We start from the raw sequence: 144,179 nt of genomic DNA, 5'->3' as shown, positions 1-144,179 counted from the left end.
GGCCAAGCAGCCCAGCCCTTCTGGGAACCCACGCCCGGTATCTCCTTACCTCTGCCTTTTCGCTGTCACCTCTCCCTTTTCAGCTCTGATTGTATGAGCTCATTGTGTTTCCTGTGTGCCTCTTCTCTTTGTCTTTAAAAACATTTCGGCGGGAGGTTACCAGCAAAGTGGAGGCATGAGTAGAGGAGAAAGAGACCGCATAGAAACCGGCTCTCCAATTCTGGGTCACTTTTGTGCTCACACAGATGTGCTCTACCCCCAAGTCCTTGGAGCATCATGAGAACCCAAGGACAGACCTTCTGCATGTCACTCTGAATGTCCCTCACTCAGGACACAGGAGACTCCCTCCCCAAGTTCCCCACCATTGTCCCCTTCATTGTTCCCTTCCCTGATGACCAGGCAGCCTTTCTACAAAATCAAACAGATAGAAATGACTCCAGGGGTTATCCCTTTGGATAATGTTATCATATAGCATAATAGTTAACAGGTTACAAGGCATCTTTGCTTGCTCCTTTTCTCCACGTAAGCCTCATTGCAGGCCTGTGAAAGAAACGATGCTGTGGTCCTTTATTACAGAGAAGGAAATCTGAGTGCTGACTGTTCTGGTCCCAGGAACCTGCTGGGTCCACCTGCTTCTAACAGGAGGGCTGAAGCCAGAGTCAGAGGGGTCACCAGGGGCTGATGCCTGCACAGGTGACTAATGCGGCTGAGCACTGGCCACCTGGTCTGAGGCAGGCCAGGTGAGGGCTCACCTCAGAGTACAAGGCCATCTGCACTGGCTCTCTCTGGATTCAGACCAGGGAATTAATCAGTGTGCCAGTAAGAGGGGGAAGATGGAGCAGACATATCACAGGAAAAGAGTAGAGAGATGACAAAAAGGGCGTAATGGTGACCACGAGAAAGAAAAAGCCTACAGCTACCCAGAGCCCTGAAGAATTTCCCAGCTGCAGCTGTAGGGCTAAGCGAAGCTCCCTCACCCACAGTGCCTCTGCTTCCCAGTCAGAAGAGGCTCACCAAGCTTGGCCTGGACTGGGTCTGGCCCAGGGGTTCTGGCCCAGCCAGCCAGGGTAGCTTCCAGAGGTCTCTCCAGTTCCACTGGTCAGACTAGTGACACCCAAGCAGGCTCCTGAGCCCAGGAGGCTACTTATCCGGCCCTTGGAGGCTCAGCTTTATGAGGATCAGAGTGTCTGACTCAGAGAACATCTTCTGTAATAAGGCAAACATGCAGTTTTGGTTTGCAAAGACCCAGAACATGCTCTAAGGGCAAATGACAGGGCGGCTTTTCTCGGTAAGAGAACACAGACACCACACCGTGAGCAAATCTGTTTCATAAACACCTCTGCAGGACTGAAGCTTTCCAGGGAGGAGGAAGCCAAGCGGAGGAGCTTTCTCTCTCCAGAAAGGTGTTCTCTGGGATGCTGTTTCTTCCAGTCTCCTGACAGAAAGAAAAGCTCATCTCTCCTGCTCGGCTCTGTCTTTTTCCTTCCCCTTCAGCCGTCGCGTTTTAAGCACATGTGTGTCCTTTTCATTGTGCTCAGACTTGGGGCAGAGCCACCCTGAGTACTCTGCCTGTTTTAACAAGAACACCCACAGGACAGCACCAGGAGTTTAAATTAGGGAACTTCAAAAGGCTGCTGACTCTGTGATCCCAAACACGCAGACTCTACAAACATGATTCCGCCTGAGCTGTGGGACAGCCTGGAGGCTTCCAGCCGGCCTAGCGTGAGGCAGAACGGAGAACAGCGCGGCAATGCTCATCTGTCCACCCAACACTGCGAAGACACAGGTACAAGATTACAGGTCCAGCCTGGGCTATGTATTGAGTCCAAGGCTAACCTGAGCAAGATCCTGTCTCCAAGACAAAACAAAACGAGAAGATGAGCACCGAAGACACTGCAGTCAGCAGCCGTGATCCCCCCAAGTCACCATGCGATGGGTCCTCCCCTAGTTCTTGGTAATTCAGTTTCTGTTTGTCACCAGAGAGGTGGAGCGATGAATGAACCAGTGAGGAATGTGTTCTGCTACAGATAAACAAGGGTCTGGGAGACCTGAGAGGGAGAGAGTTAGCAACCTCATAGCATCTGGATGAGAACAGGTATTTTGACTTTCTGGGTTCTGTGGCAGAAGACAATGAGGAAAAAAGGTTTTGATATACAAAATATATTTGCATAAGAACTTGAGGCAAACACAGAAATAAAAACACGCTTTAAAAAAAGGAAAAAAGGTCTTTGATAATCTAAAGCCACAGATGAATACTTGCTGAGAGTTCCCTCGTGTCTCCCACTAAGATGGGAGCCCGGTAGGCTTATTCCCTGAGGGAAGAGTAAAGACGGGGTCCCACGTCCTCTCCTGCCTGAGGAAGGCCTCCCACATGCTCCTTATGGCCCACTGCCGCCTGCTTCCCCAGGGTCCAGCTCAGCACACATGGTGACCCTCCTGAGGCCAGAAGAGCCCTTGCTCAGAGCTCCCACAAAAATCCTGGAGAGAGCCCTCTCCTCGCCTCTCATCCGGAGACTCGCTTGATGGCTCCCTTTCCTGTTAGACATGGGGAGATGTTTGGTTTGGTTTGGTTGTTGTCAGACAAGGCCTCGCGATGTAGCCCTGGCTGGCCTCAAACTTGAAGTGATCTTGCTGTCTGCCTCCAAAGAGCTGTGATTACAATGTGTGCTGCCAGCTCTGTGAGCATGGCAGATGCTTAGTAAGCATTTATGCTGATTACAGGAGGTGATGCATAACCCCTGGCCTTCATCTTCCTGATCTGTGGAGATCATCACTAAGAGATCGCTGAGACTAGGCACTCAGCAGCCACTGTGGGAGTAAAGAATCTCAGGAAAGGCACGCGTTCTTTTCCTCCTCGCTCTGATCCTATAGACTGGCATTTGGGGATTTTTGAAAAGGATTTCAGAAAGGACAGGGAATTGGAGAAACTTATCTGGGATTTAGTCCCAGGAGTTTTAATTTAAAAATAAAATCTACCATGAGAATAGAAGGCATAGCCAACCCCCAGCACACCATAACAAAGTGCCAAGTTCTGGGCAGATTAAACCGCTGGGCTTTCTCACCTGGGTACTGAAGCTAGGCCAAGGTGTCCCTGCTTGCCTGTGGCTTCCGGTGTTCTCCCTTCTGTGTGCACTCACGCCAATCCCCTCCTTCTATAAGGACGCAGAACACATTGAAGGTGCCAGCCACATTCCCTAAGTGTAAAGGTCACTGGATTTACTTGGTTTCGAGCGAGGCCTCCTGCAGTAAAGATGGCCCCTGCTTCTGCCTCTGAGTGCTGGGATTTCCAGCCTGCACCCACACACCCATCTGTGTGCAGAGGATAGACCCAGGGCCTGGTGGAAGCTGATGACACTCTCCTGACTAAGCCACACTCCAAGCCTGTCCTCAAACCCATCCTGAGGTGCTATAAACCGATGCCTCGTGTGATGTGTGTTTTGAAGGAAACGAAAACGTATAATATGCGTTTTCAGTAGAGGTTCTAGGAAATATTGCACGGCTTTCCCTTCAGCTAAAGAAAACCTCACAGACAATCTTCTGAAGGCTAACACACTTCACATGTACACCGGCTGCCAAGATGGCTGTCACTGGCCACTCACGGCTTACTATGTATTGCTTCACATAGTTTCTGGCAAATCATGGGGAATCAGTAGCCCAAGTCAAAAGAAGGTCAAGAAGTCCAAAATAAGCTCCTTGACTTACAAGTTACCCCTGGAAGGGTGGAGCTAGGTGACAAATAAAACTCATTAGCCGTCTCCTGAGTGCTGGACTAAAAATGGGCACTATTCGTCCATTTCTTCTATATGTTTTTCATAGTACCTCACTGAGGCACACAATTTATACCATCATGATGACATGTTGGCCATTCATATTTTACAGGGTCTTTTGCAAGACTTGGTCATAGTAAAATCAAAGCCTGCAGAGCCAGAACTTAAACAAATCTAGATAATTTGTAGACAGTTTTCAACAGTAGGACAAATGGACCATAAGGACCCAGGAGAATTTAAAAAACAAACAAAATTGGAAGAATACGTGAGACACACTTCTCAGCTTTTGTGAGGGAAACAGTGCGTGCATCATGTGACCATGCTGGAGGCCATGAGTATTAGGGACACAGATGTCACGCACCGCCCAGAGCAGGAGCCTAGCTTGATCTTATCTCTGTGGGGAGGGCTGGGGCTCAGACCGGGTGTGCTCTCCCCACCTTGGAAAGCCTGTGGAAACAGGTCTCTTGTGAGCCGTGCCGGGTCGGACCCTTTTCTAGGACCACTAGTCTCCAGCCAACCCCTTTTTGCCACAATTGCTGTGTAGCGCCCTGTGCCGTCACGGAGTTAAACACTCAGCTACTGTGACACACATGCGCGCACACTTCAAGGGGAAACACGCTCGGCCCTGGCTTGCCTAGGCCTGAGGTTTGCTGGAGTACAGGAGCTGCATTTAAGCTGCGACTGTGATATAAAGGCAGAATAGATGAAGAGTAAGAAAAAGAAATGAACATTACAGAAACTCGTGGTTGTGTTGTCGGAGGACCCACTAAAATCGTCAGTGATGGACCGGAAGTGTGCAGGCAGAGCATCCGCCCAGTGTCTGAGACCCTCTTGAAGACAGGACTAGCTTTTCGACGGCAACGCTGAAATATATGGGTGAATGACTATTGGCCACTTGGTACACTCAGACCAAAAGACAAAACTTAGATTTCCAGCTGCCCTCGCTTCAGGGCTGACTTGAATTGGGAGAGGCGGTGCTTTCCCAGGGAACGGGCCTTTGGAGACTAGCCAGCACTTGGAGTGGAGAGCCTCGGTGGTCAGGCTGGGGGTTGTTCAAATGCTTGGGGTCCCCCTCCCTCAGTCAGGACTGAGACAGTCCTGGCTTGCGAATCGGCAGGAGACAGACCCAGGAGCCGGAAGTCAGGTGGACGGAAGGTTAAATCTCACCCACCAAGGTCATTAACGAAGCCTTCAGACAGTTTGAAGGACTTGCTCTGTGTGCTTCAGCTTCCCGCTTTTAAAACAGACTCGCGGTGTCACAGCGTATAGGAAACACTGAACGTACCTTGCGGGGGCTGGGAGTCAACTATTTATTTCTTTACCGTTGAGTGGGAGAGCAGCAATTACCTCTAAGTGGAGGAATTGGGGAAAGTTTCACACGGCCTACTTCTGGGAGAAAATAGAAAAAGAGAGACGAGAGGAGGACTCAGTGGTGACTAATCGGGGAAGAGTTTATCGTGCAGGATAAAATTACCTGAGCCCATTGCTGGTAATAGGCGGCCTCCAGGCAGCATAGGGGCTCAGAGGGAATTTTATATTCAGAAAGCCTGGGTTCCTGTCCCAATTAAGCTTCTCATCAGTGAGGAAGGGAGAAAACCACTTCATTCCTCAGAATTTTTATAAGTACAACGAGTTTAATAGTCCTGACTCAGGAGGTGCCTTGTCCTCAGCCAAAGTTGGACATGGCCACACTTTACCAGTTGCAAAACCAGCACTGGAAGAGACAGGTGTTGGGAGAAGCCTTTCTCTAAGAAGACATTCAAAAACACATCTACGCTCCTCTCCCAAGCAAACCAACCCAAGTACAACAAACCCAACTACGATTCCATGCAAGTTCCCTCTGGGGAGCCAACAGCCTAGTGGGTGCCTTCCAGAGCATGGATGAGGGTGGCAGGCAGAGGCACGATGACGCCGGGCAGCCCACGGGAAAGCATTCACCCAGCAGCATTGATGGCTGCTCCTGGGCTGTGTGCCAGGGGCTCCCCTTTCTCTCAGGCCTGCTCCTGGTGGCTCCCCGTGAGCATGGCTTATGTGAGGAAGATGAAGATCCTACAAGGTCTGATGGGAGACAGACCCACTCAGAGGGCCAAGTTCCATGGGGACTGAGAAAGGCCAGCTAGTGTCACAGCCACGCCAGGGAGTTTGTGCCAGGCCACAGGTAACAAACACTGCCAGGAATTCCACTCGTTGCATCTTCACTGTGAGCCCCGTGCTGACAGGGCAAGCCGGTTCAGAAACATGGCTGGTCACCCCAACACAGAAAGGGTGGCACGCTCTGACCTTCAGTGATTCCGCTCATATTTTGTTGGCTAGAGCAGACGGAGTGGTGCCACCTTCAGATAGGTGGGAAATATGATTGTCAACAGGCCCGGCAGTAGCTCATTTTGTAGAATGTTCAGCATTCATGAGGCCTGGTGCTCCGGCCCCAGTGGTGAACAAATGGATGGTGGTGAACACTTCTAATTACAGCTTTCTCGTGGGGAGGTAGAGGCAGGGGTCTAATCCTCTGATTCAAAGCCAATTTGGAGCCTTTTTGTCTTTCTTTTAATCCACCATAGGTCAGGAAGAAAAGAGCCAGAATATCTGTGAACAGCCATAATGATGACTACAGTCAGGTAGCAAAGACTTTAGAACGATGTAATTACATCTTTCCTCAGAGAGAGGCCGGTTCTGAATCAGCTTGTCGGGAGCTGGCACCTTACAGGGATATGTTTTTCTTTCCTTAAGGAAAATAAATTACTAGCGAATAGTCTTGCTGAGTGGCTGCAGCTTCCGAGGCGTTTTCTGTCGCCATGCCCACTGCCGAGCCACAGCTGAGGGGAGGCCTCATCTTTACCGTCGCGATCACCCTCTCGCTCCTGTGTTAGAAAGCTGTGCCTGCTTTTGTCTTTTCCCACGCACACCGGGCCCACAGTATGGAAGACACCAGCAGAAGTGAAGGGGCTGAGGCAGGGAAGGGTGGTGCACGCCTTTAACCCCAGCACTTGAGGGGGTATACACAGCAGGAGCTCACGATCTTCCTTGGCGGCTTAGTGAGTCTAACAGAAGCCAGCTTGGTGGGCTCCAATAAGACCCTGTCTCAGAAAACCAACACAAAGAAAAAAAAACTGCATTTGAAATGGCCAGTGTTTTGTGTTGTTTGTTTGTTTGTTTGTTTTTAACCTTGAATGACCTAGAACTCATTATATAGTTCAGGCTGGCCTCCAACTTGCAGGGATCCTCCCGCCTTTGCCCGCTGAGTGCTGGGATTACAGCCGTGTGCCATGACAATCATTTCCTTTCCAGTGTTTAATGTGTGGACGGATTTTCTATAGGGAGCCCTCTGAAAACTCTGGGGTCAGGTATCAACCATCTGACGGCACAGGCATAGAAAAATAACAGACATTCTATGGCTCACGGTTCTGTGAGCGAGGGATTCTGGGACCCCCTCGCTGACATCTGGCGTGGGGTACGTCACAAGGTGGAGTCATAATGGCAGCCGGGGATTCGGGTTCTGACCCCGTGACAGAGTCTGGAAGGTCCGCTCCCTAGAATGACCCGCTCCATGCTGGAAACTTAGCGCCCCCACGCTGCGTCTGCCGGCAGGACCGAGACAGCCCTACCCTACAAAAGTGACCGGAAGGGAGCACAGCTTCAGAGTCACACACCGTTGCTCCTGCAGGACTCATCTGCCACAGAGCAGCCAGGGGAGTGCCCACTAGGGCAGGGACCGCTGGGCACCTCGGGTTCTGGCTATTAGGGAATTAGAGTGAGAGTTCCCTCAACCCACTGGAAGACCCTCCCAAGTGTAGAAGATAAGGGATGGTGTGAGAACTCTAGGGAAAGCCTGATTGTCTGCTGTCTGCTCCTTAGTACCTGGGACAATTTCTAGCACATGGCAGTGTTTTATAATAAATAGACTAAAAGTTTTCTAATGAATAGAAAGGAAAGCCTTTTTTTGAAGTCTGTGAAACTGAAAACACGTTTCTTTTCAGTAAAGCAGACAAATGGCTTGGGAACATTTTCGTACTTTGTGGATATGTCAGCCTCTGAGAAAGGAGAAAGACTAAGCTCTCCAGGTCTCATCACAACCTCTCTGAGCCCTGCTTCCCCCGACCCAACACCACCAGAGATTTGCATGACATTACAGCGAAAGTTCTTCTAGGATGAACATGGATCCTTCTGAACTCTTTGACCTCAGCTTGAATTTCACCGTATTCTTAACACTAGCCTTACAGGAAGCTATTTAATCTATATTCTGCTAGAAAATATTTTATATCTATAGTGTGATCTATTCATTTACTGTTCTAGATGCTTGAGGCTGACACGAAGATTCCTGAATTCTCCTAAGAGAGAATTTCTCTAATAGAAATTTGGTTAGAAAACAATGTTTTAAGAACTAGGAGAGAAAGGCAATTTTGAAAATGGTTTCTTGGCTACCTATCATGTGACGTGATTTCACACGTTCTGTTTTCTCCTGTCTGAGCATCAGGAGATAGGGCCGGAAGTGGGAAGAATACGTGGAGCAAATGGCCCAGGGAACCCTTCCTGCATGTCACTGCGAGCTGAACACATTCCCTCAGTATTGCCACAAAGGGAGAGAAAATGAGTCCCTTTGCATCCGGGAGACTATGAAGTTAGAGTTTCATTTTGGGGGGACGAGAGGCACAGCTTAGTGGACAGTACATGCCCAGCATTCGTTAGGCCCCTAATCCTATCCCTGCACCACAAAAGAAGAAACCCAGAGGCCAGCAAAATGGCTCAGTAGGTAAAGGCAGCTGCTGCCAAACCTGACATTCTGAGTTTAATCCCTAGGACTCAGCCAGCGAGAGGATAGAAGGGGCAAGTTGTCCTCTGATCTCCCCAGGAATGCCATGCATCACACACACACACACACATACACACACACACACACACACACACACACACACACACACACAGATGGGCCCTCTTACACCATCTAGCAGTTAAGAAAATGCTCCCCTGTTACCACCGCAGGGCAGTCTAGTGCAGGCAATTCCGAAGTTAAGCCTCAGGTATCAACAGAACTATTTTCAACCTTTTCAGGACTTGCCAGGTTATTCCCCGATGTAACAGTCTATGTAACTGAATTTCTTACCACTTTACTGGGTTCTTTTTACTACCTACATACAGCACCCCTTCAAACCTCCCAGCACTAGGCAAGAGAGAGAGGTTAGAGGGGAAGGGGGCATGGATAGCGTTAGGCTATTTCCTGCTGATTAGGGCATTGAGTTCCTTGGGGACAAGTTTGATTTCAGCCGTCAGGATGTCTCCAACCAGCAACCACGGTCCCCAGATTTCCACATTGTAAACTATCTGCAGCTGGCAAAGTCACACCCCTGCCAGAGCACGAGAAAACCACCGTCAGCTGCTGTGGACGATCTGAAGAACCCACACCTGGGATTAAGACAAAAACATAGTCACACAGCATTTCTGGTTGTTGTTTTAACAAAATTCTCACTACAGCATGATTTTACATTTTTACAGGAAATGTTTAAGGAAGGCATGGGGCTTCTTCACGGCCTTGCCAACACTTTGTATTATTTATTTCTCTTGTTTTTTGAAAATTGTGTTGACTCTAGTGTATGTGAAAGGCTATTTCACCCTTTTTACTTGCATTTTCTCCTGAGGGCTAAAGATGTTGAATACTTCGTTTTATGTGCATGAGTGTTCTATGTGCACACATGCATGCTTTGCCCACTTTCAGATATAAGTATGTATCTTCTTCTTATTGAATTGCACAGACACACACACACACATATTAGATACAAGTTTCTCTCAGCTATGTGATGATTTAGACTTTCCCCTCCTGTGAGTTGTTGGTTTTTAATGATGTCCTTGGAGAATGTTTGCTTTTGATGTTTGAATGTTTGGAGAGTGTTTGCTTTTGATGACACTCGCGCTGTCTGCTTTCTTCTTTTGTTGCTTGCTATTTTTGGGCAAGGGGAGTGATCATGGATTAAGCCCAGAGGGCCCCCCTCCCCAATTCTAAGCTCTTCCACAGAGCTACATCCCCAACCTCTGTTGCTGATTTCACCCCTTTCTTCATGGTGAGTGGAGAGCACACGTGAGTGCTGATTCACATACATGTGAGTGTGTGTGGAGGTTGGAGGCCAGCCTCAGATGCCATTCCTCAGGAGCCATCCATGGCCTTGCTCTTAGAGGCAGCTCTCTCGCTGGTCTGAACTGGCTGTCCGCTGAGTTTGCAGGGTCCACCGGGCCCCACGTCCCCAGCACTGGATTTACATGAATGCTGCCATGCCTGAGCTCTGCACACCAGGCTCGGGTTCTCACGCCGTGTGGCAAGCCATCTGCACAGCCCCAGCCATGAGGAGCTAGTCTTTCCAACTTTCTTGCTCGGGATTACAGAAATTCTTATGCTATTCCTCACAGTCCCAACTCACTCAGAACAGTAGAGCACACCAGGTTTTCTTCATGTCCCTGACTCTAGCTCAGAGTTTGGGCAGGGTGGCTCAACAGCCCAGGAAATCTGGGGTCAACCCACCCAGCCGGCCTCTGAGGCTTCTGCAAAAGTGTTTCCCTCGTGTGAGGTTTATTCACCACTGGAGGGGAAAGGGGGTGTATCCGCTTTGGCTTTAACTAGCCCTTCCCTGAGGCCAGCCCCCGGCCCGCCCTTTCCAGGACACCCAGCATCTCCAAGCTTTCCAACACACACATGGACCCACCCAAAAGCAGGAGACAACGCCCTCACTTGTGACCCCAGGTCCACACTGGCACACCGCCACCTCACCCTACCCACGCCTAGCCTAGCCGGCTCTTCATTGCCCCAGCCTTGGTTCTGAGATGGGGAAGGGGGTTCCACTCAGCAGCTTGCCTGAGGGACCCCACGGAGGCTCCAGGGTTAAAGCAGGTCAGCTGCTGAAGGTCACAGCCAGTGTAGGTGAGGAAATCCTCGATTCCATGCTTTCCCCACTGCTCAGGGGAGCTTCACAAGAGGCCCGGGGTTAAAACAGTTCAAGCCCGTATCATCGGGTTCAGGAGGGTGACTCAGGAATGCTCCTCACAGGATCACACCAAGGCACATGTGTTGTCATCCCGGCAAGGGCCCGTGCACGCCTGTGTCGGGGTCAGAGGCATTTGCAGGTTCTGGGTTTCTTGTTTCTTGAGTCGGGATCTAGCCTGGGGAGCCCAGGCTGCTTACTGACTCATGATCCTCCTTCCTCACTCCCAAATACCCAGATCCAAAGTGTATGTCACCCTAAACCACCCAAAGGTAACACCTTCGTCACCCATCACAGGAATCAAGCCCAACACCGCCAGGAAAACCAGTCATGCCAGAGCAAACAACTCTGGGGTTACCTGACCATGTTTTAGGCCGAACAGGACTCTTCAGAAAGACCCAGAGACTCAGGGGAAGCTGTACTCTGCTTTGTTTTCACACTTACCTCTGTGTGTATTAGCGTGGGGCTTCGTCTACGGGTGAGAAGGTGGCCTCGGGGCTCGGCCTCCCCCTGCAGCTTTTCTGTTTTCCTCTGCTTACGGGGCTCCCTCAGCGCTGGCTGTCTGCTCCGTGTGGGTGCTGGGGCTGCGCACGCGCGTTCTCATGGTTTCACAGTGTTCTACCCACCTACACGCTCGCCCAAGCAGAGGACTGGAGCTTAGGTCCCAGCATACACACCAGCTCATGGTGGCCTGTTCACCGGCTCTAGAGGACCCAATGCAGGTCCTGAGGGTCCCTGTGAACACATGTGTATACACGACACAGACATATCAGCACATACATGTTTAAACATGACACAGAAATACCAGCACACACGTGTACACACAATACAGAAACACTAACACACATATGTGTACACATGATGCAGATACAGAAACATAAACAAAAAATAAAAAGTAATTTTTTTCAAAAAAGTGCTCTGAGTGCCAAGGCTCCATTCTTGGAGGCACGTGAGTCAGGGTCTCATTTTCATGGATATGGGGGTAGGCACTTCAGCCCGTGTCCTTCTCAGACCCATCACCCCACCAAGTGATCATTTCCTTACCATATCCACATCCATTTGCACACTTAGGACAGCAGCTCCTACACATGGATAAGGGGCAACTCTACCTGCAGATAGACACTCTGGGGCCTCATGTGAGTGGGAAATTCGGGAGATGCAGATGCTTTCAGACACAGCCACAGGGGCTTCCTCCATCCCTCCATCGACAAGCCCTGTCCCCAACTCCTCCTGCCCCTCCTGCCTCCTCCTGCTCCCTCCTGCCCCTTTCTGTCTCCTCCTCCTCCCTCCTGCTCCCACCTGCTCCCACCTGCCCCCTCCTGCCCTCTCCTGCCCCTTTTGTCCCCTCCTTCTCCCTCCTGCCTTCTCCTGTCCCTTTCTCCTCCCACTCCTCCCCTTCCTGCCCCTCTTGCCCCTGTGTAAGAAGTTCCCAGAAGTGGTCCCATTTGCTCCGCCTATTCTCCAATGCTGCAGAGATGAAAGCCTTTGACATCCCTGGAGGTTAGAGGAGGCTTTCCTTGCCAACCTCGGGTCCTCTTGGGCAGGCTCTGCAGGGGAAGCTGCATGGCGGAGGCTGAAACTGGAACTGGTGCCTTCCACACATCCACACCCCACACATGACACACCCACACTCACACACAGATGCTTAATTTCAAAAAAAGCAGTGCTTGAGGTGCCCACTTTGTCTAGAATCTTAAGACCCTTTGCTCTAAGCTCACTTTCTGCAGTGAAAGTGCAGAAGTGACCCCACCTAAGATTTCTAGCAGATCTGTAAGACTTTATTTTGATTTTGAATTATGTGTATATCAGTGTGTGGCTGTGTGCACCTGAGTGCGGACGCCCAAGCAGGCCAGAAGAGGGTGTGGGAGCCCTGGATCTGGGGTTAAGGTCTAACTCCTATCTAAGCTGGGAAGTGAATTTCGGTCCTCTGCAAGGCCAGTGCTTGCTCTCACCTCTGAGCCTTCTCTCCAGCCCCTTCCAGTCCTCACTTTTGATGAAACCCAAGCTTCCGAGTGGCTGCTGTGCACAGTACTCCCTGGTGAAGTTCCCTCATGGGCTACATTTCTCATGGTTTCTGTAGCCGTAGCATGAGGAGCAGCACACTCAGATGAAGGCTGGCCCTGTGACCATTTCCTTTTCTCTGTCAACCCAAAAGCAAAGGAAGCGAGTGTTTTCCCAAAATGATTTATCCTAACAACTGCCCTCAGGGAGCCTCATGGGATAGGTCGCTGGGTTCAGAAGTTTATGGAAAACTATTCCAGATTCCCCCTGTTCTTCCCTTCAGTGATGACTTCACCTACCCTTGACAGTAACAAAGAAACTTCAAGGAAAAGCAACATTGGGAAAAAAATGGGACTTGGACAATGGCTCAGTCCTAACATATTTCAGTTGGAAATCTGAGCACGTAAACAATCTCAGGCATTCTTTCTAAGCTGCTTCCTAGGAGACAAATCATTCGTGGGAATCTCAAGGAGGGAAACTTTGGAGGGAGAAAGAGTTATTTTACTAGTGGGCCTTCAGAAATACCCTAATTTTCCACAAGTCCTTGTTGTAAAAATTCACCTACCTCCATTGGAAAATTCCAGGGACCAACAAATTAATTTGTACTATATCACAAGTGTTTCCATCTCTGCTCCAGACAAACCTTCTCACGTGAACACTAACTAGCCGTGCTCTGAGTCCTCAGACACATACACCCTTCCATTCTCACACCGATGTCAGATTAGCATGAGGTTTGCATCAGCATACATACAACGTTTTCAAAGTCAGTCTTGATGAGTTGAACTTCGTTTGTCTGTTGAGACAGGGTTTCTTTATGTAGCTCTGGATGTCCTGTAACTCACTATGAAGATCAGACTGGCCTCGAACTCACAGAGATCCTCTAGACTGCTTCCTCAGTGCTGGGATTAAAAGCATGTGACACCAACAATTGTCCATTTTTTGTTGTTTTAATTATAATTAAAAGAATAATTCATACAGGATCGCACATAGCCTGGGCTAGCCTCGAACTTGTTACGTATCCAAAGGTGGCCTTGAGTTTCTGATCCTCCTGCCTCAAGCTTCCAAGCACTGGGATGGTACCTACCATCGAGCCTGGTTTATACTGTGCTGAGAACCCAACGCCTCTGTACACTAGACAAATATTCTACCAACTGAGCTACAACCTGTGCCTAAAGTGAAATGTTTATGTTTCTTTTGAATTTTGCTTTTTCTAATCAAATTATCAGGCAGGAAGATGATTAATCCTATCAGTTGCTTTGGTGCACATCGGCTGGTGTACTGCAGGTAAACTGAGAGAAGGAAGGTGAGCCTCGGATGCTGGATGGTTATCAACTGGAGCGCAGCCCCCAGCACGGTGGCACGCTCCTGTGCAGCACGCTCCTGTGATCCCTGCACTTGGGAGGCAGAGGCTGGGGGATTGCAAGCTCCTGGCCAGCCTATGCTACCTGGCCAGCCTGTGCTACTTGCCTCACAAAGAACAGCAACAGTGGCTGGAGCTGCCTCAGCACTGAGCACGCTCACTGCTCTTCCGGAGGACCCGAATTTGGTTCCCAGTACCAAATTGTGGGCAGCTCACAATTACCTGTAGCTCCAGCTCCAGGGCATCTGATGGCCTGTTGTGTGCCAGAGGTTGACATATTTCTACCACTTCATATTTTTATTTATTTAATAGCAACAACACAAAGGGAAACAAACCAGTAAATGAGGCAGACGCGCAGCTGCAGAGGCTGTGAGGCTCAAGACTGAAACTCAGCATTTCCTGTTGCACAGTGCCGACAGCGCCACTCATTTGTAGCCATTGGGAAAGGGAAACTGTGTTCATTGGTAACATGAAACTATGAATGCCAGTCTGGGGCTGAGAGAACAAATATCAGCACTGGGCTGGGGTAACAGGAGAAGCAACTCCACAGAGCCGTCACTTGACCTCTACAGAGGTTGCACATTCTGCCAGAACCCCACAAAGATGACAAAAATCACAAAGAAACAAAAACACATCAGTCTCCGGCCAGTGAGGTGACTCCGCAGGTAGCAGGTAAAGGCACTTTCCACCAGTGACATTCAGAACAGCTAACCATAAACAAAATCATAAACTTCATGTTTGGAATTCAGAAATAAAAGCTGGGAAGATAGCTCAGCCAATGAGTGCTAGCCACACAGGCATGAGAGCTGGCTTCGGCCTCCAGCAGCCAGGCTAAAGCCAGGCGTGGCAGCGCAGAACCAGAACCTGGCACTCGGGAATCGGAGAAGGATGGACGGGGCTTGTTGGGCATGTAGTCTGGCTGAACTAGTTCAGGAGGAGACCTGGCTGAGGAAGATGCCCAGTGCCAACCTCTGGCACACACACACACTTACTCACCAAATACTAAAAATCTAAACTTTTTAAAATTGAAGTTTTTAAAGTGCCAATTTGCTTCAGTAGCCTGCAACTTGCTTCAAAGGGCTTTTAATTTCAAAATTAATTAGCCAAGTAATTTTGGTTGGGAGGGCAGGGTCTCAGGATCCCGGGCTGACCTGGAACTCGATTTATAGTGGAAAATGACCTGAACTTCTGATCCTCCTGCCTTGTTTCACATGAGCTGCGATTACCGATTACCAGTTTGCTCATTCACACCCAGGGCTTCAAGGGGTTGGCCCTGTGCTAAGCCACACCCCCAGCCCCTCAAAAGGCTTCTCTTAAGGGGCACAGACCTTCCCTCTGCTCCTCAAATTGCAGAGCATGTTTTGAATGTACTTTCTCACGCCTGGCATTGTGTTCCTCTACTACTCAGCTCGGCCCAGTAAGTCAGCCCTAGGGGAAGCCCAGCGGAGTCTGTCCTCTCATCACTGGCAGGTGGCTTTAGTGCCAGCCAGGGACAAGGTCCATAAAGGCCTGTCACCCTTACCCTTTACAGTGTCCTGATGGCTCCAGCTCCTGAAGACCTTCAGGAGTCTGCTTCTAACAGGAAATACCAGAGGAAATGAAGTTGCTGCTGGCCAGCTGGCGGACATGGCACTGTTTGCCCAGCACAGCAAGGCGGGTGAGCTAGGAGGCTGACAGATGCCTGGGCAGGAGTGTCAGCTGACTTCGTTGGAGATAGTGTCTCCTGTAGCTCAGGCTGGCCCCAAGCCCCAAGCTCATTATGTAGTCAAGGGTGATCTTGAACTTCTGATTCGGACTTCAGGTGTGCTCCCTGGTTCACGTGGTGCTGGGGCTCCCCCGGGCTTTCTGCACAGACCTACCGACTGAGCTGCAGTTCCAGCCGAGACATTGCCTATCCTGGGCCCGGGTGACAGCCCTTGCCTTCCCATTCCCAAGGTCCAGGCAATGATGACGCTTTTTCAGCCAGCTGAGTGAAGTTGTGGTGAAATAAAATGAGACCCTTTTGTGGGAAAGAATTGTTTTGCACAGTAATAGTATTCCCAAAGTTACGAGGTGACTTGCAGAGAAGTGTTCTGAAAAACATTTTCAAATTAATACATTCAGTCTTCTAGCATATTCATAAGCCAGGTTCCCTCTTAAACAATGGAGAAAGAGCAGTGAATACAGAAGCAGATTTCTCTACTCTTATGGAGTTTTGTAGTTTCCTAGCCAAGAATGAAAATACATAGCAAAGTAAGAAAGATGTTACAATTTTGATTCATCTGGTCCCCTTTACACCTGTTTATTCACACGTGTGCATGCCTGTGTGAGTGTGGTTGCAAGTGCCACAGAGCACATGTCCTGCCCAAGGAAAACCTGTGGGAGTCAGGCCTCTCCTTCCACCACGTGGGACCTGGGGACACCCAGGCCGCTGTGCCATCCCACCCTTCCAGAGCAGCAATTTTAAACACAACCGTATAGTGGATTGCTAAAATTGTGGTCCCTAGGCTGGGGGTGCTAATCTTAGAACTTAGGTAGGCAGGAGCAGGCAGACCTCTGTGGGTTCCAGGCCAGCCAGGGTTACACACTGAGACAGCACCTCAACAAACGACAAGAACAACAGATTGTACCCCGGATACATCACACATCCCTCTGTCCCTCCAGCAATGGGCTTTGCTCTTCCCTAAGACCCAATCAGGGGCCAAAGCCCCTGGGCACCGTGAAGCCTGTATAGAGCAAACTGAAACACTCACGTTGCTATGTGGCAAGGTCAGGGTCAGACTGCAGCTGGGATGTTCAGGCTCAGATTTCTCTGGGCTACACTGGATGAAGAGTTTTTTTGGGCCACACAGGAGCAGGTAACTTTGGCCCGTGGGTTTGGAGAGCACACGTGTGTTTGTTTTGTAGGACACTGTAGCATGATGTTGTCATTTACAAGAGTCAGACTCTAGAACCACAAAACCCACTTAGAAAAAAGACTCGCGAGGTGTTTTAAGGATGTTTACAAACTCGTGCCGTACTGCACATTCTCTGCTATTCTGGCCACAGGCACGGGCTGGCCTCTGCAGAGACACGCTTTGCCAAGTGAGGTCTAGAACAGCAGTCGTGAAATTAGGCCCATGCAAACAAGGCACCCCAGCTGGCCCGGAGCACTGTGGGAAATGTCAGTCAGGGTTGTGAATGGAGGAGGAAAAGCCTCTTCAAGAAGATGTTCTCTTGTTTGAGGCACAGTCTGCACCCCACATGTAATAGCAAGTGTCCTGGGACGTCTCCTTCCTCTACGTCCTGAGCGCTGGGACAAAGGGCTGCGCCAAGGCCCAGTGTGACGAGGTCTGTTTAGAGAATAACTTGAGGGAAGCTGTCATGATGGACATTTTGAGGCTTAACCCCCATCAATTGCTGTGGGATGGTGGGGCCTCTAAGGAAGTAATTAGGGCTAACTATGGTATAAGGAAAGAGGAATGACCTATTGGTACTTGAATGGAAAACTATAGGGGCTGGAGAGATGGATCAGGGGTTAGGAATACTTGCTGTTCTTACAGAGGGCCCAGGTTCAATTCCCAGCACCTCCACGATGGCTCACAACCACCTGTACCTCCAGCTCTAGGAGCTTTCACATCCTCTTGTGGCAGGCACCCATGCGGTCTGCAGATGAAACATCTGTGCCTAGAAATAAACGTTTAAAAAACATTAAAAAAGAAAAGAAAGGCAAGCTTACGGCGTTCTTTCAACCTCTCACCCCCAAAGTGCAGTTAGAAGAAGACAGCACCAAAGGAAGGCTACCTGCAAGCCAGGCCAGGCTGGGACGGCAGCCCTTACCAGAAATCAGATGTGTCAGTGGCTGAACTTAGAATTCCCCGCTTCCAGAACACCGAGGAAATAATGTCCTGTAGTTTAGGCCACATAGTCTATGGTATTCGGCACGATGACCTAGGCTAAGGCAGAGGCTGTACAGACATTCAGGGGAGCGCCAGAGAGGAGACCAGCCAGGAAAGAGGCCCTGGAGAGCAGGCATGGATATGGTAGCAAAAGAGGAGGGGGGAAGAGGAGAGAGGTCAGGGGGTCAGGCATCAGGGTCACACAGGTCAGCAGGCCAGTGAATGACTTCGCCTTTTAACACACTGGATTCAAAGGGAAGTCTGTGGAGAGCTTTGAAGGGGGTGGGGTGATGTTTTCCAATGCCACACATCTCGGTAACACTTGACTCGAGTATAACTGTGAACATGAGTTGCTTCTGGAATCAGGAAAAATGCTGTCTGAGCCCCCGGAAAGTGGCGTAGGGGTAAGTGAACAAGCACAAGCTGGGAGCCTCAAGCACAAACAGCTGAGCTGCAGCTGGGCTGAGTCGGTAGAACATTTGCCCAGCATGCAGGAGGTCCTGGGTTTGAATCCCAGCACCTCAGAAACCGAGAGTGGAAGGGTCCACCTGTAATCCCAGCACTCAGGGGACAGGAGGCTGGGGTGTTAGAAGTTCAAGGTCATCCTCTACTATAGAGCAAGTTCAAGGCCAGCCTGGGGTAACTGGGGCTCTGTCTCCAAAAGAAAACAGTAAGCTGGGTGTTGTGTGCATACCTTTGATTCCAGCACTCAGGAGGCAGAGGCAGGCAGATCTCTGGGAATTCAGCTTGCTCTATAGTGAGCTCTATAGACAGCCAAGGCTACAGAGATAACTTGCCTCAAGAAACAACCCATCACATAAACAAAATAATACTAAGAGGAGGAGGAAGGAGGAGGAGGAAGCAGCAGCAATGAATGAATGAATGAATGAATGGTCATAACCAGTCCCATTATTCCACTCACCATGCTCCCCGTTTCTACCTCATTTGCTGACCCAATTTTTTTAAATTTATTTATTCATTCACTTTACATCCCTATGACGCCCCCTCCTTCCTCTCCTCCTGGTCCTACCCTCCCTCCCTTTTCCCTTTCCCTCCTCCCCTTCTCCTCAGAAAAGGGGAACCCCCACCCACCCACCTCCCACTGACCAAGCCGCCTCAGGACTCAGCGCATCCTCAACGCACAAGGCAGCTCACCTGGAGGAAGATCCACAAGAAGGTGACAGAGTCCATGTCAGAGACAGCCCTGCTCCCCTTGATAAAGGACCCTCACGAGGACCAGGCTGCATTTCTGCTACATGTGTGACCCACATATGCTCTTTGGTTGGTGCTTCAGTCTCTGTGAGCTTTTCACTCCAGCTCATGGAAGCCACTACCCGGGGGATGTGTCCTTGGCTGATCTCATTGTGCGAATGGAAGAACAATGGTTTACAGCATCTGAAACATCCCTGCCCCTTCCCTGGGGTCCTTGCAGTTCTTCTTCTGGTCTTGGCCATGACTGACTCTGATTTTAGTTGTGGGGGAATCTCCTGCTAATTGTGACTACATGTGAGCTGTGCTGTTACCCTCTCAAAGTTTCTCACACTTATAAGGTCAGAACACACACACACACACACACACACACACACACACACACACACACTTCCTGGTGGCTCCAAAATTCCCACCTGACAGGAGAACACTGGTCCAGCAGCCATGACCACTACAAGGCACTGTCTTCAGCCTCCCTCTCTAGTGTAAGCAGTCTGTCCATCTGGAGGCTGCACCTGCCTCCCCATAGGCCACAACGTGTCTTCTTACCCATCCCACACGATGACTGCCCAGAGCAATCCAAGGAAGTAAAGGCCAGAACGGTGTGGCCACCGGGGGATGCCCGGTGCCCTTTGTTGCCCAGTGCCGCCTGGTGATGCCCGCTGCCCCCTGGAACTCACAGAGAGCTGCTTGCCTCTGCCTCTTCCGGTTAAACTTGTGTCGCCTATCCACCTATCGACCCTTTCATTATAATGTCAGAGCAATCAGTGTGTTAACTTTCTCAGACACTCCTTCCATAAGCCCACCTAGGGCTGGAGAGATCCCAGCACCCACACCTCAGCTCACAACTGCTTACAACTCCCTCACCCGCTTCTAGACTCCTTCCGCACCAGGCACACATACAGTGCACAGACATAAATGCAGACAAAGCACTCACTCATAAAATAAAAACGCCGAAAAGAGAAAAAGGCCATCACACACTCAGGTGTGCCTAAGCACCCGTTTCCCTGGATCTGTAACCACGGTCAGGGTTGCCTGTGAAGGCAAAGATGACTGTGCAATTCAAATGCTGACCTCTGTGCCCCTTAGGTGCTTGCAATTCTTGATTCAGAATCTGGCTTCTCAGTGTTGTATAAACACTGTTCCCCAGTGGTCCCCTGAAAGGCCAATAAAGCAGCTTAGAGCCAATCGACGAGCAGGGGAGAGAATAGGGCGGGACTTCCTGCTAGCTAGGGGAGGAGGAAGGACTGGATCAGCCGGTCATGGCTGTGGCCGATGTCCAGGAGGGAGCAGTAAGAGAGAGTTGAGCGAGAAAAGCTACAAAGTGCAAGTATCTCTGGGCTGCACACTGGGAGGAAGCCAAATTAGCCTAGAGGGCTAAGAATAGTTAAAACTGCTCAGTTCTTGTCAAGATAACGGAGCCGCAGTTATTTGTGTGGTGGGGGTTGCTCTCGAGCTATGTATTTTATGTTAATTACTGCCCCCCAAGATCTTGTCCCTGCTCAGATGAGCACAATCTCACATGTACCTATCCTTGTGTAAACCTTGCTCCACCTAATTTAATAAGAAATGCCGAAGCTTGGGATTGGAGGGTGGAGTTTTAAGGTTGTGAAGCTGAAGATCAGGGGAGGCTGGGGTAGGATAGAAGAGGTGCGGGAGAGAATGGATGGATAACAGAGAAATAATACCAGTATCTGAGGCCTTGGATAGGGGAAGATAGATGGATAGTGGATAACAGATTAACTATTATGTTCACCTCTGTGCTTGATTTGGAGTGAATCATAGTCTCAATGTGTGGTTATTTGGGGGAAGTCATTGATTAATGGATACATAAATAAGGTTTTACTAATTATATGATTGAATATTAATTATCAATATTCAGCAACATTTGTGTGATAGCCAGGTTAAGGGAGAAACTGAGAAACAAACAGTTTTATAAAAATAACTTTAACAAGGGTGGAGAGCTGGCTCAGAGGTTAAGAGCACTGTCTGCTCTTCCAGAGATCTGGAGTTCAATTCCCAGCAACTGCATGGTGACTCACAACCATCTATAGTGAGATCTGGTGTCCTCTTTTGGCCTGCAGGTGTACATGCAGACAGAACATTGTATACATAATAAATAGATCTTAAAAAAAAAATAATACTAACCTTACCATACCCGAGTGCAGGCACTGGCTGCTGGCGGCAGTTCTGGGCTGTCCCTTGCTGTACCACAGCTGGCCGGACACCACATCTTAAGGGCAGGTTGTCCACAGCAGCCCGAGGAGCTCTATGGTTGCTATGGTGATGTAAAGACCACAGGAGCCAGCAGGAACAAATGTTAAGTATGGAAGTGGGTATAAGCTACAAGTGCCAAGTTCCCAAACTTAACTCCGCTGTCAGAAATGCCAGCCACCAACACCATCCTCTGCTTTATTTTTCAAACAGACTGTACACAGTTGTGTGTGTGTGGGCACACATGTAGAGCTCAGAGAACAACCTGCAGGAGTTGGTTCTCCTTCCACCATGTGGCCCCCAGGACTGAATTCAGGTCACTGGCTCAGAGGCAAGCTCCTTCCTCCAGCGATCATATGCCTGGTCTCCACGGTTATTAAGGACAGTGCTTCTAAGACTTGGTCATTCATGTTCCAGGGCTAAGGAATTGAGCCCAGGGCACCGTGTGTGCCAGGCAAGCATGTGCCAGGCAAGCAATGCTTCGGGCCACTTCTCAACCGTTCCTATTGGATTTGGATTTGGCCTGGGAAGAGACCTGTGATGCCCCCATTCCAACCTGCTCCGGAACGACACTGCTATGGCCATCGCCACGCAGGGTTTTGAGTGACAAGGCCTCCTCTCCTGGACTTGCTGTATACATTGGGACCATCCCGTCCCCCTATGCCCCCCCTTCCTGCCCAGCTAACAGCTGTCCAGAGGTTTCTTTCTCCTTCATCCAGCCATGCTCCCCAAAGCTGCCAGGAACTCGTGTGGCTTCTGTTGTGTTGAGCGTGCTCAGGTGTGTTAGTCTGTATCCTGACCTGAATTCGTTTGTATATTACACGCCATGAGGAGGACTTCCTGTTAAAGCTCCCACCCCATTCACTTAGAATCCAATCGCACAGCCACGTCTAGTCCCAAGTAAGGCTGGGAAAGATTTTACTTCATCCAGTTTATTCCGTGCTCCAGATACCCACTGGAAATTAATTTCACAAACAAGGCAAAGAGAATGCACACCGAGGAAGGCCCCAGCCTCCGTTGTAGGTGTGTGAAAATAAAGTAGCACTGAGTGAGCGCTTACCAACAAGTCTAACACCAAAAACGATACCCTCTGTCCAGCTCACACACATGCTCCACGGAAGAACAACCTAGGTGGGAAACACTTCCGAGTGGCCAGGCTGCCTGCCCTGAGGCTTGAGGCTGAGAGGCCTGCAGCTCGGAGTGGGGCTGATTTCCAACCTAAGAATTCACTCCAGACTGAATCTCGGAGTAAGGGAGGGCCTGCCGTGGTGCCGGGGTGAGGTTTACCTCCAGGGGTCCCGAGGCAACGTGGGGAGACAAGATCCAGGATCCCATGGATACCCTCGAAAAAGGGACCATTTATATCTCTGCATTGTTTAGCCATGCGTGGCGAGACACACCCGAGACACCAACACTCCTGGAATCCAGGCTTGGGCCCAGCCTCATTTATCAAAGACAAGGTAAGGCAGGCAGGAGCTGGCAGTCTACCTCAGGGGTAGAGAATGCTTGGGTCCGCTCCCTAACATCCAACATTTTAAAATAAAACCACGAGCAAAGTAGCTCGTTCCTGCCACAGTCGTCCGTGGTCAGGCCGGACCACGGACAGGCTCCTTCGTGCCTGCTGCCCTTCACCTCTGGCTCCAGCCTGTGCCAGCCTCCAGCAGGTACCACTCTCCAGGAGAGGCCACAGCTGGCCAGGACCACACAGTCCACTCTGTGTGGCAGTCCTTAGTCAGAGGACATTCGGGAACTAGTTTCCAGGGTTTTGTTCCCTTTTCCCTTCTTTTCATGAAAGGGCTTTTGGTTTGTGCAGCTTTTGTTTGGAGAGCTCAGCTGATAAAGGGGCCATTTTCTTGGAATGAATTACTGAGGAATCCTGCTGGGATCAGTGGGAGGCCAGCCCTCCAGCTTTTCTTCCGCAGTGAATGGAAACCAGGGCTGGGTGCTGGAGTCAAGGGCACTTTAGAGTTCACTGCCATCAGCAACTTGAAGGGCTTGGTTTTCGGTTATGTGGAAACCAGGGGAGGTAGCTACAGAAAGCACCAAAGGAGACATAATAGAAGGACCCTTTCACACAGGAAGAACGTCCACACGCCAGGGCCTGCTGGCCGCAGGCTCCCCACAAGGCAATCTTTCCACTATTCCTCAGTCACCGAACCTGCTTTTCTCAAACAAGCGCTGGGGCCTCTGAAATGACTGAGGAAGCCAGTCCTGTGTCAAGCCAACCAAATGCTGGGTGTGGGTTGGGGGTGATCATGAGGAAACCATGTTCTCCAAGACTTGGAGGCTTCACATAAACATACTTCAGGGCCTGGAGGCGTAGGTCGGGTCCTCACCTTACACACAGTCTGGGTTCCAGCCCCGGCACAGAGTGGGGTGCTCATTTGCAGTCCCAGCACTTGGGGGGTAGAGGCGTCAAGATTCCAAGTCCAAGGTCACTCGTGGCTACATTGTGAGTTAGAAGGCAGCCTGGGCCAGAGAAGACCCTGGCTCAACACACAATAAAACTTCAAAGTCCTATTTGCAAGTGGCTGAAGGTGCAGCTCAGCGGTAGGCTGCTTGCCAAGGACGTACAAGGGCCAGGAGGACGCAGTTCTTTAGACGGGAGCTCAAGGGAATTTGAACAAAGACAAAACACTGTTAAGCCCAAACACGTCTGACCCGATTTCCCCACATCTGGTGTCTCTGACATTAACACACAGCCATGGAATCATGGGCTCAAGAAACGCAGAGGCCCACAGTTTCCTCAAGCTTTCCTGAGACGCCTCGGCCCAGTGCAATTAACGTCTTTGGATGAGTCAGCATTCTGCAGTTAGCTGCTTGCAGAGAGTTGCTGTTTGCAAACAGTGGCTGGAATGTGGCATTTAAATCAATTGACCGTGAACTCTTTGGGAATTCAAGGGCATTATTAAGGGTTGATAAAGTTAATAGAAACCGGCCCGGAGAAAAGACACTCCCTTGATACTGTCTGAGGGCAGCGAGCACCCATCAGTTCTAAGTGATTAGGCAGCAGGTGCCTGTGGGCAGAGAGGCCAGTGCCCAGCTTTGGACCCACTGCTGACTACAGTCCCCATAAACTGGCTCTTCCTGGGAAGGCAAGCGAGCCATGGCATCCTGCCACTTCTGCCGTTTACAGGCAGCATGGAGAGCTGGAGAGGTCACCCAGTCATCAGAGGGCGTGCTCTGTACCCAAGGACCACGGTTCAGATCCACGGCAGCCACAGAACCAGCCTGGTGGCAGGCACTGTGGGACAGTGACAAGCGGATCCCTGGAGCTCGCTGGCTGGCCAGCCTCACCTAATGCCGGAGTTCCAGCTTCAGCAAGAGGTGGTGCCTCAAAAACAGTAAAGTGGAGCTCGGGTGAGGTGTGCATCTGGTAAAGGTACCTGCTGGGCAATCCTGGCGGCGTGAGTTCAATCCTGCAGTCTCACAGTAAGGTGGAGGGAAGGAGGATTCAACTCTGACCTCTCCACGCATGCTGTCGCACACCTCACCTCCCACTATGCATAGCACACAGTAAGAAACAACTTTAAAAAGCCCTTCATTGTGATTAAGGTTTTCAATACTTAAAAGCAAAATGAAACACACTCTCACAGGTCAGTACCCCTGGAATGCCACTGTGCGGAGGAAAATGTCTGTGTGAGTCCATCTTCCCCCAACTGTTAGTACCTTATGTGTACCAGTCGGGGAGAAGCCCAGGGTTGCTGTGAGAGATGGAAAGCCAAACAGCTATCTTCTCTTGCCAGGTGTAGTATTCCAGCACTGAGGGGCAGATGCAGGTCTTGAGGCCAGCCCATTCTACCCAAGCAGTCCCAGGTGAGCCGAGGTATGGAGAGGGCCGGGATGGAGCTCAGTGGGCAGCGCACCTCCCTAGCATGTACACAAGCCTAGCTTTGATCCTCGGTGCAGCATAGACCTGGTCACGGTAGTGTACACTTGTAATCCCCAGCACTCAGGAGTACTTAAAAGAGCTGGAGGCCAGCTTGCAGCTCAAGACACAGTGTCTACAAGGAGGGAGACAGAGAGGGAGAGAAAGAGAGCCTGTCAAAAAAAAAAAGGGAGGGAGGAAAAAAGAAAGGAAGGGAGGGAAGGGAAGGAAGGAGGAAGAGAAAAGGGAGGAAGGGAAGAAGAAGGGAGGAAGGGGGAGGAAAGAGGAGGAAGGAAGGAGAAAGGGGAGGGAAGAAGGGAGGGAGGAAAGGGAAGAAGGACCAGCTGTGCAGAAGGCCCGTGGACTACAGCTAGTATCTAAATATGTGCCAGAGAGGCTGTTCTCTCACATTCCCTAAGCTACACACCTGTAGTCTATAGCAGACAGTCCGGCATTTCCGTGGACAGAACCCCCACCCCCCACGCACACAGAGAAACACAAGAAATACAGCTTGCTACTAAAATGTGTAGGGACCCAGGCATCCTCCATCTCAACGAACTAATCCCAAGTCCCCTCTTTCAAACACGACCCCCAAGAACATCTTGCCGACGTCACCAAGAAGAGGCAGGAAACGGAATCTGTTCAGATTTCCAGATGCTGGTACCAAGAAAGGCTGTGACTCACTACAGTTTAGATAAATGAATTTTATTGTTATGAAATTTATTTTTAAAACACATTTTCCACTTATTGGAAATCCTATCATATTGGCACGAAAGTGTACCACACATATCCAAAACTCCAGCCTATGGACAGAACGTGACTATTAAAGGACGTATTGTTTTTTAGTATTTGTTCTTAGGAAACGAAGGCTCCTGACCCTCCTCACACCTCCACTTCATTCCGGGACGTCAAGACTGTGAAGTCTGGCCTGGGGTTCCCAGGGGCACAGTGCCACCGAATGTTCCAGGAAGCACTCTTCACTTGCTTTAAATTAAAACAGTAAAGGAGTCAATAGTTTAGCAAATCTAAATTTGTGAGTTTGGCCCCTTGTGTCTTCAACGATCCAAGGTTAAGCAATATTGCACCAGTTAAGCAAAAATAAATCACGACACCTCAAAAAAAAAAAAAAGGCAAGGTAGTAAGAAGAAAGTCAATTTAATCATTTACTTTAGCAGGCAAGCGATGTGTAAACATTCAGCCAGCAGCCGCATCCAACTTACAATTTAAAAACAACTGAGATCAGTGATTATAATTGTTCCTTCCCTTTCCCCAGAAGAAGAAAAACAAAACAAAACAAAACAAACAAACAAACAAACAAAAAAAAGTAAAGAAAAGATTCGGAAACGAATGACTTAAAACACTACAAATGCTGAACATTCAGTTTTGTCTGCCATCAGCCTGGGTGCGTCGTGTTTTGTCTGGAGGGCAGACCTACTCCTACAATGCGTTATCTTGGAATGACTTGCGAGTGAGCGTCTGCAATCTAGGACGTTGTCCTGGAACATGGCTGGGCCCGCCCGCGATCGCTCAGTTTAAATCCCATTGGCAAAGGGGACATTCACGTCTTGGTTCAATGCCTCTTTGACTTCCAGTGGCAGCGTGTCAAACAGCTGGTCCTCCACGACAAGCCCGCTCTTCTTGAGCATCCGACACTGGCCCAGCTGGGCCGGCAGGCGGTCCAGGCAGTTCCCCTTCAGCTCCAGCTGCGTGAGCTGGGACAGCTGACCGATTTTCTCCGGGAGGGAGCTGATGCAGTTCTGCCCCAGGTTCAAAGTCCTCAGCTTCACGCACTTGAACAACTGTTTTGGCAGAAGGTCCACTTTGTTCCCTGTGATGTGCAAGTGCTGCAGGTTTTGGAGCAGGCCGATCTCGATGGGGATGGCGGAGATGTTGTTATAGCTGACATCCAGGCACCTGAGTTTCTGTAAACTGAACACTGCCGCCGGTAAGGACTCCAGCTTGTTGTTGGAGAAGTAGAGGGACTCCAGGTTCTTGATGTGGGTGATGGAGGGCGGGATGGTCACAATTTTATTGTGCCACAGCTTGAGGCAAGTCAGCCGCTTCAAATGCTGGAAGCTGATGATCTCCTCGATCGTGCGGATGTTGTTGGACTTCAGGTCCAGCTCCTGTAAGTTGGAGAGGCTGAAGATGGCGTGCGGGATCCGCTCCAGCTCACAGTTCTGCAGCTCCAGCTCGGCCACGTTCATCATCTTCTTGAGGCTGTTGAGCACCAGGAGCTTGGTGCCGTCGTTGTGAATGACGAGCTTGGTGAGGTGCGGCGCCACGTCCGTTATGTTGGAGGGAACTTTGGTGAGGTTGCTCTTCACGTGGAGGACCTTGAGGTGGCGCAGCTCGCGCAGGGACTCCAGCCCGATCATCTTGTTGTTCTCCGAGTTCAGGTTGCCGACCAGGTACAGCTCTCGGAGGTTCTTGAGCAGGTACACCCAGGCGGGGATCTCGGCCACGTCGGTGAACTTGACGTGCAGGCAGCGCAGGTGGTCTCGGAGGAAGCTGAAGGCCGTCTGCTCCACCTTGGCCGGGCAGTGGCACAGGTGCAGCTCCTGCAGGTTGGTCATCTGGGAGATCTTGGCGGGGATCTTGGCCTCGGGGATCAGCTCCAGCCGGAGCACGTCCAGGTCCGTGAGGTCGAACACGGCGTCAGGCACGCCGGACAGCATGAACAGGTGCAGCTCCTGCCGGTCCTGGGCGTTTCGGGACACGTGCTGCCGGAGCTTCTCGAAGGTCCACTCGTGGTTCAGGCTGATCTCCCTCAGCTTGTTCTCGCTCACCTCCGACAGGAACACGCCGAAGCGCTTGGAGTAGAGCTGGTCGTACTGGTCCACCATGTGCAGGAGGAAGGCGAAGTCGTTCTTGACGTCCGGGATGTCGCTGAAGCTGCTCTCCTCTCGCACCTTCTCAAAGGAGTACTCCTTCAGCGGGATCCTGAAGAGCCAGAAGAGCGTGTACAGGCAGATGAAGCCGTAGACGCAGATGATGGAGATGTAGCTGATGAGGAGCTTCTTCAGCATGTAGGCCATGTTGTGCGTGCACTCGAACACCTCGTACCCCGTCAGGTGCTCCACCTTCGGCTTGCACACGTGCTCGAAGCTGATGGCGTTGACGAAGTTGGCAGTGTAGCAGAGGATGAAGATGAACTTGGCCGTTTTGATGAGGGTCTGGACCACGTAGAGCTTGTAGATCAGGTCGCTGTCCTCCACGTGGGCTCGGAACTTCCGCACCTTCTCAAACAGGGCTTTGGCCTGCTCCCCGTCCTTCTTGTCCAGGATGGTCACGCTGGGGACCTCCACCACCGGCTTCTCCGCCGAGAACTTGAAGCCGGTTTTGTTGATCATGGGGGTGCTGGCACTGGGGCTGCCCTCGTCGCTGCTGGTGGACACATGCTTTGGCAGTGTCTGGGCCCCCGTCATCCTCTGCTTGTTCTCCTCGGAGTCCTCGCACGCTGTCTCGGACAGCGCCTTCGTGGTCCAGGGGGATTCAAAGCACTTGCCCAATATCGAGACAAAGTGCTCGACTTTGGAGCACGTTTTGGGATATTTGAACCAAAAGTTGCTGCTGACCATGAGGATGATGGTGTGTATGAGAGCGAGATACGGGAAGTACTTGGAGTACCAGGGCAGAGCCAGATGGTAGCACATCTGGTTGATGAACACGTACTGCTGGAAGTCCAGGTTGGTCTTCCGGCCCGTGGGGTCCCTCTTCTCCCTCTTGACCTCCTGATCTGGGAAGGTGGAGTCCGCGTGGGGCTGGGTGGCTTGCATGGGTGTGGCAGGCGTCATGGCAGATGTATCGAGGGAAACGTCCTTTGTCGTCGGCCCGTTCTGGTTCCGGTGCGTGGCGGTTTCCATCTTGGGGACCTCGGTGGTGACGTCAGCATTTCCGGGCGGCGTGTGCGCCTTTGAGTTCGCAGGCGAAGGCAGCACCGGCAAGCAGACCACCTGATCTTTAGTGAGTTGCATGGTCCCCGCGAAGATGGCTACCATGAGCATCACGACCGCCAGGTAATCCATAAACACGTCCCACCATGGCTTCAGGATTCGGTATGTCGGCTGAATGTCATTGAGTGAGGCAACTTCCGCAAGGGTAAACATTCCTGAAAGACACAAAGAAGACCAGAGGCACCGTTAGGGAGCAGTAAGCAGCAGGAAATCGGCAAACGTGATGCTTGCTCCCTCGGACGGCCTCTCACTCAAGTCGGGAGGCCTCTGTACGAGTCTCCCATTGGCCTTGGACCTGGAGAGAGGGGGTGGTATTTACACAGCAGACTGACAAGGTTAGGACTCATGGACTGGGGCAGGGGACAGAGATGACTCTTTCTGCAAAGCTGAAAGTTTCAGGCTGCCCTTAGTCTCCACACAGCTGCATGTTTAGGACCGCTTCCTGCCACTTCCCAAAGGCATTAGCTCAAGGCCCGGTGCTCACCGGCTCTGGGCTGTGTTCATGGGGGATCAGAACGTCTCAGGACAGCTGCAAGGAGTAAATCGGTAATGAACTCGGTTCGCGCACACTGCCCTGTGAGATAAATTCCACAGCTGAAATCCGGGGTCTGGAGCTCAGGCACCGGTCAGTTTCGGGTGCAGGTCATGCTACAGAGTGCCTGCCTATCATGGCCTCAAACGCACGGCCTTCCCGCCTCCAGCGTCTGAGTGTTTGGGGAAAAAGAGTGTCAGCACATGCGGTTTGCACTGGTCGGAACTGAACGCAAGGCTCTGTGAACGCCAGGGGAGCGCGTCAAGGTTATCAGTGGTTTTATAAGCGATAGAGCTTTTCTGTAATTATGTCACACGAACCTGAGAACCCGAAACATCTGAACCACCGAGTTATACTTATGCTCTGTGAAAAGACACACACACACACAGACACACACACACAGGCACGCGTACCCACACATGCACGCACACACACGTTGCAGTATGTGGATGATCTGGGTCTCCTGTGAGCATCTTCTGTGTCTTTTACCTTCCCTGACTGGCTTGGGGGCCTCAGCAGGAAGAAGGGTTCCTGGAATGACGGTAAACCGGAGTGAAAGAAACACACCTCGGCTCATGTGTGGGTTCAGGACTGAGCAAGGGATGAATGTGGAAGGCCACTGTCCTGAGACCTGGGGACGTGTCTTTCCCGCCTCATCACTGCTGACATCCTGCGGGTCTCTCCCTCCCCGAGGCGGGTCCTTTAGTTCCACCTCTCCCCCCAGCGGGGGAAACTCCAGCTAGCTGCTCCCTCCTTCCTCCACGGTCTGCTCAGTCGCCAGGCCTCTGCCTCCTTTTCCTCTGTCTGTTCATGCCTTGGATATGCTCCTGCGGGCTTCGGGACTCTGCCCGACACCGCCCTCCTCACACCGCTTGCTTGTCCCTCTACGTTACCACTCTAGCGTGTGTGCATGGGTGTGTGTACGTGGCATTTCCTCTCTTGTTCTGAACACACAATGCTCGACGTAGCAAGTGTTGGGAGGAAATAAAGCATGAGATTTTAATCATGCTCAGAATATGGAGATTCTTCGGACATCCAGCAGCTGCATCTATCAGCATAGGGCGGGGGAACAGTGATTAAACTGACCCACCCTGCAAAGCAACTGGTGACTACGCAAGAATAAAAACTCCAGGACAGGCCTTAGCACGAATAGAGCAATGGCCACACAGGAGAAACTGTGGGGGTTTATGGTACTGTTTCACAGCTGTTTCAAGAACCTCAGCCTAGGAACCGGCTTCACTGTCAGGAGAGGCAGGAGGCTGGTCTCTTCTCAGCAGACAAAGGAGAAAGCCTGACAAGGCAGGAGGGAACACGCCAACAGCACGCTGTGTGGTCACACCAGCAGCAGCCTCGCATCAACCCCACGCTCAGTCTCTGTTCTGCCGCCACTAAGGCGGTGCCTGGCATTTGCTCCAGACACGTCCCCATCCGCCTTCTGCTGAACTTACTCACTGGTGCCCAGCTGAAGTGGAGCCTTGCCCTCCCTGCTCCTAGCATGCTAACAGTAACGGGCTTCTAATCTGAGCGGCTTCCTCACCCTGGCACCCACCATGGCCCACCCTGACTCCCGAAAGACACAGGGGCACTTAGCGACAGTGACAACAGTCAGACAACCCACCCTCGGAATGCCAAGCGTTGTCTTCCGAGAGTAACAAAGGCCTTGATCCCCGCTTTCATGCAGAATGTGTTTCTGAAAACAAACCTGTTAGGAGAAGTTTAGAGTTTTGTGTTTCGTGGGTCTTCTTAGTTACTTTTCTACCACGGTGACAGAGCACCATGACCAAGGCAACTTATAAAAGGAAGCACTCAACTGGGACTTGCTTAGCAGTTCGGTCGTTGAATGAGTCATGACACTCATGGCTGGGAGCATGGCGACAGGAAGGCAGGCAGGCAACAGACAGACAACAGGCAAGCAAGCAGGCAGACAGGCAGGCACAGAGCTGGAACTGATCCACAGCAGGAGGCAGAGAGGGATGGTGGGGGGCGGCTGGGAATAGCATGGGGCTTTTTAAAACCGCAGATCCACTCCCTGTCACACACGTCCTCCAGCAAGGCCATACTTGTGAATCCTTCCCAAGAAGTCTGAGCTTACGGGAGCCATGCTCATTCAAAGCACCACATTCTGTCTGGCTTGCCCGGTCCAGGAGAAGCAGAAAGAGCTTAAGCCTTGGAAGCCAAACGATTGACACTGGAGTCTAAAGCCAAAGTGATAGTCTCGCTACCAGATGATACAGCTCGCATGTGTGCAGCGCTTTATAGTTTGCAAATAGTTTTCCCACACAAGCTCTACTGTTCTCTCAACATCCTGTTGATTCAGGCGTTATTACTGCCTAATTCCACAGCCCTCCCTGTGCTGACCAGATGAAGGTAGCTGAGCGTTTCACCTCCAGATTCCTTTTCCGTGTCAGCCATGGCTGGCCGCTGGAGGGGGTGACTTCTCCCTGTCGTCCTTGGCTTTGAGGAGACAGAACTCTGAAATGAGGTAATGCTTGCCACTGGGGCAATCTTTATGACCTTCACTCGGGAGGCAAGGAGCCGGGTACCACAGGGCCAGAGCAGGTTGAGGCTATCCTTCCCCACGGACACTCCTGGGTAGTCAGGCTGGGGTAGGTGGTCAGCAACAGTAAGGGGAGAAATGTTCTGGCTGGATAAACAGAAAGCGCGAGAGAGGTCCAGGACAAGGCAGGCTCAAGTATGCATGCGGGACCTAGGAGAATTCCCCAAGGGCTACTTTTTAAAGATAACAAAGAAAGGAAATTAAGACACAGGGTGTGGGGTGGGGGTGAGGACACAGTTTTGAGCAAAGAAATGGTATATACAAGACCCTAAAGTCCCTGTACAAATGAGCACTTGGGTTCTATTTATCTTGCAGGACAACAGGTTTATAACGCTTTAGTCCCTGTGGGCCCCACACAAGGTAACAGTCTAGCAGGAATCTCATTTACCACATACTGACTATTTACCATGTGCTAGCGACAGGCCCAAAGGGTCACATGGGAGAATCATGTTAAATTAACAACTGGGCTTAAGCTCTACGTGGAGATACGTGCTCAAACCCAAACACTCTGGAAGCCGAAGCAGCAGGACAGCAACTGTGGGTTAGGCTGGGTCACACATTACCGAGACCTTGTCCCAAAGGTGCACACACCCAGAGGGAAAAGGCAGGCCGGAGAGATGGTTCTGTGTTTAAGAGCACTGGCTGCTCTCCCGAAAGACACAGGTTTCCAGGCACAGGCATGATACACAGATCCATACACAAGCAAAACACTCGTACGTATTGAAAAACAACAATGATGAACAGTCTCCTGACTGAGAAAATGTCCTAGGAGAAACAAAGACGGGGCAATGGGCCTGCCATGATAAGACTCCAGGGAAGGGCACCGCTAACTACAGCTACTTCTTACCCAGTTTACAGGACAATCCTTTCTTTCTCTTCCTTCTCTCCTTTTCTTTTTTGCAAGGGTCGGGAAACGGGGTCGCATGTAGTTCAGACTTGAACTCCTGACCCTCCTGCTTCCACCTTCCAAGTGCTGGGATTACGGGTGGACGCCACCATGCCCGATGAGCATTCCTGAGGGCCCTGTTCGGGAGCTTTGCTTATGCCTCTACATCCCTTCCTCCACTTGAAATCCAGGCACCTCAGACCTTAGCTGCTTTCCCCCTTATGTTCGCCCACCCTGAACGCACTCCTAAGGTAAACATAGTTTATGTCTGAAGCTGGGCTAGGGAAAAAAAAAATGCAGATTCCCATAGCCCCAGAAGTTCACAATATTCCCTTCCACTTATCTCTGAGGGGGGAAGCCTCTCTGTGCACACATCCGAGCATCTCTGTTTGGATCCTGACCCTTGAGCCTGCCAATCCTTCTCTTTAGGTGTGGGGACTGCTAGCAAGCAGTGCCTGGGTATTCCGGCCGGATGCTCATCCTGAACGCCCTTAAAAAGAGAGCTTTCAAAGGCAGGTTAGAGAAAGACAGCTGGGGATACAAATACTGCTCCTTCAATAGGGATTTAGTAAGTTAAAAGGGCTCCCAGGTGCTGTGTTAGGAAACCCTAGGCAGTGGGACTGACATGAAGGCCCTCAGCAATGTCCCGCTGGCTCCCGGCTCTCTCCAGTTGGTCTAGTTCCTCTCCTAGCACATACTTTCTTTGATCTGCAGGTTCCTAGGGCACAGCCCGGGATAAGCATTAATACAGGCGGGTATGCAGAATGAACCCCAGAACAGCTAACAGCAGGCTCGTTAGACACTGAACCCAATACTGCTAGCCAGAAAAGGTCAGCAGTAACTACGCCCAGGTGAGAACGATCGGGCATTCTCAACATCCAAACGGACAACCTGTCATAGACCTCTGTGACACGTTACTCCAAAGCCAACTCAGTGTGTCCAGCCATCTTCGGGCAGCTTGGGAAAAAGTGACAGAAGCCAGCATGTCCTGACCCATAACAGAGTGATAAGCCATGATCTCTGGGGCAGAAGCCAACAGACTTAGCACGTCAGAGGTGACACCACACCAAAGGCAGCCTCCTGCCTCTGGCTTCTTTCCTGTCCCACGTGGGGTTTTCTAACCTTCCACACAGACGGTGAGGCAGCAACAATGAACGAGGGAGGCCCTGGTTTAGTGGTAAATGTCTTTTCTTACTGAGTACATATTTTACTGCAGTTGCTAAATCAGAACATCCTGTCAGAGCGCCGTGCAAGGGCCTGGTACAGCGTAAGCACCCGACACAGCATAGCGTGTCAGCATTTGCCATGCCGAAGAACATGTTTTATCCTACAAAAACTCGGAGCTAAGTGTGCTCTTCACGATGGACTGATAACAGAAGGCCGGGAACCTGGGTACTCCCCATTCGCTTCTACCAAGCTCATTACAATGTTGTGTAGGCAACGTCAGCGGCAGGAACGCGTTCAGTCGTTCATTTACTCACTCCCCTCCCCCCATCCAGGAAGCACACTCGGGGATGTGCACCCCAGAAATTCCTGGGAAGACGGGTGGGGGGGGGTGAATTCAGACCTAGCTCCCCTCTCATGGTGTGCGGAGCAGAAGGAAACAGCCACGTGCTTAGGCATCTACGTCACCATCTGTGGAGATCCACCAAGAGAAACGGCAGAGCAGACGAGAGAGACAGTGGACCACGCTTTGTGGCAGGACCCTGCCTCACACAGGCCTCACGCTTCTCCACCATTGTTGGTGTCTGCCGTAAGGAGAGTCTCACGTTTCGGAAATTCTGATCCCAGGAAGCTTTGGCCTCCTCTCTGGTTTTGTGGCAATACAAAAGAGCAATGCGGGGTTTCGGGTTTCCTGAGGTCAAGATCAGGGTAGAAGTGAAGAGAGAGTACAGGGTAGGCTGACTGAGAAGAAGCAGAGGCCTGGAAGGAGGCACAGAGGTTTGGCGCCCCTCGGGAGTGAGACACTCGGGGCTCTACGGTCTCAGTTGCTGTCATCCGACCAGTTCTGGGTGGGTGAGGGGCAGATCGCTGAGGTGCAGGAGGTTAGACACAGTCAGGTCTGTCTCTGTGAGGAGACTGGGGCCTAGTGGACACGGGAGGGAAGGAGCGGAGCCACTATGGCATTATTCCCAGAGAAAGAGACAAGTGGTCCTTTAGGCTTGAGCAGTACAGGAGGCTGAGCAGGTAGACACTTTGGAGTAAGGGCCCAGGGAAGCCCAAGGGACTCGTGATGGGCAGTGAGGGAGGAGGAAGGGCAGTGCTCACCCAGGCTGCTCCCCACGCCCTATTTACCGGTCCACCCCTTGCAATTATTACTCTCAGTTACATGGTTTCACAGTAACTAATGTGTTTTTTCATGAGCCTTCAGATCTCTAGGCTAAAAGGAACACACAGCAAACACTTAAGGCACATACATACTTACCTGGGTAAATATTACTACAGCAATACCAACATGCAGGCGGCCGACAAGTCTCTGCGGTGCCATGTCTGGGCTCAAGTGTTACTTTTAAAAAAACAAATAACTACCTTTGTTTTCACCCCTATTTGCAGAACTCACACTGTGGATCATAACGTGTAATACCATGTATGGTATAATCAAAAGGGAGCGAGCACACCTCAAGGGACCCACAGCCAAAGCCTAGGATTAGTCACACTAACAATCTGGTTTTTAGAATAACTAAAACTAGAGGGAAAGACGCAGATATGTCCAAACCCCTTTATCATTCCTTTCAGGGAGGCAGAGGAAGGCAGGATGGCTGTACTGACTGTTTCATTCTTTTAAAGCCAACGTAAAAATGAGTCTACACTAGTCAACGGTGACAGGGGAGGGGCCAAGGTAAGAGGACACGAGGATGAAATCAGGCCCTGTCAGCCTGTGCAGAACACAGAAGTGTGTGACGGAGACTCTCACAACCCAGGCTCCGGTGGAGCCAAGGAACTGACAGGAGAGCAGAATGTACTCGCTTGAGTTCTCATCCTGTCTTCATCCCACATGCCATTTGTAAGATGGGAGCATGCGTGGCCTGCCTATCCTCTAGGGCAAGCCTGGGCCTTTCCTTGTCCTAGGAATGAAAAGAAGGGGAAAAAAGGCCAGGTGTGGTAGTGCATGCCTGTGACACCAGCACTCACAGAGGCAGAGGCAGGCGGGTCTCTTTATCTCTGTGAGTTCGAGGTCAGCCTGGTCTACAAAGTCAAGGATAGCCAGGGCTACACAGAGAAACCCTGTTGAAAAACCAAAGAGAGAAAGAGAGAGACAGACACACACACACAGAGAGATTTTAATAAGGATATAATCAAATAATGCGAAAGACGCGTGAGAGTTGCTAATGATCTCTGATAACAGCCTCTTACAGTGGGACTCACCCTGAAAGCAGGACACCTGTGCTAACTAAAACTTCCTCCAAGGAGGACCTCCCCTATCAGTGGACTTGGAAGAGGGCAGGGAGGAAAAGAGGGAGGGAGAGTGGGACTGGGAGGGAAAGAAGGAGGGGGCTACGGCTGGGATACGACTGAATGACCTGTGATTAAAATAAATTAAAAAAAAAAAAACAAAAAACAACCTTCCTCCAAGGACTGGCCTTTTATTTTATTTCATTTTATAACCAGCGCTAACTTGGTCAATCTGGCTAAATGTTACTTTTCTCCTATCTCAAAGGGTTTAATAAAACAAAGACGTGCTCCATCCAAACTGATCGATTGTTCTTCCAAATCGTCTGTGCGTGTGTCAGCTCTCCTGGGTATTTCTCTGCAGTCCCTTCACCAACTAAGGCATGCCGGAGTGCATGACCACCTCCCTGTGCCCGCAGTATCGACCCTAGTGGGCTTGTCATGGAGAGGCACGGCTGACACTCCCCTAAGCGCTCATGTATTAGCGGACCGTCACGCACTGCTAAGCACATCAGTTTACACACCCTAAACCGAGTGATGGAACAGTCTGAAACACGAGTGTCAGCAAGCATCTCCTCAGCCTGCTTGTTTTAGACACGCTGCTTCCCAGAGGACTGCTTCTGACTGGGGAGGATTCTGAATATTTGCTTCTGACAAAGGCATGTTTACCCCTGAAAGATGCCCAAGAGGACATATTTTAAAGAACAGTTTTTGAACAACGATTTTATCACATTTTACTTTCTGCATGCAGGTTGCAGAGTATGTGTGTGTTCACAGTGCCATAACACAGATGTGGAGGCCAGAGGGCAATCTGTGGGAGCCCATTCTCCTCCGCCCCTGGGCCTGAGAAGCCCAGCTCAGGTCTTCGGGCACGGCAGCGGGTCCCTCTGTCTCACAGGCTCGTGTTTTAAAACTGTTTTATCTGAGCATGTCAAAGGGATGATTTGTTTGAGCATCAACAATTTTAATTGCAGAGGTCGTTAGTAAACTTTCCCAACTCCTTTCTGAGTAAAACTCTCACAGAGTAGAAACAGTATTTATTTATATCCAGGAATAAACTGAGGAAGGGGTGTACAATCAAACTTCAGGGGAAGAGTTCAAGGCCAGCCAGAGCTACACAGTGACACAGTCTCAAACAAAAAGCAGTAACAACACAAGACACAAGTTGCTCCTTTGCACAACTTTACACATAACACGTTAGAACTACAGTTGTATTAGTACCTAATGTTACTAAAGACTCATAGTTGAGGTTGCTAAGGCTAGTTAAGGCACCTTGATTCACCAAGTCTCAAACATCACACACAGAGCCAGGGCCTGGGCCGTGGGCTGTTATCTTGGTCATCACAGACATCACAAAAGCATGCAGCTATCTGCTTACAAACATCCACATTTCCTTTTCTTTTCTTCTTTTTTTATTTTTCCCCTGGCTGTCCTGGAACTCACTTAGTAGACCAGGCTGGCCTTGAACTCAGAGACCTGCCTGCCTCTGCCTCCCGAGTGCTGAGATTAAAGGTGTGCACCACTGTGCCCAGATAACATCCATATTTTCAGAAAATGTTTGGCTTAGGACGTGTGTTTGGCCTTGGGCTTATACTGATACCAAGACAGAGTCTCTGCCCACTACAGCTTAAAGAACTGTCTGTATTTAGCCCAAATACCCCAAGCCCCTGGAGAACAGCCTGGCACTGTTTAATGACAACACATATTCATGACAGCACATCAACAGCAGGAAAATGATCACAGAGGGCAGCAACAGTCAGGAAGAACAGATTCCCAGGTGTGGCCACACACCTACAGCAGGGCAATTACAGGCCTGACGTCGGCACGAGCAACCCAGTGATGCGTTGTCTCAAATAAAATTCAAAAGGAGTTGGGCTGTAACTTAGTGGTAGAACATCTGTGCACCTTACACAAAGCTTTATCCTGCCAGCCCTCAGATACTCACAGCTGCCCTAATCACACCCGTCCTGAGCTATTTATAAGAACATAGGAAGCCCATAATTAATTTTTAGAAAAATCTATGACTATTACAAAAGTGCTTGAGAAAAAGCATTTAGGAACTGATCTGGGCAGACGTGTATCCTTATGTATAAAGCAAGTATTTTCGATAACACCCTGAGAGGTATTAGAGTGAAAGATATAGAACAGGGATTTACATTAATAAGTAACTCAAATTATAAAAATAAAGTAATATACTAAAGTCACATTAAAATAAACAAAATATGATAATACCTATAACAAGTTAACAGCACACCTGTGAGAGGCCAAATACACTGGACAGTTAAGGAGATGAGTCCAGTCAAGTCAGGCTACTGGAATAAAACATTCATTAACCAGGGCTATCTCAAAACAAAACAAAACAAAACAAAACAAAACAAAACAAAACAAAACAAAACAGAAGGGCCTGGACTCCAGGAGAAAGGAAAGGCGTGTCTCACCTTAGATGGGCCTCACATCTGAGAGCAGAGTGGTCTGCCATGCAGACCTTCAGAAAGTGAGAGGGAAACTTCAGGAAAAAAAAAAAATCAAAGGATACAGGGATATTTTGCAGGAGTCCGGCTCAGGGAAGCACTGTCAGATTGAAGTTTGGAGAAGGCAGTATGGGATCCTTGGAAGGGCCTAACAGTGGGGCAATAAGGTACAATAAGTGTGGGAAGGGCTGAGACAGGAGAATGACTGACTTTTCAGTGTGGAAAACATACTTCAGATCCCCAAACTAACCAGCATAAGCACGGTGAGGCCACCTAAGAGACAAAGGTGTCCTCCAGGGGACAGGGCGGAAGGAAAGGAAGGGCGAAGGAGGGAAACGGGGTGGGAGGAGGTCAGCACGGGAGACCTGTGGCTGAGCGCCTGATGTGCCTGCCAGGCCAGGACTAGGTAGGAGCAGGAAGAGAAGGAGATCTGGCAAAGGTACACTTTTAGGCCAGAAAAGGAGTCAGGTGGGAGAAGTTGACACTAGCTGGGTGAGACGGGGCAGGGGCATCAAATTATATACTACACATGCATTCTAGGAATTACAACACAGAGACACAGACAGACACACACACAGCCCGAGTGTTCAATCTCCACACCTTTATAAAGGAATGAAGATGAAAGAGTTCCCGTTCCTGTGAAAGCTGCCTTTACAGTGTTTCTTTTTCCCTTTACTGCCCTGGCAAACATTAACGCTGCCAACCACCTCCTTCCTCAGCCAACCAGAAAACTAACTTAAAGGGTGTTCATTGAAAAGTCTGAAGGGGGAGAAGGGTGCATTGTAATTCCGTGTGATCACACCCATCCCCCCAAACACACACACACACACACACACACACACACACACACACACACACACACACACACGGCTATGGGTCAACAGCTCTGTGGATATTTCATAATACAAACAGGGTCAGACTCTCCCACCATCCCAAACTCTCTGAGAAGGTTAAACATCCACAGAACTCACGTTAGCTCTCGGTGAAGGAAAGACAGCAGGAAAGGAAATACAGACTCTTCCTAAGGAGAGTGAGAGTGACAAGGACCTGAGTAGCTGAATTCACTCCCCACAGTAGGGGGGCGGGTGGGAGTGAGGGTTGGTGAAGGGGGGTGGGTGGAATTCAGGTCATCTTTACCTGGAATCCTGTGTGGTTCTGCCGCTCAGCCTACCCATTCTCCTAAAATCAGGGACAGGACTGTCACTTAGAACTTGGTGTAACTATGACCCTCTGAAGTGTGCTCTGCAAAGTAAGAGCTCCTCGATTAGAGTTTCTCCAAACACACACACAACCCCTCTGTTAGAGAGTGGGGAAGAAAATGAGGTGCTAGAGAAAATACGTCTACCTGCGGCTTTTAGTTACGCCGATGGTTACATAATCAGCAGCTGGTCCCCCCTGCCCATGACTCCTTTCTGTCCTCAGAGGAGTTGCCATTGCTTAAAGGACTCACTACTGTCACAATCACTGGCAGAAGAAAAAGCAGGCCTGAGTTGCACAAGTGTAGCCACAGATGTGAGTTCCAGGGCCAGATGCTGTCACCAACCCCAGGGACCTTCCTGCCCCAGCAGACCTGCCTTGATGGCTTTTCATTCTGCTGTTGAGCAGCAGGAAGCGAGCTGGCTCCTGCCACCCCAGCAGCATCATGGGAGTTTCTCTCACATGTCTCTCTACAGCTCAAGCAAGCACACCCAGTTTTTAAGGAAATGCTAAGAAAGGGCAGGTTGACGGTATTTTCCACTGGTTTAAAAATAAAGCGTTTCACTCTTAAGAAAACAGTGCCTCAGCATCACAGGAACAGGAAGCAGCAGCTTGACACTGCAGCCTTCACTTCCTCTGTGAGCCACAGCGAGGAACTCCCCATGGAGACGAGAGCAGTGCAGAGCTAGCCCTGCTGCAGGGCCTTCCCACTGCGCCCACACCAGGAGCCAGAGCTGGCTGCCACAGCTGGCTGCCACAGCCCACGGTGGCCGGTCACATCACAGGTTAGGGCACACTCCACTCCCAGAGTGTCAGGGAGCAGGCATGAGCCTGGCCCTTCTCGTCTCACAGTCTGCCTTCTGCTTGCTCACGCGCCTCCAGCAGCCGGGCCGCACCACAGCCTGGAGCACACCGAGGACCCGTGCTGCTGCCCGGAAGACACACAGGAGCTGGCTGAAGCCCCCGTGACTACAGCGGAAGTTCCCAACACACGCTGCCTCAGTTCTCTCATCTGTGCAATGGCAACGAGTTTACCTGCTTCGCACATTAGCAGAAAGTTAATGAGACGGGACCATGAAATACTTAAGTCACACTGAAATAGATAGGACACTAATACACTAACACAACAGTTGTATATACTCTTAATAGTACAGGGACTTCCTAGCTCCAACACTTCCACAAATAATATCATGTCATCCGAACCTTAACTGATACACAGGATAGGGGGTAACAGCCTCACCATCACTGTCGTCATCATCATGATCACTACCTCCGCTGTCACCATCATCACCACCATCATCACTGTCATCTCCATCATCATCTCCATCATTAGCATCGCTTCCATCATCACCACCATCATCATCATCTCCATCATTAGCATCGCTTCCATCATCACCATCACCATGGTGGAAAAACTGTGTTCCACTCCTCAGCAAGAGTTCCTGTCAGGGCTGGAGTGGTGATTCTGTGAGCAAAACTGCTTGCAGAGTGAGTTCAGAGATCTACACTCAATTTCCCAGCAGTCCTGTAAAAAGCTGCCTGTGATGACAGATGTGCGTGTAACCCCAGTGGGACAGAGTAAAGGCAGGGGCTCCCTGGGGCTAGCTGGAGATCCAGAGAGAGGTCACAGCAAGAAAAAGATAGCAGAGAATGACAGAGTGGGGCACGCAATATCCTCCCCTGACTACACACACACAGCCACACAGCCACACACACACACACAGGCACACACAGACAGACACACACACATACACACACAGGCGGTTATGCACAGCTTCATTTGAAAAGCATGTGGGAGCCAAACAGGACACGGGGATCACGAAAGTCCCTCACATTTCAGGTCCGCTGCTCTGGGCAGGTCCCTCCACTCTTGGGCAGCATGCTTCACCCGTTTGTCATCAGCGCCAGCCGGTGTCACAGAAAAATAGATGAGCGCAGGTTCCAGCTCTTGAAGAACTGGAGGCCAGGGTGGGGGTGGAAAGAAGTGACACATAAACGAATCAACCACAACACACGCACACACAACACGGGGCCTGAACGGATCACTGTGGGGCCCGGGACAGGAAGTGACTAACAGTGCCTGGGGACCTGGGAAGAGTGACCTTCACATGTAAACCAGGAAGAGAAGGGAGCAGACAGTGGCTACAATCCAGAGAGAACGAGGCTGGGAGAGAAAGTGCACAAGATGGTGTGGCCGGATCAACAAGTGCTCCTGACCCGGGATCCGAGCCGGTCCATGGCCACACACACCACCGTCACACTCCTGCTGTCCCCCGTCCATCTAGCCCTCGGGACACAGCAGGGCCGCCTTGTGACAGAAAACTCCATCACTGCACACGCAAAAAGAAAACGAGTCGTGTGATGCTTTCAAGTGTGAGAACGTTGCACGTTTCAAGTGAGTGAAAGCTGCACGTGTCTACCCACATGCCACAGTGACGGGACCCAACGCCCGACGGGCGACTGTCCCAGCTACCAGCTGCGTGAACACGGCCGCCTGGTCTCTCTCTGGGTCGGTTTCCACACTTACAACCACAGCACCAATGGCCACTCGCCTCAGAGGATGAGATGCGTGGAGACGGAGAGGCGCACAGAGCACGTCCCGGCAGATCTGATGGAGCTGCGGCACCAGAGTGTACAAGTGAGACAAGATTTTGATTAACAGTCCAAATGATTCTCTCTGTGCGTACAATGAGGGAAACAGGAAAACAGGCTGGGTCTAGAGAGACGGGGACACGGGTAAGAACACTCAGCAGAGGGCACCTACCGTGGCTCACAACCCCTGTAACTCAGACGACCTCTCCCGATGCCCCCCCCTACATGGTTCACATACAGGCACGCAAAGCATGAATACACAGAAGAAAGATGCCATGAAGAGAAATTTCCTTAACTGCCTGTACTTTTGGTGGGTAGCCAAACTTGTTTGTATCTTCAGTAGTAGAACGATAATTTTTAATTCTGAAGTAGTACAAATCAGATTTTAAAGACAATCTAAAACAGTGTATAAAAGAGTTTCTGTGAGTGTGAAAATATTTTCCTCATTGTTATTGATTTTCTATAATTCTAAAATATGAAGGGTTGTGACCTGAAGCCACTGTCAACTAAACAAATCATCTATTTCTAAATCAGAACAAAGTATGGAGGTTTCCAGCACAAGCTAACACCTTAAAGGAGTATTTTGTGATTAGCAAGCAAAAAAATTATTATACAGTAATTATCAGATGAAACAGGTTGTATCCAGATCAAATTAAACTTCTATAAATCAAACTGGATGTTTTAATTGGCAGCATTAGCAGCACTCAACAAACCAAAAGAATCTGTACTTAATATTTAATGTATTAAACGTCATTCACCCACTGGCTTTAAACCAAAATCAACACTTCCTGACTCTAGGGGCCTGTGGTTTTTATCTTGGTCAATAACACTTAGGGTTAGACATCAAACTCCATCACAAAAACCTGCTGCTGAGAAAGGACTTACCAGAACTGTAAAAGAACTAAGAGGTGTGTGTGTGTGTGTGTGTGTGTGTGTGTGTGTGTATCATATTCTTATTTTAGAAAAAAACGGATTCTTAGAAATCTTAGAAATTCAAACAGGGGCTTTTGCAATTATTTTTTTGTTTGTTTTTTGAGACAGGGTTTCTCTGTGTAGCCCCATCTGTCCTGGACTCACTTTGTAGACCAGGCTGGCCTGGAACTCACAAAGATTCTCCTGGCTCTGCCTCTCTGAGTACTGGGACTACAGGCGTGTGCCACCACGCCTGGCTCTTGCTATTCTTAATGCTTTTAAATGTCCACAGGAAATGAAGGAAAACAATTCAAGCTCTGATTTATTACAATTCCAACATGTGCTGGGTGCAGTGGGAGAGGGGCTTTACGAGACCAGCTCCTTTAACTGCCTTAAATCCTTTGAGCAAATCATTTCCCCAGTTTTTCAGGTGAGGAACAATGACTTTATAAATGTGTATACTGCAGCTCCCGGGCACTTGGTTGATCAAGGGCGATGTTAAATCCTGTGTGTTCATGGGGTGACAGGACTAACATCTTTGCACACCTAGGCACATGAGTGTTCTACCGATAAACTACACCTCGGCCCTGATATTTAGTTTAAGCTGTGGAAGAATAAATGAGATCAGAAGAGCTCACGGGCTCCAGAACAGCCCTAACCTACTTAGCTTTTAAGGACAGTCACACGCAGGGCAATGTGGCTATGCCACAGCCAGGAGCCTAACCTGCTTTAAGTATGTCATATTGGCTTGCGACAGCTGAAGAGAATCCAGGCAAACAAACTATTACACCAAAGAAACAATTCTTCCAAGCAAGTATTCCACCGTTTCTCTTTCCTATCTTCCTGTCAGGAAAACATCTTTTATTGTTTTGCAGGGTGTCCAAGTGATTGTTCTAGAGAAATCTAAGGAAGAAAGCATTTACATGTTTCTCGATCAGGGCATTAGACTAAACCGGCTAGTCCCACGAATCGGAAACTTGAGTGACAGAATAAAATAAAGTTGCAAGTTAGATGCAAGCCCAGCACTCTGGAGGCTGACGGAGGAGGATCACGACCTGAGGGGCAGCCTTGGCTACACAGGGAGAGACTCTACCTCAAAAACATGATGAAACAATAGTGCAAAAGCTGGGCATGACGGTGCAGGCTTATAATTCAGCATGCATGAGGCAGAGACTGACAGACAGCCAGAGTTCAAGGTCAGCCTGCGCTATAGAATTATTTCCAGGCCAACCTGGGCCACACAGCCAAACTCTACCTCTAAAACATCAAACAGCAAAAATGTAAGTAAACAAATTCATAAATGTTTGGTAGATGCTTTTTAGACTACGTGTATACTGAGACTTCATAGACACCTGTATGAAGTTGAATGGCTGCGGCAGCTCACTTTTTTTTTATTCCCAAAGAGCAGGCAGTAGATGGTTGAGTATTTTTTAAATTTTTATTAATTACAGTTTATTCACTTTGTATCCACCTGTAGTTCCCTCCCTCCTTCTTCCTTACCTGTGTCCCTCCCCCAGTCTGATAGGGGAGGTCCTCCTCCCCTTCCTTCTGATCCTAGTCTATCAGGTCTCATCAGGACTGGCTGCATTGTCTTCCTCTGTGGCCTGGTAAGGCTGCTCCCCCCTCAGGGGGAGGTGATCAAAGAGCAGGCCAATCAGTTCATGTCAGAGATAGTCCTGTCCCCATTACTATGGAACCCACTTGGACACTGAAGGCAGCTTACTCTTAACTAGTTAGTGATAATGACACTGTGAATATAAGATGTTATTCTGGGATAGTGGGCAACGTTTGGACAATCCAATGCAAGTCAGTAAGTCTGTATTGAACATACCTTTGCTTAGCAAAAAAGATAACTCCGTTGTCACTGGAATTAAACATTAGATAATGCAGGTGGTCCATTGTGGGAGAGTTTTAAAAGCCCCAAAACAACTAACAGCCCTTATAAGGTGGCTTCATGAGAACACAGGCTGTTCGGGAGGCAGCAGAGGACGGTCCCAGCAGAGGTCTCGCCTGACTCCACACTGCTGCTGGGTCCAGGCAAGGCTACCTGCCGTCTCCAGGTCTCAGACTGCACAAGCCTGGTTAAGATGGACTTGCAGGCACCTTCGTGGGATCAAACTGTAGAAATGTAGTTCCTACTTGAAAATCCAAACTCCAATGTGTCCTTGTAATGAACTCTTCCTTCCCACGGCCAGGCTGAAGGCCAGGGGCCTGAGTTTTCACTATCAACAGCTCATTTGTGTAAACAACAGGCTACAAGTGCTGTTCACTCAAGGGAACTGTTCCTGACTGCCTCGGATGCAGAGCACATGACAGACAGCTATGAAGTAAATTCTCCAGGTCACACAGTCAAGAATTCACTGGTGTGTGTGTGGTGTGTCCAAGTGGGTTCCATAGTAATGGGGACAGGACTATCTCTGACATGAACTGATTGGCCTGCTCTTTGATCACCTCCCCCTGAGGGGGGAGCAGCCTTACCAGGCCACAGAGGAAGACAATGCAGCCAGTCCTGATGAGACCTGATAGACTAGGATCAGAAGGAAGGGGAGGAGGACCTCCCTTATCAGACTGGGGGAGGGGCACAGGTAAGGAAGGAGGAGGGAGGGAATTACAGGGGGATACAAAGTGAATTCATTTCCCTCTGGTGTGTGTGTGGTGGGGAGCTGGTACTATATTCCAGAGATAGCTATGTTCTCACTCATAAAACATTTTTAATCTAAAAAACAGGGGACTCCTGCGGACAGTAAGTGTTAATAAACTTTGAGCGCACTTGAAGCAGCAAATGAGCAAACCAGAAGCATCACGACCCCGGCGCATGAGGTCTCCAGGGCCTCTCAGGCCTGGCTTTTCTGTGACGTACCATGGAGATCTGCTTATCCCTGCCGCTGCGCCTGTGTGTGCAGGCACCAATCCCAACACGCGCGTTTTTCACAATCCAGCTCTTCGGAAGAGTGAGCTCACGGGGCAGAAGCTGGAAAAAACGAAGCCTCTCGGAGGGAGGGAAAAGGACTTGGGGGGGAAAGTCCGGGAAGATTAGAAATTTTTTTTTTTTAACAAAGTGGTGTAATTTAAGCACGAGGTTACATCAGTCCGAGGCAAATAAAAAGGAGTAAAGATGTGATTTTTGGCCTGCATGTGTTTAGTTTTCAAGTTCTGAAACAAAGGCTTACGCAGGGCTTCTCTGCTCTTTCGTATTTATTTTTCTTGTTTGTGTTCTCTGTTCGTGAGAGGAACCAAAGTGGCCAGACGGCTCCTGCCTCCCGTGGCAGAAGCCTGGCACCTGCAGGATGGACTGGAAGCCTTTGGGGTGGGGGTGGGGGAGGGCCGCCTTTGTGTTCTCAGTGCCAGGTCACAGCAGCCTTCAGACAGGCTTGTCTGCGGGGGCATTTCCTGTAACTTAACACCTGAATTCACAGGAGCAGGGTTTCCCTCAGACCCGTTCCCTGTCCACCTGAGCCCACACAGACCCGCACAAAAGAGCCGCTGACAGGCAGGCAGGCACACAGGAGCAGGAGAGGCAAACTTAATTCCGCTTGGAAGGTCCAGGCAGCTGGGCGGGAGTGCAGTGACTCAGCAGGCTGAAGCTGTGACCCGGGACTGGTGCAGCTCTTACCCAGTGCCTGCTACGGAGGCTTGTGCACGGCCTGGGCCTAAACACAGAGCCCACCTGAGATCCGCAGGTGGCACAGCCTGACACAACACACACATTTTTTTCTTGTAAGAATTAGTCCTTGGTCCTGGATGGCTAGCGGCTCCCGAAGGTTGGCTGGGAACCTCAGGCAGACACCCAGCCAATGTCTGTCCTGTCAGACTGTGGTCCTGAGCTAAACACAGTCAGCCTCCAATGCCCAGCTGTCAGCAACGCCAAGACAGCGTCGCCAACCTTGGGTGATGACAGCAGCTGGCTTCCGTGCTCTTCAGCCAGCACTGGGACTCGCTCGCTCCTCTCCCAGATGATGGCCGCCGGACAATCTACTCTGTGCGTATCTGGGGTAAAATCCACTTTTAGGTTTTATCGTGTTCACCCACAGACAGCAGGCAGCAGGCCTGTCAAAAGCGTTTTAGGAAGAGGAATCTTGTAGGAAGAGGAATCGTTTCTCTCGTGTTTTAGTCAAATAAGGATTAATTATTCAAAGGGGCTTGGAACAGTGAAAGCGGCAGGAGGTGGCTGTGACTGAAGAGCACACCCTCAGCCGGGGCTGAATCTGTGAGCAGGGCCCAACAGGGCTCTTCTCTTCCGTGAGAGACCTGAGGCAGCAGCTGAATTCAAAGGACCTTTACTCACATTCCTGTTACCTCACCTTGGCACAGGGGAAGAGGGGGTCCCCTGAAGTTGTCCACCTACTGGCTTGCCTGTCCCATCCCCATCTCCACCTTCCTCACCGGTTCTTGTCTTCTATCTTCTTACAGTATGTAGTGGATATTCGAAATAGATGTGCAAAACTATGGTGGAAAGGAAGCTAAAAATTTTTCCTTGGTCCTATTTGAGAGTGGATATGACCAAATGACCAAATTCTTGGAAATACAGTCCAAAGGCATCCAAAAAATTCTGGGCAATTTTTGTTTAAGAATTCTATCATCCATCCATCCATCCATCCATCCATCCATCCATCCATCCATCATCTGGTGTGTGCTAGTGTTCTGTCTGCACACGTGTCTGTGCCTCTATAGCCCTGCCCAGGAGAAGGTGGATGAGTTAGTGACGGAGGTGGGGCAGACAAGCCGATTCTGCGAATGACTGTTGCCTGCAGGGGTGAGGAGAACTTCGTCAGCTTGCTCAGAACTGGAGTTTCTGGGCTTTGTGAGCTGTCACACAGATGCTGGGAATCGAACCTGGAGCCTCTGGAAAACCAACCAGCGCCCTTAATGGCTGCGATATCTCTCCAGGCCTGTGAGAGAATTCTTGAACAGTGAATCTAACAACTCAGTCACAAATATCACTGATGGCTGAGCACATGGAAATGGAAGCTTCTTCTAGGCAGTTTGTGTGCTGTGTGAGGCGAGGGTGTGAGGCGGAGGCTGCTGTTCTCTGGAGCAGAGACAAATCTGAAGGGCATTGTGGCATTCTCCACGAACCCTTCCTCAGGTTTACAACCTAACACCTGAACTACCATTCCTTTACAGTGAGTTGTTTAATACTTCAATAAATGAAGAAGGCAGCTACAGGTAGAAGCTGAGCCTCGAGGCTGACAGTCACTACAGAGCCTGCTCATTTCACCCTTAACCCCACAAGTTCCCTGTGACATCAGTGTGAATGGAAAAGTCGGCGGTTAACAGAAGTGCACTGCGATGCAAACCCCGCTCTTCCGATAATAAAAACAAGTGCTTCCTACTGAAGTCATGATTCTCAGGGGTCACATCTGCCCCTGCGTTTCTGCCATGCTGGGACCCCAGACCCGGCCACTGCAGGAGTAATGCTCCCCAGGGTTCTCTGTGCCATCCACGCCTGCACCGATTTCTCCTCTCAGAGGTCGGAGGGTGTGATAGTGACCATGACACAATGGCTCAGGGAACAACAGACAAATCTTGGATCTGTCATTTATAAACTGTATAGCTTAAGTTAGGTTATTAAGCAACTCTGTCCCTGTCTCTTCTTATCCTTAAGGAGATACGGTAAGCCTGAAGATTTACTAACCCAGCATATGCACGAGTAGCTCAGTGCCCGGCACTTTAGCATCATGTGTGTGACTGTGACAATCACAACAGACACGTAACTGTGAAAATATGGACGAGGAGGCACGGGCCTGTGCAAGCAAAAGCTAAGTGTGCCTGGACAGCCACACACAGCCCTCTAGAAAAATTCTTTTATTTTGGCCATTGAGGACTATGACATACTCAATCCTCTGGCTGCCATAGCAGCTTATCTGGGGAGATCGAGTCCCCAGTCATTGTGATCTGCACTCTTTGCTCACTAAAGTTTCCGGCCTCCCTGCTCTGAACCCTCCTGCACAGCTTTACCTGCTTTCAATTGCCGTAGAGAAAGCCTGGGCGTCAACTCATGTGTAAGCTCAGGCGGGTTTCAGGCTGCGAACCTACCACTTCTCTGCTGTCCTGCCCCAGCATGGTGTTCAACTGCAGAGCTCAAACAAGTATGCCGGCCAGGAGACAGAGAGGCCACGCTGGCCTGCCCCAAAGGCTTGTGGCCTTGGCGGGAGAGTCAAGAGCAAGACATGGAGAAAAAGAAAATGGAGGCCGAAGTGCAAAAAGACTCACACTGCATTCCTCAAAAAAACAAAACCAAAACCAAAAAACAAAACAAAAACAAAACCTAGGACAAGGAACCACAACATAAGCGGAAGAGAACAGCTGGGATGTTTTGCTCCAAGCAGCGAGTATCAGATTCTTTTCTAAACATCTTCTGGTAGTGGCTGTGCTTGCCAGGTGACCTGAATGCATGTTTATTCTATCTGGTAACCTAGCCTGGCACCACGGGCTCACTGCATACCCACAGAGGCTTGGCATGAAAGAACAGGGTGGCCCGGGGGAAAGGGAAGCACGAAAGACAGTGGGAACGAGGGGGAGGGGCAGTGACCATGGCAGGTGGGGGTCAGCAATAAGATGCAAGGACCTTTGCCTGGGATCAGAGCTGGGTCAGAAGAATGCGGCCGGTGAGGTAGGCTGGCACAAGGCCCAGCTGCCCGTTAGTGGCAGAGCAGGAACCGAAACTGGGCTTCCTGGCTGCCCCGTGGAGCTCTTTCCACTCAGCCCGTCCCTTTATACTCTCGGGGCATGGGAATCGGCTGACCAACACTAGGGCTCGGCCAGCCGAGGCAGAGCCCTGCAGGCTACTGGCCAGCTGTCACATTGTTGTGTGTGTGTATATGTATGTATGTATACATACATATATACATATATATATATGGTGCATACATGTGCATTCATGCTCACGTGTGTGTGTCTGTGTGTGTATGGGTGCAGAGGTTGACATCCGGTGTCTTACTTGAGCGCTCTCTCAAAGCGTGAACCCACGGCTAGCCAGTTTACTCCAGGGAGTCTCATCTCTGACTTCCATAGGCTGGAAGTGTAGGCGGGCCCCTGCAAGGCCCAGGCCAGGATCCCAGTTCCCATCCTTATGCTCTGAGGGGCAAAGCATACCACCACTCCTCTTTTGATGGAGCCACATGGTCCTTTCACATGTCTATCTGGGCCATAGAGCAGGCCAGGCAAAATTCATCGACCAGCGGCTCCAAACCTGTGCACTGTGACCCCCAGGGGTCGCACATTTACATCACAAACTTACAGTTATGATGTAGCATGAGAATTATTTTCCAGCTGGAGGCCACCACAACAGCAGGAACTGGGCCGCAGCGCTTCGAGGGTTGCGAGCTGCTGTACTGGAAGGGAAACCTCCAGCCTGGGATCTCTGCCCGCCCCTCCTGCCCTTGGGGTGAGGGAAGACCCCCTCCCCCAGCTGCTGAAGGACAGCCAGCTGTGCACCAGGGCTCATACTTCTGCTGGCACAGCTGGGGCCGTCAGCACAGAAGCTCTGGCCCGGGGCACTGCATGGCTGATGGACCAGCCTGGTTTGAGGCCTCAGTGGGGAGACACACAGGCCTTTGAGAGGTGAGGGCCCTGTGATTCAATGTCCACCTCGGATGTAAACACACAGCAGGCCTGACTATGACGTGTTATTTTAACCACAGGCTTCTGGTATACATGAATCATTCAACCTCATTCCTCTTCCTTGTCCCAGACACCTACACAGAATGAGGCACACAAAAACACATGGCTATTTATACACATTTGCTTTCCTTTGCCACGGAGGTATCCCCAATCCCAAACCAAAAACAGGGCCCCCAGGGAAAGAAAGGGCTGAAGAGAGCTTTCTAGTATGCTCCCCATCCCCAAACCCCAGGTCCTCTTCCGAAGGCCCCGCGCTGTCTGTTTCCTCTATTGCTATCAGCACACAGGGGAGACAGCCCCCTTCACCTCTAGAACAGTAACTCTCCTTCTAACACTGCTCGATGCCTCCAGGTCTCCACGTGCACTTTCCAACAAGTGTTTGGTCTTCACTAAACCTGGCCTCGGCACGGCTGGGAGTCGTAACACTCATGCTTGCTTTTCCAGGGTCTAGCACCTTGCCCAGCACACAGAAGACATACATGATTCATACACACACATTATTTGCTTGGAATTTTTTTTTTTTTTTTTTTTTTGACAGCTCTCATATATCTCAGGATGGCCTGGAACTCACCGCGTGGCCAAGAATGATTTTGAGCTTAGGACTCTCCAGTCGCCACCTCCTAAATGCCAGGGCACACCACCACCCCAGGTTAATGTGGTCCCGAGGACTGAACCCGGGGCCTAGGAAAGGCTGGGCAAACGCTCTTCCAGCTGACCTACATCCTCAGTCCTCCTCTCTCCGCTGGATTTCTACAGTGTCACTATAAGATACAAACTGGTTTTATTTTATGGACTAAGAAACGGAGGAGGCTCTTGGGATCCCCAGGCTGGATTCTCACTGGACTACCCTGTCGCCAGCTGTCTCTGGCAGTGCCTATGGAGGGAAGAAAGAGAGCACTGACGATATGGCACACCCACACAGTGCCCCCCACAGGACAAAATCAAGCAGAAGAGACTTTCTGACACACACGGTGGGCTTGCAGAGAGCAGACAGGCGGAAACAAAGCTCACGTTCTGTTCTTTTCTTTTCTTTTCTCAAGGGCCTTTCCGCCCTAAGGCTCAGCAGAAAAGCCTGGTAGTCACGAACTAGACCCGAGCGCAGTTTATCTGGTTATGAGGTCAGGAGACAACCTCTGGTCAGCTGCCAGCACCGGCTGGGACGTCGTGAGAGAGCTGGACATGGGACAGCCAAAGCGGCCACCGCACCAGACGGAGCCTGGATGTGGCTGGTTCCCCACGAGGGCCCACAGAAACAGCGCAGGGCGGGAACTGGGCTCGGATGGCAGGACACGGTTCGTTGGAGTCTTTGACCTCCCATGACCTTCCAGACGATCTGAACTTCCCAGCCCAGGAAAAGAACTTTGGGGATAGCTCCCCTTTAAGATGACCCAACACCAGGCCTGACCCCAGGAGCCCAGGCTTCAGTTAGCCTAGGCTGTGCCGGGCACGGGCACACGAGCTCCCCAGCAGCCCCTCCACAGTTCTGGGCAGCCCCAAGCGAAACCTCAGATACATTAAAGGTGGCTCACCTGGCTGATTAAAAGTTAGGCCAAGATTTGCCGCTCTGACCTGACACCAGTGTGTGCTGGGTTTAAGAAGCAGAGACCTCAGGAACAGAAACCCCCAGAACTGGGTCCCCTTCCTCCACCTGGTAGACCTTCCAGCCTACAAACCTTTTCAACCCCAGGAAGTGGCTTCCTTAAAAGGCCCATGGGAGCTGTGTGTTGACAGCAGGTGAGCACAGTGGTCTATTAATTCTGTCTCAGGATGGTTATCTGTTAAAAGTGACTATTTCATATAGGAACAATAAAATGTCCTGGGTCATTCTGAAACTTAATCTCTGCACGAGGTTCTGCTGGGTTCTTGGAGCCACAAACTTAAGTTTAACTATTCTACTTGACTCTGGGGTAAGGGGTGCCCAGGTCTGCATGCCCTTACCACTATGTGAGACAGCACAAAGGAACTGCCCGGTTCCGGTTCAGCATCTGTTCTCAGATCCTGACCCACAGGAAGGGTTTTCTCTGTAGTTTGTGAGAACTGGAAGTGTCTACAATACTCCAAGAAGCTTAATGAATAAAGCTTAATGCTCTACTTCTCATGGATGGGGCACAGCCCTGCCCCTGAATTCATTCTCTTTCTCTCTCTCTCTCTCCCCCTCTCCCTAAACCTAACCTATCCCTTCAGACTTACCCATGAAGCCAGCAATCCAAGAAGGCTCCTCCTGCCTCCGCCTCCCGAGGGGATGCTGGGATTACGGTCCTGTCCCACTAGTCTGATACACATGGCCCTGGAAACGGAAGCTGAGGCTTCTCACACCCTAGGCAAGCACACTACAACTACCCTAGACCCCAAAAGTTCCTTCCTGGACATGTGTCTGTCTGCCCTCCTAGCTCTCTTCCTGTGAACCATCTCAGTGTTGGTAAATGTTGGAAAGATCTCCCTTCCACAGTCTCTGTGGACTTTGCTACAGTGACTGTACTGTATCAATAGACACTTGCTGGCTCAAGCTACAATTCAAGGTTTTGCTATCCCCATGTTTTCAGTGTCAGTTGCCTGTGGGCTGTGAGCCACCATCAGGGAGCAGCTGCATTTGAGGGACAGCTGTATGTTCCTCTGTAAATGCTGAGCACCTGGAGCATTCTACCACAGTCCCGGCTGATTAACACATGCTCGGATATGCCACACTACAGGAAACAGGTCTGTAAGCCACCTTGAGATCACCTAAAGAGCACTGTGTACAAAAGTGTAATGTCTACACCACAAGATACATTTAACAATGCTGATAAGTCTTTTCTTCCTGGTATTTCCTATGGGCAAGTCACATCTATAAAGCTCAGTGATATTCTGGAGTACATTCTTGGGGACATCCTGACCTGGGCCTTACAAAGTATATACTGATGCATACTGCTTAAAACACACACAAATGTGTGTGTGAGAGACTGCTAGAACCATAAAGGCATAAGGTATGATGTTTACTTTTGTACTTCTGTAGCATCTTTCAAGATTTCTAAAAATAACTCAGCTCAAAGTTCAAGGTCTTGCCAGATCTTCAGAAACCCAACTGCTACACAAAATGAACTGTGTCATCTATAAATAGAAATCTGTAGATACACGTTTCGTAGTTAAGATTGCAAAAGTCAAATCCGTTCACGTAGAGGAGTCGGAGCTAAAGATGAGCTGAGATGATGTGAGTGGGTGCAATCTTCTTGTGCAATTCCATCACACCCTCATTCACACTTGTGTCCTAGCTTGCACAGCACGACTTGCCACGAAAGCAGGCAAGCGCTGGGGGTGGGGTGGGGGCGGCAGACGGTTAACAGATAGTTTGGTGTAATTGTTTAAATGAGCACTTGAAGAAAATATACCAGCTCTGCCAGGTGTTCAAGTTAAAAAAAAAAGAAAAAAGAAAAAATTGTCCTTAAATGCCCCTCAGGGGTCACAGCACCTTCCGTGGCCACCACTCCCACCTTTTCCTTGGCAGCAGTTTGGAAGTTCACCGTGTGCTCCAAGCACGTGCTATCCTTTAAAAACACCAACTAATCGTTCCTCAAACATGATCACTATAGGGTCAGACGTGTTAGTTCTCAGTTTCCCAGCACGCCCGGGTGCTTAGACACGCACACAGCCCTGAAACTGTGTGCTCACAGAGCTGAGTGACGGCGGTGGGGGCAAGCTCCTTTATAATAGATCCTAAGCAGTAGACACACCTGGGTCCCAGGGCTGAGCGTGTGAGGACGCCTGTGGCTAGGAATGCAGTATTTTCCCTTCCGGGCCTCAACAGGACCTCTCACACTATTCAAGTGAGTAGATTCTCTCACCTACAGGGTAGATGACTATTTAGACTGCTTTATGAGTATATTTATATCACTAACATGCAAATATATATTATGTCAATTACTATATAATACATTATATAATACCACCAATTTTCACATAATTCCACTTACTTCCTATTGTGCTGAAAACACACATGAACTTTATCTTTTTTATTTTTTATTACTCTGTTCTTAGCTCACTTTTAGCAAATTCTTCTTCTTGGTTGTTACTATTTGGTTTGGTTTAGTTCCATTAAGACAGCGTGTCAATCTGTAGCCCAGGCTGTCCTAGAATTTACAAAGTAGCCCAGACTAGCACCGACCTCATGAACCTCTTGCCTTCATTTCTCAAGGGTGAGGATTATACTGATGAGCCAACTGTCCCTGGATCAGCCATCTCACTAGCAGTGACTATTAATCTTTCTAAATTCAACAGAAAATGAGTTTGTGTAAAATTCCTAAAGAATTCAAGGTTAGCTCACCCATCTAAAAATAACGTTTAGAGAAAGCAAGCTCTGAACTTCCTGTGTTCTGAAAGTCAACCCAACAGACAAACAAGAATCACGCGTTCCTGCTCATCCTATGCGTCTTCCAAGCATTTCCTCTCACACCCTCCCTCCACTACTGATGCCAAGACTGCACTTGGCTCCCTCTGAGACAACAGAGAAGTGAGAGATGACAAGGAGATAGGAGCTGCCACAAATTACCCAGTGTGTGTGGCTTCACCCAGCAGACAGCTCTTTCTCAGTCCTGAAGGGCACAGCCTGAGGTCAGGATGCCAGTGGGCTGGGCTCTGGTGAGGACTCTTCCAGGCTGCCCCCTTGTGCATTGGGAGAGGACAGGGGCGTTTACCCCACCTGTGAGGGCCGAGCCTCTCCTAACACCAGGGCACTGGGCTTGAGGTTTCAACAAAGGCATTTTATGTAGCACATAAACCTCCAGGCGGGAACCCGTTACCCTGACAGGAGGATCAGCATACTCAGAAGGGTGTCAACAACTCACAACACCAACTGTAGCAGCAAAGCAGAAAGAGGCCAAGCCGTCGATGGCATCATTCCACAGATACACCTCACAGAGGGTCACTTTCCGTCACCTCCCACCAGGTCTGCAGCCGTCACAGCACCTAATGATAACAAGTGCCCTGGGGCAGTGCAGGGGGTCCAGGCATCTCTCCCCCGCACACCCCCTCCACCCAGGATAGGCACATTTAGGAGGGCACGGTGGTTCCCAACAACCCTGGAGAACCCATCATTTCCACTGTCTTCTTTCGCCTTGTTTGCAGGTGAACTTTGTTCCTGGGGAAATGTGCTCATTCTTTTCTTGCTGTTCTGGCTCTTTTTCTCCAGCTATCTGAGAAAACTAGGTCAAATCTGAGGCATAAAATTAGACATTTTCTGGAGTCAGCAGCTTCGAGTGAAGCTGGGCAGTGGTAACGCACACCTTTAAGCCCAGTGCTCGGGAGGCAGAGGCAGGTAGATCTCTGTGAGTTCAAGGCCAGCCTGGTCGGCAGAGTGAGTTCCAGGACAGCCAGGGCTACATTAAAAAAAAAAAAAAAAGTCTCAAAAAAGTGCCCCTCCCCCAAGAAAGAGAAACGACATTGTGTGTATCTGTGAAGTACTTGGATCTGTAACCACACTCTAGGCTCTGGAAAGCCCACATGGCTCTGCGCCTCATTGCTGTAAAGAGCAGCAATAATTCCCTCTGCAGGGTTGCGTCCAGATCCCTCACCGTCTCTACTTTCTCTCTGCTCGCAGTCTTCTTCAACAGCTGCTGTGGAGACAGATGCCCTTCCAACTGGTGCCCACCCCACTGCAATGTTTTCACAGCCCTTCTATGATGTCATGATCAATCTGCTTGGGTAGCCCTTTCGGTTTTGCCCATAGTATACATTCTTTGCATTTAGGGCAGTGCCTAAAGTGTGCAATTTACCTTTAAAACAAAACAAAACACCAACAACAGACTCACTCTTTATAGCCCTGGAACTTGCCCTTTAGAACAGGCAGGCCTGTAGGTCAGAGGTCTCCCTGCCTCCGGGCGCTAGGACTAAAGGCATGTGCCCCCACACCCTGCTGGCCTGCGTGTAAACGAGGCAGAGTTTAGGTTTCCGGCTTAACTGCAGCAGCACTGGTGAAAAGGGCCCAGTGTCCCTCATGAGCTTCCTGCGGGCCAGGTACACGTGGCTGATGGCCTGAAGAGCCGGGGCGGTGAAGACCTGGGCAGCCAGTCATTTTGCTTGGGGGCAGTTTTTGAACACTTATTAAATTAACAGGCCTCACACACAGATAGGGCTAAGAAAGCAGAGGTCAAAGGTCCTGTAGGAGAGCACAGGCCAGGGAGAGCAACCAGAGGGCACGCACTGTTGCAGGGACAGGGCTCTTCAAGCCTGGAGGACAGGCTACAATGCCTCTCCAGAAGCACACTGGAAGCGGATAGCTTACTCGTAAGGTCTGATGAACCGCAGGATTTGAGCTCAGCATCGAAGAATAATGTTGGGTATTACGATAATTATAATCAATATCATGGTCATTACCATGAAGAATTCCAATTAACACATGAAAACGGGAACGGTGAAAGCAGAAAATTCACCGTCAGGCAAGCGCTGTGGAAATACCTGTCAAAGGCAGGCCTCACGGCCAAATTAACTAAAGTCAGTGGGCAGGAGGATAATGGAACATGAAACTGGATGAGACTAAGGGCTGCACAGAGGAAGAACTGATGAAAAAAACTGGTAGAATCTGAGGCGAAAGGCCTCCCATTCGGTCAACAAACGGGCACGAATGTGACCATCCACTTCCACCACTGTGAGACACACATGACACAGACCTGGGGAGAAGCTGGTGGAGGGTATGTGAGGAGTCTATGCATTCATTGTTAGCGTGACTTTTCCCCAGGTCTAAAAAGATTTCAAAACGGAACAGATGCACCTGGCCAGGGAACTGGAGATCCTAACAGAGATACAGGGATGAGAGGCGGCTGAGTCAGGCCTCCATTCTGGCTTCTGGGAGTCCAGGCCAAAGGATGTAAGGAAAATAGATGAGAGTGCACAGACCCCGGGGCTGTGAACAAATACCAAAACCTTGGCTCTGAGTAGCAGAAGAGAACTGTCCTGGGCTGAAGAGCTCCGTCGTGGAGCTGGTCCAGTTCTTGTGACTCAGCTATGGGGGTTGAGGGCATTCACTAACAAGTCCTTGCAACACGGAGGCCCCAGGCGGGGGGGCCTAGGGTGTGGCGCACCTCCTCCCACGGTGCTCCTGGAGCATGTGGGGTGAGGGCAGGGGAAAGGGTTCAAGGAGACTGAGGTCTCACTGTGCAGAAAAAGCTGGCCTTAAACGCACAATCCCCCTGCCTCAGTTTCCCTTGTGTTGGGAGTTTCTGGAGCCTCACGATGAAAACAAACATCTGAGGAAACACAATACAGATTTAGGCTTACAGAAAAGTTATCCCTGTCACCAGGGACTACAACTTAGCCCCCACACAGTTTTCCCTATTGTTAAGGTCTCACGTACGACCGTGAGGCACATTTGTCCAGAGGCAGCCGGCACGGGCAGCCTGACACAGCAGCGTCCACACCGCAGACCTCGCAAGGTAGTCCCAACCCAGGATCCCTGCACATGGCGTTCACGCCTGCCCTCTCCTGAGGCTCCTATTCACTCCTGCGCTTTCTTGGCTCTCCTCGTTTGATGAGCTTGACAGTCTTGAAAAGTTACTGGTCAGGAGTGTTGTCCGATGACCTTTCGTGGAGATTTTCCCATGTCTTCCTTGTGATCTGTCTAGGACGATGAGTTTGGGGAGGTGAAAATTTACCCACGTTTTTGCTATGAATGAATGTGTGGTTTTGTTTTACAATAATGGTGTGTATTTGTATTCAACTTGGTCAACCTCAAGTGTATTTCCCTTTTATTAAGAAGGCTTGCATGCATGTTTGCTGTGTGTTTCAAAACAAGAGCCACAGAGAAGTAAGGATGTGTGAGGTGTGCCCACCAAAGCACCTCAACATCAGGCGGAAATCATCTCAACGTCCAGAGACACCGGACTACGCCTTAGGAAAAGCCACGTAATGAAAGCCTGGACACAAAAGCAAGGGCGTGTTGCCAGCCCTGACTCCACCGGCTGAGGTCTGAGGAAGGAGGCGCTTTCCTACAGGGCTCTGCACCCTGGGCCTCTCTGAACCATCACCATGGCCTGCTTATTCCCTGTACATACACAGAGAGGACAGGCAGCATACAGCAGTGGCAGGAGGAGGGCCCCAGAGCCAGAAGAACACCGTGCTGCTGTCTACTGTCACCTTCCTGCCCTTTCCCAGGGGCCGTGACGCAGTGGTACCTCCTTCCCAGCAGACAAATACCCTGCTACCAGGGCGTACCAACACATATAAAATCAATATGCCCCAAAGGTCACTTCATTTATTACGAAGGCAGAAACAAAATGGGAAGCAGTGCTGGGGAGCAGAGAAGCAGTTAGCATGGCCAAAGTCCTGGGTTCAATTCCTGGTCCAACAGTGACAACCAAGGAAGGAAGAGGGTATGTGCCAACATCTGGATTGTCTTGGTCAATCTTTAAAAGACAACGTATCTCCAGCTTTCACTGCCAATTGCGTGCGCACATGTATGCCAGTATTTGTGGTAGAGTCAGCACTCTGTAGGTGCTTTAGGCAGGAAGGCCCACATGAGTGACCCTCACAGTGCCAATGCTGGCTGCCTTTTGTGTCTTAAGTCAAAATGCCCAGTGCCTGGGTTGACTTAGAGTTTGTATGAAGTAGCCATGGGAGATGGAGAAAAGGGAAGGGTTTATTTAGACAGAGGTCAAAGGGCACAGAAACCCAAAGGGAGTTTGCTTTTATTTAGTAGGCAACAGAGAGGACAGATTCACACTAACATGAAAGCACTTTAGAAAGTGAAATTTCTGAGACAAGGAAAGTTGGGCCTTTAAACCCAGCTCAAGGGTAGAGCAGGAGTGCCTTGAGTTCAAGGCCAGTCAGGGCTGTAGAGCAAGACACTATCTCAAAACAAGGCAGGAGTTTTTGATCTTAGCCATTCTGATGGGTGCAAGGTGAAATCTCAGGGTCATTTTGATTTGCATTTCCCTGATGACTAAGGATGTTGAGCATTTCTTTAAGTGTTTCTCTGCCATTTGATATTCCTCTATTGAGAATTCTCTGTTTAGCTCTGTATCCGATTTTTAAATTGGATTATTTGGTTTGTTGGTATTTAACTTTTTGAGTTCTTTATATATTCTGGATATTAGCTCTCTGTCAGATATAGGGTTGGTGAAGATCCTTTCCCAGTCTGTAGGCTGTTGTTCTGTTCTGATGACCGTGTCCTTTGCTTTGCAGAAGCTTTTCAGTTTCATGAAGTCCCATTTATTGATTGTTGATCTTAGAGTCTGTGCTGTTGGTGTTCTGTTCAGGAAGTTGTCTTCTGTGCTAAAGAGTTCTAGGCTCTTCCTCACTTTTTCTTCTAACAGGTTTAGTGTGTCTGGTTTTATGTTAAGGTCTTTGTGCAGGGTGATAAGTATGGATCTATTTGCATTTTTCTACATGTAGATATCCAGTGCAGCTCAGTCTCCAAGTGGATTCCCTAGTAATGGGAACAGGGACTGTCTCTGACATGAACTCAGTGGCTGGCTCTTTGATCACCTCCCATGGGGGGGGGGGCAGTCTTATCAGGCCACACAGGAAGACAATGCAGCCATTCCTGATGAGACCTGATAGTCTAGGGTCAGATGGAAGGGGAGGAGGACCGCCCCTATCAGTGGACTGGGGGAAGGGGATAGAAGAAAAGGGAGGGGCTACAGCTGGGATACAAAGTGAATAAATTGTAATAAAAAAACAAAACCAAGGCAGGAGGTGAGGGAGGGCTGTGGAGCAGAATGAGAGGGTTGCAGCCAGAACTGTGCTGGAATCAGAGAGGCTGAGGCAAGTGTTGCATTTAAAATTAGCAGCCGAGGTAGTAACTGTGACAGCTCCATATGGAAACAAAGCCCAGGGCACCAAGGTCGGACAGAAAGTAAAGCCAGGGGGGAGTGTGTCTTCTTGTTACTCATTCACAGACTGCACTTCTCTGGGTCACCCTGCCTGTGTCAGGGCATCATCGTCCTCACAGCTCGGGGAGCAATGGTCATTCCAGTTCACGGTGAGGACCTGGGCATAGATCAGCTTGGACAAGGCTGCCCTGCTTAGGATCAGAGCTCGTGTCTGTCCAGCCCCATGGCTCCTGTGTCTCACACTGCCATTCCAGTGCTAAGCGTGAGAAAGCAGAAGCAGCCAGCCCAGCATCCCAAGTTCTTCTCTAAGTGAAGCTCTGCTCTGGGTACCTGAGGCCACCTCTAGGGCAGAGCATCACAGATGTGGCTCCTGATGCTGCGATGTGCATAAACAGCCCTGAGGAGTGCTAAGCAGGCACTCAGGGTTATTTTAATTATTAAGTGGGAGTTTCCCTTCAATGACTAATGTCAGGAAATAGACAGGGCCCCACCTCGCCCAGACTACATCTTCTGCAACCCACCCCAAAGATGGCATTATTAAAGGCTTACTAAAAGAACATATCCCTTCAAAGCAAGATTAAAAAAAAAAATCAAGTGAGGATCTGTGGTCACACCTCTGGGGCCTGGAAGAAACCCCTTCTGTAGTCGTACGCACAAGCTGTGGCCTGACAGATGCTCCCAACACCATGACCTACTTTCTCGGCAGCGAGAGAGCAAGGAAGGTAAACATTCAGCTTTGTCTTCCTCCGAACCATACCTGGAGAGTATGAGCAATAATGACTAAACAGAAAGCCAAGGCCTCCACCCTCTGCGGGGGCTGCGAGTCGGCCCTGAGCTGGATGCTGAAGGAGGTGGCCGGCTGGGCTTTTCCAACGTCCCTGTCCTCACTCACAGCCACGCACTGGCGCCACAACAGGAACTGAAGAATTACTTTACAGAGGATGTAATTTAAGGTCCCCAGAGGCCCACACCTTCGATGCGGTCACCATGCCAGCGCCACCTGGACCACATACAAGATGCTGTGGCACACGGAAGGTGCTCATTAACACCCCCCTCTAATTTCTTGCACCTCTTCCAGCCACTCCCGTGAGCAGCAGGACTGTCCACAGCCCCGAAGTCGCAGCAGAGGCCGCTCTCCTGCAAAGGCTGCACCAGGAGAGTTGGGCTCGTCTCCTTTCCATCTTGGCCTGGGTGTGAGTTTCTTTTCATCCTAAAGACGGGACCCTGATTTTGATCCTCCACCTTCTCCATTTGAGCACCACACTGCCACCAACAGCGGCTCCTGGCAGCACCCTCTGGGCTGACCCTTTCCAAACTCCAGTGCTTTCTAAAGAAAGGCTTTACGCTCTCGAGGTTAGCAGCCATGCCTCGCCTCTGCCCTCCTTCACGTTTCTCCACACACCTGAGGGTCGTCTAAGGACCCAGGGTGCTTCTTCGGCCTCACCGAAAGCTTGTGGCGTGTCTGGTGGTTGGCCTCCTCCTTGCTCCAGTGGACTGTATCCAGACCCGGACCAAATGTCACTCTTTACCCAAGAACCACCATCATAGCCGCACACTGATTCCTCTTGTGTGATCAATAGTTACTGGTCCATCCACTCAGCAGCACTTCTGAAGCTTCTGATACCAGTACCTTGCTGGGAAGACACAGGCAGGGGATGTTTTGCTAAGCGATAAGTATCGCATGGTGAAAAGTATACATCGTAGATGTGTGTGTCTCCTGAGGACACAAAAATGAATGTGTGTGTGTATATGTAGAGTGTGTGTGTGTGTGTGTGTGTGTGTCCTCTAGGAGAGTTAAGTAGCAAGTACTTTTAACCGTTCAGCCATTTCTCCATCTCTTCACATTCACTTAACATTTTTTCTAGGGGCCAGAAAGACAGTCTGCGTTAATAGTGTACTGCTCTCACGGGGGGGGCTCAGAGTGGCCAGCTCTAACCACCTGTAACTCCCGCTCCGGAGGACTCACGTGTGCATATGTGCAACAACCATCTACACACACACACACACACTTAAAGACTAACCCGCCACGAGCTCAGGGTCTCTCCTCTGCTCCCCTGTATCCGTGTCCCCACACAGGCCTTGGCACACAATGGGGTGTAACACATCTGCCATCAGCCACAGATGTACTCTGATGAACCCGTCTCTCAACTGTGAACAGATGATAATATGGCGTCTAGATCCAGCTGTAACTGGGGAAAGGCCTTCTCTCTACCCTTCCTGGCGGCTGCTCCTCCCAAAATGTTACCCCATCACCCAGGCCCAGGCATGGGTGAACCAATCCCTGACTAAGACAACAGTTCACAGAGAGGCTTCAGTGCGCAAGGCCAACTCTCTCAGCGAGACCACAGGAGATAAGGCTGACAGTCACTGTGCTTGCTCTGGGACAGAGGCCCCAGGTAGCTGCACTTCTGACTTCCCTTATGCCCTTTCCCACAGTTCCTTGGGGCCTATGTCTTGGACAGATGAGTTAGCACCTGGCTGCATTCTGTGTCTGTGGCTGGCCTGCTTGTCTGTGAGGCACAGCTACATTAAGTCAGTCAAGGTAGCCGGACCTGCCTTGATGGTGGGAGGCCGGGATCCTGGCCTGAATAAAAAGGAGAGAGCGAGCTGAGCCCCTGCCTCCTAGCATGGATACGATGCCTGAGAATTCTGCCACCATGATCCTTCTCCATCCTCCATGATGGACTGTACGTCTCACACTGCAGCTGAAGACACCCTTCCTGCAGTAGGTTGCTTTAGTTACATAGGTTGTACCAGCAAGGCATAAAGTACTAAATGAGCTGCTGGCCCCTCACGTCTTCTTCCCGTGTGTCTAGCCTTGTGTCCCTCCCACCTCATTGCCCACCCCCTCTTCCTCCTTCCATGGCTTCCCTTGCCACTTCAGCTTACAGTTAGGACTTGGACCTAGAACTTCTCCCAAGGGCTCACCTGCCCAGGCTTGGGCCCCCGCTTGTCACGCAGATGTTGAAAACTTAAAACTGTGCATCCTAGCCTTCAGCTTTCCAGTCTTTGCCATGTGGACCTGTTGAGAACACAGGGCATCCTGGCCCTTCTTCCTTCCGCCTCATTTCCAGCAAGTGGGCATCCCAACCAGGTTCCCTCGCCATATACCCAAAGCCTCCAATACTGTGAGCCAAAATAAGCCCTTCTTCCTTCCTTTGTTTTTTTTTTTTTTGGTTTGGTTTTGTTGTTGTTTAATTCATCTTCTGCTCGATCTAACACCTGTATGTGGCCTGCCAAACACGGCAGAGAAAGCACTGTCTGCGCTGACACTGTTTCAAATCTGAACACTAATTTCAGGTGAGAGCTTAGCTAGCCTGGCAAAATTCACGCAATCCCTAGCCTCCAGACTTCCAGTTCCTGTATCTGTGACACGTCATTCCTTTCTTCATTCTACCAGCGCCCCTTCACTGACACCTACTCTCCTTCTCTTATGATGGACAACCACCCCCCTCCCCAATATAAAGAAGCTTGTGCTTTGCTGCCAAAGGCACCATTTCCCCTGCAGCTGTCTCTCCTAAGTCACCAATGTCCCCTGTTCTCCTGACCCCAGTGGGTCATTTCTCCTCTTGCCTCCTTCTACACCTCTGGGTTCCACAACACGCCTCTGGTTGCTTCATAGGCAAATCCCTCCAGAGAGATGCTACGCACACTGCCATTCTCCTGAGAACCCAACCTAATCAGGCTCAGCCCTGACACCCAATCAGAACACCCCACTCCAGCTACCCAGCATCCTCTCTGGTCCTCCAACACGCCAGCATCCTCCTCCCGAGGCCTTGCAGAGCTGTACTGGTCCCCAGGTCCCAGACACATGCTTAGGCCTTCACTCTCCTCTTTTCAGACATAGCTAGCTGGACGCCACCAGGCCTCTTCCTGGGTTTCACTTCTCCCCACATGCTCTGTTGCACGGCATATCAGAAATGTGTTTATTTGGCTGTTAGCTATTTTGCCCTCACATCACTGGCTTTTTAATTAGTGAGGTTTTAATGTCATTATTAAGGAAGGTGTTTATTTCATATGATTTATGGATTCTCAAAGGTCTCAGAAAACTTCCTGGATGGTTATGAGCCTGATAATTGAGAGTCTGGGCCATAGCACCATGGCCAAAAGCATTTGCTGCACATGCCTGGGTCTGACTTCTGGAACCAACATAAAAAGTGAGCCGTGGGGGCACACACCACACTCTTTCAGACATGGGGCATGGGAAGATGGCCTGGGAACTTAAGGGCCAGCTAGCCTGAAGTACACAATAGAGCAAAACAGAGGCTGCCTCAAAACAAGGAGGAAGGAGAGGCCACACTCCTCAGAGCTGTCCTCTGACTTCCAGGCACATCACGGCGTGAGCACACCAACACACACACACACCACACAGAAAACCGTTTAAGCGTTTTTAATGTATATGTAATCTGCACTTGTTTGCAATCTCCTTTCCTTAGAGGCTGCGACAGTTCTAGGAAGCACTTGAGGCATGTCATTCCAATGTGGCGAACACCAGGGAACACAGCCCACACATGTGATGCAAACCGGCCGAAGATTGTGCCATGTGCTAGACAGAGCACCCTCTTCAATATGATGTACAGATCCTTCTAAGGCTGACATCATTTGAGCAGCCTGACTTCCTTCTCACCCAAAGCCCCTCAGGTGTGGTCAGCGTGGGTTCAGACACTGTCTGGGTGACGTGACGCCTCATCCCCATTAGCTGTTCCGAGAGGGGACAGACCAGAGGAAAACAAAGTCTCGGACTCTGAAAATAACCTATTCCACCCCATGGCTTTGCTGTCACACTGCAAGGAGACCAGTCAATTTGTAAATCTTAACTAAGGAAGTACTTACAACCTTGGTGAGGCGACAGCACACCCTGACCCACGCTTCGGGGTGCCCAGTGCTCCAGGGTCAGGGAGGCACCGACAACCTGACTTCCCAGGTCGAAGGCACCTGCTAACTGGAATATTGCATCATGCAGCAGCGGTTAGGTACTCCTGCAGTCATTTAAACATGCCGAACGTGAACAGAGAGGCAGGAGACAAAGATGTTAGCCGCAACAGGATTTTAAAAGCCACTTTGCAAAAACTACCATAATGATCTTACCATTTAAATGTGTAGATCAACTTTAAATAAAACCAAAACACATTAACAGTAAAAATGCTCAGCCGCACACTCTACCTGGTGAACTACTTGAGAGCCGAGGCCGTCTCCTGAGCTAGCCCCAACTCTCTCTCTCAACACTCTCCTTGGGTAATTTGAAACAGTATTCTGCTGGTGACTACGCCTTCATTTCCAAGGAGGTTAAACTTCTAGGAGGAAGCTAAAGGCTTACGTGCACACAGGGAAGACAACATCGCCTTGAAGCGTCGCTTCTCAACACGCCGGACTACACATAGATGCCTGTCTTTTCTGTGTGAGCAACCGAAGGACGGCTTTTTTTATCATTTCCCAAGATGTTTCATTACAGAGGGACGATAAATTCACCTCGCCGTGAGGTGAGCGTTGGCTTGCTTTCTGAAGATCCCACAGCACACCCAGAATTTCACACAATGAGATGCGGTGACGTAGCGAGCAGTCAACCATCTATGTATATATATATCACAGAGGGAAAGCGTCTAATATGTAATTCTAGTTCTCAAAAGCTGACGGCCCAGAAGTGGCGAGACATACACACCTGTAACACTAGTGGGAGAATGAGAAAATGCATGTAGCAGAGAGCACGCCACAGAAGTGGGGGGGGGGACAAAGAAAAGGATAAAGACGTCAAGAGACCTAACGAGCAACAATGGAAGGCGGTGCCTGCCTGGACAGAGGTCAGCAGCTTCGAGAGGCGTTGAGGCAAGGAGACACACAGCAGGAGGCGGCCAGACTCTGTCATGCCTTGGGATGACTCCAGATGAATACCCAAGGTCTTCTGGAAGGAACACACTACCCATCATGCTTGAAAAGCGACATTCAGAACAGTCACTCAGAATCACATGGCCCACGGAAGAGAGAAACGAATGGTGAAATCGGACTGGCTGGCACAGGAGAGACGTGTGCACGCTAGCCAAGAGCTGCTGCCTTGCTCTCTGAACCAGGCCCTTCCAGCCTTGAACCTTCACGAACTCAGTCAAGTTCAGGACCCTTCAAACTACGGGCAAGGGGCCTAGGTCTCCATAAAATAAAGTACAGGAAAGAAAACAAGCCTGGGTCTCTTCACATTTGACTGGCCGAGAGTCCAACCTGATGACACTTACCTGTAACTTAGCAGAGGGACTTGAGGCTCCAGTCTGACAAGCACTTGGCATTGAACATCTGCCTCTGAAGGATCCTGGAAGCTACACTGTGAAGCCAACTTTTCAATCTGAATGAGAGACTTTGACCCAAACTAGCTTTCTCATCACAAACCTCGAATCCAGCCATGCCCAGGCTACAGCATCCCCACCCTTCTACACCGCTACCAAATCCTTTCCATTTCCCGATCCATTTCCTCATCTGTCAGATGAACACAGACACCACCAGAAAGACACGCAGAGCACTAGCGAGTTCGGCTATGTGCACATCATTATGTCAGCACACGTGAAGCAGCGAGAGGAGGAGCACCCAAAAGTTCCAGGCCAGCCTGGCCAGTGAGTCCCAGGTTGGCCAGGGCTCTATGATGGGATCATGCGCCCTTCTTTAGTATTTAAAGATACTGTGCACAAATGATGCACAGACATACATGTAGGCAAAACACAGAGGAAAAAAAAAGCGAAGGAACAGAAAACATTCAAAACATGCAGAGCCTTGCATACAGTGGATTACAGGTAAAACCCCGTAACTGGCTTTCTTCTTCTTCTCCTTGTTGTTACTGTTGACACAAACACCTCATGCTGTAGCTCAGGCTGGCCCAGGCTCGCAACGCTCGGTCTCCACAGTGCAGGCGTCACAGCAGGAGCTACCCTTCCTGGCCAGATTTACCCTTTAAAGCAGTTCATACTACCTCCCGACAGCCCTGGGAAACACATGGCTTGGCATTCCAGGTTCTTGTAGCGGAATTCTGGTTTCTGTGCCACCTGCCTTACGTCCAGGCTCCTGTCCACATCTGCCAGGCCCCTGTGACCCTGTCTGTTCCTCCAGGCAGAAGCTCCTCATATTTAATCCCCATCCCAATGAGGCTGGCAGAGCCATAAGGACCCGCCAGATACAACCAACTGCCCAAGACAGTAAGGCACAGTGTGACCAGTAAAACTTTGACTTTAAAGTAAATTTAATGCGATCAATCAACACTCATCATTAGAGCAATGACAGCCAATTGCTAGAGTGACACGTGATGTCTCGGTCGTGATTTAGAAAAAAAGGGAAATGGCTTAGTACACTGTCTCACCAACATACTAACCTCAGAGACTTAATGAGGAAGGTTTACTTTCATGCCAGTTCTTTGAAGGTAACGGATGCCACATACAACCCACAGGAGCATCCTGACAGCTTCCACCACAGCCCCACCTAGCAGGCTTCCCAGGGCTCAGGCGCAGAGTCTCCTCCGGCTGGCAGGCCACTCACTAGCCAGCACTAACGCTCAGCAAATGTTTCCTTGCACCAGTCTTCTCAGAATGTTCAATGATTAGTTCAAGCTCTGCCATCACTAGGAGACTGACAACTAGAACCACAGAATCCTCAATTGCGAGCTGCAAAAAACCTCCCTTCCGACAGAGAGAGGGGAAAAAAAAAAACATGTAGACTACAGCAGGAGACATGTTTCTGTCCTTGACCCTCAGCCAAGGTGATGAGTGTGGAGGGCAGAAGGCAAGAGCATTCTAGAAAAGAAGGTGAGTCCAGCAGGCAAAGGGCACTGAGATGCCAAGCAAGGAGGTGTGGCAGCGAACAAGGAGAAAACACCCTTGCAGCCTTGCAACCGTGCTCGCCCACAATCCAACCTGCCGCATGGCTGCAGGACCACAGGGCGTCAGGCTCCCTCCTGCCTCAGGACACACGAGTTCTGCTTGCTTTTAAGCCAGAGGACACAAACAGTTGGCCGTTTTCTCATTCTTTCATCTTCATGGAAAGTGGATTCATAAAAACTCTCTCGGCAGCTTCAATAACCATGTGTGCGATAGCCAGTTTAAGTCCTTAATTACAAAATGAATTTAACGCAGTCACTCCCATCATTGGAAGAATGTCAGCAACATGCTAGCACGCACATTTGAGGTCTCACTTACCGGAAATCCGGGAAAATAAGGAGTAAATAACCTCAGAATTATAAAACAGAAAACAAACAGCACTACAGCTAAAGGATGGGCTACCCTCTAGAAGCGCTTGCGTGTGTGAGGGGCTCCAGACAAGTCTGCGATAAAACAGGAGCCTGTTTCCTTTCAGATATTATTAGGCTTCTCATGCCTGGGAATAAGCCCTCGTGTTACATTCTGCTGCCAATTAAACACACCTTCTTTATTTCTGAAGAGTTCCTGCAGAATAATCTGCGCATCTACCAGGACAGGCCAGAGCCATAAGTAAAACCCAGACGTGCGCCCCCTCTTGTATTGCCCGCTGGAACCAAGAGGAGTAATTTTGAGGAGCCAACACAGAAAGACACCAGCACAGCTGGTCTCCTAACTGAGCACACACTACCCTAGCCAGCCCCTTATGCAAAATCACCCTGGGATTCAGAATCCCTTTCCTTAACACAAGAAAAAGAACAGGCATGGGGCCAAGCACAGAGTTACCTGCCCACAAACAAACTTCTAGAATAACAGCAGGAAACGTTTCTGAAGCTTTAATTATACCTAAACTTTAGGTATGCAGTCCCCTAACTGCCTGGCACTCAATCTTAGTAGCTGGGTACTGCAATGACCTTTGTCTGACAAATGAGAAAAACTGAAGCAGAGAAAGGCTTACTTGAGCGACAGAAAAAAACTGAAGCAACAAAGCGGAGCCTTCTACTGGGAACTCCCTTCCACTGGGAACTCTTAATCGCATAAGATAAAAGGATTCTCACCCAGGTGTGGTGGCACATGCCTTTAATCCCAGCACTAGCGGAGGCAGAAGCAGGCAGGTAACTTATAAATTCTAAGTAAACCCCAATCCCTCATCACGGAACCCACATCTCAGGCACTTAACAGTCAGGCTTCAAGTGCAGTCAGTAGCTATCACACTGGAGAGTGGGTGAAGACATTTCTGCCTTGAGAAAAAATTCTACTGGATAGCCCGGGTGCCTGACAAACTTCTGTGGCAGGAAACACGGTAGATCCATCATAGATGCTGCCACTCTAGAGGGGATTTGCCTTGCCTGGAAAACTCCTGGGACGCACGGTCTTCCTCTGTGGAGAATGATGACGGAAGGATGTCAGCAGCAGCACAGACGGACACACTCAGCAGCCAGGAGGCAAGGCCAGCAAGCCATAGGGCCTTGAGTTGAGCCCTCTCTGGGGGAGGCTCTTCCCCACCTCACTTCATCCTTCCTGGAAATGCCTCCTAGACCCACCCAGATGTCTGCCTGTCTTTAGCTGATCCAGATCCAATTAGGTTCAGGATGGAGAGCTGAGGGTCCACCTGCTCCACCCGAACCCAGAGGCCATGCTAAGAATCTTCCAGAGTCTTTAACCATAATTTCTACTTGCTTCATGAATGGATTCGACTGAATTGTTATTAGCTGTGACCTTCAAAATATTCCTCAACAATTTTACTGCCTCAGTTCCATCATAAAATGAAACAGTTGACACGACAATCAAATGAAGTAATGCTTGCACACACTCAGAACACTGTTTGGCATGGAGTAAATTACACGTGTTTGCTAAATAAACAAAAATGCCATTAACGTTTAATAAGCGGGCCCCCTTCCACACACATCTTAGAGGAGGGTCAGAAGAGACAGGAGAGAAACTGCTGCATGTGAATGGAGTTTTTCTCACACCTGACTCACTTCAACAGTGCTCTGTCTCCCAACCTACCTCACCTTCTTAGTAACATCGCTGCATATCTAACTAATTCTCAAGAAATTGTGAGTTCACTGGCCTCAGTCACTAAGTTGCCTTGGTGTGGTTGACTTCCCTACACAACCATGTCTCTGGTTTCCAAATCAGTGCCTGGTGCTTAGTGGTGGCTTAAGAAATGGTTTGTAGGGAGGGGGCTGGAGAGATATAGGGAGGGGGCTGGAGAGATGGCTCAGTGGTTAAGAGCACTGGCTGTTCCTCCAGAGGCCCTGAGTTCAATTCCCAGCAACTGGGTGGTGGCTCACAACCATCTATAATGAGATCTGGTGCCCTCTTCTGGCATGCAGGTGTACATGCAGGCAGAACATTGTACACATAATAAATAAATAAAATGGTTTATGAATACCCAGGCATGGTGGTGCACACCTTTAATCCCGGCACTCAGGAGGCTCTCTGTGAGTTTGAGGCCAGTTTGGTCTACAAAGAGAATTCCAGGACAGCCAGTGTCATACTATAATTTGAAAAAGAGAGGGGGGAGAGAGAGAGAGAGAGAGAGAGAGAGAGAGAAAAGTGGATTATGAAGCTGGGTGTGGTGGTGCATGCCTTTAATCCCAGCATTCAGGATTAGGGTTAACAGAGTTCAAGGGCAACCTGATCTACATATTGAGTTCCAGGACTGTTAATGTATGTAGTAAGATTCTGTTTAAAAAGAAAGAAATGAAGGAAATGAAACTATGAGTGACTGAAGAACACTTACTGGCTCCTTTTATGGCATCTGTAAAGGCCAGGTAATAAAGTATTTTATGGCCTCTCACTTTTTAATCACATGCATACTTAAAACACGTGTGATCTAGTATACTCCTTCCATATTTTAAAAAAAAAAAAATCAAAGGGCATCTCCGAAACAAGCATACTCCAAATCAAGTCCAAAGATTCAAACCAGATACTTGACCTATATAAAACTGGATTATAGCTTCATTTACAGATTCTCTGTGTCCTCGGAATAGTGCTGGAGAGGCAAGGATGGGACAGAGATGTACCCCACTATCCACGTGAAAGTAGCCAACAAGGGTTGCCTTATCCGCCTGATCAGATGACGGCTGGAAATCGAGTGTGTTTCCCCTTAGCAGGTCTGATGAGCAGGTGGGGCCGATGTAAGAGATGAGCTCTGTGGAAAAGTGCTCCACCTTTCCACACAGCAGCTGCTGGGGAGGAAGCACCAGCACAGGCCCGGTGGAACAAAAGTGAAATGGCTGCACACAGGAACATTCTCACTACCCAGTGCAGCCAGCCTCTTCTGCAAATCCCCCCACGAGGGGTGTCTGTGGGTCACCACAGAAGGCCCCCCTTTCGCTTGATCTGAGCTTCTGGCCACACTCAAATACAGCATCTTCAATCCACACTGTTGCACCCTTCACCACAGCGAAGAGACTGGCAGCCTTTGTGGACACACAGACAGTGGAGAAGAGGGGAGGAGCCAACGGGAAAAGACGGGAACCTTCACTGAGCTGTGGACTTTCGATCTTATTAATAAAGACAATTAATGAACAATATATGGCCCTCCTCACTCCTGTTACAGGACATAACCACACTGCACCTCAGTGCATGCACATAAATAGTTTCCAGGCTGGCAAGGCATCTGGTAGCTGAAGACATTTGGTAACAAGCCTGAGCCTCAGAACCCACACCCTAGCAGAAGAGAGACAACTCCCAGGCTATCTTCTGGCCTATGCATACCTACTGTGGCACGCGCGCGCGCGCGCGCACGCACGCGCACGCGCGCACACACACACACACACACACACACACGATACACACATGAATACAAAATAATTTCTTTCTTCTGAAGGAGTAAGGAAGAGAAACACGCACTACCACCTGTCTTGTTCAAAGGCACACAGCTTGCCTCGGTAGCCCTCTGCTCCTCAGTCAGTCAGGGGTCAACATCAACAGACTTCAGACCAACCCTTCCTTCTCCCAGCTCTTCCCTGCTAATGATGGGGTTGGCTTTGCACGTGGGTGAAATTTAGTCATCAAACAAATTGCCACACATGTGCGGGTGATAAGCGCCCTGAAACTACTGAATGGGACCCAAAACTATTACTGAGTGAACTAAAGCGAAGCTGGACTCTGCTTGTCCCCAGCAGAAGCAGAATGCTTAACACTTAACACGATCCTCTTGTGACTTCTGGTTTCCATGGTGATAAATAACATTTGCTGCTACGTGTGGTCTGGCTTACATCTATGAACAAGCATTTCCTGATGAATGGCGATTCCCACAAGACAGAGCTGCCCAAATATTTTCGGCAGACGATGAGGAAAAAACACTGGACACGGAAGAGACTAATAGATTAGGTCGGCAAGCAGCGAAAGCTGTAACACAGATGCCGTTGTGGTCCTAAAGGTTATTTTAGTGACGTCAGCTCTCTGCCTGGTAGTTTGGTATTTCTATACGAACTACATTCAGTGAAATATACAAGGTGCATCTGTTCTGAAATGCAGGAGGAGAACCTCCATATTTCTGTACTAGGAACACTCAGGCAGGGCGTGGTAGCCACAACTTTAATCCCAGCAGGCGGGCAGAGGCGCCAAGAGCTCTGTGAGTTCCAGGCCAGCCAGGACTACACACCACCCCGGCTTCATGAGCAAATTTAACAGGATTATAAACTGGCGACTGTGAGGACTGTGCCAAAATTTTTATTCAATTGCTTAAGTTATGGGAACTTTAAGTCATGTGTTTTGGCAAGGACGCACTTCGTATTTTAATTCTTAAGCTACAATTTTCTTTTTTCTCAAAAAGCTGTATTTGTAAAACAGGAAGAAAGCTAAACATCAGGTTTGTTCTAAGAAAGCTGGTCCTGGTCCCTACAATAGAAGGGCTTGCTTTCTCAAGGAGAAAGCATAGCCAAACCTGCCCACCCTTCTCCTCCCTAATCCCATGCAGCAACTGCAGTTCCTAGGCTCAGTACCAGGCACTGGATGAAGGCAGCGGTCTATGTACATTGTTTCCAGACTCAGTTCACAGGCTGCCCATACCCTCATTCCACTGTGGACACATACATGAGCCCGCTGTAAAGAAGAGAGGTGCCAGGAGGTGGCCACCAACTTCAGAGCAACCTGATCTTCACTTTTCCATTGGTGGTGGGGCTTCACATCCGAGGCACTCGGCCATGAGGTAGCCAAGGAGCACCCATGTATGAAACAGGACCCTCCCTTCCCGTGAGGCAGGGATGGAGAGCCTGAGTGTGAACTCCTGTTCACTGTGCAACCTGCAGTTAGCTCCGTGGGGCTGTGGCGTCTCAAGGGAGAGGTAAGCGTTCTCTGCGGAGGACGGGTTCAGTTAGTTATCGTGTTCCCCGGGTCTCAGCTTCTCCCTCCCTGCGCAATCACAGACGCCTGTACACACTGTTTCTAGAACATTTTGGCACAACTGCCTTTGGTGAGAACAAGACAACTGTTCACAGTCTGGACAGAGTAAGTAAATCTTGTGGTTTCGTAGCCCCAAATCAGACTTTATTAAAAACCCTTATTCTTCTTGGGTCACAGTTATTCCCATCTCCAGTTCTTAGTATGCATTCCAATTCAACCTGACACCAAACCACTCCCAAATGCACAGAAAAGAGACAAAACATATTGAAAAGTATTCTCAGAAGCTTTGCACACCCCTTACCAAGTGTGCACTGTCTGCACGGCCCAGGACAGGAGCCTACGGTGCGAGGGTATGTGGGGTTGTCTAACAGGCAGGAACGGGACAAACTAAGAGTGAACAAAAGTACGGTCTCACAATTCAGAACAGGAATCTGCCAACTCTCCCTTCATGGAAATGAAGCTGGTTAAGTCAGTGGAGGCCGCGGGAAAGGCGAACAGGTAGACACAGGTGTGTCTGAGACACAGTTCTGACATTTTCTTACCCTCAGGCATGTTCCCTTGGAGGTGTGGGCACAGAAACAGATGCTGGAGAAGGCGGGACAGGTAAAGCCGGCGCTCTGGGCTGGGGCCGACAGAGAAAAGCCCACGGTCACGACCGCAGAAGCAGTTTCGGGAGAGTAAGGTGGCTGCGAAGGTGGTGACGGACTGGCGAGCAAGCCTGAAAAGCCCCAGCACCGATGTAAGAAACCGCCACAGTGCTGGGGATGGATGAAAGGACAAGAAGGTTCTTGGGAGCCTGTGTGCCAGTTAGGAGTTAGCACGGCTCCAGCCTCCGCGAGACCCTTCCCTCTTACACATAAGATGGAAGTAGCCAGGCGCTGTGGCACACACCTGTGGTCCTAGCACTTGGGGAGGCAGAGGCAGGAGATCGCTGTGAGTTCGAGGCCAGCCTGGTCTACAAAATGAGTCCAGGACAGCTAGGACTACACAGAGAAAACCTGTCTAAAAAAAAAAAAAAAAAAAAAGTCGGAGAGCAAATAGAGGAAAACATGCAGCAGCATTAGCCCCTAGCCTTTACACACACACACACACACACACACACACACACACACACACACACATTCACATATGAACACAGGCACAGCAAATAACACACAGATAAATTAAACTTTAAAACAAACAGGAAAGGGGCCAGGTCTGGTTAGAGGCAGGCAGAGAACTTTTAGTTCTAGGTCAGCCTGATCTATATAGTGAGTTCCAGGACAGCCAGGGTTACAAAGTGAGACCTTGACAAAAGGAAGGAAGGAGGGAAGGAGGGAAGGAGGGAAGGAGGGAAGGAGGGAAGGAAGGAAGGAGAGGGAGGGAGGCTGGGAAAATCCAAGAGTAAAGAGCATGTCCAGGGCTCACGGGTGTCTGTCTCCCTGATGCAGGTTTTGATCTCCTGCCTCAGCACTGAACAGTGTGGCCTCACACAGCAGCTGGCAGGACAGACCGTGCTGCCCTAGCAGGTAATGTGCACAGGAGGGAAGCGTTCAGTGAGCATGTTCAGTGAGCATGCTCCGAGCACGCTCCAGCTCCACATGGCTGTTGCTGCTAGGAGAGAGCTGCCATTTAGACTGTGGCCCTTATGCCAACAGGACTTGTATTTAACACGGAGAAGGAATATGCTACGGATTTATAACGCACAGATTTTAAATTCTGCCAGGGGTTCCCGGTGGAATGAGCTCAATCACGACCCCTAGCAATGAGGCCAGCAGGAGCGTGTTAGCTCCAGTGCCAGCAAAGGCATAAGCTCCAAGTGTCCACAGCAAAACTGAAGACACAGAAAGCACACAGACGGACACAATAGTGGAAAAGGATTAAAAACAGAAACACGTGCTAGAATGTTCAACAGAAGTGTGCCATAGAAAAGTGACAAGGTATTGAAGTACTTTCCAAAGTTGTGTTTACTGATTTTATGTGTGGGGGTGATTTGTTCGCACCTGTGTCTACAATGCACACTTCTGGCTGGTGCCTTGGGAGGTCAGGGGAGGGCACTGGAGCCAGACGCTGTGAGCTGGACAGGTACAGGGAGCCAACTCCGGAAGAGCAGCCGGCGCCCTCTACGCGGAGCGTTTATCATCTGTGCCAAACCACAGCGTGAGAGTTAATCTCGACTGTCACCTTGGTGGCATTTGGAGCCACCTAGGAGACAACTCTGGGCGTGTCAGAGTGCTGGCCAGGGTCCCGGACACACTCAGGACAGCCTCCCTCTCTGCCTACCTGCAGACACGTGACCTGCCACCTCGACCCCTCTTATACCATAGGCCAAATCCTGACCCCCCAAAAAAAGATGCTTTTGTGATGGCACCAGGAGAACAGACTAGTATACACAGACAAAAAGGGTCAAAGACTGTCAACATCTGGGTTAACATTTCGACTGTAAATCCCTTAGGTTTAATAGTTAAGTTTAGTCACATAAACTATTCTGAGATGATAGTTAAAGCCTTCTGGTAAATAAGTAGCAGAAACGAGATTTTACTGAAGAAAAAATAAAAGCAATCAAACAAACACAATCCCAACTATCATCATCAGAAATCTAAGTTATTTTGCTCTATGTAAATTAAATACAAACCCTCATTCATAAGCCTTGCTTTCTGACACATTTCAAGCTTTGAGACACACACATACATCCATGTATATGGAGAGAGAAAGTCAGGCAGTATTCACCTTGGTATTTGAATCACAAGGGCCCACTATGGCTGGGCTACCGCGGCACATGCCTGTAATTGCAGCTCTTGGGAGGTGGAAGCCAGAGGGTCAAGAGTTCAAAGTCAACCTCAGCTACAGAGCAAGTCTGAGCTATTAAAAAAAAAAAAAAAAAAAACTGAAACATAAAAGACTGCTCTGTGCAGGCACTTAGCACAAAAAGTGCTTCTGTGTTCCAATTAATGATTAATGAAGATCCAGACACCAGTTAAAGCCCAGGTAATGATCTACCCACTCTCTTCCACAAGTACAAAAGACAAACTCTGTCGCGCTACCTTACCCATGAGCCTCTGGTATTTAACCCTAGATAGATGTGAGATAATTTCACTCTGTAAACATAAGACATCTGCAAGAAAAGACCAAAGATAGCATCACACCAAGTGCTTTTGGGGTCCCTCGCTCCCAGTGGCTAGTCAACTCGCCTTGCTGTAAACAGCTTACATAACTGCAACCTGTGGGCATGGATCAAACGGCAGGGCACAGCTCCCAATGCGGATCCCCAAGCCTGCATCCCAGGAGCAGCGTTCCAAGTACAATTCACGTCATCTCTGTGCCTATGTTGAAGGCATGGAGTGTCCTGCAGAAATTATTCAGTTTTCAATGTTCCAAGGCTAAAATGCCCAGAATACTTCTAGTTTCCTTAAAACCACCAAGGTCTCACGAACTGAACTGGGGTGGTACCTTGGTTCGGGACTGCCTCTGGCCCTGACATGGCCCATTTTGCTTACAATGAAGTTGGGTAGTGTGGACTCTCATGGCCAAGGTTAGGACCGGGCATGTGTGGAAAATGCCTCAGGCACAAGGGCGAGGGTATGTAAAACCGCTCTTACTGCCTGAGTGATAGGTACGTGTACCTGAAGAGAAAACTGAGCAAAACCAGAGGAAACTGTAGCAAAATCTCTCATAGTTTAATGAAATCTGCTTCCTGACTCTGAAAAATCACCTGAGGGCAGTAGATGCTTCAGCGTTCATTAGTTCTCTCGGAGAGCCTCCAGGCTTGCGAATGCAACGAGATGGATCCCCTGGGCGCCTGCTGACAGCGGTGATGAAGAATGTCCCCGGATGGCAGAGCTCTGAAGCCACACCTACGCTTCCCCAGCACACCTTCCCCGAGCCCGCAACTCCATTTCAAAGACTGCGCCCTCCAGCCTACAAGCATCGTCAAGTCCTCAGTTCACCCGCATTACCAAATCCTTCTAACTTCCCCCTGGCAGTCAGTCCTTCATCCCAGTTCTCTCCTCACCTCTGCCTAGATCTGGGCTCCAACTCCACAGCCAGTTCCCCCGCCCATCCCACCCACTCGCCAAGCTCCCTGCTGCCACATGTTGTACCTAATAGTGACTCAAACATCCTCTGCTGAGTCTAGGAGTAAGTCCAACTTTCCGAGGCGTGGGCAAGACTGCCTCCGGGACTTCAGGGAGGTCGCTGCCCGCACCTCTGCCCACAGTGGTACCCACAGACCCTCAAACAGCACGGCCTCCGCTTGAAGGCCAGTTTCTCTCTAAGGCACCTCGATCCCCGATGCAGAGACTGAGCAGGCAGCACGGGAAACCTCTCAACTGAGGAGTGGCCCGGTCCACAGGGAGAGGCTCAGATGCTGCACACGGAGACTGGACCCAGGGTCTCTTCCAGGAATAGGCATGGGGTCCCAGCCCTACCACCAGTTGGTAAGGGTTCCCCAACGAAGTGTCAGGGTTGTGTCAAGCACACTCCAGGGCTGCAATGGAGGAGGACCCGAGAGATCACCAAACTGCTTTTCCTCAACTTGTAGCCTGTCGATGGCCAGTTTCCACCCAGGGCAGCGGTGCGGTGGCCTTGGCCCCTCCGTCTTCCAAGTCTTACAAGCTGGCTCACAGTTCATCTCCACCAAGAGCCCCCAAGGGCTTCTTTATCTTAAGCTGTAATTCTGAGATTCTAGGACAACTCCAAGAAAAAAAAAAATTAACTACATTTATCTTCAGGTAAATAGATGTGTTGCCTCCTTAGTCCTTGGAGAACTGTGGATCAAAACCCACAGTGAGACAGAATTTCATTCCTGCTGCTGTGGCTCTAGAATCGAAGTGTTGGTGAGAACGAATGAGACCAAAACCTCCTTCGCACATGGCTAGCAGGAATGCAAAATGCTTCAGCTATTTCAGAAAGTGGTCTCACACTTTCTCAAAATGCTAACAATTATATCCCTAGGACAGACCATGAAAAGTGGAAACCACACCCCCTCATAACTCATTCAGAGGTACCAATGGACCAGCCCTGACGGGAAGCCACTTGTCACCAGTCACTATGGACAGAATTCGCCATATCTAGTTTCAGTTTTACAAAGTAAAACAACCTGAGGGACTTACAAGAACTTGAATTACTGAGCACTGCTGATGTGTTCATTTAAAAATACTGCATATTTATATAATGGAATGCTCTCTGATAATGAAGCAATGATATACTGACCCAGGTAGGCATTGCTGAGCCGTCAGAATGCATGTTTAGGGGACAAAGCCAGACAGACGACCATAAAGAATCCGTATAATTTCAGTATCCGCCATTGGCAAACTGACAGGGACTGGTATTGGCCAGAGGCCGGTGGGGATGACAGGACACAACCATGTCTAAAATTGTGGCACTGGCTGCACAATTCCACAACTGTACTGAACAGTACTGGCTTGTACTCGCAAATGGTCAATAATTTGGTGTGAGAATTTTCAATAAAGTGGTTCCTGTAGATAGAGAGCAACCCTACATGCCTACTTCCTGTGGGCACACAGGTTAAAATCATGGCTCTGCTTACGCTGACTTGACACCTTCAGCTTTGAGAACTACACCAGCCCATCACACGTGATGTGTTCACTGCCTCCGTTACCTGGCTTTCCCTGCTCTGGGCTCTGACCCCACTCCCTCTTGACAGGTGTCTCCTGGCTACTGCAGGAGAGAGCTACGGCATTACTTAGGTAACTGGAGATAGCCCAGAAGAGGCATCCACAGACAGCAATGTGGCCTTAGGGATCCCAGGTAGCAGAGCTTCATCATTCTCTCTCTAAGAGGGGGCTTTGTAAAACACAGGGCCAGGCAAGGCTAAGGAGTAGAGACACACGAAACAAACATTCCCAGGGACACGGTGATCTGGCTCTTCTGAGTGCTGGAGCCAAGCGTTCCCAAGCAGGGAATGAGGCTTTGATAAAAGATCCATCTAGTTATTATTTGTGTGTATTGCTGTGTGCCTGGGTACGTTCATGGGCACCATGAATAATCGTTATTCATTATACCTTCTGGCGAAGGCAAAATAAGTGTTCTCCGACGGAGTGTCAGGGCCGTGCCAACCACACCCCAGGGCTGCAACGGAGGCAGCTCCAGAAGATGACAGATGGACAAACGGCTTTTCGTCAGTTCCCACACCCATGGCGGCTGTGTGGTGGCCTCTGCCCCTCCATCTTCCAAGTCTTACAAGCCGGCTCACAGTTATCTCCTTAAATAGTCCCCAAAGGATTTATCTTACATTGTAATTCTGAGGCTTTAGGAAAACTTCCATTCACTAGGTAAGACATTCATCATCCATTAAAACTCAATGTAAGGGATACTGTTTAACATTTTGAGGAACTGTGAAACCATTTTCTAAAATGGGCCCCATAGACGGGAATATGTGTTTGTGTGAATATATATTTATATATATATGTTTAATCACCAGGGAGTGGCACTGTTTGAGAAGGATTAGGAGGTGTGGCTTTGAGGATTCAGGAACCCACACCACCACACCAGCTCTGGTCAGCCTCCCACCCCACCCCACCCCACCCCACCCCCACCCCCTTACAGATCAGGGTCTAGAACTCTCAGCTGCTGCTGCAGCACCTGCCTGCATGCCACCATGCTGCTTGCCACAATGACAATGGACTAAACCTCTGAATCAGGCCCCAACGAAATGCCTTTCCTAAGAGCTGACCTGGTCATGGTGTCTCCTCACAGCAACAGAACAGTAATTAAGACACCACGCAAGTGCCGGCGTCCAAGGGGGACGCTCTGGAACTGGAGTCTCAGACGGTTATGAGCTGCCTGATATTCGTGCGAGGAACCAAACCCTGGACCTCTGCAATAGCAGTAAATGCTGTGAGCCACCCCTCCAGCCGAACATAAAGTGCCCCTAACCCCCAAGCCATCTCTCCAGCCCTGGGAACAAGGATTTTCAGGAGTCTATGGCTTCTCTACAGCTGTCCTTCAAATCTGTGGTTTCGCCTAATCTGGAGTAAACGACTGGTCCCTGGGAACACTTCCCCTTTTTAAAGGCAGGGTCTGCTGTAGCCCAGGCTGACTTCAAGTTCGCCGTAGTTGAGGATGGCCTTGAAATTCTAATCCTCCTGCCTCCACCTTCAGAGTGCTGGGGTTGCAGAGCCATCGCACTGACTTATGTAGTACACTGAGCCACTTCTCCAACCCCGACAGTTCTTATCAGTATGTCCAGGTTTGTGTTCATGTAGACAAACGCCAGGGGCTCCTTGTCCTCAGCAACTCTGGAGCTACCAAGGGAAGCGCAGACAGCAGGACTAAAGCGCCATTATGATGTTTTCCCTAAGCATGGCCATTTCATGTGACCACAGAATGAGAGACGGTAAACTGAGGCACAGGGCACAGACACTGGGGAAAGAACACACAGAAATACACCCAGGCCCCCACAGCTACCCCTAAGGAGGTTCAAATGACATGAAGGTAAGGCATAGCATTTGATGTCAGCAATTAGCAGGACAAGAGGGGATCACAGGAAAAAAAAGAGAATGTCCACACTCTTATTTCTTATTTTTATTTTATTTTATTTTGGTTTTTTGAGACAGGGTTTCTCTGTGTAGCCCTGGCTGTCCTAGACTCTATTTGTAGACCAGGCTGGCCTCGAACTCACAGGGACCCGCCTGCCTCTGCCTCCTGAGTGCTGGGATTACAGGCATGCCCCACCACGCCTGGCTGCTCAAGTTGTTTTTAAAGCAGCATGGTGAGTTCTCTCATCTCTTTACTTCCTCCAACAAGCTGATGCTCCAGGCTGAAACCTGCAAAGTGTTTCTAAACTAGGAAGAATTACAATTAACAAGACCCAGAAAGCTGTCGGCCGTTAAACTCCTCAAAACTGTAAGTCAAGGGCACTGAAGGCCAGTGCTGAGGTCCCATGCAGTGGAGCAGTCCTCAGGAAGCAGGGCATTCCAGGCTGCAGTGCAACTCTGGATTTATGAAACCCAGCATCATCCACACGAGATCATGGCGGTCAAGGGCTTCACAAGGACCAAGTGGATCGGGGAGCGAGGCAGCAGCTTTACGCCTCAAAAAGCCACCATGGGCAACTTCTCTTTGGCAAAGCTGCTTCGGTTTTAACGGTGTTTAAGTACTGTTTGCACTTACTTTGATTTTCCAAATGTTTTAGAATACATTAAGATCTCATTTATTCTTTGTTATTATATATACTTACTCCGTGTGTATGTGTGTGTGTGCCCCTGCCTAACTTGCTTGTCACACATGAGCAATATAGGACAGAGGACAACTTAAGCAGCAGGTTCTCCCCTTTACAGTGCACAAGCCCACACACAGGCGCGTGCGTACACGCACACACACACACACACACACACTGAGGAGGCAGAACTCAGTCACAGGCTTCTCAGCAGGGTCTTTTTAACTTGTTGAACCCTTTTTTTTTGGGGGGGGGGGCAGGAGTAGGGTCTTATGTAGCCCAGGCTGGCCCTGAACTCTTGCCTCAGCCTCCCACGTGCTGAAACACAGGTGCACGCCACACACCTGGCTTCACGTGTTCCGACAGCTGTGCGGGCTGCAAGTGTGTCGGTTTCTTATCTGTACACACTTGGTACAATAGGCAAAGTTAAAGTCTACAGAAGAAGCTGGGTGAATGCATTCTATTGTTCCGAAACTCGTTTTTTAAGAAGTTGTTCACTCATAGAGCACTTGGTAAGTGCTACTCCACAAAATTATGGGATGTGTTCATTCACTCCAAGAACATTGGAGGCCCTACTGTGTGCTCAACTTCAAGCACACACAGTATGCACGTATGCTCAGTTAAAAAGAGTGTTTGGGGCACACTTGCAGGCACAAGAAAGACATAGCTAAGCTCTCGTGGAACTCCATCAGAAAAGACAAACAGCACAGGCAACACAGGGCCCTGGACGAGGAGCTGAGGAGGTTTGTTGAAGGAGACGGCGTTTAAGTCAAGACAGAAGCAGAGAAAGCTAGAGCAACGTGGAGCAGCAGACAGAAGAGCAAGTGCAGACAACAAGGAGGGCAGGAGGGTGTTGGTGTGTGTGTGTGTGGGGGCTTTGGTAAGTGTGCCTAACAGACGCAGAGGCTCCAGGAGGACCGACAGTGGCTGTGAGCGACACCCCAGGAAGCCAGATGGAATTCACATTTTGCTGACTGGGGAGAAGGCTTCCTCAGTCACGCCTGTGCTGGAGCCCCAGAGCAACATAAAAAGCGGGGCTCGCTGAGTCCCAGCGCTGGGGAGACACAGACACTCATTGTCCCTCTGTCCCCCATAGCCTGCCTGGGACGTGCCAAGCCTGTGCAAGACCCCGGCTCAAAAACCAAGGTGACCGGCATTTGAGGAATGACAACAGAGGTTGACCTTTGACCTCCACGTGCACGTATGCATCCACACACACATGTACAAGTTTGCCTATGCCACATGCACTCATGCACACACACTCACACACACAGTACACACTCACACACATACACTCATACACATTCTCACAAACACACTCACACATACACACACACACAGCATGTACATACACTCGGTTGAAAAACAGAGTCTGGGGCATTCTTGAGTAGACTGCAGTTCACTGCAGGTGGGATTTAAGTGAGAAGGAACCATTATGGACGCAGAACCACAGATCCTTGTACACCGAGGACCATCTGCACTCAAAGACTGCTTTGTGCAAGTTGTTTGGGGGTAAGAAAAAAAAAAGTATTTTTGTTTTCCTTGCAATTTCATACCTCTGCAACTATTATGAACGGGGGTTTTAAAAATCAAAAGTACTACTGACCTGCACAATCACACCCAGAGGCGGCGATATTCAAAACAAGTCTGTGTTCTTTCTGGAAAGTCCTGGTTCAAAGACAAAAAAACAGAGCGGAGGACTCTTTTGATCCTCATTTACTGACATGTGGCTCCAACACAAACCCAGGCTTTCAGACCTTTGATGGGGCAGCAGCAGTAGAAGAAGCTTTGTCTCCAAAGCCAGAGAATTAAACCTCAAAAAAGCTGGGGGTCGGGGGCTCAAGTCCAAGCAGCCACGCACCTGGCAGAAATGACCCCAGAATAAGACCTTTCTACGCAAATTCACAATTTTCCAAAAACAAACTATCCTGGGAAACTTTTCCCATGATCCACCCCCTCCAGAACATTTTTAATATTTTCAAAAATGTGTAAGACCCAGAACAAAGCAATTTAAAATTCTCCAAGGGTCAGAGCTGGCTGGAAATTAGTTTAAGAATGCGTTATACATGAAAGACACCAAGGCTTTCTTTTTAAACATGGCATCTTCACACCAAAGTGCAGGAAAACAAAGGAAAGAAACTAAACTAACACAGACCACAGAAAATATCACATGAATGGAGAGTCCTGTCTGGCCTGCTGCAGCAGAAAAACCTCAGTTAAACAGGCTCATTGTGGGCTAAAGGCAAGGAGAAGAACAGGGAAAACAGAGCCAGAGACTCAGAGAGCCATGCTGACGTTCCGGGTATTAGGATTATAAATGAGGCGAACAGGGAGGGCGCTGGAGGTCACCTCACCTACTTCACAGAGCTCAGCCTTCCGCCAACAGCCCGCTGCGCTGCCCTGCCCTGCCCTGCCCTGCGCGGCACTGGTGCACGTCCGAACTCTGGGTTGCCCCGTTCTCTTCCTCCAGAGGCACAGACAGGAAGCCTGTGCACACGAAGGGCACCCGTTCTACTTAATCACCACATTTGCTACGTGGTTCCCAAAGGTCCCCAGGTACGTGGCATGCTCATGGTTTACATCCAAGGAACAGGCATGTGGAGAGATGTGAAGCTGCCCACCCCTCGGAGCAGCCGGGAAGTGATGCGGGGACCCATCCCCCCCTCCCCGAATCGGCTGAAGCCGTGCCTGCCACACTTCCATTGCTTCCTCCGTTTCCTGTATTTTCATTAAAGGAGGATTTATCATTTTACCGTAACAAAGAGCCAGATGAAAGTTTTTGTTTTGATGCAGCCAACTTTTATAAAAACCAAATAGGAGCAAGTTCTCAAATACATCACCCATGAAATCACAGGAAAAACACCAGCTTTTCCAGTGGAAGGCAAGGGCAGGGTGGTTGGCTCCAAAGGCCTCCCAGCCCACACCCGCCTCCCCAGGGTAGCGCAGCAGTGAGTGTGAAGAAGCGCAGAGGCCTCCTGCCTCCTGCCATCTCCTTCATCTTGCTTGCCTATCACCTGCAACAGGATGCTACAATGTACGGGTTTCTTTGTTTCCTCCACAGTTTCTAAGGCCGAGTCCAGGCCGTCATGGGGTCAGGTAAGTAGATGCAGGGGCCACAAGAACTCTGTTAAGAGCAATGACAGAAAGTAATTCAAAGGGAACATGCAATGGATCCAGGGTGCTTCTGGCAGTGCTGGGCCGCAGTGCTTCCCAGGGCCTCGCTCCAGCGCTTCCGGGCACACGACATACACATTTTGTACCGCCTAGTTGTGGTGAACGTGCTGTCACGCCAAGCACTAACAGTGCGCCTGCCTGGCGCCCTCCCTCCCCACACGCTGCCGCGCCGTGAACTGCAGTGTTCCCACTGTGCGCACACGAAGCTGTCTGCCCTTACACAAACAGCGGCTTAGTCCCAGAAAACAGTCGGGACTCCAGTTGCTGGCTTTAGTTTTATAGAAACTGTCACATTCATTTTTGTCTGGGATTAGGACAGAATTTCTAAGAACTTCCGAAACGTCCTTCAGGAGCACTCTGCCACTCTGGGGTGCGTGTTCACGAGAAGCGAACACTAATCTCAAAACAGTAACAGAGTCTAAAAAACAAGCAAGTACGGGGTGCAGAACGAGAAATTTCAGAATGGCAAAGCCTCGGGGAGGAGAGACTGCACAGAGCTTTTCAAAGACGTTAGGTCACAGAGGAAGGAACTAAGTCTTAGGAATCAACTTGACCTGCTGCCACAGCGGTGTCCCCCTCCCACCCCTGCCCCCAGCTGACCCAGCACAAAGCTCTCCACCCTCGGTGGTCTATAAACACGCCGGGACAGGGGGGCCATGCGGACACCCGCCTCCACAAGTTCCAATCTTCTAGTCCCCAGGAGCGACGGGGACCCCAGCAGCAGTGCGCCCCAGCCCAGCCTTGGGGAGCTGCCCCTTGTGGGGAGCTCACACTCCACCTGTCTTATGCTAGAAGTCATCTGAGACAAATGAGGTTCCCCCGGAGTAACTTCAAACGGGAAAATGAGGAATGCGGAAAGAATTTCAAAGAAAATCTAATTAAACAAACTACGGGGGTGGGGGGTGGCAGCCACCTTTGACCCCTGCAGAGACAGGCAGATTTCTGAATTTGAGGCTAGCCTGGTCTACACAGGAAGACCCTATCTCAAAGTAAAAGCCAACCGTCCAAAAAAGTAAAGAGTTCTAGAGTTAGAAAGCTCCCAGAGGAAAACGAGGAGAAGAGCGAGAGGAGGCGAGCCTGTCCTGTTAGTCATTTCACGAGGGACGAGCCAGAGCCAAATCTGCGTTAATCTTTTAAGTTCTACCATAAAAGGTTTAATTCCTAATGTAACTGACTGAAGAGAGATTAGGGAGGGCAGGGGTTTTGATGTCTTCTACAAAAGCTCAAATTGCACTTTCTGGTAGGGTAATAGGCCTGCCTGGAGCGGCGCATCTGTAGGCTTGCCCGTAACATCAGCGCACAAATGCGAAGTTTGCCTAATGAGTGACCTCAAACTACTGGGCTCTGTCCATGAAGCAGGAATAAAACGTGGGTGACTACCTATTTTGGGGCTGTAAAATGTTCTGCTCTACCAAATACATGAATTACCTACAAGTTAACACTGAAAAGGGCAAAGAGCTTTAATTCCGAAACTATCTGAAATAGCTTATTTTACTACACTGGACAGAAGTAAAGCTTTACAAAATGCATATTAAAGTCACAGTCGTGAACACCGTTTTGGGGATCCTGCCAAGGACATTTTCGCCATTTAGAAATTGCACCTCGGTTTTCACAATGCACCAAGTGGACTTCACACCTGGCCTCTGTGGCCACACAGACCACAAGCTCTCTTCCTTCAAAGAGCAAATGATTAGAGCGGGCAGGGAGGGGGCTGAGATAATGCTTGAGAGGGGAGGCAGAAATTAGTGCCTGCCAGAGAGTGCTCATTACGGCATTAGGCCTCCCAGGCACAGGAGCGAAGGTACCGGTCACGCTGCTGCTCTTTGAGGGTGAGGGCTCTGGGCTGTAGACCGTCCCCTCACTCACATCCTCAGCGCCAGCCCATTCCTTACTCTGGTTTTCCCAGCTGCAAAGAGCAGGTTAAACACAGCGAGGAGACACCAATGGCGGCAAGGCCCCAGGCCCTGAAACTGTCGCCAGTGTCCTGTCTACTGAATGGGGTGACAGGATTTTATTACAAATAACAAAAACTCATTAACATTCCAATAACCTCTTAAGGTACCTGGGGAGCCCGTTTACTTGTAAAACATCAAAGCGTCGTAAAGACAAGTGTTACACTTTGCATCATCCCTTAAATAGCAATTATTCCTAATGTGGGCCCAGGCTGCAGTACATGCTTGTCTGTCTTGAGGCCTTTAGAGTCATCTGCAGGACTTCAAACAGCACCAATAGCAAAAGAATCGCAACTATCTACCTGCATTACGGCAGGCTAATTAAAAACAAAGCGTTCTAAAAATCGTCTACAATCTCACCACCAACATATGAATAACCAACATAATGTATTCATGAACATCCTTCTGAATTTTAGTCTGTAACAACCAGATATGACATATGTGATTGTCTTTCTTTTTAAATAGCAGAAGTTGGTAGGGCTGTGGTGGTACACGCCTTTAGTCCCAGCACTCAGGACGCAGAGGCAGGCAGATCTCTGTCGTTTGAGGCCAGCCTGGTCTACAAAGTGAGTTCTAGGACAAGCCAGGGATACACAGAGAAATCCTGTACCAAAAAACTAAAAAGAGAAAAAAAAAAAAACAAAAACAAAACACAAACACACACACCCATGCACACGCACGTGCACACACACGCACAGCAGAATCAAGCCGGTGCAGCGTGACAGCATTTCCAGCACAAACCCCATGACCTGAGTGGGATTCCCAGAACCTTCGTGAAGGAGCAAGAAAAGAGCTGACCAACATGACTGCTCTGACCCTCATACACCCACCGTGGCACACACTCACACAGGTAAGAATGAGCCTTCACGACATGAGGACATGAGGATGGCCACGCCCAAGACCCCAGGGCCTCAGCCTGACCGGAATATTAACATCTTCCACCAGTCAGGCTCCGGGGAGTGGCCAGGCCTCCCCTAGTCCAACCTCGGACTCTGACGGTTTAAAGAAAAGCATCAACGGAGGAATGGGTACAGAAATTGTGATATTTTTACACAATGGAATACTACTCAGCAATCAAAAAGGTGGAAATCATGAAATTTGCAGGCAAATAGAAAAGATCATTCTGAGTGAAATATCCCAGAAGGAGAAAGACAAACATGGGATATACTCACTTATATAGACCTATAAGATATGATAAACATAATGAAATCTATACACCTAAAAAAAGATAATCAATTGAGCGGACATGGGGTAAGATGATCAATCCTCGTTTAGAAAGACAGATGGGATGTGCATTGAACGTATGACAGGAGTCTACTGAGCGCATCTGAAAGACTCTAACTAGCAGTGTTTTCAAAGCAAAGACTCATGACCAAACCTTTGGCAGAGTACAGGGAATCATAAGAAAGAAGGGGAGTTAGTCTGATGGGGAAAGGATAGGAGCTCCACAAGGACCAAATATATCTGGGCACAGGGTCTTTTCTGAGACTGACATTCAACTAAGGACCATGTATGGATATAACCTAGAACCTCCACTCAGATGTAGCCTGTGGTAGCCCAGTAACCAATTGGTTTCCCAAAGTGAGGGGAACAAGGACTATTTCTAACAGGAACTCAATGACTGGCTCTTTGGCCTCCCCACCCCCGAAGGGAGGAGCAGTCCTGTTAGGCCACAGAGGAGGGCTTTGCAGCCAGTCCTGAAGATACCTGATAAAACAGGATCAGATGAATGGGGAGGAGGTCCCCCCTATCAGTGGACTTGGAAAGGGGCACGGTGGAGATGAGGGAGGGAGGGAGGGACTGGGAGGGAACGAGGGATCGGGACACGGCTGGGATACAGAGTTAATAAAATGTAACTGATAAGAAAAAAATAAAATTCAAAAAAAAAAAAAAAAAGAAAGAAATTTCTCATCTAAAAAAAAAAAAGAAAAGCATCAGCACAGCTTCCTCCCCCAGGAGGTCGGAAGTTTAAGACTGCTTCCTTCTGGGGCCCACCTACTGCCGTGAGCTAACCTGACCCTCTTTCAGCCGCCATTGCAGATGCTGAGTTTCCAGGCTGCCAGAATGCACGGCCCACCAGAGCCCAGCTTTTCTGTACACATGTCCATCATTTCTTCATTCTCCTTGCCCCAGCAAGGTCAATCCTAATCACCATCACCACCACCATCACCATCATCACTACCATCAGCAGCATCACCATCATCATCATCATTACTACCATCATCATTATCATCATCACCATCATCATCATCATCTGAGGTGGTGGGGTCTAAGGTAGCCAGGAAACTTTTAAAAGAATGGTCAGGTGTGGTGACGCATGCTTGCATCCCAGGGGCAGAGAGAACAGAGGATTGTGGGTGAGCTGGAGGGCTGCCTGGACAACAGAGTGAGAAACAAAACAAAACAAACAAACAAAAAACTATGTAAGTCAGAAAAACGGTAGCCAAGATCAAACGCAACAACTAAAGAGCAATTGCAGACATGGTAAACACCGGCCTCTCCACCTTGGCTCTCACTAAATGTGAGTGACTTGACTTATCAACACTGTGCTGGTACAGCAGGACAAACATCTGTCCACAAGAACCCACTAAGCACAAAGCCCTGGGTCAGAAATAAAGAGACTGAGAAACAGGCAGCAGCTCTGATCTCTGCTTTTCCTTTGTTCGCCATTGCTTTCCATGCTAGGGGTGGTCCAGGGCCCCAGGCACACTACCTCTGAGCTTCGTTCATTCCTCCTATCCTTTCTCTTTCTTTTAACCCTGTGTGTGTGTGTGTGTGTGTGTGTGTGTGTGTGTGGTTTGTTTGTTTTTCAAAACAGGATTGTTTTTCAACAAGGATTTCTCAGTGTAACAGCCTTGGCTGCCCTGTAACTCACTCTATAGATCAGGCTGCCCTTGAACTCAAGAGATCCGCCTGCCTCTTCCTCCCAAGTGTTAGAGTTAAAGGGTGCCCCCACTGCCCACATGTCTATCTTTTCTTAAAAGACAAGCGCTGGGGGAAGGGGAAGGGAACTTTAGTCTGCCGAAAGGGTATTCCTACAAAGGTGCCAATTATATAAAACATTCCTGGTATGAAACCGTCTAACCTATGGCACACCATGAACAGAAGAGAGAATCACACACTATGAGACAATGATCATGAACTCCTACCTCTGGAAATACATGTTAATAAAGAGAAACATGCAGACAGAGCCGTGTATAAACACCGCACAAACCCCACGTCCAACGGAGCCCAGTGTGTGAGCTGTGGACCCTTTCCTGGAACCTCATGAAACCGCTTCCTGGGCTGCAGGGTTTATGTCCAAATAGATGTGTGTTTCATTCACTGTCCTCTGCTGTGAAGACACAGGGCCAAGACAACTCTCATTAAATAAAAGCTTTTAATTAATTAGGGACTTGCTTTCAGAGAGTGAGTCCATCATATTCATGGCCCAGAGCATGGCAGCAGGCATGGTGCTGGAGAAGGAGCTCAGGGCTGCATCCTGATACAGAAGCAGAGAGAGAGAGAGAGAGAGACACTGACGAGACAGAGATACACTAGCTTCTGAAACTTTAAAGCCCACCCCTAGTGACACACTTCTTCCAAAAGGCCACACCTCCTAGTCCTTCTAATCCTTTCAGAGAGTTGCCCTCCCTGGTGAGTAAGCATCCAACTGCTCATGCCTGTGGGGCAGTTCTTACTCAAACCACAATGCAGAAAGTCAGCTGGTAGCCGACCTCCCTAAATATGATGTCATTTCCCCATGGACGTGTGCCATACGAATCAATTACATCTTAACTGACGTAAGAGATGACACAGATGCCGAGACCACCTCAAGCACACTCCAGGCGGGTTTCCAAGTTACATATATTCTCATACTTCAGGCCAAACCAAAACATAAACAACAACTAGTATCAGACTTGACTTTCTGAGGTTCCAGACATGGCTGGGAACCTCCCATTGGGTGACAGTGCTGGAATCTTTGATCTGCACTGCCCTGAGTTCACACTCAGGCTACTTGGTTTATTTTGAGAAAGCATATCCTTCCTGTTGTTTCTCAGGAAATGGGAGAACACATTTAGAGACTACGGTTTAAGTTCAAGATGAAACGGTTTTCATTTTTAAACTGTGCCTCTTCACTTTGAAGAAAATATTTAATTATAGGAGAAAATAAGACTTTGAGAAACTAGAGAAGCAGAGTGGAGTGTTCTCAGCTTTAAAAGGGTGAATTCTGTGAAAACATCTCACTAAGTCTGTTACACCCTGATTCTTGCTGTGAAGAATTTTTTCAAGCACTGAGTTGTGTAACAGCGAAACACAGGGGAAGGAGGTGCCTAGGTTTCTGGGATCTCCCAGGGCCTAGAGAAAGATCAGAGGCTTAACTGTAAAGAGAGCGTCCTGTCACCTTCAGAGCTTGTTAACTTATTACAGTAATCTCCGCAGCCACTTACCCGACCTGGGCTCACCTTGTAAGGCCAGCCACGCCTCAGGGGCCTCACGGGACAGCCCCATGCTTAATAGGAGGCTGCAGATTGAACCATACCACACCAGAGGCGCACACAATATTCACGGCTTCACCCTCTGTCTGTCTCCTCTCCTCCACTGACACCCGGGGCCACACACACCTTTCCCCAACAGCTGACCAGATCTCCTGTGGTCAACCCCCTAGGGACACCAGCCCAAGAGCTAGTCTTGACCCGAGCCTTTCACTTCTGTCTACCAATGCACAAGTCTCGCTGGAGTCCTGAGAGCCACAGGAGATGTGAGAAGACACAAATTTTAATTTCCTCCATTACCAGGCATGAGGTTTTCTCTGCAGCTAGCACCCCAGTTCCCTAACACTCAGCCTTGGCCCCATCCTTCCTCCTTGACCTCCTGTCCTCCACACCCTTATGTTTCTTTCCTGCAGTCACTAACCTCGACACTCAGGCCGGGCCGCAGGGTTCTGCTCACACACGTTTTCACACGTTATCACATCCCAGGAAAACAAACTGCACAGTCGACGTCTGATGCCCAGTGACAAAACCAACAGGGCCCTCCAGGAATGTACAACCTGGGGAGGGCAAGGTGGCTCAGTGGGCAAAGGGGCTAGCCGCCAAGCTTGAAGATCTCAACTGGAGACAAGCGTGGAGGAATGGGGAGAGCTAGCTCCCTCAGGTCGTTCCCTGACCTCTGAAGAGACATGGTAAGTAAGTGCAGTGAGGACCAACGCACATCTCTTCATCCTCCCTGATCCAGGGGCTACTTTCACTAAGGTAAGATCTGTCTCGAGGACCCCACAGCACATTCCAGCCACCAACCCCCCGCCATAATCTCCCAGCAACGGAAGGAGAAAGTTACTCAGCTTCCTTCCCCAGCCACCTGCTGTTGCCTACTTTCACACGGAGCTCTTGTCCTGTCAAGCCAACATTGCCCCGATGTCCTTCTAGGACCCCACGGTGCGTGTGAACTCCTGAACGTGACCCCAACCCCAGACCCCACTGCACATGTGAGCTCTTGATCGTGCCCTCCCCCACCCCCAGGCTTTCTCAGACTTTTTCTGTAGCTCATTCCCTTCCCGGCCTTTAATCATGGCTTCGATTCTCAATGCGCTCTAAGTGTAAGCACCCACGGCATCAATCCCAGCACTCCTGAGACAGAGGCAGGTGTACTTTTGTGTGTTTGAGCCAGCCTGGTCTACATATTGAGGTCTATCCCAGGAATATATAGTGAGCTCCTGCCTCCAAACAAAATTAAAAAACAAATACAAACCAACAGAAACAACAAAAACCAAAAGAAAAAAGTGTCAACCAGCATCACGGAGTTGACAATCAAGGATGCGTGCGCACACGCTCCCTCGGCCCTGCTTCGCATCCCCCACCTTCTTCACCTGAGAGACTCTAACGTGGCATTTCATCCTTCTAACCACCAGCTGAACACCTGACCAGCTCTAGTCACCTCTGCTCTCGTCTCCAGTGACACCCCCGTGTGCCCTGGGTGACTTGGCCATAGGACAAGCAGCAACAGTTCCTTCAAGGGGTTGTGTGTGACTAAGTCCGCTCCATTTGCTTGCTCAGTCTCTGATCCTCTGGCCATGCCTGGAGGATGTCGGTGACATTCTTGATCCGGCCGTGTGCACTGGCCTTGTTGCCAGACTCCTCCTGGGCCCACACTTCTCACTGCTCTACAGACACCCCGGCTTCACTTCAAACACATTCAAAGGGCCGGAGAGAGCCCAGCGGGTTAGGGCGCAGGCTGCGGGGCCCACATGCGAGTGCGGGCCGCCAGGAACACAGAAGATGGGCGGAAGAAGTGACACCTGCGGCGTCCCTGGACCTCCACCTGCACACTGTGGAAGACATGGCCCGTCCCCAGCAAGTTGAGAAGGAAGTGTCAGAAAGGGTGTTAAACACAGCTGCCCTGCTCTCCAAACTCCTCCTCGCTTGGTTTCCATCCTTCCTAGTGACAGCTCAGGCACACTGCCTCTCAGAAAACTCACGATGCCCCTCCTTCTCCTCCCCTCCCCTCTCTCCCTAAGCAGAAACCAGGTCCTTTTCCTACATATTCCCGCAGACCGCCCGTCCTTTCTGTTCTGCCATCCCGTCAGCTGAAGCGCACACAACCTTGGCTGATGGCTGCAGACCCCTGGGTGGAACGGAAACTGAGCGTGTAAGGTCTGAGAGCCCACAGTCCTGCTGGGATAAAGCCCACGCTTCTAGAACAGCATGGAGGACCCCAAGTGTGAGCTGAACAAAGACTCGGCACGAAGAGGCCCCTCTGCCCCTCTTCCTCCAAGTTCCTGTTGCTCACCCCAAGCTCTCTGCTTCTGTCGCATGGGTTCTCCGCTCGATATGGGCAGCTTTTCTCTGCTCAGCTTGGGAACCGGTGCCCGTCCTGAACACCGGGAATGCTTTGCCACACAAGCAGGAAAGCACAGAATCCGCTTCTTTGTGCTCTGCTCCCCGTTAGTCGCCTGTCACAGGGTGTTCCAGTCACACGTCTTCAACTCCTAAGTTCTGCTCAGCACTCAAGTGTCCATCTCGTGAGCTACAGCTTAGATTGTGCTTTCTCTGCTGTCTTGAGTTCAGGCGCTTTTCGATTCTCGACTGTGTCCTCCCAACTTCACACAAAGAAGAAGGTAGAAGGGGAACTGAGATTTACTAGTTTGGAGATTGGCAAATATCTGCAGAATGGGTGATGCCACTTGGATGCCGATTATATTAGGAAAATGAAAAAGAGAGAAACGGGAAACGCTGATGTTCATCAAGTCCCCATTAGCGCTAAGGGCCGCTACAATCACTCAGCCAAATAGGTAATAAAGCCTGTTTAAAGCACATTAGATGGGAGGAAACTCTAACAGCACAGAGATCAGCTTTATCTGTGGAAGCAGGTTCGGGAGGCAGGACATGCTCCACCGTAATTTCATCAGACCTAATACCAGCTTAGTAACTGTCGGTAACCAAATAAAGCCAACACTCTCTTATCGGCATTCTTAAGAACTAGAGACAAAGGGTTGGGATGTAGTTCACTTGGTGGAGCATTTGCTGAAAGCTGTTCAAACCCTAGCACAGCATTAACTGGGCAGGGTGGCGCACACCTGTTGTCCCAGCCCTTGGAAAAGGGAGGCATACGGACGGAAGTTCAAGGTCATCTTCAGATCCACAATGAGCTGGAGGGCAGCCTGGGCTACCACACACCCTGTTTGAAAAGGAAAAGTTAAGGCCAAGAATGTCGGCACAAGCCTGTAATCCCAGCACTTGGGAGGCAGAGGCAGGTGAAGTTCGAGGACAGCCTGGTCTACAGAGGGAGTTCCAGGACAGCCAGAACTACAGGGTGAGACTGTTTCTCAAAGAGACAAACAAAACCAAAACCATGGCCTACGATCCAACCACCATAGAGCAAACTCTGAAGAAGGCCACCACCTTTGGGCTACAGGTCTTTGTGACATAATATTCACTGAGATCAAACTTACTTAATTAGGGATATCAAATTTATTTATAACAAACATCCCAGCAATGCACATTTTACTTTGCTCAGGATTGCCAAAGCTTAGCTCTCGAATAAAATAACGTAGCATTCAGTATGATATGAGCTGTAGAAATGAGACCCCGCGGGCTGAGAACCCACTGAAACCAATGCTGTCTCCCCAGCAATAAGGAGACATCTATAATTAACAGACTTCCCAGGGCATGCACCCCAGGATTACCACATCATACTTCATCAAACATTGAAAACCGCCCCAGCCGCACAGGGCGCTGAGGAAGAAAGGGAAACCTCCAAAGCGAGGCCCCACTGCCCTGCGATGAGGACCAGAGGAAGAGAAAGCCACAGCCGCCAACAGGCGAGCAAGGACACAAAGAGGGTAACAGTGCGTGGCCTTCATAGGAGGACAGAATATTCTGTATCCGCAGCGACATCTAGAAAATGTAAAGAATGAAAACAGCAGCCGTGGCTACAGCTTAACTGGTGCGGTATTTGCCCAGCATACACAAAGCTCTGGGTTTGATCCCAAGCACTGCGCGGCTCAGGCATGGTGGAACATGTCCGTGATCCCAGCACTGAGGAGGTGGAGACGGGGGAATGAGAAGGCCAAATTTATCGCTGGCTACAAGCTGGAGGCCAGCTAGGGATAGAGTAGAGCCTGTCACAAATAAAACAGACTGAGAGTTAAGACACCTTAACCAAAGCAACAAGTGTGCTTTAGGACAGTCTGAAGGCTGGGTATCATTCAGAAGGAGGTCTGCTATCACATGGGAAATGTCACATGAGCTTAACTTACATTACCATGTTAATTATGCAAATAAGATTAAGTTATAGATATGGGCCTGCAAGAATGACACAAGGAAGGCCCAGGAACACAGAGAAGTCAAGTGAACAGAATCCATTTTCCACAACGGCTACAGTGGCTGCAGTACCAGAACTGTACAGGGTAGATGTTGAGAATTCCTCAAAACACGACCCTTTGAAAGAGTAAAAATGGATTCATAGCCGGGTGTGGTGGCGCACGCCTGCGATCCCAGCACTGGGGGAGGCAGAGGCAGGCGGATCTCTGTGAGGTTAAGACCAGCCTCTCTACAAAGCCAAGGCTACACAGAGAAACCCTGTCTCAAAAACAAAAGGGAGAAACAAAACAAAACTGGGTTCGTGCTAAGCTGGGCCAGGTGGTGCTTGTCTGTAGTCCCCGCTCCAGGGGTGCGAGCAGGAGAGCCAGGAGGGCAAGAACACACTCTTTACATACAAGCTTGAGACAAGCCTGAGACAAACGGGACCCTTCCTTCTTGTATGTATGTATGTACCTATGAATGTATGTGTAGTTTTCTTTTCTGCTCTTGTTTTTTGAGACAGGGTTTCTCTACGTAGCCATGGCTGTCCTAAAACCTATTCTGTAAACCAGGCTGGCCTTGAATCAGAGATCCACCTGACTCTACTCTCCATGTATATTTTCCATCTATCTATTATCTCTATATATACACAGAGAATATATGTGAAAAGAAAAGGAGAGGAAAATAATAAATGTATGAATTAGACTTTGGGTTTAGTTCTTTTGAAGAGTGGGGGTCTTCACATGGCCCAAGCTAGCCTTGAACTTGTGATCCGTATGCTTCAGCCTCTAATATTACTGTACCTGTTTTGATATCTGAATATCTCAAGTTAAAAGTCAAAACTATGGGTAAGCCCTGGACACCTAAATGAGAGTAAACTGTAATAATAGAGGAAGCTCTCTTAAATTACTCAGACTTTACTGCCAGTAACATTACAGACCAACAACTCAACAACTTTAAAGCAAAAGGCTTTCAGGCTCTCGCTCTTCTTTTCTTTTTGAGGCAGGGTTTCTCTGTTTTAGCCCTGGCTGTCCTGGACTGACTTTGGAGACCATGCTGGCCTCGAACTCACATCAATCCACCCGCCTCTGCCTCCTAAGTGCTGGGATTACAGGTGTGTGCCACTGTATCCGGCAGGAGCTTTCTTAAAAAAGTACACTTCCACTGTGAGGTGGGCCTGGCACAGCACCTCTCTTCCTCTTAATCTTCATGCTCAAATATATATTAAAATATCTTTATCAAATCCCAGCTTTGCTTATGATGATGATGAAGAAGAGAAAGAATAAAAAGAAGAAGTTTTTTTGTTGTTATTACTGAGAAGTAACACAAGAAGGAGGAGGAGGAGGTTATCAGACAAGTGTCACACTAGAAGAAAATACTCACACTTCAAAGCAACAAAAGGAGGGCAGACTCTCTTTCTGCTCTCTCTTCTCTTGCACTCTTTCTGCCTCTGTTTCTCTCCTGGAAGGGGCACCATCTTTCTCTCTCTTCTCTCTTTCTCTCTACCTCCATCCACTAAATCTTCCATATAAAAAATAATAAAAAAATCAATAAAAATACAAAGGAGGCCAGAGAGGGCTTGGCAGTCAAGAGTGAACACTTTCTGTGGAGAGGGCCTGAGTTTGGTTCCCAGCTCCCACGTCCGGTGGCTCACAACCAAAAGCAGCTCAGGGCCAGAGGCTCTGATGGTGCGGCCTCCAGGAACACCTTTCATTGCTGCCTAAAATTTTCACTCTTTGTTGTACATTAAATTGGTGATACAGCAAGCCATGGCTTTGGATCTGCCCTTGTTTCCAGGCTAATTGTTTACGTAAGCTAAAAGCAAGTTGCCGTCACAGGACAGAACTCAGAATATTCCACATAAGTAGATATATCTGGAAAGTAATGAGACATGTGCACATACGTGTTCAGAGAGAAAAACATAAAAACAACAAATACTTCTAAAGAGGAACAAAGCACTAATTCATAGAACATACTAGATAACTATAAAAATCCTTTCAAGGAAAGGGGAAACTCAACAGAAAAAGGTAAAGATGACAAAGACATGACAAGATGCTCAGGGAAAAGGACGATTAATTAATAAAAAAAAAAATCTCAACTTTAACACCAATCACAAAAAGGCAAAGTTAAACCATGAGGTCCAACTATATAACCTATCCAATGGTAGCCACAGGAAGTCTGTTAGTAAAACAAGGCATTTTGGTTCCCAGATTTTATACAGAGACATAAACTCATTTCTATATTTACAACATGAAAAAGAAGTGACCCTATCTACAGGGACAAATGGCACTAACAGGGAGAGCAAGAAAAGCGAAGGGGATGAGGAGAAAAGGTTCAACAGACAGACTTGTATGAAAACTTAAAAAAAAAAAAAAGACAGGTGTGGTGGTGTGCGCCTTGAATCTTAGCACTGGGGAGGTGAGTGAATCAAGCGGGTCTGAGTCCAGGGCCAGCCTGGTGTGCACAGCAGATGAGACTATTTCCCCAAAAAACCAAGTCATTATTGGTGGACATAAAACTTTTACCCAGTCCCTAATCACGTTAGCACAAGCATGTTCTGTAATCCGGTAATAATGCTTTCACATGGCAATTAAAAAAAAAAAAAAAAAAACCTCACCATAGAGTGACTCACAATCACCCATAACTCCAGCTACAGGGCATCTAATGCTCCCCATTAGCCTCTATGAGCACACACACAGGAGCATACACTCATCCAAACATACACACATACAGACACACATACATGCATACATATACGTGTACATACACACATACATGTATACACACAAATGTATACACACATACATATATGTACATACACATACATACACACATAGACACATACATATATAAATATATGCACACATACATACATGAATAAATAAAGACGTAAGTCTTTAAATAAGGAAGCCAATAATCCTATGCACCTAGGCTCCTAAGAGAAAAGGGAGATACATCTACGAAAACCAGAAACATTTACCAACACGGCGGCTGTCCCCCTCTGTTCCTCACACCTGCACATTCTCCAAGGCTTGAAGTGGAACTTCTCTGAAAAGGCAGGTCACACCAGGCAAAACACAATCACTGCTTTCTATGGGGGGAGGGGGCAAGGAGACAGAACAGCAGGCGGGAGTTTAAGGACTAGGGCCTGAACAAATCTGGAACAGGCCAGGCTTTGGCTATCCAGGTCACAATCTATGCCTGCCTCAGCTTCTTCTCAGAAAAAGGGTCACTACCCGGCATGCATAGTAACAAGAGAACCACAGATCACCCGTACAAGTGTCTGGAGAGCATATGAGACATTAAATGAATAAATAGGGGACACGCACACACAAAGATTTCAGTATGTAGTCTAGGCTACCTTCAAACTCTCCACCTCCTGAGCTCCAGCAGGTTCTGTAAACTCATGCACCATCATGCTTTGTTTTGTTTTTTTAACCAGATAAAGAACTTGGTGCACTCACCCTAGTAAACTTCACGGAGCCCACGCGGCCATCGTCAGCAGAACTGACAGGACCTCCCTAACACCTGGAAGGATGGCCAGAGGGGCTGATTCCGTGTGAATGCCCACATTTTCCCAGCTGAGAATAGAAGAGGTGACGCACAGGCCCCTGCCACGTGCTCATCACACACTGTAAAGGTCCAGGGTGAGTTCTGAGAAATGAATACAAGGCTGGCGTGGAGGCTGCAGCAGCCGAGACCAGCTATTGCGAGATGGTGTCTGGACCCTGGCAAACACAAGGGAAGGAGTTCACAGATGGGGAGGGGGCTGGGAAGAAAGCCCACCTCCCAGGACTGAATAACTATGAAGACCGCAGAGCTGACCCTGAAAAACAATCAGCCTGGAAACAAGATGAGATCGGAAGCCAGGAGTTCGCGCCCCACCAAGTTAACGTACAGCGAAGCAGGAACAGCACACCCAGGGAGCTACAGTCTGGTGACTCGCTGAGCTCTTCTTTACCACTTTCAGTCTGCCGCAGCTCTGCTTTGGTCCTGATGGATCGAGGTCCTGGGAGAATCCCACACCCCGAATCCACGCCCGAGACTAAGAAGCGCCTCATGTTTTACAAACACAGATGGCCTGGAGTGGCCTGGAGCCATTACTCCGTATCTAGCTGAGTAATAGTAGGTAATTTAGTCACCAGAGATGACAAGAATAAAACTCTAAACAAGGCAAGACCTCTGAAATCTATGAGTAAATAAAAGCATCCTGGTTGTTAAGAGGAGATTCCAAACAGAGGCAACATTGTTTCTGACAGAGACAATACTTTGTGCTTTATAACTCACATGAAGTAAGAGCGCTCTGAAACAATGAAAAGCTTAGCTCACACTGATCTCCGCTGCAAACCTGCTCGAGCACTGACTTCTCCTTGGCATTTAACATCAAAGCCTTCATTCTGAGCCTTTCTGCTGGAAGAGACAAACTCACTTCTCAAGCAAGCCCTCAGTACACACAGAAATGGCAGTGTGTGGCATTTCCGGAAGTCTGGATGTATCAATTCATTCTTCCCTTACAAATGAAACAACAAAAACAAAAACCTCGCTTTTCTTCTATTTCCCTCTTTTCTCCCTAATGTTTTGACAAAGTGTTACAGAGCTGGGATTTTAGACCACTAAAGACACTAAAGACTAAAAAGAAAACAGTTTTATGTGTCATTTCTCGAAGAAAAATTTTAATTAATATCTTCCTAGATAACATAAAAACTCTAGTTAGGAAAAGCCTCAAATTTAAGTAACGCAAAGATAGTAATTCTGGAAACTTGCAGAGTGTTGACCCAACTCCCTGGAAAGACACATGCTCGCTGACACGTGACATGACACACTGCAGAGTAAAACACACCATAAGAATTTTGGCAGAACATAAATCATATTCGTGTAAACACAACTAAACCTAGTGACAGGCAGCAAAGAGGCAACACTCAACCTCCAGGCCAGGATTAAACAGAGAAAAGACGGAAACTGGGGGACACGTGACCCCACGTGCTGGTCTTTTGTGGACCAGCAAAGGCCCAACTGATTTAGCACCGCTCTTTCTGAGGCAGCAAGTTCACAAACCACCACCCAAGCACGGAGGGCTACAAATCCAAGATTCTAGTTTGGGTCCTAGTGTCTCCGTATATGGCCACTGATGACCTTTTTATCAGCCTTGGCTCTTTCTCCATAAATGGACTCTGCGCTACCTCACTGTGGTCAGAACCTGCAGGTTACACACGGGATTCAGAAGGCAGCCCTGTACACAGGGAAGGACGCCTAAGGCTGTATTCCTTCTGCTTGAAACTCCATTGAGGTGGGAATACAGCCTGTTCCTAACAGGGCCTTAAAGCACAATGACACATGCCAAGCGAAGTCCTCAAGCAATTAACAAACTTAAGGGCAGTGCGCATTCCTCAATATAAGAATATGAAAAAATAATATGCCGTATGAATCCTTCAGAAGTATTTGCTGTGAAACCAAGTGTGGCCGAGTGGAAGAGTTGCAGAGTGCTGGGGTCTACAAGGTCCTGAGTTCAATCCTCAGAAGAACTAAGAAAACGAGAGAAAGGAAAAAGGCTTCTTGGATGGTTTGTTTTTAATCTTGGGGAGTATCTGGGAAAAGAAGAGGCATAAATACAGACAATATACAGTTAAATTCAAACCTAAGTCAAGGAGTACCTTCCCAACTGCGCAGTCCATTATAAAAAATCTTGGCTGCTACCACTATACTATACCAATTGCTGATATTATTAAGGTGCCCAGAAGAGCCACATTTAAAGAGATTAACATTCTGAGATTGGCTAAATGGCAGAGCAGGTACAGGCACCTGTCACCAGGCCGGATGATCCGAGCTGATCCCCGGGACCCTCTGACCTCCGAGTGCGCGCTATGCTGTGTGGGCACGCCTTAATACACACACAGAGAATAAAAGTGATAAAGATGTTTAATAGATAAATGTTCTGAAGACTCACTGAAACAAGGAGATGCTATCATTGAAACTGTTAGCTGGTTCTACCTGGTGAGACCCTGGCCCCCCTAAAAGGTCCAGTTGCCACTGAGTAGATTTAAATTCAGTAATCAGCTTGCTTCCTGGGAAAGCACGGTTGCCCAACAAGATGTACAGAAAAAGACCCTCGCTTGGCAGAGTCCCCCTTGCTCACACTTGCAGCCTCCGAATGAAGTGAGAGGTTGCTGTGGCTTCCACACTGCTCAGACATTTAGCTTGTCATAACCACTGTCCCCAACAGGGTCCTCACAGCCAAAGCGGTTCCCTAGCATCGCTCAAGACGACCATCTGCCGTGAGTCAGATAAGGCCAGGCCTTCTTCCAGTGAGGGAGAAGTCAACCTAAGTCTGCAAAGGACAGTGCCCTCGGGAATGGAGGTACAGGTTCTACACCGCGAACCCACCTGTCCCCGGGCCCTTCTTCCAACATCCGGACCCAAGCAAGGCATGGTGGGAAACCACACCTACCTGGTGAGTCTGAGAAAAGTCAATCTGTAGTTTAGTTTGGGGACAGCTAGAATTTAATAAATGAAAAACGTCTGGCCCGTATTTGTAAAGCACTGTGTTCTCACACAGAAAACCACAGCAGCACTAAGCAGCCAGACACCAGACTAAACACCTCAGGACTCACTGCTGTCGCTCGTTTGTCCTCCCTTTTCCGGTCTGTGTCTGCACCCCTAATTCCCTCACTTTGCGGTGGCCTGTGCTCTACAAGCAACCCAGCTCCTCAGTGGCCCAGCCTAGCTGTCAAGCACGCTGCTTCTCATCAGCTTCCTCCTTGCCCCTCCGCTCTGGCCCTCACACCAGCTTCAGCAACACCCTGCGGCCACAAGCTTCCCAGAGCGGTATTTAGACAGCCCCGGGCCAACGGGTGAGGAACAAAGAGCAGCTGCTCCGGGCAGCAGCTGGAGAGGGTGCAGAGGGCAGCTGGGGACTCCTGGAGGCCGCCCAGACAGCCCCGGGCCAGCCCAGGGGGGCAGCCCAGGCTGGAGCGCGCCAATCTGGGGGGCACCGGGAGGCCCCCCAAACCGCGCTGCCCACAGCCTTCCTGCCCCGTCCCCTACACCTGGGCGCTGGCGACCAGACGGCGGAGACTCCCGGAGGAGGGCACGGGCGGCAGGCACGGGCCACCAAGGAAGTCCCCGCCAGCGATGACCCTCGCCCTCCCACCCCGGCCCGCGCACCTGGACCAGATGGCCACCCTGCTCCCTCAGGGCTCTCTCCAGGACTGGGCTGCGGGCGGGCTCCGGGGGCTGGAACCGCTGCGACGCGAGACTTCACTCCTCCATCCTGCGAGCCGGCGGCACGTTACAGTCAGCAGTGCACTTCCTGTTTCAAAGACAGCGAGAGCGTGTGTTGGCAGAGGGGCCGAGGGGCACGGCTTGCACCCGCGGCGGTCCAGCCGGCGAGCCAGCGAGCGAGCGAGCGCCACGCCGGGGTCCGCAGCCACTCGCTCGGCCTCCCCCTGCCGGCTCCGGGACGCACCTCCCCGCCCCGCCGCGGGCTCCCGGCTCCCCGGGCTGGGCAGCAGCGGGCAATTGGCCTTCGCCCCCTCGGGTCCAGCCTCACCTCCCGCCTCCACCTCCCAGGAGCAAAGAGTCACCTCCGGGAAGGTATGGAGAGCCGAGCCTCTCCGAGGGAGAGGAGGCTGCGACTATGCAAATCTGGGAAGTTAGCAGCCACATCCCAGCGGACCCGCTCGCAGCAGGGAGCTTCAGGATGGGAAATTACTTGTCCTGTGCCTGGCTGACTCAAAAGAGAAGCGTGTGCACAGCCGCCGCAAGGGAGCTGTCACGAACCGGGGGCGGGGGGACCCTGCAAAGACTCCTCCGAAGGGCTCCAGCGTCCCCGGGAACGCAACCCTAAACTTTTCCTCCGTGTGACTAAGAGTCACACAGAGGTTCAGTTCTGAGATCACGTCCATTTTGGTCAAACTCCGACTTAATTTCCTTTTTGAAAACTTATCTGTGGCGGGGGAGGTGGGCGGCGCATGCGTGCCACCGTGCCTGTGCGCCGCACAGAGCAGTGAGGGCTCTCCTTCCACCACGTGGGTCCTGCGCTCTAGCTCCGGCAGTCGGGCTGGGTGGGCAGCGCCCGACTTAAAGGGGCGCACGTGCGGGGTGGGGGTGGGGCAGCCGACAGGAGGGGACTTGCCACCAGCCTGGTGGAAGGAGAGGGAACGAGTCCCACGATCTGTCCCTCTGCACCCCGTGAGTGCCACGGCACACTAGTGCCCCCGTTACGTGTAAAAAAAAAAAAAATAGCCGTAATTTTATTTCAGTTTGTAACAAAAGTAAACACGTGGCTCAAAATCTACCAGAGGCAAGAGCTGGCCAGCCCCGGGGGTGGGGGGTGGGGAGGTGACCTGCCTGCCTCTGCACCCAGGCCCTATCAGGCAACAGGCACCCAACAGATGGCTCCTTGTGGCCTCAGCCTGTTGCTTTAAGTAAGTTGGTCTTGTTTCTAAACCCCGAACAGAACAGAGACAATAAACTCTGATTATTCCATATAAAAAACTAACTTTCTGACAGGAGGAAGAAAGCGAAGTCAGGCCCTAGTCCGTGCTGGGCAGCCTCTCATCCTTCGCCCCTCTAAGCTTTAGTACGTCCTAAGAGATCCCTATAAACCTTGCTCCCATATTCCCAGATGAGGAAACAAGGTCAAGAAGTTAAGTGACTGGCCCGATGTCTCGGCTACACAGTGGTCCACTGGAGAGTTGGTACAGGTTTTCGCTAAGTATAAAATCTGGGTCATTTCCTCTAAGCTCCAAATTCCTGAGACAATAGTGAGTTCTAGGGGAAAAGTCAAGCCCAGAGACCATCTGGGATGCATCCCTTGTCTTGGAACCAGCCTGTAATTCATAGGGCCTCACGGTGCAGCATGCTGGGTTTTCACACAGCCGGTTTTGCAAATATCTTGATGACTCAAGCAGGGGATACCCATCAGTGATCTGCGCTGCTCCATCATCCTTTTCAGAGCAAAAGTCCAAGAGTGGCCACACATGCCAAGGTGCAAAGTCTGCCCAGCGCAGAACCTAACTGGCTAATATTTGTCCCGCAAATTCCTTTGCTCTAAAGGGGCAGTTTGAAGGAGGCAAACGCTGCTTGCAAAACCCAATGCCTGCCTGACATTTTCAGGAAAATGGCTATCCATTTCCTTCTGCTTTAGCACTTACTTCACGCTCATATGTCAAGGGCGCATAGCGAAGAAATGGAACACATCTTTACAAGTCAGGAGTGCTGGTGATGATGGCATCCCAGGCAGGGACAGAGAAGACAAGCTGAATCTCTCTGGCCCCGCCCTTCCTCTTCACACACTAGAGCAGCACAACTGTAGACCCTCGAAGGAGGAGCCACAGAACCGGAGACCCTTACCCCAGTCCTCAGTCAGTCAGTCTGCAAACCCTGAGGGACTGTAATCCTTCCAGGTCTGCCCACCAGAGCTGCCCACTGCTGGACCTGACAGCTCCCAGCTCTTCAACGCTTTGACCAGGTCAACGCTTCTCCCCGAAAGGGCCCCAAAGTCCCCAGTCACATGGAAACTCGAGGAAGGCCTAAGCTCAAAACTCCTTACAGTTTTAAACCTGTCGATGATCATCGGCTCTAGAGGACATAATTCCATGTTTAAAATATCTGTTGCTAACCCTGTCTTCATTCCAGTTACTCATTATAATCTCCAGGAGTTCAGAAGGATAATCTTTGAAGAAAAATACAACTTTTTATCTTCTCTCTCTCTTCTCTCTCTCACACACACAGATCTGCCTGCCCTCGGTCTCCCGAGTGCTGGGATTAAAGGAGTTCACCACCGTTCCTGAAGGAAAAGATAACTCCTAGAAAAAGGCAAGGAAGGTCTGGAGAGACAGCTCAGCAGGTAAGAGCACTGAATGTTCTTGCAGAAGACCCAGGTTCAATTCCCAGCACCACATGGCAGCTCACAACTGTCCAAGTCCAGGGGCTCCAACACCCTCTTCTGGCCTCCTCAGGCACTGGACATGAACATGACACATGAAGATACATGCTGATCAAACACACATATAGATGAAATAAAATTTAAAAACATGTTTAAAACCTGATTTTAAACCTATCTCAAGGAGGCAAAGGCAGGCGGATATTTGTGAATTCAAAGCCAGCTTGGTCTACAAAGCAAGTCCAGGACAGCCAAGGATACACAAAAAACCCTGTCTCAAAAAAATAAAATAAAATAAAAATTAATTCACAAAGAAAATAGAGAGAAAGGCTAGGGAGACATGTTGGTCAGTATAGCGTTGACTGTGCAAGCCTGAGCATGTGAGTTCTGTTCTCAGTCCTCAGCATCCATGCAGAAAGCCAGGTGTGGTCACGTGAAGCTGCAATCCCAGCTCTGGGGTGTGGAGACAGGAGGACACCTGGGACTCCCTAGCCACCCCGCCTGGCAGGGTCACCCCCAAGTCCACTGAAAGTCTATCTCAGAACACAAGGTGGACAGCTGCCAAGGAATGGTGCCCGCTTGACCCCTCTGGCCTCCACACGTACACACCTGCACACAAACACACACACACCTGCGTGCAGAAGAAAAGCAAAAGGCCTTACCTCCCAAAGCGTCAATTTCTACCTGATCTCATTGGACCACACTGGCTCGCTTTTCAGAATCCCTCCTAGTTCCGAAACACTCAGTCATTAAGGTAAAAAGCCAACAGCAATCTAAGTTTATGTTTCCCTGCCACTGAGTGATACATTATGATGCAGCCACTGAATGCAACAGTCACCACTGGGCTGCTGGCCCCTTGATGTCCCATCTGGTCCAGCTGTTCTTTAGGTGTACCTCACAGCAGATTGCAGTGTGAAATCACAAGGTCAGCAAAGAGAAAAGACACACTTCTTGGTAGGCAGAAAGTGAAAGTGGGACGGCAATGCACTCTCCTGTAACATCCCTGCACTTGGCGGGGGGGACGGATGGGGAGCAGAGTTCCAGTCAAGACACAGTAGCTTGAGGCCTTCCTTACATGATACCCTGTCTCCAAACACAGAAACAATCACACTGATCTCAGATGAATGAAAGGAGGGAAGAGGGCTGCGAAACCTCCTCTCCCTCAGTACCACAACTTGGATGTTGCGGAAGCCGTGGTGAAGGGTCCAGATAAAATCACCTTCTTTCCAGAGCAAGGCTGCTCGCTCTCCATCTTAAAGTAGGCGCTGCTCTCAAGGCTGGAGCGGTTGTTCCTCCGTGTGGATACTGGTCCGGCTGCAGATGGTGCGCAGACTGGCAAGCTGTCTGGTTCCCGTGCCCCCCGCACCCACTGCCTTCGCGGCACATGTTCCTGCCTCAGCCCTCCCTTCCAGGGGAGCACGCACCAGTGCATTCTGGGAAGGTGGATGCTGGCACTGAGGCCTTGCACTGGCCTCTCGCTTTCAAGGAAGCTGTTCCTGAGCCAACTGGCTGGCTCTGCTGGCATGTCCCCCGAAGCGCTGTTACCGTCTTCTTGGAGCCAGAATGAGCGTCCCTCCCCACTGGCAAAATGTGGCACGGGGCAGCAAGTCAGCTTTTAAGAGCGTCTGGCTAGGACCCCTTCTGGATCAGTTGGCTCTGGAAAGCATAGCTTCCACAGCCCCAAGCTGAAGTACAAAGTCCAGATCCAGGCTGGGTACTCTCTGCTTCCAAACACAAGCGTCACAAACCTCCTCACTTTGAAGAAAATTAGTAATACACCCCACAGGCCTCAGCATCCCAGACAGACCCACAGCTCACAGAGCTCAGCATCCCAGATGGACCCACCCATCCCTCAACCCCCGCAGAATTCATCCAACTGCCTGCGCAGGAGAAAGTGTCATCACAGCGCTCAGCAGTCAGCAGAAGGGGTGAATCACAGAAGTTGGTTTTCCTTTACTTTGTGTGCATGAGTGCGGGCATGCCACTGTGCACACAGGGTTGAGTGACTTCCGAGACCGAGGGTAAAGGGGCTGACGGTCACGCGGAGTCTGCTCTTCCTCTGTTTAAAGGGACAGAAATGAGGGGGTACACCCCGTCTGCAGCTATGTGTCTTTTACTCAGAAACAAACAAACAAACAAACAAACAAACAAACAACTCACTTTGAAAGCATAATCCATCAGCTGGCTTGGAGGTGCCATCAGGGGGCAAAGCCAGCGGGACTGCCGTTTCACCAGCCTGGGCTACAGGGCAAGACCTCATCTCAACAAATAAACCACTTATTTTAGGTTGTCATGGTACCAGCAGGAGTAAATATGGCTGCATATTCTCACGGGCTGCAGCTAAGCATCGTTTTAACTAACCAATAAGACGAGTTCTTCGCTTTGGCAGAGTACAGGGAATCATAAGAAAGAAGGGGAGTTAGTCTGATGGGGAAAGGATAGGAGCTCCACAAGGACCAAATATATCTGGGCACAGGGTCTTTTCTGAGACTGACATTCAACCAAGGACCATGTATGGATATAACCTAGAACCTCCACTCAGATGTAGCCTGTGGTAGCTCAGTAACCAATTGGTTTCCCAAAGTGAGGGGAACAGGGACTATTTCTAACAGGAACTCAATGACTGGCTCTTTGGCCTCCCCACCCTCGAAGGGAGGAGCAGTCCTGTTAGGCCATAGAGGAGGGCTTTGCAGCCAGTCCTGAAGATACCTGATAAAACAGGATCAGATGAATGGGGAGGAGGTCCCCCCTTATCAGTGGACTTGGAAAGGGGCACGGTGGAGATGAGGGAGGGAGGGAGGGACTGGAAGGGAATGAGGGATCGGGACACGCCTGGGATACAGAGTTAATAAAAAAATAAAAATAAAAAAAAACATAAATCCTCGGTTTAGTTTTTAACCAGTTGAGTTGATTTCTTATTTTGAGGTTTTCGAGTTCTTAAAAATATATTTTATCCTGATAATGGTGCCAGATAGCATAAGACCTGTATAAGCTCAATCCAAAGTTCCAGCACTGAAGAACTGAGAAGTTATTAGTGACTGATAGCTGCTAGGAGAGAGAGAATTAATTGTCTTTAACAACTTGGCCCAGGATAGGTAAAGCACAGTCCAGTGGAGGGCCACACTGAAAGAATGAGGGCAGCATGGACTAGAGTGGATGGGTTTCAAAAAGTTGAAACAAAGAAAGGTGAGGAAAGATGGATCCTGGGGGAATCTAGGGAGAAGGATGAATATGACCAAAACGCAATGTATGAAATTCTCAAAAAGTTACTAAAAGTATTAAACATTTTAAATACAAAAAAAAAAAAAAAAGACACGCTCTTCGAAGAACTGGGGTGACAACACTGGACCACACTGTTCCGAGTGCCGGTTCTTACTCTCTAGCTGGTAGGGCAACGCCTGTGATTTTGAGCATAACAGACAAGAAGGGTGAATGAGGACAGGAGTTAAGACTGGGTGTGGCAGCCCACACCTGCAGGCCTAGTGCTTGGAGGACTGAGACAGGGGACCAGGGGTTCCAGACTACTCTCTACTACATATCAAAGGCTGAGACCAGCGTGGGCTGTAGGAGGCTCTGCTTCGCAGTCAAAACAAACAAACCCCAGCAACAACAAAAAAGATGTCACAAAAGTTTGGCTAAGTGCAAGTGTTTTCAAACAAGTGAGGACTGTTAAAACTGTTCCCAGCGAAGATGAGGCAGGAAACACTGCTGACGGCGGCGTGTGCTGAGCATTTTCCTCCGCAAAGCCTGTCTTAGGCATCTACCTTCCACGCTGGGCAGCTCAGCTTCCTTCTGGAAACAGCCGTTTTCATTTTCTCGGTACAGTCTTACTTCTAAAGTGAAGTATGGGAAACCCAAGCAGCTTCAAGATTATCTGTCCTAACAATTCTAACAGATATCGTGATTATTACGAAGGCAACGTTACTCTTAAAGAGACAGTTCTGTAAAGCGGCCGGTGCACGCCTTTGCTCTCCGCTCCGGAGGCAGACAGAAAGGCTAGGAGCTAGCAATGCGGGGGAGGTGGGAGGGAGACGGAGGACAGTGAGTTTATGCACACACAAAAGACAGGCAAGATGCAGAATCCACCAGGGAATAAGGCACACTTCAACATTATCCTGACAACATCACTCTCAATCACCTAGTGTAACAAAAACTACAGGAAGAAACACAGGGTTTGAGAAGTGCATAGGGCAGATAAACAGTTTGGTTTTCACCCCTCTCCTTTCAACGAAACAGCCTGAATTAAAAATAAAAGTACCCTGAAAAATCTAGAAATTTTATGATAAGCTATTAAAAGCTGATGGTCAACGATTTGTTTGTTTACTTATTATCTTTTCAAAACAGGGTCTCTCTGTGTAGCCCTAACTGTTCTGGAACTCTGAGGAGCAGGCTGGCCTTGACCTTACAGAGAACTGCCTGCCTCTGCCTCCCCAGTGCTGACATTAAAGACGTGTGCCTGATAGCCAGTCAATGTTTTAAACACTAACTCTGGCTCAAGAAAATTAATTATGTCACAGGTATCATGTCATTTATTGCCTCCACACAGCCCTACAGTTATCCTGATAAAGCTGTCAAGAAGTGGAGAGAAGTCTTAAGTTTGCCCCAAACTGTCGCCAGAACATTCTAGAATTACAGCACTCTGGCTGTCCACAGTAGCTGCCTTTTATTTTGTCTGTTTTCTTGAGGTAGAAGTCCAGCTGCCTGGAACTTGCTATTGTTCAACTCACTCGACTCAACAGAGGTCTTCCTGCCTCTGCCTATCTACAGTGTTGGGCTAAAGGCCCCGCCACAGTATCTACATTTTAACAAATAACCATAGGACACCTGAGGCTGTGCCTTCCCAGCTGAGGCATCCAGGATGGTGGTTGTGAATAGAGATTTTCCTCTCTGTGGCAACAATGTAGCCAAAGGGGCTGGCGGGCAGGAGTCCCAAGTCTGATGACAGTTGCACTAGAAAAGGACAATAAAGAAAGCACAGATGTCTGCAGCAAGGCAAAACCAGGAAGACCCGCTTCCTCCTCACCCTGCCAGCACCTTAGAGGCCCAGACCGTGGGAGTGCCTCGCTTACTTCACCTACTCAGTCAGAGCTTGGTAAAGCAGTTGTTACAACGACCCAGGAAGTCGGGATCCCCAACAACTGCAACTTCTGTGGCCCCAAGAACCTCAGTTAGGCGGCCTAGAGTCAGACAGAAGAAGAAAGAAGCAAGAAGAAAAGAGCCGGAAGGAATAGCATTTAATCTCCACTCAGAAATAACAGAAATTGTTTACACTGGTGTAATCAAATCTGCATACAGCCTGAAGCCCGGAGGTGGAAAGGGCAAACGAGGGCGAGCGATGGGGTTTGGTTAAAGTAGCAGAGACTGCAGACACACAAGTCGCTGCTCCCTGTAGTCTGCCAGGGACGGGCTGAAGGCACCCATGTGCAGGAACTGCCTCCAGCACTGGGATGCCAGGACAGAGGGAACAGCCAGTGGCCATGTTTAACACGCCAGGACCCAAAGCTGCTCCCCATCAAATACAATCTGATTATCCCACCCATCAGTAAAGTTCCATGACCAACGACGTCCCGGGGCTAAAAAAGAGTTGGTTAGCAAAACCCTACAGAAAGAAGGGTGATCAGCTGAAAAGTCAATGCTGTGTGTGTAATCTGGCTACAGAACAGACACGCCTGGCACTGGAGGTCATGAGAACAGTCTGGAGACACATATTGAGATAGAGTGCAGAGACGGGGAGAGGAGAGCTAAAACTTGGACTAGCCTTGTTTTTCTAAGCATAAATTATCATTTCTGATTTCTTTAATGCTGAAAAATAGCTTCTCCCAGGACAGAACTGTTTACCTTCCCAGCAAAAATTATACTTCGAAAGTCATCAGCTGAGGGGCTGGGGCCGTTTCTCTGCTGGTGGCAGATCTGCCTAGCATGCATGAGCCCCTGAGCCTGGCTTCCAGAGACTGTAAACCAGGTGTCCCCACATCTGTGATCCGCACTTGCAGAGCTAGGCCTAAGGAGATAAAAAGTTCAACACCCCTGGCTACATAGGAGGATCAAGGCCAGACGGAGAGCTACAACCTTGCCTAGAAGGTTAGCAGTTGCTACAAAGTTCAAAAGAGAAGAGTGGGCCAGTCAACAGGGTAGGTCCCGGCACCTAGGAGACTGAGGCCAGCCTGGTCTACATAGCCAGTTTCTGACCAGCCAGGGCTACACAGTGAGGCCCTGTCAAGAAAAGAAAGGGGGGGGGCAGGAGGGAAGAAAACAAAGAAAAAGGAAGGACGGAAGGAAGGAAGGAAGGAAGGAAGGAAGGAAGGAAGGAAGGAAGGAAGGAAGGAAGGAAGGGAAAGGGGGTAGGAAGAAGGGAAAGTCTGTAACGGCCTGTGCTCAGCGTGTCACAGGAAATGTGTTAGTGAGCATCTGGAGGCTCCTTAGAGACTAAAGAATGAACTGATAAATAAGGATGGATAGGGAACATCCCCAACCCCCAAGGATACGGGCCCCGCTATACCCCAGCAGGCGTGTTTGCAGGAGCAAGAAAACAGAAAGCCCTGAAAGGAACACAGTGCGTAAATGAAGCTCCCTAACACATCAGTCTCCCTCGGCACTCTCAGCTGTGGCCTGCGCTGCTCTCCTCGCCGAGAGAAAAACACGGGATGCCTCTGAGCAGCAGTTGTGATAACAATGGCAGCAGCTCCGAGCAGGGAGCCACTGCATAAATATCCTCGCCACTAACCACACACTCACAGCTTCATTTTAATACAGTCAAGTCACTCTGCCATGGCCCAGGAGCGGCTGGTGACACGGCAGGACCCCAGAAGGCACACTGTGTGACAGTCCAGGGAGACAGGCAGCCAACAGGACATCCTCCATCTCCCACTTCCTTCCAGTGGATAAAAAAGGAGAGAAATGTAACACGGCGGTACGAAAGGCAGAGACAGGCTGGACTCTAGATAGGAGTGAAGAAACGGATGTGCAAAACATCTGTCCGACGACAATGCTCCTAACTTCCTACTTATTTAAAGGGAATAAAAAACACACGTGGGGCCAGGAGGTGGTTCAGTTACTGAAGTGCCTCTTGTACAAGTTCCCCAGCACACATACACATACACACACACGTGTGCACACACGGAGGCTAGGCATAGTCACACTTCTGTAATCCAGGGGCAGGGAGCGGGGGTGATAAACACAACAGCTGGACCCTCAGAACTCCCAGGCACAAGCAGTCCAGTCTATCTGAAAGCAACAGGTCCACTTAGAGTCTCTATCTCAAAAGAGAAGGTGGAGACCTAGAGAGAAAAATGCCACACACATGTACGCACGCATGCACACAGAGACACATGCACATTTTTCCCAAGGTCTCTTTAAGAATCTTCTGTACGAACTGCAAACCAGCTGCAGCCCAGACTCTTCTCCTGAACGCCCCAAAGCCTTCCCTCGCCAGAGCAGACAGTCACACGGCAGCTTCCCAGGCTGTACCCCATATCTGCACCTTCAGAATGACGGGTGCTTGTGAAGCTATGCCGTGAGATAACCCCCTAAGGAACAGCCCACTAGCTGCTCCAGCCGAGCCAGAGACATACACTGCTCTCCCTCTGCTTCTCCTGTAACTGTGAACGCACACACGAGTGAATTAGTGCCCTTCCCCAGAGCCCTCAGTGGAGAGGGCGTGCCTCAGGCCCATAGTCCCAGGCAGAGGAGAGGAGGAAGAACAATGACGACTGCAGGGCCAGCCTGCGCTATGTGAGGCTGTGTCTGAACACTTGAAGACCTGGTCAGATGCGTCACCCGAACCTGAGGACCCTGGTAGGAGAGCTTGGACTCCCCAAAGCAGTCTTACCTCACACTGAGAGTGACCGGCATGCCCACCCATGAGCACGCGTGAACCGAATAATAATTAATTAATAACTAATACATTCCTTTTTTTTTTTTTTTTTTTTTTTACAAAAAACCAAAAGAACCTCGCGTGGAGTGACTTTTGTTCAACAGTCCATATTCCCTAACAGGACTTGCTGGCTCCCAGCCTGACGCAGAGCCAAGCGTGAGGCTATTCCAATGATAACCCCCCTTTCTTTCGAGGTGTCTCTGTACCTCTCACCACCCTCTTTATTAGTCAGCTCCTACTCAGGCTAACCCCTGGGCTTGGCCGTCACAATCAATCTCTCCTCCTCCAGAGGAGAAACTGCCCCAAGCTCATGTGAGCCGGCTGCGTGCTCACACTGGCCACCCTCCTGAGCAGAGGTGTGTCTCACTCATGTCCCACTCATGTTCCATGGTGTGAACAGCACCGGCCTAGGCAGAAAGCTGCATTCTTGCATGCAATGCTGACGCGGCACTTCAGGCTCCCTGAACCTTGGTTTCGGAGTCTCTGCCACTGGGCGGTAATGGCTCTGACCTTTCGTGATGAGGGAGGATCACATGGAAAGCCTGGACAGAATGCGCTACAGTGCTGACGGCTGTCACCAGTTTCCGTCTGCTTCCCTTCCTGCTAGTGTGCCTGGTGGGCACACTGACACTCAAAAGTGTATCTTTTCTCAAAATGAAAAAGGAGGAGGACAAGGAGGAGAAAGAGGACTTTCAAAGTCACAAACAGGGACTTCCAAAAAGCCTTTTCTCCTTACTCAGTTTTGGTCTGTTGGGAAGGGCATTTCATAATATTTCTATTGAGAAGCCATCCCTTGCTTTCCTTCAAAAAAAAAAAAAAAGAAAGAAAGAAAAAGAAAAAGAAAGAAAAGAAAATCAATGTCCCAAGCTTTAAGGAACAAGCCCATGAGTACCCCCGCCCACTCCAGCTTTTCACTCTGATCTACAGTAACTGCCCTCGGCCAGCGCTGCTGCCCAGAGAATCGGCTGCTTCACCCTGAAAACAAACAGCACTTTGTGGGGAAACTGGAGGCCAGCCCAAAGAAGGAGGGGGAGAGGGACCAAGAAAGAGGAGTTGAGGCCAGAGATGGAGTCAACGCCCACAGTCTGGTCCACACTAGCACAGGTAAGGCGGCACTGGAAGAAAAGAGCTGAGGCCAGCACAGGCCTCACCCACCCATCCACCCACCTCCCCACTCACTAGGGGAAAGGCTGCACCGGGCAGCTCACTGCCCAACACATGTGGCTTCTGCTGTTAATAAAACACTGGTACATATAGAGGCTCTCAGCCCTCACCAGGCCAGTTGCGCAGCTATGATGAGCCCCGCCCCCACTCACAGGGGAGGAAACTCAAGTTTTGAAAGCCAAGGTCACAGGGCAGCTGTAGAGGGGACAGCAAGCTCAGAACTCCGGTTCTTCAAGCTCCAAGCCCAGGTCTTTCCTTCAGCTTACACTGATTGTAAAAGGCGATTTTAAAATACCCTTGGAAGCTCACCAAATGCACTCTTGTGAAGGACAGGTAAAACAAGGCAGGTTTTGTGTTCCTGAACATAATTTGGTGCCAAGGATGAAGGTTGTCACAGCAACCGTCTCTTAACAGCGTTATACCCGTCAGGCCCGTCTGCCACAGGGTTCCAGGAAGGCCAGCACTGAACTCTCTTCTACTCTGGTTCATTGGCTTCTGTGTTGGTCTGGGGAAGAGTATGAGGGGGGCATATAATTTTCTTTCTTCTTTTCAGTCAAACTCTGATGATTTCAAGACTGAAGTGATAGGGAAAGAAAAAAACTTGTAGAACAAATCTGCCAGCAAAGCATGGCATCCCACCCCTGCAATCGCAGAACTTGGGAGGCAGAGACACTGTCTGTGGCTTCAAGGACAGCCTGGCTATGCCACAAGCCTGAGTGGAGTGAGATCTGCTTTAAAAGAACAAAGAAACGACAACGGATGGACAGACAGATGGACACACAGAAGGAAGGCAGGCAGGCTGCCCACCCCGATCCTAAAGCCAGGCTTTAGGATCACAGTTCTTCCACTTAACCATAATCCAAAGGATGTGTGACCTTGAATTTACTGGGCTGTTCATGGTGGCTGGACGGAGCGGCCTGACTGAAGCTTGGTTTCCACTGCTACAAAGCAGGACTGATGCGCAGAATAAATGAGCTGACGAATCTACAAAGTGTTCCACACTAGGCCGGGCACGGGAGGATGCGCTACATTTCTTCTTGGTACTTCCAGGTTAGGAACTGGGGCTCGGGCTGGGCTTTTTTTCGCTTTTCACAATTTCACTTTGTAAGGACGCCAAAGAAGGCGTCCTGTCCAGCTGTCCAGCCCACGATGTCCCCAAACCACTGCAAAGACACTTCCTGAGGGTGAAGAACACACCCATTCTCCCGATACCATGCCCACCCAAAAGCCTCTTACTGTGTAAGCATTCGCTGGGGCAATTTCAAATGCAGTCGTTCTAAAGCCAGCAGAGCACTGGAGGTTTACAGCGCCATTGCTCAGAGCCCCTGCCTGGTATACACAGAGTCCCAAGACCCATCCCCTGGACCGCAAAACGCAGCCGAATACCTTAATGGCAGCACTCTGAAAGTGGAGGCAGAAGGCTCCTAAGTTTCAAAGTTCAAGGTCAGGGCTGAAGAGATGGCTCGGCGGTTAAGAGCAATTGCTGCTCTCCCGGTGGACCCAGGCTCAAATCCCGGCACCCATCTGGCAGCTCAGAACCCTCTGTTGCTCCAGCTGCAAGGAAGCCAATGCCCCCTTGCCTTCTTCTGACCTCTGAGGGCATCAGGCATGCATGTGGTGTGCAGACATATATTCAGGCAAAACACACGTATAAAATAAAAATCTTATACAATAAGGTTTTGTTTTAATTCAAGATCACCCTCGGCTACGGTGCAATTTGGGGCCAGATAGTTACACAAGAATGCCTGAAGGGAAAAAGAAATTCACTGCTGAGGTTTAGGAATACAGCCTGCTAACGAACACAAAGGTTCTCTTCCCAGAGAACAGTGACGTCCAGAACACAGCATTAGCCACTGGGGATGACTGAGATTAAAAAAAGACAAAAATGTGTTCTGAGACATCCTTGCCCTAGGATTCTGGACTCGGCTAGTACAGACATCTCCCAAATTACTTCCGTTCTCGGCTCTTCCGCAGGGTGTGTGCACAACTCAGGATAATCCAGCCACATCAGGATTCCCAGAGCAGATAAAACAGTGAAGACAGGAGGAGCTGGTCACAGGCCCCTCTGAGGACGTGTCCCGCACGGAGGCAGCCAGCTCTTCTCTCCCACACTCACACCAAGTGTCTTCGGATCCCCCTCCCCACGAACTGCTACACCCTCAAGCCAGCCCCTGCCAAAGGACACACACCCAAATGTAGGGACACAAACTATGACAAGTTCTACCATGACAGCCAAAGGCGCGTGCATGTGTGAGTGGAGTGAGTGAGTGTGAGAGTGGGGGGGGGGCGGGGGCGGGGGTGAGCCAGGGATGATACCAAGTTTTGACTGGATTTCTAAAAGCGAGCCAGAAACTGTCATCGAGGCCCTCTGGAGGCAGGAGGATTGGTTCAGCTTCAAGACAACCCCGGTCTACACAGGGAGGCCCAGGATAACCCATCTACAAAGCGATTCCCTACCTCAGGAAGCTAAAGAGAAGTGTGCTGAGCTTTTCCAACTCGTCAGGCCACAGAGGGCAGGCTGGCCACTGCCAAGGCCGTAACAGCCAAGGCTCCCTCTAGCCCGTTTTTTGTAGTCCCTTTTTGTGTAGTCTGCGGGAAGTCCTTATTTGAAATGTTGAGTTAGCTAGCCCTTTACAATCAGATTTTAAGAAGAATCCAATTCTGGCTTCCAGTGAAAAATCAGAAGTCTGGCCCCACCATCTGATGGGACAAGAAGCTGCGAACAGACGCTCTGTAAAGAGGCCTCTGCTCGGCCGCCCACCTCCCTCCAGACGACCTGGGAGACTAAACCCTCCACCACAAAGGCCCCAGACGCTCCCGGAACCCCCCCGAGGCACCACCTGCTCCCACGTCCACACGGACCAGAGTCTCCCCTTTCTCGCGCCAAAATTACCTATGTAACCAAGAGGTTCCTATCTGGCATGGACTCTACCAGGTTTGTAAGGAAGATAATTCAGAAATAAGCGAAAAAAAAAAAAAAGTTTTGTAACAGGACATTTTTAAAGAATTGAACTAAATGGGCGAGAGGTGGGTCCGTGGCCCAACTGCAGGCAGCACACGCCTGGTGCCAGAGTGGGGTCTCTGGGGCTCACGGCGAAGCGGAAGGTGAGAAAGGCTGACGGTGCTGTCCTCAGAACTCCACACGCTCCAGGACACGCGAGTGTGTGTGCACTTTAAAATAATAGCTTCATCTGAGGTGGTGGCATTGCACACCTATAATTCCAGCACTCAGGAGGCAGAGGCAGGTGGATCTCTGAGTTCGAGGCCAGCCTGAATCAGTTCCAGAACAGCTAGGGCTACACAGAGAAACCCTATCTTGAAAAACAAAACAAAGCAAGAAAAGAACTTTAAAAAGTGTGTGTGCACGAGCACACATGCACACGCACATTTGTGCCTGTGTGTGTGTATATGTGTGTGTGTGTGTGTGTGAGAGAGAGAGAGAGAGAGAGAGAGAGAGAGTTAGAGACACACAGAGCCATGCACTCCCCAGTTGCTCCTCACCACTGGCTAAATGTGAGTCCGCAAACTAACACTATCAAAACAGGAAGCTCACCTGCAGGAATTCACTCCACTGACACTGAACCTGAACACAGGGACTGTATAAAAAAACCTCGCCACTGACACAGCTCTATACACTCAGCAGCCGAGAGGCAGACAGGAGGGTCAGGGTTTAAGGCCAGCCTCAAAAATAGAAATAAAATCCCTAAAAGGAAGGAAGAAGAAGACAAACAGTAACTGAAATCCAGGGTGGGAAATGGCTCGTGAGGCAAAAGCCTGTTACATGAGCCTGCTGACCTGAGCTGCTCTGTGTATACATATATACATGTACATACATGTATACACTTTTATTCTTTTACTTTGGCATGTGGTAAATTATGGCTGTCTGTTTGTTTTTAGATTATTTACCTTTACTTTATGTGCACTGGCGCGCTGCCTGCGTGTGTACCTATGTGAGAGTGTCAGAGCTTGGAGTTACAACTGTGAACTGCGGTGTTTGCGCTGGGATTTGAACCCAGTCCTCTGGGAAGAGCAGCGGGCGGCCTCGAGCGCCGAGCCATCTCTGTGGCCTGATAAATCAGGTTTAACACACCTGTCTGTTCACAGCGCTTACTCACCAAAGGCCTGCCCCGTGGCAAACGGCCACACTGCTTAGGACGGTGTTTCTCACGGCGGTTACTGCAGGGTTGGGACTAACCCTGGGAGCAAGCTTCGTGTGTGCACGCGTGACGCCCTACCGGGAATAAAGAGAAAAGGGCGACAGAAAACACCACAACAATTACTTCCTGGGGGCCGGGGGCTGGCTCACGGGTGAAGCGCCCACTGAGCAAGCGTGAGAACCCGATTCTGCATCCCGAGCCATCAGAACATGAGGTGGCAGGTGAGGAAGACAACTGACACTGACCTCTAGCCTCCACACGCACAGCTTTTACACACGCACACAGGCGGGTAAGCGCTCACCCATAAGAAAGTGACCTGGGATAACACACATGCGTGACCCACTGTGCCCATACCTCAGTCTCCCTTTCACAGAAAGAGTTGTGAGATGAAGTGAGAACGAAGCACGCGGGGCACAGGAGAACACGCAGAGCTGTAAGCCATCCTGCTCTCACACTCCCTCCCCACCACCCGTGCCGCCAGCCTGGGCTCTCTCGGAGAATTAGACAAGAGCACATACACACTTCAGGGCACAGACCTGGAAAATCAATCAAGGCCGCAGAAACAGCAGCTGCTATCATTACGAACTCTGGGGACTAGAAATACATCTTGGGGGAAGAGCTGTTGCCTGGCACACACGAGGCCGTGGGTTCAACTCCCCTCATCATCAATGAGCAAACAAAAACACACCTCCAGGCATTCAATACGTTTTCCAATTACTCCCTGGCCTACTAAATGGGAAAAGTTACATCTGAGAATAAACTGATTTCTAATAAACCGATTGATCAGCTGATTGACGGGGCACGGACAGTCACTGAAGACAGCGAAGACCGGTAGAGGCATTTCGCTGTCACGTGGGACTGAACGGAGGACCCCATGCACACTGGCTGAGGGCTTCTCCACTGAGCCACATCCCACAGCTGTTGGTAGCTTGTTCATACACCACCTTAGGACTCTGTCCTGTCCCTGCAGTGAGGGGACAGCAGGTTGTCAGCAGCCAGTAGCCTCTGGAGAGAAGGGTGTCCCCACCCTCCTCTCAGGACGAAGGATGCTCAGGGGGTGGAGACGCCGCTGCCGTTGTTCCTAACCATGAAGCTCTAAGCAAGAACGGCCCCACAGACTTTTAAAGTTGGATGCTTCGTCACCAGGGAGCGGGACTCTTTGAAAAGATTAGAAGGACCGGGAGGTGTGGCCTTGCTGGATGCCAGGCCAAGTGTCAGCATCTGTTTCTCTCTCTGTGTCTCTCTGTGTCTCTCTCTCTCTCTCGGTCTGTCTCTCTCCACCTGTAGTCCTCAGGTACTTCTCCAACACCACACCTGCCTGTCTGCCACCCTTACTCCCCGTCACGAGGATACAGACTAAGCTGCTGAAACTACAGGCAAACCCCTAATTAAATGCTTCCTTTTGTGAGCTGCCTTGGTCATGGTGTCCCTTCACAGCAACAGGACACTAAGACACTGTCTACACACCAGCAAACACGAGGGGGTGTCTTTAAGGGAAGACTTAGAAACCGTCGCCGTATGTGTGAGAATAGCGGAGGACGGTAAACATCTCGGACACTGTAACTCTCAGACCTTTGACTTCACACCCTGACCAAAAGAAGAAAAAGATGGCGGTGGCACACCTCAGAGTGCTTGCCCGAGCCTGATCTCCAGCACTGAAGGAATGTGAGAGTGGCTGTGATCCCAATACTTGGAAAATGGAAATGTGAAGAGCACAGGTTCAAGGCCATCCCTGGCTACATGGTGACTTGGCACACTCAAAAGCAAGTTTAAGTAAATAAACAGAGGGAAAGCCAGCTCTGGAACACCATGAAACAAACCTTACATCATCCTCTCACAAAAGAAAGAACAGTAACAATCCAACAGGGCAGGAAAGTCAACCTGAGAAACTGAAACGCCGCCTGAAAACGGGGCCAGAAAATGGGGCCTGAAAACGGAGCCCTCTCGGAACCGAACACATTAAAACGAAAAGCTGGCTGCGTGCTGACCATTCTCACTGCCCCACAGGCTGGGCAGGCGGCAGCTCCTCTGGGAACAACTGCCCAAGCAGGGCAGCAGGCACTGTTGTGCCCAGGCCTCCTAAGTCACAGCAGCACCCAGAAGTGCACAGGGTGGACGCGCTGTCTTGGTCCCCACTGTGTGCAGAATCTCATGTTCCCTGCAAGGCCCCAGGCAGGCTCATCAGACTCACAAAGTGTCTTCAGTCCATACACGCACAGCCACGTGACAACACGGTGGCTCTCAGCCTGGCCGCACATCAGAGCTACCTGGGTGCATCCACTTGACCTCCATGAAATAAAAAAAAAAAAAAAACATCAAAACCAAGAGTAATTATACACCCCACCCCGGGTTCCGACTCACCAGATACAGAGAAGGGCACAAATAGGTCTCTGGTGTGTGCACACGTTTGTGTCCCATGTATACACGTGTGTGCACATGCATGTATAGGCAAGAAGTCACCCTTGTGTATCATTCCTTAAGTGCCATTCTCTTAGAAAACTTACTGTGGGTGTGTCCGTGTTTATCTGTGCGTGTGTAGTGTGTGTCTATGTGAGTGTCTGTTCATGTAGTGTGTCCATGCATGTCTGTGTGCGTGTGTATCTGTGTGTGTAGTGGGAGCAGTGCATGGATATAGGAACCAGAGCACTCTGTGTAGTTGGTTTTCTTCTTCTGCAGTGTGGCTTTTGGGTACCAAACTCGGGTCACCCAGCTGGCACAGCAAGTCCCGTTACCCACTACGCCATCTCACCAGCCCCATCCTGGTTTTGCTGTTGTTTTTCTTGCACTGGCACCTGGGGCACGTGAGTGAGGTGAGGGCCACAGGCCAGGAAGCCCTCGGGATCTGACCATAGCTACCGCCCCAGAAAGGGGTGTCACTCAAGTACCACCACCCCTGGTCTAGGGGGTCAAGCCGAGATCCTCATGCGTATGACAAGCACGTCACCAACCAAACCATCTCTCCAGACCCGGGTATGTGTTCAAGATCAACACTCTCCAGGTGGACCCTGGCTTGGCTTAAAGAGAACTGGAACAAAACTTTTGAACATTGATCTTAATTCATGTCTTAATGACAAAAGTTTAACGGTAAACCTCTCCGTTCACTCTTTCAGGTGACAAATGTTATTTGAGGGGCTCTCATGTGCATGGCACTGGAAAGAAAAATCTGTGGGATGTGAGACAGGCGTGGTCCTGACCCCACTGGCAGACCTACTGGAATCAAGTGACCCCTCCTTCCTAAGTCCTCATAGCAGTAGCTTCTGGGACTTTGGCCACAGCCCTCACCCAAGGCTTTCCAGGCTGTAAATTTCTGTCAGACACAGCTGTGTGAGAAGTCTGTCTCCTGTCGGGTTTCCACTCCAATAAGAGCTCTGAGTCTTTCCAGGAGGCACACCTCTGTTTCCTGAGGCAGATTGACCATGGCCCCAGAGAGAGCATCGTGGGATAGAAATTCAAACTGTATTTTCTGACTGGCCTTGGTGGTACAGGCAGTTACTCCAGCACTTACAAGGCGGAGGCAGGAGGTCAGCCAGAATTTGAGGCCAGAGCATGCTTTGCAACGGTCTCAAAAATTTATTGAAAGAAACAAGGACTTGTGTTTCTCCAAATCCTTTCTCTAAAAGTGGAATTCCTTGTCCTCTTGCCTGGATCGGTAGGACAGTGCTGTGCAGTGCTTTCCAGACAAAAAACAAAAACAAACGAACAAACAAACAAACACACCCAAGCTAAACCCCATCCTGTGACAGCTCCATGAAGCCTCTTGTGCGGACAAGCAGCTCACCTACAAGTGTGCTCTGAGGACTGATACAACTTTGTGAGGTTTCCCCAGAGCAAATCCCTTCTGGTTAGAGATTTCATAATCCAGAGGCGCCCTGTGTCGCCTGGAAAGCTAGAAATCCCAACGTGCACTCCTTCTTTTGGTTCAATTATATAAATAAGGCCCGAGGGACCTCAACTGTTTACACACCTCACGGCAGAGCACGAATCTTTCTTCTAAGCGTCTGTGTTCTTTAAGAAAGATGCTGAAGCCTGGACCTGCGCATGAAAGCCTAGTCAAACCACCTTCCCGTGGCTGGATGTTCTCATCCCTAACATCAGAGGCTGGTCCATCAGTTTTAACCCCTTCCTTCCTTCTCTGGCAGTACAGACGACTGCATCTAGGGTCTCAAGCATGCTAGGCATGCACTGAGCTGTGTGGAGCTACAGCCGCAGCAATGCGGCCCAATGCCAAAGGGTTTCAGTATCATAGATCGCATGTTCACCAAACAGCCCTCATCCCCAGAAGGTGTGAACAGGTTCCCCCTGTCGACCAGGACAGAACTGAGACACCACTAATTATGACATTTGGGTATCTATGACCACAGCACAGGAGAGGACACAATGAGCGTGTACAACAGAAGGGCGACCAACGTCAGACTTGGAACTTTGCTCCTTCACTACTGTGAGATGGGCACTTCCCAACCGAGGGGCTGGGGGTTTGGGTCCGTTGGTAGAGTGCTTGCCCTGCACGCACAAAGCCCTGGGGTCAGCCCCCTCGCACTGTACACGTCAAGCGTGGTGGCGCATTCCTGTGATGCTAGACCGGGAAAGCCAGGTGTTGGGGGATGGTTTTGTGTATACAGATGCTGACTGTGGTGCCCAGAGGCCCGGAAGTGGCCACTGTCATTCCTATGAAGAATCTCCTGTCTCAGTGTTGTATTAAAAACTGTTCTCCATCATCTCTAACAAAGAGCTGACCAGCCAAAAGCTGCGCAGGACAGGAAAGGAAAGTTGAGGCAGGACTCCCCATCCTAGTTAGGAGGTCCCCAGTACTGCAGAGAGTGGGGAGAAGGTGGTCACCAGAAGCCAGGGATCACCATGAGGCCATAGATGGAGCTGGAACAGCTAGGGCAAGAGCAGACTGGCAGATAACTGGGCACATGGCTGGGAAGCAGCCAGACCAGCATAGATGGGTTAGAACAGATGAAAACCTGCAAAGCTACAGAGCTTTAAAGCTTATTAATAAATCTAAGTCTCCATGTCATTATTTGGGACCTGGGACAGTTTAGAAAAAACTTATTTTTACAGTGGGGGTTCCAGGTCGTCCTCCGGCTACATAATGAATTGGAATGTGAGACAGACCAGTCCGAGATACTTAAATCTGTCTCCATCAATCAATCAATCAACCACCCAACCAACCAACATTGCTGGCTAGATCCAAAACATTTAAAGAACCTGGCACTAAGCTCACAGGATTTCTGACCAGCTTTCTTTGAAGCACTTCCAGGAATAATTCCTAATGTTCTCCGTGAAGTCATGAAACCCAAGTTACACACAAAACCAGTGCCCCTTAAAGCTCAGCCCTGGGACAGCCGAGGTCAGCCAGCGCTCTGGGCCCCAGCTAAGAGGAAACAGCACAGAGCCTGAGCAGGAACCAAGTTCACACTGTCTCCCTCCTCACGAGTTCAAAGGCAATCCTCCTCTGGCAAGCTTCCAATCTGTAAAGGCCATCAGCAAGCCTCCCCCAGATGTCCACACAGAATGACAAGAATCCCAGAGGAGGAAGTCAATCGGCATGCCAGACACCTGTGACAGTACAACAGCAGCAAAATGGCACCTCGGGTGCGAACGCTGAGAGAGCTCACCAGCCCTGTGACACACCAAAGGGCTAACCAGTCTCTAGCCCCTCCTCCACACCAAGCACACTCAGCTCTCAAAGGCCAGGAGTACACAAACCTGCGGGTCTCTGCAGCCAGGGTTTCAGCAATGCCAGCGTTGCCTAGTTTTTTCCGTGTCAGGAGACAAGGTGGAACCAAAATTCAAAAAGCTCAATGACATCACAGAAAGTGCAGCTCAACTTCTCAAGGGGGGGGGGGAAAGAGGGTTGCTCCATGCACACAAATACGCAGCAGTCCCTGCTGGGTTTCGATTACCTATAACCCGAGTCTTCAGTAAGCACTGCTTAAAAAATAGTAATAATAATAAGAGAGGCAGTCGGTAGTTGAGGCGAGGATGGAAGTTTCCCACTGTTCTGTGCTGGCCACTCCTAGCTCGGTCACCACACAAATTCCAAGCTCTTCAGGATATCCCAGGCCCACAGGTCATGAAGGATCGCATCCCCTCAAAGACTGACCAGATTGGAGACTACCTTCCACTGTGAAAGCTTGTGAGGAGTACCTCATGGGGGGAGGCACCTCATCCTGTCCTGTGAACAGGAACAGCTCAGGAGGGAGGAAGCCAGCGAGACCACTGGAAGGAGCCGTCTTCGGATCAGATTATAACCAAACAGTCCACAGATGGTGCCTGGCTATGCAGCGTGTTCCCTAGTCTTAGGGAGTGTAAGAGTCTGCTGGAGTCAGGCTGGGCCTCTCCAAAACACTGGTTCTGTGACTCCACTTAACTAGGCACCATACTGCCCACAAGCTCATCACCTGCCCTCAAAGCTGCCTGTCTTCCTGTCTTCCGATCAGGGTGTGCCCAGACCCCGGTCACTGCAGGCCTAAGCAGCGCTGCCCTCCTGGACCGACTTCCCCCCTTCCTACTGTTACTGTGCTCAGAAGTGTAACCTTGCTCTGGGAAGACCACCACCATCCTGCTCAGTGCCGAGGGCAAGCCTCGTCGGCTCTGGTAGCACTTCTGTGTGTGTGAGTGTGCACATGCCCACAGGCACACGTGTACAAGCCACAGTCTATCCCTCTCCACTTTAGACTCTGAACTAAAAGCTCACCGTTTATCTCGGCTTGGCTGAGCCCAGCAATCCCGTCTCTCCTGCCCCAGCACTGGGCGATAAATGTGCCACACCCAGCTTCTACCGGGTCCTGGGGATCCGAACTTGGTTGCTCATGCTTGTGCAGACAGCAATGGCTGACCACCATTCCCCACCCCCAGCCCCGCCCCAGCTTGCACACTCCCACCATTAGAGCCGTTTCCTCTGGGCCAGGAGCTCCAGCCTGTGCACTGAAGGTCTGTCTGTTATTTACTGAGGGGAAGGGCATGTATCAAGCAACAGCTTAGGGCTGGCTGGCTGTCCTTCCACCCTGTGGGTTCCTGGGGTTAAACACCCTCCCCTGCCGTCCATCCCAGGGGTCTGAAGGCTGCTTAAAGGCATTTCACCACCTGCCCCCAGCCATGATGAGCACACATTCTTCATACTGCCCACTGCCCGCCGTGGCAGAATGGTCCCACTCTCCAGTAAGCCTCAGGCTGAGGCAAATGATCAACACTACTCACTCACTAGGAGCCAACTTTCCCACTAACTAGGTTAGTATTTTCTGCTGCAACTAGAGAAACCTGTTTACTTCCTGAAGGGCCCACGAAAGCGTGTGCCCCTTGATTCCCCCCTTCCGGGGAAACACACCCTTAACTGCTGTCAAAAGTCTACTGGGATCCCCGCCTCTGTCCTGACACACATATTCTCACCCTGAACTGTTGGACTCCTGCGTGTTTATCTGCTCTCAGGAGCACAGCAGTCCTCCAGTTCACACGGCACCCACAAGTTCCCTGCTCACTGCCAGGACCAGGGCTTCCTGGCGTACCTCAGGCCGGACACGGCCCACCACTTCAGGGACACACGTGGCCGAGTAAGGAGGGCCACGCTTGTAATCCCAGCACCAGGGCAGGTACACAGGGGGCAGCCTTGAGTTCCAGGCCAACCTGAGCCACGTGGGAGGGCCGCTGCCCATCTCAAAAACACAGCAAAAGAACATACAGGACTATAAATACAAAGATCCGTCAGAACCCCAACTTCCTACGGTCTGAGCCGATTCAGCTACAATTCGCCCACCAGGCCAGGGAAGTCCAACTTCCAAAACAGAGAGCTTCCAAGACAATTTAACTATTAGGACAAGTCAAACACACCAGAGTGTTCTAATATTAAAAAAATAAATAAATAAAAACTGAAAAAAAATCCTCAGAAAATCTCCATAAAATACACGGCGTACTGGAGGGAGGGGAAGGCCCTAACGCTGACTAGTGTTTTCAGTGCTGTAGGGGAAAAGGCAGGCGGAGAAAGCTCTGGCCGTGGCTCAACACTTGGCTGCATGAGGAGCGCTCCACCCTCCCCCCCAGTGCGGGGAGGGAGGGGGGGTCATCCGAGGACAGCTCACACTCTGACCTCTTCATCTACTAAGTTTCAATCAACGGAGCTTACACACCTTACACACCTTTCATAAAGACTAGAGGAAACTACGATAGCAGCGGCCTGTGCTTCTCCCCAGCCAGAAGTCTCCACTGTGGGGTCCTGTCCACCACGGGGTTACAGCAGGGTTGGCGGACGGCTCCCTAAACGATCGGCGGAAGCCAACCCTCCCAGGTTTCCAGCCTCACTTTAATCTTCAATTCTTTTTCAGGTCGACACATTGGGTTTTAGCTTCAGCTGGTGTCAGGACAACTCTGCCCCTGACCTCGCTGATAACGTATGTGCCCTGTGAGCTGTGAAAACAGCTGGTGTCTGAGGACATGAAGCGTGATCCCCCCCACCACCACCAGCACCAGAGCACCAGAAGCTCTGGGGAGGGAGGCCTGAATCACGCTCTCCTCCCATGGTTCACCCATACTTCAGGCCGGACTGTTCAGCCCTGCTCCTCCGGAGCTTCCTCCACACCAGTAGCAAGTGTGTATTAGATGCTCAGTGAACGCTGCTGGGGCGGGGGGAGTATTTTATTATTTAAACGGCCTAGGAAAGTTTCCAGAAGTCAGCGCCTCACCTCTAAATCTCTCCCAAAAAAACACACCTCCACAGCTGTCTTGTCCAGTACAAGAATGAAAACTAGAAAAAAAAAAAACCAAAACTTTCAAAGCTGAGGAGAAGGCAATCCTCGGAGGACGCACCAACCAAACAGGAGAATCTCAGGCGGGGGCTCCAGTCTGGTTAGGACGCCCACTGCCTGATCTCATCTCTTTGCCTTCCTCCTTCCTGCTCCCATTTCTTCACCTCGCCTTTTCTTTCCAGCAATACACACACACACACACACACACACACACACACACGCCCCTGCTGCATGGGAACCTCTGAGACCTCACACCTCAACCCTCTCCAGAGGGGACCTACCTCTCCTCCCCTCGACCCGAGGCCGCTCTCCTTCACTGCGGATGGCTTAAAAAAAAAAAAAAATCACAAGAACAACAACAAAAATCTCATTTCCTTATCTGTCAGGAATACCCCACAGGAAGGGGGACAGGAACAGGGGGCCCCCCATCGACCCTCCAGTCACTGGAGGCGACAGTCCTCTGGGCAGGCACCCCAGTTTTCCTCTCTTCCAAGCCCCTAAACAAGATTCAAGCAGAAGTCCCGCTCCCAAGAGCCCACGCTTCCAAACAAGCTAGAAGCGGATTATACCGGTACCCAAGCCGGAGATGGCCCGCGGCGCGCAGGGTGCACCTGCGGCCCCAGTGCCCTCCCCCGGGCGCGGGGGGCGGGGCGCAGGGCCTCCCCCTCCCCGCCCCAGCCCGCGCGGCCCACCCGGGGCGGGACGCAGGCGGATGGGGAAGCGTTTCTGGAGAAGTTCAAGGGCTCCTCTCGCCGGCACCCGGCCAAGCAGGCCAGACAGCAGACACCCACCTCCGGGAGGACTCGGAGCCGCGGCGACGGGCAATCTCCGCCCCTGCGATCGCGCGCACGGAGGCCGGGCGGGAGCGCGGCAGCCGCCACCCGGCCCGCGCAGGGCCCAGAGCGGAACAACGTCCCAGCGCGGGGTGGGGTAGGGGAATCTGGTCACGCCGCCCGCCCCGGGGTCCCGACGACCTGGCGGGTTCCCGATCGCGTCCCCGGCGGCAGCCCGGGGCCCCGCGGCGGCGCCGCGCGCGGGCGCGCCCCGGGGCCGTTCCACCTGCGCCCTCCCGGCCCGGGGTGGAACCACGCGCACCCACCTTCGCGGGCAGCCTGGGGCCGCGCGCTCCGGACCTTAGGCGGAGGCGGGAGGCGGCGGCATCACCTGCGGCGGGCGGCGGCTGCACCGGGACGCGCCCCGGAGGCGCGCGGCGCCCTGGACCCGGAGCCCGCGGCCCCGCCCGCGGCTGCCACCTCGAAGCGCGGCGGAGGAGCCGGGGCACCCCGGGCGGCGGCAGCGGCAGCGGCGGCGGCGGGAGCAGCAGCACATGACTCTGTAACGAGGGGAATTAGACAAAGCGTAACATGGACTCCGGGCCCGTGCAGGCGCCGCAGCTCTGGGACCAACCGCAGCCAGCGAGCGCCGCGACTGGCCGGGTCGCAGCCAATGGGGCGGGCCCGGGCCTCCATGTGATTGCCTGCGCTGTGCCCGCGCGCCCCGCCGCGCCTGCCCAGGGGTCCGTCCGGCTGGCCCGAGGGGCTGGGTGGCGGGGAGGTGGCCGGGATCCCGGACTGGCTGGCGGGCTCTCGGCAGGTGCACAGGGCGGGGAGGCATGGCCGCCGAACGTCGCCGGAGGCGCACTGCTTATCTCGGAGCGCACCTGGCCAGGGCATGGTGCCAGGCTGGCTGTTCCTCTGTGGCAAGCCGGCAGGGCCGGGAAGCCTCGTCCGTCCTGCACGCAGTTTCAGGAGGCTGTTCTAACCGCTAAGAGCTGCTGGTTGAGATTGGGAGGATGGGGGCGGGGGCTGATTAAAAAGTCATCAAGTGCCTTCCAACTAGATGGAGAAAGCAATTACCTGGGATTTAGGGCACGTGCACGTGGATGCCTGCTCGGGCAGCTGCTCGCCTCGTCAGTCCACCTCTGCTCTCAAAGCCTGATCTCGCAGGGTTTGGTTGCTTTGGTTTTTGGTTTTTGTTTTGTTTTGTTTTTCAGTTGAATCTGGACCTTCCTCTCTCCATCCCATTTCACCAAACGTCGTGCAAACGAAACGGGCACTTGGGAGGTGGTTCTAAGAACTTTCCCAACTTGATCTTTTTCCCGTGTTTTTGCTGCTGTGCGGTCTGTTTTCTTCTCTCTCTCTCTCTCTCTCTCTCTCTCTCTCTCTCTCTCTCTCTCTCTCTCTCTTTTTTTTCCTCCGTGGAGAGGCGGGGGCCGGGACACCGAGTCAGGCCGGTTAATTATTTTGTTTCAATCAAACAGAGCATATGACTCCTCCCCACACTTCAGTCTCTGCTTTCATCCTTACACCGCGTGCTTCTGGGAACGGTGGAAGTCGTGCCCAAGAACATCCCAACGAGATTGGTTTATCATCTGACGGCTCTTACCGAGCAAGCGCCAAGCGCCGCTCGGGGTGCCTCGGAAGGGCGGGGCCTCAGGGAGAGAGGCAATATAGAGAAGGCTATTCGGGGCTTGGGGGGGGCGTGGCCCCTGAGCAGTAAGCCGCTTGAAGAAGACCGCCCAGACAGGGAGGAGGCCGGCGGTAAGGACCCACGTCCCACCGCTGAGCTGCCCCGGCCGGTTTTCTTCCTTCCGGGACCCTCCGTGGCACAGCCTCTGCGGTCCCCAGGCCGAGGAGGAAGTGCGTGGACAGCCAGTGTGTGGCAGGTGATCCAGTTACAGGTCTGGGTGTGCTGACTAGGAGGTCAGGGCCGTTTTCATCCTCCTGACAGCGCTGTGATAGCCTGATGAAAAATATCCCGGTGTTACAGTAAGCTTAGAAACTTCCACCCTCTGGAAACGGCCCTGGACTCCACTTTCCTTTCTTCCCTTTTTTAAAAAACTGATCCTAGTGTAAGTTAAAAGCGCGGTGGGTGTGGGGGCTCGGTCCTGGTGTAATCTGAGCCCTGGAGAGCAGTCAGCAGGATGAGGAGTTCAAGATTATCCTCAGGTACATACCCTGTTTAGGCCAGCGTGCGTTATGGGAGGCCCTGACTCTAAAGACTGATAGAAACTGAGAAGGTGAAGGCGGATAGTCTGTAGCGCACATCACAGAGAGAAACACATTGTCACAGGGTGAATGGGAGATTAAATTGGACAAATTCCCCTGGAATACAATTTGGAAATTGTATTTTGTTTTGGACACAAGGTCCCCTGTAGCCCGGGCGACCTTGAACTCACAGTATCTGGAACTCCTGATCCTCCTGATTTCACCTCCAGAGTGCTGGAGTTACTGGAGAGTGAGTCACCATGTCCCAGCCTAATTAAAGATTAGTTTTTTAATTATGAGCATTGCGTAGTGTGTTTGTGGTCTCACAGAAGTGAGAGCAGGTGCCCACGGGGGCCGGAGGTGTCGGATCTGCCTGGACCTGCAGTTACAGGCAGTTGTGAGGTGACTTGCATGGGTGCTGGGAATCAGACTCCAGGCCTCTGCAGAGGCAACCACCGAGCCATCCCCCTAGCCCCTTGGTGCGGACTTTTTTTGTTTCATTGGTTTGCTTGCTTGAGACAGGTTTTCTCCACGTAGCCCCAGCTGTCCTTGAACTCACAAAGATCCGACAGCCTCTGCCTCCCATGTGCTGGGATTAAAAGTAATGGGAACATTTTTGACAAGGTGTATGTATTATTTTTGCATACACAGTTCCACACCTAGGAAGATTTGCTTTCAGTCCGTGCATGCAAAAACGGTATGTCTCAAAAATATTTACACATGGCATCTGGAGGTGGAGCTTCAGGCTTGGGTGTTTACCTAGAACACAGGAAGCTTGAGGTTTGATCTCAAGCACTAAATACTCAGTGTGCCAGGTGTGGTGGCACATGCTTATAATCCTCGCATTTACGAGGTGAAGAAGGAGAATCAGAAGTAGCAGGGCTTCCTGGGCTACCTACCAAATTTGAGGCAAGCCTAGGATACACAAAACATCGTCTCAAAAAAGAAAAAGGAAGTGAGGAGTCAAACATGATAAAGAGATGAAGAAAAAAATCACTCTGGTAGCCCAGCAGACACAGATAAAATGAGAACGCCTATTTACCCTCCACTGCCTGGTGGGTAACCAGGAAGGCAGAGGCCAAAGATGAAAACTGAGCCGAGCTTAGTGGGACACACCTTTAATCCCAGTACACTGGAGAGGCAGAAGCAGGGGAATCTCTGAGGTTGAGGGCAGGGCAGCAGGGCAGCCTCGTCTAGAGCGAGCTCCAGTACAGCCAGGGCCACACAGAGATTGAAAATACCCAGAGAGAGAGAGAGAGCACGCGTGTAGTAACAGCAGGCCTGCTATTTCATGTACCTCTCTTTCTCCCGAGTGTTTTAATTATGAAGCTGGTTTGCACTAACCTGTGCTGTATCGTGCCTGAAGACCCCTCAGTAATACTGAATGATTGTATAATTAACCTTCCTCCCAGAGAAGGGGCCCAGCTCCTTCGGGGTCATATGTTTACATTATTTTTTCATTGTCAAGTAAAAAGCCTAACATGACCGGCATAGACAGCCCAAAAATCTATAGGCATATTTTCTTTTTAATTAGTGTGGAAATCAGACTTTACAAATTAGTCCCCAGATGCTCAGGGATAATCTATAAAGTGAAAAAGAGCCCTGGACAGAAGGACTAAGCCTGGCTATGCCCACACATTCCCACGTAAATGATGGAGAGTATGGGAGGGAGGTTGGAAGATGTATGATGCGCGGAAAGGGCTTAGCCTAGTGCCTGGACCAGAAGCATTATCTGGTATAAATATTTCCACATATCAAAAGTGTGACAACAGTTACAGTCCGCCGTGGCCCTCTTCCCAGCAGTGCTAACGTTCCGCTCACCGCGGTGGTGGATGGATGCCATGATCACACGGTGTAGGCTCAGCCTCAGCAGATGGTAAAGTGGTACCACAGCACACGCTGACCTTGAGCTTCAGGTCTAGCCCAGGATGGCCTTCCGTTTCTGGTCCTCCCGTGCACACCTCCCCAGGGCTGGGACTGCAGGCCAGTGCCCTCCCAGCTTTGCCTTTCTCCTTTTATGACTTAACTCTCTCTTGTTTCTTTTCTCCAAGCGGATTTAAGCCATCTCGCTTCTTAGACTTATATAAACAAACCCTTAGCCTCCTTCCTTCAGAGCTCAGGGAGTTTCAGTGATGGAGGCCAACGCAGCCGTGAGCAGGTCAGAAAGGAAATGGACTTGGGTGGACAGTGTTGGGCAACCCTCCCGTGACATAACACATCACCAGACTGCTATAGTTAGAGTGTGTTGAAATAGAGGCCGGAGAAACTAAGGCATGTGTCTTAACCCCAAAGAAAGAGAAGCGGATCTGTGCCTTCTCAAACAGATTCCAGGAGTTGGCAGATGTAAGCCGGCCTGTCCGGGTGGCTGGACACTTCTTAAGGAAACATACCATTTCAGTAAATGAAGGGGAAAGCAGCAAACAAGAAAAGAGACACAACAATTCAGACACCTGCAAATCCATACATGCCCTGTCTTCCAAGCCCTGGCTTAAAAAAATAAAATGGTGATGGCAAGTAGTGGAGAGGGAAAGAGAGAGGAGAGCGGTGACACTGGTCACAGTCTCCAACTGAGACCGGACGTCATCTCGGGCGAGAGACAGAGGCCTGTCAAGAGGAACAGGGGTGGCACCCATCTCTTTACAGCATAGAACTCGGTTGCCTCCTTACCGTGTTCCTTTTTTCACATTTGCATCTAAACACCCCAAGAGGGTTTTTTCCCCCTAAATATAGCACAAATTTAAATGGCCAAAACCTCGACTCTGGTTCCCCTTCAGAGCTCTTGCTCCTCAGGGCTTTCTTCACTTGACCTTACTAAACAGCACGTCTGGCCTTGGTGCTGTGCGGGCTGGGTGCTCTGACCCATCCTGGACTTTTTCTCTCCCCAGCTCTATCTAACCAGCCGGGTAAGCTGTTAGCTCTTGTCACTGCTGGGACGTGAAATGTTGCACACAGGCTCATGTGCTGGAGGCCTAGTCTGCAGCTGGTGACGTTCTTCTGGGGAACTTTAACGGGTGGGACACTACGGAAGAAGTAGGTCACTGGGGATAGGCATTTGTGGAAATATCTTGGCTTCCTTACTGTCCCTCTGTCCTCCTCCCAGGACCCATGAAGGAAGCAGCTCTGTTCTACCATCCCTGCTATCCCATGATGCTCTGTTTCATCACAAGCCCACAGCAATGGACGCACATGACGGTGGCATCCATGTCTATAACCCTGAGCCAAAACAAATCTCTCCTCCCCAAAACAACTCACAGGTACTTGTCAGAGCAACAAATCCACCCGCCCCCTCTCTCGCACACACACACTTTCTTCTACCTTCTAACTACAGCTTTATACTGTAGAATGAGAGGTTGTCAACAACAGACTGAATTAATAATAGTTCCCTATGACTTTATCACCTGTAGGCACTTAGTGTGAACAAACATCACTTTGTATAATGACACAACTGACAAAGCATTTCTCAGAATGTTTGTCCCACTGTCCCGCGGGGCTTCTTCAGATACCATGAGCTCACGGATCATTCCTTGTTGTGTAGCAGTCTCCTCCTAGTCTGAAATACTCCATCCTACTGGGAAGACCCTTAAGCCAGAAGGTAAACACTCAAAATAGTTTCAGGAAGTCCCTGAAACTGAACAGATTCATTGCTTAGCCAATTCAACTGCTTAGCCAAGCCTTCCCTCTGATGAAATTAAACAGACCTCACACACACCAAGAGCTTCCTGCCTCCCACTGCAAGCAATAAGGAGTCACTCAGACAAGCCAAGCTGCAAAGAAGACTCTGAAAGAAGACAAGCTGTCTTGAAGAAGTTTAAACCAACTGAGTCACATGGAAAGGACATTCACCAACCTTTTGAGCTTCCTGCTGGCTGTGCAGTGCGCTCCAGGCTCCCCACTCTTGTGAGCTGACACCCATGGACTTGGCTATCTTTGTCTGTGAGTCATTTCTGCTCCTGTACATAACCTCTCAAATTTCTGTGAGGAGCTCCAATAAAACTCCCTGTGCGCCAGCGTGGACTTTGCTGGTGTCCTTCCCATGGTCTGTTGTCAGCCTCTGTCTGGGGGTAAGTGGGCATTTGTTCGTGTCTCCCTAGGAATAACCTCACACAGCACCTGGCTCTCAGATCTCTGAACTCACGAATCACAGTGTAGATCCCCATGGTTCTCCTCCAGCTTGCGGAAGGTAGTGCATGGGGCATTTCCACCTCCATAGTCACATGAGCCAGTTCCCATGGTAAACCCTCTCATATTCATGTTTCTATATGTATATCACCTCTCTGTATATATTTGCCATCTGTTATTTATCATCACCTAATCCTTCCATCTATCTGTAGCTTATTGTGTCTACGTCTCTGGAGGATCCTAATACAGGGAGGTAAGGACATGAGTCTAAACCACTCATATGTGAAAGGCAGGTAAACCTCCTTTTCTGGGAGTCTATAATAGCCTATAATAATCACCAGTATATTAGGAAATAGGTGTTTCATGTTTGACTTTATGTCCTGTCACACAACTCTTAAAACTTTCGGGATCTTGAAAGTCGTGTGTTGTTGCTGCTGTTGTTTTCTTAGTTCCTTTTGTGCTGGGGTGTGAGCTGATGACTGGCAGTTTTTAAGTAGTTTCCCAAATGGGGATTGGCCACCTGGAAGACCAAGATAGAAGCAGAGGGTTTGAACTCTGATCTTCATGTCCCCTGACCACTGCGGAGTGAAGTTGAAGGTGAATTGGCCACTAGTGATCAGTGACGCAACCACAAATGTGTGTGACTCAAGTCTCAACTCACCCCTCAGAGAAATATTCAGCTCCCACACCAAGATGGCAAGCCTACAGTGGTCTAGAGGTTCTGACCCTGTTCTCCCCACTCTGACCCGTGAATCTCTCCATCTGTATTCTGTGTGGTTTTCTTCACAAGAAACCACTGAGCACATTCCCCTGACATCCGTGAAGTCCTGACAAATTAAACCCAGAGAGGGTCCCTAGCCTCCCACTGCTCAGGTCACAACCTGGCATCCAGCATGACAATGGGCAGCCTTGAGACTCGGTCCCCAAGGGATCCAATGTTACTTCAGGTAGTCACTGTTAGGGGTGAGTTGAATGAAATGATGGTCAATGGTACCCAGTGCAGAATAAATTGCTTGTTTGCTGGTGTGTGTGTGTGTGTGTGTGTGTGTGTGTGTGTGTGTGTTAGGGCGGTGATGTCACAGGACTCTTGTGTTGATTGTGACTGACTGAGGGCACAAGGAAACAGAGTCTGAGTTCAGTGTGTCCCTGTCAGCTCCTGAAAGTTGATCTTCAGCACACTCATTTTAGCTCCCGTTTCCTTGTCCCCACCCTGGAGAAAGGAATCTAGAGCTCTGGCTGGCCTCAAACTCCCCACAGAGCCAAGAATGGCTTGTCATTCTTCCTCTGCCTCCCAAATGCTGGCATTAAGGTGTCCATCACCACATGTGGTCAAACCCAGGCCTCAGCGTATGCTGGGCTGCTGCTCTACCCACTGAGCCCCAGCCCAACCCAGGTGTTTTTGTTGTTGCTGTTTTAACTGTTTAACTGATCATTAAAAGTTTAAGCACAGGATTTTTTTTTTTTTTTGGCCTTTTTTCATCATGACATGAGTGACAACTCAGAAGAGTTACTGTCCTCATCCCCTCTACTTTGGTTTAGTTAATGAGAGTTGTATGGATCAGCGGTACATACTTCACGCACACCATCAGAAAAACACTCTCTTCCAGGCACAAATTTAGAAGCGACTGCTGTCGTTCACAAATGTAGCCTTTCCTCAGCAATTCTAAAAATTGTTTCTCTTGAAACTGTTTCTCAGGCAACCTTTCTTTTTTGTTTTGTTTTGTTTTGTTTTGTTTTTAGGGACAGGGGTCTCAGTGTAGCCTGAACTCTATTTGTAGACCAGGCTGGCCTCGAACTCACAGTGATCAACCTGCCTCTGCCTTCCCGAGTGCTGGGATCACAGGCATGCACCACCTCACCCAGCAATCAGGCAGTCTTTCTTCCTCTTTGTGTAAACACCTCCATCTCCTGCGTGGTTGTGGAAGGTTGAGGATAGTGTTGATGCTGAAGACCAGACCTACTGACTGGCTGCACTTTAATGCCAACCCCAGATCCAGGAGGATGGACTGCTTAGCCAAGCCTTCCCTCTGATGAAATTAAACAGACCTCACACACACCAAGAGCAGATAGATACACACTATCTGAATACCGTCCAGTGCAGTCAGCAACTTCAGGCCGTCAGGTGAAGGCTTGGCAGAAGCTCCAGGTGAGGATGGGGTACCCTGGTGGCAACGGTGGCCAGAGGACTTTGGAATGATCGGCAGGCTGAGCGTGAACAGCAGCTGGACTCTAGTGTCCAGCAGCCTGGGTGATACTTCAGCTCAAGTCCAGAGAACAAGCACTCCTGCCCAGCTGCTGGGCCGCTCCTGGGGGCAGCAGTGCAGTTCAGGACTTGGATGCCAGGTCACTCAGCTTTGGCCAGAGTGGATTCCAGAGTTTGGGTGGATGGGGCAGGGCCATTTACTGCCGCAGTGTCTTGCAGGCTGTAGCAACACTGGAACTCTTCCTCCTGTTTGTTTTCTCAGGGATGTCGAGGGTGGGTTAGGCCTGTGATTTTGACGCAATAAATGAACAAAACTGAAATGTTGGACGCCTCTTCCAAGGGCTTCCTGCCCTTCCTGCTGCCAGCTGATCAGAGGCCAAGGGGAAGAATGGAGAAGGCACAGGTGTGAACTACTTGAAGCTGCCAAGGGCAACCTGGAATTCTCAGTGCCAGGCTCCTCCTTCCCCCAACCCGTTCCATCTGAAGCTGGGGCTGACTTTTCTACCTCCCTCACCTACATCTTCGGTTTCTTTGAGATTCGCAATGGACCCCTGTGTGGCATGAGTGTGATGTGTGGAGGCTGCCATCCAAAAATAAACTATTGCACCGAAGAGGAAAAGGGCCGGTTGAAGAGGCGTGCCAGCCAGCCGTGGTGCTCTGCAGCAGTTATTGGGTAATGTCTGCAGATTTTCTCTACGCAAAGCCAAATGGGGCTGATTAAGCTCCTCTGGTATAATTTTTAAAAAGAAAGGACAAGTTAAAAATAGTCTAAAAACAAGTCCTAGAAGCTCAGGGAGAACTGAGGGTGAGGTGCTACATAATCGCCATTCACAGGCCTGCTGGGGCAGGACAAAGGGCCCTCAAAGGACAGAACATTGCTTCCAGGGCACACCGAGAGGCCATTTTCTTTTCCCTTTCTTCCCTCTTCTCCTCTCCTCTTACCTCCTTTCTCCTCTCCTCCCTCCCCTTCTCTGCTGTCTTCTCTCTCTCTGTCTCTCCCTTCCTCCCTCTCCTCTTCTTCCTCTCTTCTCTCTCTCTCTCTCTCTCTCTGACAAGTTCTCATGTTGCCTAAGCTAGCCTTAAACTTCATATGTAATAAAGAATGACCTGGGACTCCCAACCCCCTCACAGTCCCTCTCGAGTACTGAGGTCCCAAGTGTGCAGCCCCTCTGCTGTTTTCTGCAGTGCTGAGGGTCAAACCCAGGACTCTGCAAGCACTCTACCGACTGAACCTCATCCCAGCCCCTTGTGGGGGCAGTGTGTCAGGGGCTGAAGCCAGGGCACATGGCCTGAGTTGGGCTCAAGTTTGTGCCTGCCCAGTGTTAGGAGCCAGGTCTCAGTAGTGACACCAGCCACACCAATCCTCAGCTCTAGGCTTCCCCTCCTGTACCACTGTTGAGCTGTTGTACAGATTTTGGAAGTGTCCGATGATAAGTTCTGTGTCCCAAGGTCTGGCCCCTGCCTTCCTTGCCAGAGACCAAGCATTGTTATCCCAGCAGGTCACAGATAAGGCAGAGACTGATTTAAACAGCGAAGCCCCTTGAGGGTGTGACAAGAGATGTGTGTGCCAGTCTGAAACCCAGCTGGGAGCCTCAGGAAACTCTGCTTGCACAAGGAAGGCCTCAGAGTCTGGGGAGCTGGACCCGAGTCTTAGGAAGCAGAGGGAGGCAGAGCTGCAGCTACTTTTGGACAGGGGTCAAGTGTGCTTCCCCTTGCCTCTGGCTTGTGCCTTGGGCCCAGGAACCCGGCTTCCTTGATGGCTTGCAGAAAAACTCACTCCAGCAATTAGAATCTTGTGGGTCCAATTTCTACACTTGGTAGCGATACCAAAACCATTTTTAGGTGCTTATAATGTATCAGACCTTGCCAGGATTCCATCTATACTGTATATATATATAGTTTTGTTTTAGTAAATTACTTTTAAACTTTTCATCCAAGTGTTTACGGTATGTTGAGCATATTCTCGCCCATACCCTGCTGCCCTGCTGTTTCTTCCAGCCCCCTCCCATTTGTTCGAGTGTGTGTGTGTGTGTATGTGTGTGTGTGTGTCTATGTGCATATGAGTTTGGTGCCCATGGAGACCAGGGGGAGTTGTGTGGTGTGGACCTGGAGTTACCGGAGCTGGGAGCTGCCTGGTATGGGTGCTGGAGTCAAACCCAGTCTTCTGGAAGAACATCCTGTGCCCTGCAAGTGCGGAGCCATCTCTCCACCCCCGAATTTTTCTTCTTTATGGTTAAAAAAAAAATTCTCTTGTGCACAGGGAGCACATTTCCCGAATGCATGCCTCTGTTGTTGGGTGCCTGCGTTGGTTCTAGAACTTAGAGTAATGGAGAGCATTGCAGTATAAGTTGGTGTGCTAATCTGTGTGTGTTTGCTTGATAGTTTGTGCTTTGATTTTGAGAAAGGATTTTGCTATGCAGCTTCAGGCTGGCTTCTGACTCCGGGCAATCCTCTTGCCTCAGCTTTGAGAGCACAGGGATTACACGTGTGTACCACCATCCTGACTTACCTGTATTATCTTGTTTACTTACTCACCAGTAGTTCTAAGGGCACGACCTGGGTGTACTGTTTGTTATCTGTACCAGGCAAACCATCCTCCCCAGGTTAAATCATAATCAGCTCTGGCTGCTGAAACAACAGGCTGGAAACGAGGTTCTCTGACAGCAGATGTTGGTTTTCTTGAAGTTTTGGAGGCGAAGTCCAAGATCAAAGTCCTACAAGGCTTGCTGTCTCGTGACATCTTTACTTTGGGTTGCTGTTTGCTTCTCTCGTGTCCCCACATGGCCTTTGGGGTTCTCTGGTGCCTCATCTTAGGACACAAGCATAACTGGGGAGGGCCATACCTCTGTGGCCTCACTCCACCTCAGTCGTTTCCTTAGCGATTCCTCCTCCAAACACCACCGTGCTGGGGACTAGAGTTTGTTCGGGCATGGCACAGATACTTCACCCGTAACTGGTAGTTTCTTCAGCAGTAAAATGTGAGTGGCTCTGCCTTTGTATTAGATCGTGGAGAGAGCTGGATGAAATCACACATGGCAAGTGCTCATCAGAGCCCCGGGCACACGCCATGGTCCAGCTGGTCACATATACCAAGGGTGGCACTGTTACTGTTAGCCCACCTTGAAATGTACAGCCCGGACTGTCAGAGCAGCATTAGCAGAGGCTATTGTATCCCAGCATAAGTTTTTTAGGATCCAAAGCCTGGCTTAGTCCCATTATATTTTATGGCTTCTCATAATGTGGCTTTCAAACTCAGGCTTCGTGCATGCTGAGCAAGCCTCCTCCTTGCACAGTAGACCAATCTTAAGATCTGAAGAGTAGAACTGTTGGCGTACTTTTTTTTTTCTCCAAGACAGGGTTCCTCTGTGTAGCCCTGGCTGTCCTGGACTCTCATTGTAGACCAGGCTGGCCTCCAATTCACAAAGATCCATCTACCTCTGCCTCTGCTTCCGCAAGTGCTGGGATTAAAGGCTTGGGGCACTGTGCCCAGCTTGTTGGCATAGTTTTTATCTACACTATTGGTTTCTCCTGCTTCTACCTCTTCTCTTCACCCTTTGTCCCTCCTAACACCTCACAAACCCCTATACTGAGTAGGAGAAAAAGAAGGTTTGTGGGGAAAGGGGTTGGAGCTCTCTGGCTACTTCCAGCTGTTAGGGTCGTCAGGGTCTTTGGGGGCAAGGCCAATCTCAGTCATCAGGATGTCCAGCAGTCCAGCAAACCAGCAAAGCACACGTAGATCTCAAGGTGGTTTCGCCTTAAACATCACACATTCAGCCTCAGGAACTGTATCTTAGTTTTGGTTTTTCTTCAGTGCTAGTAATCCAGCCCAGGACATGCACCAGGCAGCTGACCTGTCAGTGAGCTGTGTCCTCACTCCCACACATGGTGTGATTCTCTGGTGTCTAGCAGAGCATCTATCAACCAAAGACAACTGGAAATAAGGATTCAGTTCAACGATCCTAGACCAACAGGAAAAATGAAGGTGATGAAATACCTATGACGTCACAGCTCCTCTTGGTGCCCCATCTTGGCCATGAAGGTGACACACTTTCCAGGCTTGCATGAATCAGGGTAGTGTGTGTGTGTGTGTGTGTGTGTGTGTGTGTGTGTGTATGTTAACAGGGTCTCTTTCCTGGGCTGGCCCCAGACATAGCTAGAAATGGCTTTGCTGTTCAGATTCTCCAGTGTCTGCCTCCCAGGCTAGGACTATAGGCATGCATGACCCTGCCTAATTTTTTCTGCATTTGTTGATATTTTTCCATGTGTGTGCGAGGCAGCATGCACGTGGGGGGAAGAGGACAGCTTGCACGGATTGGGATTCCACCGTGTGGGCTGGGGGCTTGAACTCAGGTTGTGAGCCTTGGCAGCAAACTCCTTTAACCACACCTGGCTCTTTGTGACTCTGGGTAAGGACATCGGCCGCCCTAGGCACACCATTTTTCCACATCCACCCCTAGTCCTAGAGTTCCCTCTCTCGAGAAACAAGTGTGTTGCAATGACGCATCCCGAGAAAATGTTTGAAGTAACAGTAACAAATGCAAATCAGGCTGGATGAGGCAACACAGAAATGTGAGTCTTTTTGAAGGATACGCTGAGTGGAACCTTTCCACATGGAGTTCACCAGCGACCCACATCATACACCCACGCAGGATGCTCAGTAAACGTATCAGCACTTCATCACAGCCTGGGATCACAGTGTGTGTGGGGGTTGGGCACCCACAACCCGGACTTTGGGTGATTCCCTATGAGAAGCTGAGGGCCGTTGTGAGGTGGTGCCCAGGAGAGCCCCTTGCGGCCAAGGAAGCCCAGTGTAGTCTAAAGACCCAGAGAGGAGGACAGCCAAGGCCTTAGCCGTGAGAGCCCGCTGGCTTTAGAGATGGAGAAGGGGGAAGAAGCTTCCACTGAGCAGGGGTTGGATGGAGTAACCAGGGAATCCAGGAAGCTATGCTCATGACTGCAGGGATCCTGGTCAGGCCGGAGTGAAAGGTCAAGAATGTGGAACAGGAATCTTAAAGACTTCTGCAAATGAGGGCACTGAAGGAAACGTCAGCTGCCTTAGCTTTGAGCATGTCGCCTGAAGGCGGCTGATAGCGAAATGTTCCCATACCCGAGACTTTGGGACCACCCCTTGCTTTTCCTGAACTACAGTTTCCTGATCTAGGGAGTGGAGACAAGTCCTGTTTTACAGAGATGTGAGACAGAGTGGCTGAGTGGCATACATCCGAAAGGTCAGTCCTGTTCCCAGGGTGGGGGTGGGGGTGAGGATAGGGTGGGAGGGGGTGGGTGGGTGGAGAGCGCTCCTTCATAGCCCATCAAGCAGGTTGTGACAGCTGGCCTGGTGATGTTATCTGTAGGATTTTTTATTGCTTATTTCCTGTCTCATCTTCCGGTCCCTGGTTCTCTAGCAGCTCTCGCACGCTTTCTGGGCGGCTGTGTAGCCAGCCTTCTCCCGGAGCGCCCTCTAGTGTCAAGTGACTTAATCTAGCTCTGAGTGTGAGCTTGAGGGAGTTCTGACGAACCAACAAAACTGTCCCTGGGAGTTCTGTTGAAAACTTATTAATGATACAGAAACGACACTCTGAGACAAGGAATCGTGTAACCCAAGGTATCACGTAATCAGAAATGATGGCCTTTAACCCCTGATCCTCCTGCCTCTCCCTCCCAGGTGCAGTCCTATGACACCGCATCCAGCGCTCACGAGGACGGGAGGTTGGACCCCGCCTGCCAGGCAAGCATCTTGCCCACTGAGCTACATCCTCTGCCCCCCAAACAACTTCCTTGTTGCGGTTGCTTATTTGTTTTGATGTTTGTAGACAAAGTCTGTGTATCCCTGCTGGCCTGTAACTCATGAAGACCAGGCCGGCCTTGATCTCCCAGGGACCTGGCCTGCCTCTGCCTCCCAAGTGTGTCAGAATACCTAGTTGTTGCTGTTTTCTTCTTGTTGTTGTTTGTTTTGTTTTTAAATAAGGTCTTCCAGTTTAGCTCCAGCAGGCCTGGAACTCACAGAGATCCTCCTGGCTCTGTCTTGTAGGCGCCAGGATCAGAGGCGTGCACTGCCACCCTCCTTGTTGTGGCTCTCATGTTTACTGGTGCTGGAATCTCCATGGCATCGTTAGCCTCTATTTCCTCATCTGCAAGATGGGAACAGGCCTCCCGGGACTTCATGGTTTGTCTTCATGGTCAGTGTGACTGGTCCTAGAATCACCATGGAAACAGACCTCTGGCTGGACTGACTTGCTTCCAGAGGCTTAAGTGAGGAGGAGGGCCCTTCCTGGTCTTGGGAATCTTGGGGTTGCAGGGCAGATGGGAATGAGGACGTGAGGGAACGCCCGCTTCTCCTCTCCCTGCTTCCTGACTCTAGCCGCCACACGTCTGCTTCTCACGTCTGCTCTCAGCCTCCCCCACACTCACGGACTGTACTCCCTGGGAAAGAAACCCTTTCTTCCCGGGGCCAGCTTCATCAGGTATTTTGCACCCAGCAATCAAAAAAGTAACTATTACATTATGAGAGGAAAAAAAAAAACAAGACATAAACAAAAACAATCTGTTAAAATATTCTCAAAAGCTGCAAGACGCTACAGAAATACAAG

The 144,179-nt window shown here is 50.1% G+C and overlaps 1 protein-coding gene and 1 long non-coding RNA gene across 4 annotated transcripts; one reads left to right on the top strand and one right to left on the bottom strand.

Moving 5' to 3' along the window:
* Nucleotides 1-25,927: 25,927 nt before the first annotated feature.
* Lrrc8d (leucine rich repeat containing 8 VRAC subunit D) lies at nucleotides 25,928-129,515 on the bottom strand. 3 transcript variants are annotated; one of them, XM_021647468.2, is made up of 3 exons: nucleotides 103,621-103,753; nucleotides 84,160-84,221; nucleotides 25,928-29,349 (listed from the first exon to the last, which is right to left on the bottom strand). In XM_021647468.2, exon 3 carries the CDS (start codon nucleotides 29,345-29,347, stop codon nucleotides 26,771-26,773), a length of 2,577 nt encoding a protein of 858 aa, XP_021503143.1. In that variant the 5' UTR covers nucleotides 29,348-29,349; nucleotides 84,160-84,221; nucleotides 103,621-103,753; the 3' UTR covers nucleotides 25,928-26,770. The 3 variants fall into 3 exon arrangements, 2 of the variants coding, with proteins under 2 accessions (XP_021503143.1, XP_021503141.1); XR_009590990.1 differs by lacking the exons at nucleotides 25,928-29,349; nucleotides 84,160-84,221 and adding exons at nucleotides 85,330-85,677; nucleotides 129,380-129,515 and having other exon boundaries at nucleotides 103,621-103,765; XM_021647466.2 differs by lacking the exon at nucleotides 84,160-84,221 and having other exon boundaries at nucleotides 103,621-103,760.
* On the top strand, nucleotides 47,193-53,445 carry LOC132653214 (uncharacterized). Its single transcript, XR_009590989.1, has 2 exons — nucleotides 47,193-47,710; nucleotides 48,856-53,445. It is a non-coding gene; the product is annotated as an uncharacterized LOC132653214 (long non-coding RNA).
* Nucleotides 129,516-144,179: the final 14,664 nt, after the last annotated feature.

The sequence above is a fragment of the Meriones unguiculatus genome, chromosome 3, assembly GCF_030254825.1.
Source record: "Meriones unguiculatus strain TT.TT164.6M chromosome 3, Bangor_MerUng_6.1, whole genome shotgun sequence".
Taxonomy (NCBI): domain Eukaryota; kingdom Metazoa; phylum Chordata; class Mammalia; order Rodentia; family Muridae; genus Meriones; species Meriones unguiculatus.
This window is presented reverse-complemented; position numbering and strand designations above follow the sequence as displayed.

Bases quoted from the DNA above. Each gene is read 5' to 3' on its own strand.
- Lrrc8d (XM_021647466.2), bottom strand. From the start codon at position 29,347: ATGTTTACCCTTGCGGAAGTTGCCTCACTCAATGACATTCAGCCGACA.